Raw genomic sequence first — 132,292 nt, forward strand, 5'->3', positions numbered from 1 at the left:
CAACACTTTCACATTCAGCAGATCCACCAAGCAGCAGCTCCACAAAATTCGTAGATTTGCCCCTAGATCTAAGGATTTCATCTACCATCTCTAGGGATACTCCACCAAAATCAAGTTTTGTGAAGTTGGAGAAAATTATCCACTACTGTGACACATTGCAAAAGATACTGGTTCATTCTAACTTTTCTTTCTTCTTATGGTTGTTGCCGCCAACCCAGATCCGCACATCCGGACTCGCAACGTGTCGCTCTTTCCACCGTGCTCACGCTCTGCACGCTGCTCCACTCACTACTTGCACTCGTCGTGGCCATGTTGCCTGCTAACATGGCCATGGTGGGCGCACCTGGGCCAACCATGGCCATGGATGTCACCGCTGGCGGGAGTTTCGGCAGTCGTGCATGTTCCTCCTCGCGGGCGCATGCTTTGGCCACCGCCACTGAAAGGTCCTTGTTTGGTTTTGGTAATTGAGTGACAACTTAGGTGGACTAATAGTATTTATGTGAGATACACAGGAGATTAGTCCACAGGTGATGATGGAGGAGCTCATTGCACATGAGACATGACATGGAGTCATGTGACCAAGGTGGAGAAGATCAAGATGAGGCTTGGCTCGATGGACCGGTTGCAAGAGTGAAGGGCAAGTCGGAGGCTTTGAAGCGAGGGACCGCGTGTGACGGTGAAGCTTGAGCAAGACTTGGCGCCGATGGACCGAGGCAACGGTGAAGAGCAAGTGAGGTCAAGATCGATGAACCAATACGGTCACGTGATGATATGAAGTGGATCATATCATTTGGTGATTGGTTGGTGCATGTGTTGCATCAACATTGGAGGAGATGAAATGGAAAGCGCAAGGCAAAGGTATAACCTAGGGCATTTCCATTTCACCGGTCATAGGTGTGTAGAGAAGTTTATGACTGGATTTAGGATAGATGGCCGTACTATCAAGAGGGGCAAACTTGTTTGCATATTGGTCATCTAGTGCCACTTGAGCGATCTAACTTTGCATACGTGTTAGGATCGAGTGGCGTGGCAAGTTGAGAGGCTAACTCCTTTGGAAAAATGTTTGTGAAAATGCTAACACACTTGCACATGGTGGTGTACACTTGGTGGTGTTGGCACATTTACAAAGGAGGTGGTGTTCCTAGGGTTGAGAGAGATGTGGGATTCTCTCTCCCTCCCGCCGAGCTTGCGAGGCGGGATTCGGCGCTTTTTGAGAAAATTAAGTGCATATTTTCTATTGTGCCGGTGGGAAGTTTGGAGAAGTCGCGGGAGTGTTTCTCGCACCGGACGCTGGTGCTGGCAGCACCGGACGCTGGTCCAGAGCGTCCGGTGTGGTGTCTGTGGCGCAGGTGTGCACCGGACGCACCGGAGTGAGTCCGGTGCTCAGCGTCCGGTGTGAAGGCGTTTTGCATCCCTCTCTGCGCACGAGTCCGGTGAGCACCGGACCGTCCGGTGCCTAGCGTCCGGTGAGGTCGCGAGTTTGACACCCTCTCTGCGCACGAGTCCGGTGAGCACCGGACCGTCCGATGTGGACTTGCAGAGCGTCCGGTGGTGCTGTGCAGGCGCGTGTGCGCAGTAGCCGTTGGCGGCAACGGTCGTTTTCAAACGGCTAGCGACACGTGGCTGACGCCTGAGCACCGGACGCTGGGAGCTGAGCGTCCGGTGGCTCCCTGTGAGCGTCCGGTGCCCACGTGTTTTGTCCAGTGAAGGGGCAACGGCTAGTTTAGCCCTTGGGGCTATAAGTAGAAGTGGTGGCCGACCTTGGCCGGTGCTGAGCACCCTTGGGACTTAGTGTCCATGCATGGGGAGTGCTAGTAAAGCCTCTAACTCACATATGCTTGATAGTGATCATCCGATTGTGTGAGTGAGCGATTCTAGTGCGTTGCATTGAGAGATTGCATCGAGTGGCACTAGGTGTTCGTGTTGCAAGCCGGTGGTGCTTGTTACTCTTGGAGGTTGCCACCTCCTAGACGGCTTGGTGGCTTGTGACTCCGTCGAAGCACGCAAGGAGATTGTGCGGTGCTCCGGAGAAGAGATTGTGAGGGGTACGGTGCTCACCCCGCGGGGATCGCGAAGAGCAACTCTAGTGGATTGCTTGTGGCTTGGAGGATCCATCCCCATCTTGAGAGTGGATGTGCGGCACCCGCTGAGGGTTTGGCTTTGGAATGCCAATTAGCTCGTGATCCATCAAGTGGGTGTATCGCCACAACGAGGACGTAGCTTGGTGGCAACCAAGTGAACCTCGGTAAAAATCACCGTGTCAACATTGTCTACTCTTCTCGGTGGTTTGCATTCGCTATACACGAGCTTGTATTTACTTTCTTTATATACTTGTGCTTGTGTAGTTGCTTTTGTAATTAGTTAAGCTTGTGTAGCTTGCTAGTTACCTTCTTGCTTGTGTAGCTAGAAGTAGTTCCCCTTGCGTGGCTAATTCGGTTTGTGTAACCTTGTTAGTCACTTTGCTTAGTTTGTGTAGCTAAGTAATTTGCGCTCTCTAATTTGGCATTAGTTGCCTTGTTATTGAGCTTGCTAGTGAGCTTAGGCTTTGTGCGCTTTGCCTTACTAGTTTGAGTAGGAGCTCCCTCGGTTTGCAAAGTACTAGTTGCATAGGTTTGTGTGACCTTGCTCCTAGAATTGGTTAGGTGAGCTCTTGCTAAGGTAGCACCTTGCTTGCTTGTTTAGGATCTTTTACAAGGTGCTAGAGAACTTAGATAGAGGGGTGTAGTCTTGGCTAGACCGATAGTTTTAATTCCGCATTTGTTTCGGTTAGCCGGTGCGTTAAGTTTTAGAAAGGACTATTCACCCCCCTCTAGTCCGCCATCTCGACCCTTCAGCCACACTCTCTCTTCTTCGGGTACATGTTCCGGCTACTAGCCCTGACCCCCCGCCCACTTCTCCTCGCGGGCGCGTGCCGGCAACTACCGCGAGGGAGCTAGCGGGGTGTGCTCCGACAACCCCATGCCCTCCTCCTCTCGAGCAACCTCATCAAGGGAGCTTGACCCACCGTGGTCCAAGTCCTCGTCAAGAAGAAGAAGAAGAAGAAGAAGAAGAAGAAGAAGAAGAAGAAGAAGAAGAAGCATTTTTTATCTTTTGTATTTTTCATTATACCCCCTAAATATTCGTTTACAGTTGTGTATAAGTTTAGATTCACAGTGGAGCTCTACCAAACACATTGGTATGTTCGGATCCACGATAAAGTTGTTGCATGATGGATCTCGATGAATCTAGTGCACCAGGGCCTGCAAAAAAATTTACAAAATTGACACTATAGTATTTTCGTTTGTATTTAACAAATATTGTCCAATCGTAGATTAACTAGGTTCAAAAGACTTGTCTCGTAAATTACAGGCAAACTGTGCAATTAGTTATTTTTATCTATATTTAATATTCCATATATGTGCTGCAAAATTTGATGTGACGGAGAATCTTGAAACATTTTGTAAAATTTTTAGGAAGTAAACTAGCGAGTTATAACGACACACTTACGGGGCTGCTGGATATATGGTGATGCTGAATTGCAAGTCCGACGATGCACTTCCGGCTGACCCAGCGCTACTGTACTACTACTAGTTAACGCGGGCCGGCCGCCGGAACAGTTAGTACGTACCTAGCTAGGTCAAGGACGGCGGCTGCTCCTGCTTGTCCGGCCTCGGCCTAAGCTAGCTCTTGCTCTTGAGTGGAGTAGTTAGGTCTTGTTTACTTCCACCCAAAATCTAAAATTTTTTTAAGATTCGTCGTGACATCAAATCTTTAGACGCATGTATGGAGTATTAAATATAAACGAAAATAAAAACTAATTACACAGTTTGGTCGAAATTTACTCTTTTGAGCTTAGTTAGTCCATAATTGAACAATAATTACCACAAACAAACGAAAGTGCTACAGTATCCCGAAAACATTTCGGCAGCCTTGTTTAGTTCTCAAAAAAATTTCAACATTCTCCGTCACATCTAATCTTGCGGCATATGCATCAAGTATTAAATTTAGACAAAAACAAAAACTAATTACATAGTTTTCCTATAAAACGCGAGATGAATCTTTTGACCCTAATTTGCCATAAACAAACGAAAGTGCTACAGTACCCGAAATCCAAAATTTTTGCAGGCCTTAGTAGTCGCGCGCTACTCTGATGAGCTTCGCGCTCTCTCTCTCTATATATATATCGTCTGCCCAGAAAAATTAAAGCTTAATTACAAGCACATGGTTAATCAAATGAAAACTGCCGGCGAAAGAAGACCTGGCCTGCGTGAGCCCGATTTTATGATTTCTAAAATGCAATTACGATCGATATGATTTCTAAAACGGCCGGGCGCGCCATCTCCGATCCCGTGCTCTAGCTAGCTAGTAGCAGCTAGCAATTACGATCGATATGATATGATTACACCAAAGTGGTCGTAGCTGCCTATAGCTTTCGGCACTCGATCGATCAGCTGGGATCACAACAAAGCACTACCGATACTCTACTCACACCTTTTAACTTTATCATCTGCAGTCACCTTTTATGTATAAATAAATAATGTACGTATGCGCCAACAAAAGAGAAAAGACGCCATGCATGCCCATATATAATTATAATTAATACAATGCGCCTCACTTCAATAAGAGTGCGCACGTCATTTAATGTGTACTCCCATCTGTTGATGATGGATTTCCACTGCCTTAATCATAAGCTCTTCGTGATTTTGGTCCTGTTTAGATCCCTCTAGCTCGGCTAAAGCTAGATTTAGTTTCTAACCCTGGACTAGCCCCTAAACTAGCTCTTGCTAAAATGGTGTTTAGATGCAAGAGTTAGTTTGACAATAAATATGGTTATTTAATCATTTGACTCATTTAAACCATCTCTCTATTCGGATTTGGTGTGGTAAACTCTCATGTGGCAAATTTACAATCGCAAATGACACAAATAAATTATTTTTACAAATTGAGCATCCAAATCACAATAAATTTTAATTTCTCCATACAAACAAGATGTCTCACACGAGCTTACAAGTCATCAACCATACTAAAAAAGTTGCATTCTGTTAAACAAAGCATGAGCTAACTCAAATCCAGAAACCAGCGGCCTCCAGCCACCACCGGCGACACCTCCAGCCACCACCGGCACAATCCCTCTATATCTCCCTCCCCCACCTCCAGCCACCATCGACGCCACGCCGCCCTAGCCCCACAGCCAGTGAGGCCAAGAGCCCGGGCACCAAGCTCTGCGCCGCGGCGCACTACCCTGGCCGTGCGCTTGCGCCGCGCCGCCCTAACTTGGAGACGGGAGGAGGAAGTCGTACCTTGGGCCGTTACCGGTGCCTCCAGACGGGAGGAGGGAGACGGCGCAGGAAGATGGACCGAGGCAACGTCGGGATGAAGCACGAAGAAGATAAGACGCGGAGGGGTAGGGGCGCTGTAGATAGGATCCGATATGGGTGGGATGAAATAGTAAAATGATTTTCTAGTGGGTCCCACCAAACTATCCCAAATAATCACCCCTTTGGAAGGATAGTTTTTTGGGATGGGTTACTTGCAAAAAAACTAGCTCTAGCTCTTATGTTTGGCAACTTTTGGGCTAGTTTGGTGCGAACTAGCCCCAACTAGGTCTAGCCTATGGGATCCAAACAGGGCCTTTTGTTGACATGTATCAGATGATTCAGACCTATACCTACCTCATCAGTAGGCACGCTGATGATCCAAGTGATGATTATATGTAACCAAGAAAAGAATCTTGCATGCTAGCCTAATGTGTACTTTCAGCTGGGTAGTCATCAAGAAGCTTTATTATGCACTTTATTTATGATACGGTTACGGTTAATAACTTTTTTTTTCCTTTTTCTTGACGGAAAAAAGCTAGATAGGTTTGGGAGTGGAATCTAAGTGCCAATGATGGGCTCATCTCATATGTAAAATTCATCACCGGTTCCTAAACTTGGCCAGAATGATATCCATAGGTCCTTAAACTTGATCGACGGTGTCATTCCGATCTCTAAACTTGTAAAGTGATATCACTACAAGAAATAGTGCTTTACATGACGTTTTTTGGTGACCTTCTCAGAAATCATCACAGAATTACATTGTCTATGCCAAAGATGATACAACTGTGACGATTAGACGTCACAGAGCAATGTGGCAACTCAGTTGTGAATCTGTGACGAAGAACTTGGTTTGGTCACAGATGAAACATCCAACATGGTGCTGATGTAGCATCCAACGTGTCTTGTCGTCGAAAACTATGTTTGAATTTCTTAAATTGTAGTTGACAACTTTTCCATTGAAATCCGTTTAGGGCCTCAAATAATCAATATATGCTCGGTTTGGGATAATATGTGGGGAACTAAACTCTAATACAAGTAAGTGATAGGTGGAGTGGTAGAGGAGGCTACGCGCAAGGGCAAGGTCTCAGGTTCGAATCCCACCGGCCGCGAAGCACGCGATTTTAAGAATCCCAATGGGCCTTTCCTATAATTAAATTTTTTTTTCTATTTTTAAAAGTCAATTTTGTATTTTCGGTAAAAAACGCCTATAAAAATTTTGTAGTAATAACCCTAATTACCCGAAATGTGTATGGCCCATAATAAACAGACTCTGACGGAGACGGACGGGCGAATAGCCAATGGGCCTTTCCTATAATTAAAATTTTTTTTTCTATTTTTAAAAGTCAATTTTGTATTTTCGGTAAAAAAACGCCTATAAAAATTTTGTAGTAATAACCCTAATTACCCGAAATGTGTATGGCCCATAATAAACAGACTCTGAAATGTGTATGGCCCATTAGCCCATAATAAACAGCCACTCAGTCACTTCTCCTCCTCACTCCACCCCGAACCCAAACCCTATGTCTACCGCGCGCCGCACTCGCGAGTCCAGGAGGCGCCGCCGCCGGGTCGCATTCTCGTCCCACTTCCGGCCAACTCTGGCGCCGCCCACCGCCCATCGTCGTCCCCCACCCCCTCAGTCCCATACCCGACCCCATAGAGGTTGGCCGATGGTCAGGCAGAGCAGTCCGCTCGTGGCCAGGCCTCAGCTAGGGTTTGGGGCGCGGCTGCTGCGTGCGCGCCGGCGGCCTCCGCTCTCCACCAGCCGCGACGCCGGTGTCCTCCACCGGCTAATGGCTCCTCCAGGGTAATGGCTCTAACCCTAAATCTCTCTTTTTTTCTGTTCTGCGCATCCTATTGAGTGAGTTTTGTAGAGGGCCTGTTTGTGCGTGTGCCATCGGGGCAGATCGATGGAGCGGCTGCTGGCTCAGGTTTGGATTTCTGTCTCTAGATGAATTTCTCGTTCCTACAAGTCTTGCCCCCTTGTACAGAGGCATACGTGTCACCAGTTCTCAAATGGGGAAAAGTTTGGATCAGGGACAAGTTACAAATCTAGATCTGTTACTTTGATTTTTAGTGTCTTCTATATGTGGCTAGTTCAGTCTACAACTTTTAGCATTCTTTGCAATGGTTCAGATAGCTCATGATTAGTATTTAGTTATTTATAAAATCAGAACTATACAATGGAGCAAAACAACTATTTCTGTACATTCTGTATTTGCTATGATGACCCATTGATGCAAATTAATTGCTTCTATTCAGGAATGCCTAGTGATGCCTTGTACAGGGATTAGTAGGGCCATACAAAATTGGGGATCCAGATCGTGTCCATATATCCAAGCAGATAAAGTCAAATAAATGGTTTCTAGACTGTACTCTTTTGTATTATGCCATTCAAACACTTATGCAACATCAAGTGAGCTTTACTACATAAATTCTAATGATTCACATATATGCAACTATGGAATCATAGTCCTATGTATCTGAACATGATTATTCTAAAGCTACAATGTGGGTTCCTAGTGCGTATTGTGGTTGTGTCAGTTTCTCTGCTTATGTTAAAGTGTATTTGATTAGCTCTGTTGCAAATGCCTTTTGTGTTGCATTCTTGGACATTTCCATATAGCTGTTTTCAGCACAGATGTTACAGAATAAGTTTGTGGTGGCAGTTCGATCAATCAGTCATCTATGCCTTGTGGTAAGCATGTTTGGTCTTCATTTGTACTAGTGCCAAGTGCTAACTTAGCTGAATAGCACGTGCGAAACATTATGTATCACCAAAACCTCTTTCATATGATTGTCTTCTTTTTTGCACGAATCATGCATATGCTTGTCTTAAGCAGCCTGAGCTGCTCATACTATTGCAGGCCTCAGTTTGTTATTCGAAATTTATGCTTATTTGGTGCTATGATGGTAATGGTGCAGGGTGTTGAATGAGCCCTTGGAGAAAGCACTTGGAGAGCACTTCCATTGAACTTGACTTCGCCAGTAATACAATTGCTATTTACAGGCCATTTCAGTTCTTAGTTTTGGTCAATTTATTATTTACATGCTCTAGTTGTTTTTTGTTGGGTGCAGGCATCAGGGTGCCCAAAGGCCTCTTCTTGCAGGTAAACTGCCACTTTTGTACAAATGAAGACCTAAATAAATATGTCCTTTCTTTCATTTGCAGTCTATCCTATTTAGAATTAATAGCTCTAAATCCAAGGTTGGGGACTAGGGGTTGCTATTTAGACTTCAATTTAATTCCTCTCATAGGTTTGCGTTGTGGGTATTTACATCTGCAATGAAACATTGGATTAATCTGTCTCTATGCTTTTCTGACATAGTATTATTCACCTTTGTCTCGAGAGATCTTGGACTTACTCAATTACTTATAACATGCAAAAGCTTGCCTTTATTTTTTGTTTAAAGATCCATGTCCCCCTACCCCTGCTTCATGTATAATCCCCTGCAAAAGTATATGACTATGTTTTAGCTGAACTAGAACATGCAGCCTTCAAAAAAAATAACTGAAATTGTAAGTGTATATTTTTTCCCTCATATTTCTCTAGTTGGCACCTTAGGTGCATGATATTAATAGCTGAAAATATGACTGAAATTGTGTGTCTGCAGGACAAATTGTTGCTGTCTCCAGCTGCAAAAATAGACCAGGAAGGTACTGTGCTGCGATTATCAAAATATTATGTTCCAAAGTGGCATCAATAAGGCGAAGGCCTCTCTATAATGCAATAAGTATTGTGCATTAAGAAAACCCATAAAGCAGTTACCTCATGTACTATTAGAAATCTTCTGGGCTTATGCTCATGTATTGTTAGAGATCTTCTAGGTTGTGGCTCGTTGGGCAGATACTTTGTAGCGTAAGTTGTACAAGTATATAAGTGATTTGATTGCATACTTTGGAGCATAAATTGTACAAGTATATAAGTGATTTGATTGTTGAAATGGATGAAACATGTGTAATGTGTGAGATTGATCGACAGCTGTAAAAAATGGCTACTGAACAACAGCACCTATATTTTTTTGTTTTGTAAATTGTCATTAGTGACGCGTATTCGCTAAATGAGTCACTGATGAGGTCTACACCAGCGACGCGTCTTAGCTGAATGAGTCCGTGACGGAAATCCATGATGTTTTAGATCATCACATACCCTTTTCCTATGCTTCTAGACCATGCAATCCATGACGGAAATAAATACGAATCTGTGACGGCTCAATTCGGTGCAACAAATGTATGACGTGAGATACATGACGGATTTCTCGTTCGTCATGGATAGTTGACTGTGACGTATTTTTGACAATCTGTGACCAAATCCATCGTCATGTAAAGCACCAATCCTTGTAGTGTATCTATGAGAACCTAAACTTGGTTGACGGTGTTATTCAGGTTCGTTAACTTTTAAAGTGATCAACGCTGGTCCCTAAACTTGATCAACAGTGCCATCTTTTTACAAACTTTTTAAGTTCACCACTGTTGGTCTCTAAACTTGGCTATTGGTGTCATCCCGGTCCAAATGGGGTCTAACTCATTCTATAAGCTGGTGTGGCACTCTAACAATATGTTAAGAGTATTAAAATAATATTGAAACTTACTTATGGTATTTAAAGTTTTCTCTATTAAAGTTAATATATTTGTTGTTGCAAATCATGTATCATTTAGAAAGTAATATATTAAAATTTTTCTCTATTAAAAGTTACTTATAGTATTAAAAGTTTACTTACAATATTAAAATTTTTCTCTATTAAAAGTTTTCTCTACCAAAAGTAAATTTTAATAGAGAAAACTTTTAGTACTATAAGTAACTTTTAATATTATTCTAATACTAGTAATGATGCACAAGTATTAAATTAATTTTGGATTTTTTTTATTTTAGTTTAAACCTAATATATTAGTTGTTGTAAATTATTTTAATAATTTAATTTACTTTTTGTTAATGTAAATTATTTTATATATTTTATAATTTCATGGTAATAAATGTTATATAGATAATTATTGATTAATTGAGGTGAACCTCACATATGTTAGATCCACATCTAACGTCAGTCAGAGTGGGTTAGACTCTATTTGGACTGGGATGACACTGCTAGCAAAGTTTAGGGACCAATAGTGATGACTTTGAAAATTCAGGCACTAGATTGACACCGTCAGCCAAGTTTAAGGACCCACGAGTATTGTTTTCACAAGTTTAGGGATCGAGATGACACCCCGACCAAGTTTAGAAATCGGCGGTGAATTTGACTCTATATCCTAATAATTGACCTTAAACATAACTACTGCCTCCATCTTAAATTATAAGTCATTCAAGAATTTTGGAGAGCCAAAACATATAAAGTTTGACCAAAATTATAGAAATAATTATAAAGATTGTTGATATCAAATAAATATACTATGTATGGAAATATAATTAATAAAAAATCTAATGATACTTAGTTCGTGTCATAAATATTAATACCTTATCATAAAAAATTGGTTAAACTTGAAATATTTTGACTTAACAAGATTCTTAAAATGATTTATAATTTGGGATGGAAGGAGTAGTTATTCACGGGCGGTTTGAATATTGTACGTAACATATATTTAGGGGGTGTTTAGTTCAAAAAATACAAAATGTAAAATGCCAACTACTTTGGAACGATGGAATGCAAAATCCAAAATTTTCAAGGTCATATTTAGTTTCATCCAAAATGCAAAATTTATTGCCCTCATGAGGCTCTTTTGGGTTTTTCCTTGAGGCCAAAATCCAAAATGAAGAATAACAACCCTTTTTCAAAAATTTTACATGGTGTTTAGTTATAGTTTGCAAAATGATGAACCAAAACCCAATTTTTTAAAAAATAGGAGGGGAACTAAACACCCCCTAGTTTTCCTCTAAACTAACACTGCGGGCTTTTGTGTCTATTCGAAATGGCTATTTCATGGGCAGGCGAGGTAGCTGGGCGGTTCTGTCGCCAGTCTCCTGCATGGAGTACCACACAGCTACAACGTGGGCTGTTCTAGTCTGGGCCGGGACAGCCCAGGCGAGATGCACTTTTATCGGATCTTGTTGGGCCGGTACAGTCCTTTTTCTTTTTTTTTCCTTTCTCCCAATGCTTGTGCATGATTATGATTGCATGAACGTCTCCAACTTCCAGCATTTTGCACATACACAAACGTTGATGCACCGACTCTCCTACTTTGACCTTATATTAGAATCCCATCTTTTTAACCTTCCTGATCCTACGACATATAGGCACCTAACTCACAGATTCATACAATCACAAACCGTAGTCCTATATTCTTACAAATATGAAATGAAATAAATATCTACACCCATGTTGTTACATTCTGGCCCAATGACACCTTTCGTTTTTTGAGCTTTAAATATCGTACTGCGTTGAATGTGTTAATGTGGAGCATAGGAAGTGGACAAGATAAATAGCAACTGAAGCTCTATATTAATAAGTACTCCCTCTATTCCTAATTATAAGTCATTCAAAAAATTTTGGAGAGTCAATGAAAACATCAAGTTTGACTAAAATTATAGAAAAAATACATAGATTTATAATATCATATAGTTATATTATAAATATATAATTAATAAAGAATCTAATGATACATACTTGTATCATAAATATTATTATCTTATCATATAAATTTGTTCAAACTTGAGATGTTTTGACTCTCTAAAATTTTTATAATGACTTATAATTTGAGATAGAGAGTAGCAATTGCTACTTTCTACCTTTAATATGTGCAACCTAGCTAACGTAATGAAGCACCTAGAATCAAAGCCTACTATAATGTAGTATAGGCAAGTGGGAAAAAGGAATCTGAATAGTAGCCTATATATAGGGCCTGTTTGGCATGGCTCCAACTCCAGACAGAGCAGCTCCACTCTAGAAATCCAGCTGGAGCCAGCTTTGAGTGGAGTTAGAACTGTCTGTTAGAGGTGTTTGGCTAAAACGGTACTCAAAGCTCCAAAAGGGGATGAAACATCATAGCATAGAGATGGGGATGTTGCAATACCTTGTAGGATTGATGGAGCTTGCGGGGACGACGGAGGGGCCTTCACGTCGCCCTTCTTCTCCTTCAACGGCGAGAGAGGTGGAGGCACTCTTCTTCTTCCCCTTTGTCTCCTTTAGGGTTAGGGTTGGGGGATTTTGGCAAGGTTCTGCTCCTTCTCGTCTAGACTACGGTGGGGGATGGGGGCGGGAGGGTCGGCGGTCAGGAACGGACGGGGGAGAAGAGGCGGCGCCGCTCGGCGAGCTCCCTAGGCCGCGCATGGCGGCGCGTCGCCCTCTCGGGCGTGGGAGCTGCGCGCGAACTGGGAAGCCCGGAGGGAGTCGGGGTCGGCGCTGGGCGCTGGTGGACTGCGTGAAAGCCTGGTGGAGAACATAACAAAAAAAATGATTCGAGGGCTGGAGTGTGTAATCAGTGGCAATTGTGGGTAATTTCATCCCAACTCCATGTCTACTTCTATTTTTGGTATGTTCTAGAGTAGGAGAAGAGGTACTCCGAAAATTTGTACTAGAGCTCCAAAAACTGCATGGAGTTGGGATGCTCCAAAATTTTTCTGGAGTTGGGGTGTTTGGCTAGCTCCATCTGACTCTGGCATGGAGTTCAGCTCTAGAGCCATGCCAAACAAGCCCATAGTAGCGAACCCAGAGGAATGGAGGAGCCTAGACGATGCAAGTACCAACCTCTAGTACACCACCCTCTGCCCCTGATAACCATACTCAACAATGGGTCATGTATGGACATGAGAGAAGCCTGAGCAAGGGCCTAACGTCGTTGGACACTAGGTCCACCCTTGCCTTTACTACCTAGCCCACCCTTGCCTTTACTACCTAGCAAATCGGTCAAATTGCGACCTCCCTTGCTACTCTTTAACATATTTTTTGTTTGTTTCATATAACAATTTGAAGATACGGAAGATAAGCAAACATAGTCAAATTCGATAAATCCAGTTTGATGAAATATGTTAAGAAAACCCTTTATGTTTAGAAGAATGCAATAGCAAACAAAGTTTAGAATGGAGTGGGATACCGTTATGGGAATAATGCGATAGTAACCGTACCCACGGCTATAGCTATATTGATTCTTCCTCAATCCTATGTGCTTAATTATAGAATTTTCTCGACCTTGTCGGCCTAAATCCTACCACACGGGATAGGTTCTACATTCAGGCTTCAGTAGTACTGTTACATGGGTCGTCCACTAGTACAGCTTCAGGAGATTGGCATCAAGGGGTTTTGTTCTCAATTAATTGATTGTTGTGTATCCTCGATCGGTGAAAATTCCGTTACCATTCAACCTTTGAAATCTAAAAATCTTATCTTGATGGAGTTGGCAAAGAGAACCTGACCCCATGAAATATTAGGCGAATAAAAAAAAAAGAGATGCCGAAAAAAATCACAGACGCACAAGCATCCATCGTCTTGTCTTTTATTTATATATTATATTATTAAATTAAAGAAAAAAAAAACCCTGTTCGATTTCCGGCCAAGAGGGAGGGGATGGGAGGACGATAAGCGAAGCGAAGCGAACGGCAGCCAGTGGTTTTGGTGTTTTTGGCACGGCCCATCCGATTCTCTCCTCAGGCTCCCGGGTCCGCGGGTCCGGGACCCACAACCAGCAAAAAACCGTCGACGGCGACGTTCCCGGCTGCCGGCTCCACCGTCCCCGCGTCCGCCGTGCTCTATCCGCCCCGCGCGCTTCTCCGCCAACCAAAATCCCCGGCGCCACCCTCCACCACCACCACCCACGCACCCTTCTTATCTCCATATCATCCCGCCCAGCCCGCGCCTGCCTCTCCCTCCCCACAGACTCCACAGCGCCCGCGCCAGAAGCCAAAACCCTCCCCCGCCCCCTGCAGGCTGCAACCGCAATGTCGGCGGCCGGGACGCTCTCCGGCGGCGCCGCCGGTCTATCCGGCCTCCTCCGCCTCCGCCGCCGGGCCGCCCCCGCCCCCGCGATCGCCGCGCCGTCGCTCCACCCCGCTGGGACCATCAAGTGCACCGCCGTGCCCGATGCCGCCCCGATTGTCTGGGGCCGCCAGCTCCGACCGGCGCTCCTCCTCCCCGCGGCACTGCTCCCGTCGTCGCAGCCCGCCAAGAAGCACAATCTGCGCCCGGCCGCCGCAGCCGCCGAGTCCGCAGGGTCACTTACTATACTACTTACTACTTACCACCACTGGATGGAATATACAATATCTCCTTCTTCTCATTAATTAATGATGCGAATTACTCTTAATTAATTGCTTCTACTACCTACTACTGCTGCACTTGCACTACCAGTGTCTAGTAGAGTATACATGTATGACAAAGGGGTATGCTCCTTCCCAATCCCACCCACAAAGGCGACTGAAAAACAGCTACCGCTATCTGCAGTTGCTTACTGTGGCATTTCACTTTCAGTTTACAATTTTGCACCGCAAATCATCACTAGTAGTTGTAGACTAGTAGTTCCCTTCCAAATCATAGGACGCTGGTCCCACTCACCAATCACTCGTCCCTGTAGTGTGAATGTGATGTGATGTCATGTGCTGCTTGCTTGCTTGCTTGCAGCTAATCAGAATTAGCTACTTACATGCTTTTGATGACTATATTACTGACTTCCTAATCCGCTCGCGACAGGGAGGCCAAGGGTTTCCTGGAGAAATACCCGGCCCTGGTCACCGGTTTTTTCTTCTTCATGTGGTACGTTGCACTCTCGCACTCGCACCGCATCTGCATCTCACGTTTTCAGCTGCTTGGCTACTTTTTCGTCACCTGTCTAAAGATCGCTACTTGGGCATGTCCTTCTGCAGGTACTTCCTCAACGTCATATTCAACATCCTCAACAAGAAGATCTACAACTACTTCCCCTATCCATAGTAAGTAGGCAGCCCCTGATTCACAAGTCAGGACCAACGACATTCAGTTCTCTTGTTGCTTTCCCCTTTACCATCAAGTTGTAGTTTATGATGGAATACCATACCACTTGTTGCAGCTTTGTGTCCTTGATCCATCTAGTAGTGGGTGTCGCATACTGCCTCGTCGGCTGGAGTGTCGGTCTCCCCAAGCGAGCGGTAATTTGTACTGCAAACCTGCACATCCCCTCCCTCTTTAATTAAGGACTAGTACTTCCTGCAACTTGACCTCTTTGCCTAGTGAACAAAAGGGTTTCTTTTATTATGTAATAAAAATATGTAGTGCCATCCAGTTATTTCCTTATGGGAACAGATGAATGTATTTGTGCCATTACTTGAGCACAGCCCCTTCACGGTTTCACCTAAGGGAATACATCTTTTTGTGCCATCTTGTTTTGTAGCCTATCAATGCCAATCTCCTGAAGCTGCTCTTTCCAGTGGCATTGTGCCATGGTATTGGTCACGTCACTAGCAATGTGTCCTTCGCTGCTGTTGCAGTCTCATTTGCCCACACTATCAAAGGTACTTCTTTTCCTCCCATTTATATTTCAATGTGGATTCTTCTTGCCCCTGTCCTGTTCACTCATGTTTCTATGCTACATACTTGCAATGCAGCTCTGGAGCCCTTCTTCAGCGCAGCTGCTACTCAGTTTATCCTTGGGCAGCAAGTTCCCCTCTCTCTGTGGATGTCTCTTGCCCCTGTTGTCATTGGTAATTCTCAATTCGATCCTCTCATCCTAATGCTCTAGCTAAGTTGCAAGTTACAGTATCGGTGGCAAGGTAAATACAATATATGACAACAAGAAATTAAGAGTGCCTTCATCTGATGGGTGCATTTTCCTTTCCTAATTACCCATTACTTCTATCTTGTTCACTGGGCTAAACAACACATACTATCTGAATTGTACATTCCTTTCTATTTTAATCATTGGCTACAAGTTAATTAGACGTATCCTTCTTGCTCATCCTCTCTGATCACATGAAATTACCAGGTGTTTCAATGGCATCCCTTACTGAGCTTTCGTTCAACTGGACTGGCTTCATCAATGCCATGATATCAAACATCTCATTCACTTACAGGAGCATTTATTCCAAGAAAGCTATGGTTTGTGCTTCTTCTGTTTTAATCTCTTAGCTAGTTATGATTTGCTTTACTATGCTATGGACTCTTGCCTTAACTATTGTGCTAATCGTTTCTGGCATTGCAGACTGACATGGATAGCACCAACGTGTATGCTTACATCTCAATAATTGCTCTCATTGTTTGCATTCCACCTGCAATAATTGTAAGTGTGATGGAATTACCACAAGTAGTAAAAAATAGGATCCATGTGTCATACTTAATTGTATTCTTGATATACTTCCATAATTGTGCAGTTTGAAGGGCCCCAGCTAATGTCGCATGGATTTAGTGATGCCATTGCAAAAGTAGGTTTGACAAAGTTTGTTAGTGACCTAGTCTTGGTTGGACTGTTCTACCATCTGTATAACCAGGTAACCAGTTCGTCATATCATGCGAATCATGAAAACACTTTTATATGAATCACCTGTTTAGAATTTTAGCTGGCTTGCCACATAAAGTCATGGTATTATAGTAGAACATGGCTGCACAATATTTTCTTCCCCATGCAGTATTTACTGATCTACCATTTAGTTGATCATGAGGTCGAAAAAAAGGCTTGCAGTTTTATCGTGAACCGTCCTTCATCTGTTATAACATGACCAATGGTATCATGGGCTCATGGTATTGCAGATTGCTACAAACACCTTGGAGCGAGTGGCTCCTCTGACACATGCTGTCGGCAATGTGTTGAAACGTGTTTTTGTCATTGGTTTCTCAATCGTTGTTTTTGGTGAGTGAACGGTTTCGCCTTCTCCAGGAAATGAACAATTATTTATTTTCCTGTTATCATGTTCTAGCTAACACTCGCTAAACCTCACGCTGAGCAGGCAACAAAATTTCCACACAAACTGGAATTGGCACGTCCATTGCCATAGCGGGTGTTGCTTTGTACTCTTACATTAAGGCTAAGATTGAAGAGGAGAAAAGGGTAAGTTTTCACTACATTTTTTGTCACTAGGTCCTCAATACATGAGCACATGTATGTATCAGTGGAAACATGGATGCACATTTCATTGCTGACTGATAGTGCCATCTTACTATTTTCTTAAATCCAGAAAAAGAGCGCATGATGAGGTGACTGCTGTGAATATTATCGGGTGGCTGAGTTATACCTCCTCGGACACAACATCGTCGACAATCTCGACCTACTTCTATGCCTTGTTTTGTTTTCATCTTGAGTCAGTTGGTCCATTGTTTGTTCCCAATCTGGTGATTAACTCTGCAAATTCTGTTTGTGGAATTGGCAGTGATACAAATTTCGGTTCTTAAGTAAAACTGGTTGCTGGTACTGGTAGACAGTGGTATTCGCCTGTAACTTAATGGATGCTTGGAATACCGGGTGTACCGTAATACAAAGGGCACAGGACTCTGCCTGACTAAATAAAACGGTGAACTTTCACCCTGCTTCGCCGTAACCAATAGGTCTCATCGACTGAGCTCGCGTGAACTGCATCCGTCAAATACTCAAATACATGCCTACCCCACATACTCCCTTCCAGAAAGAACAAATAAGAGGAATCTCCCTTCCCGAAAAATCAAATAAAACCAAGTTTGACTAGTTTTAAATAGAAAATAATATTGATATTTGTATCTTCAAATAGGTTTGTTATAAAAGTATACTATATGATTGATCATTGATCTAGTGATACTTATTAGGTATCACAAATATACCTTTTGTATAAATATTTAGCCAAACTCGAAATTGATTGACTCTTCATATCAATTTTTGTATATAGTCAAATTTGTAACTGTTTGCTCTTCGATAAGCAAGATTTCTATTCATTTTTTGGAAGAGAGTAATAAAATTGGCAAGGAGCGTTAAAGGTTTCAAATTTTAGAGAATATAACCCTGCAAGGATCAGTAACTATTTGTGATGGTGCGCCGAGCATAACTTGTTGTTAGTTGATGACTCGTTGCTTCTTATGAAAATGCACATCATTTGGACATGTAATGCAATTATATGAGAAGTGTTCAGGACAAGCCATTAACAAAGACAAATTATCATCAGCCATGTTCAGAAAGGACACAAATGACACAGCAACAAGTAATTTTATGGACATGTCGGAAATGGGACAAACAGAAGCATAAGGGAAGTACTTAGGTCTCCCAGTGCATATGGGGCGATCAGAAGCAGAAGAAATTACACTGGTTATCATGGGAAACAAGTAAAGGAAAAGGGAGGTCTTGGATATAGAGATCTACACGTCTTTAATCTTGCGAAACGTTGGCTCGCCAGGCATGAAGACTGCTGCAGAATCCAGTGTGCAAAACTTCGAGATACTGCACTAATGGTCAACTGCTCGAGGCTTCTGAAGGGCCATGGATATCTTTGAGTATCTTCACTCGTGTCAGCACTCAGAAAAGGAAATAGTGGTTCTAAAATTGGACTTTGAAAAGGCCTTTGATAGAATTGAACACACAGTTATCTTGGACATTTTGACTCACAAAGGCTTTGGTCTAAAATGGATTTCATGGGTGGAAGCAATACTCTGCTCTGGGTCATCTGCTGTTCTTTTGAATGGGGTTACAGGGAAATCTCTCCGTTGCAGAAGAGGAGTGAGGCAGGGTGGTATTGGTATCCTGAACATACAGACTCAGAATGAAGCATTAATTCTCAAACATCTCCATAAATTCTTCAATAGTTTTGACCTGCCCTGGGTTCATTCATTCATTGGATATGGGACAAGCATTACAAAAATGGTAAATTACCAAGCACTTCAATCAGGAAAGTGTCTTTCTGGTGGCGTGATGCTCTGAAGCTTTTAGATAAGTTTAAAGGCCTGGCAGGTGTCTCAGTTGCAAATGAAAGAACATGTCAGCTTTGGGATGATCAATGGAATGGCAAAGTAAGGAAATTACAGCATCCAGAATTATTCTCATTTGCAAAAAAACATGATCAGGAGAAGAGGAATGTTCCTTGATGATTATCAGAGTGTCCTCTGCCACCAACCACCGGAGGAAACCACTATGCATTTACTCTTCTACTGTCCCTTTGCCAAAGATTGTTGGGGTAAGATTAACTTTGATTTCCCTGATCAGCTATCCATATCACAGATCTTCCAGAACTATAATTCTAAATTAAAGGTTCAATTCTCACTGGACCTTTTCATTCTCTGGTGTTGGGCCATTTGGATGGTAAGGAATGATGTCATTTTCAGAAATAAAGCTCCATCGGTAGAAGAATGCAAGGGATATGTAACTGTTGAAGCCCTTCTGCTGCTTCATAGAACAAAAGCCAGAATCACTCCTTTTTTTTTTCCTGTTGCTTGTAACTTGTAAACTGTGTTTTTAATTTATTTATTGGCAGTAGGAGCCTCTGGCTCCTCCTGATCTGGGGTGTACAAGCTCTAAAAAATGGTTGATTTGGCAAGCAGGGTTACCAGATGACCTATAACTCCAAGGGCTGGTGTCCTGGTTGATAAGGTATCTGACCTTATAGATCCAGTCTACTGAAAAATGGGATGAGCAACTCGTACCGGATATATTTAGGGAAGAAGATGCAGCTAACATTTTAGCGATTCCAGTGAGGCCGGGACATGAGGACGTTATTGCTTGGCATTCTGATCCAAAAGGCCGGAACGATCACGAGGCCCATCGTCTAATTGTCTAGAGAGGTCTTGGCTAAAGATATGGAATCTTGTTTACTAAAAATCAAATAATTTATTTGGAGACTTGCACACAATAGTTTTTCACTGAAGATGAACATAAAACGATGAAGGATTGATTTGGATACCAGATGTCCTGCTAGTGCTATATGCCTGAGATTTGATGAGTTTCCTCAAGTGTAAATGCGTCAAACGATGGTGGCAAGACTTAGGGTGCGTTTGGTTGGAGGATGAAGTTGGATGAGATATGGCGATACATGAATATTGAGATAAGGACATTATGCATGTTTGGTTGGATGGATGAGATGAACCATTTTTATGTTTGGTTCGATGGATGAAAGTGGATGGGATAAGAATATTTCACTAATACTAATTTTTCACTAATATTATAACAACTAATTAGCATAGTTAAATATGCACTAGTACTAATTTTGCCATGATAATCACAAATTTAAAATAAAATATGTTAATTAGCATCATTAATATCCTAATTAGCACACGAAACATGCACTAATCAATATATTAGAACTTATCAAAACTAATCCTACCATCATAATTACTAACTAACAATATAATATACTAATAATTCCTAATTTATTTACTAATGACAGAGATTAGAAGACATGTACTCCCTCCATACCCAAAAACTTAACGTTTAGAACATAATTGTGATAACCAAAGAGTGATTAATTAAAGCTTAGTTTCCTTTCTTTGCCACTAATAAATAGAGTTGTGGTTGCTCCCTATACAAGAAAATTAACCATCTCAACTGCCTAGCGTGACTTTTTGGTTCACGATTTGGCGATGTCCACAATGGTGAATGAAAGGCCTCAGAGCCATTAAAAAAGAGAGAATATAACCCTACCCTCCTTCCTCAGAGCGCATTTCTACGCACGAGTCATCTACATCGACTCAGAATGCTTCCGAATAGAGGTACTCAGCTCAATTGGTTGCCTGACGAATAATACATCCGTTCAACAATTCATAAACTACCCAAGGAAAACATTCAGTAAATAATAATGGGATAAAAACTGACACATTATGACCATCCGTTACAGATACGTATAGATTCTGCTTGCCCCAGACAAATAAAAATCTACCTAGCCAATTACTGGCAATATTCACAATAACTTTCATCATAAAATGTCATTTGAGGCGGCCTAAGAACCCAATAGCCTCTTGATCCCAGCCTTCTGATCAGAAGTCAGCCTAGACGGGAACAGTATGTTGAACTTAATCCGCAGATTTCCCTTCTTAGTGGGATCCTTGGGTATTGGCATGCCCTCTCTAGGGACTACCTCTTCATAGTTCGGATGGATTATTGAGTTGATAGGTAATGATAGGCTCCGCCCGTCAAGCGTAGTGACACGTGCAGTATAGCCAGTCAGTGCCTCCACCAGTGAGATTTTCTCAGTCATGACAAGATCATTCCCATCCCGAGTAAAAACATCATGGGGCTTCTCATCAATGATGAAAACAATATCAGCAGGTTTCATATTTGGAGCTTCATTTCCCTTGTCAGGAAATGTAATCTTTGTTCCCTTCTTCCAACCAGGCTTTACTTCTATTGTCAGAATATCCTCTGCATTTGAGATTCTCCTATTGACAACACTAAGATTAGCATCCATGTAACAAAAACAATGTTTTGGAAGTACAGTAGATTTAACAGAGGAAGCATATCAATCAAGACCGAAAAGATACTTTATCATACTGAAAAAAATAAGATGGACACTCTAGAAGAAACAAAAAAATACGGAAAATAATTCATTTACAGCAAAAGGAGATACTATACAGTAACTAGCAAGCCCTGGAAGGTTAAAACAGTACCACCCTTAATTTTATCGTAATTGTTTTTCCAGTGCTTTTGTGCTTTGAGATGTACATCTATTAAAGGAGATTTGTACTCTAAAAGCCTGCCAAATAATTAAAGAAAATAATAGTAGTAGTAGTAGTAGTAGTAGTAGTATCACAATATCTAATGAAATTGATAAGCCCATGAAGTTCAACGAATATTTCCTTGCTGCCCCCAGAAAGGCACCAAGTTAGCTAGCAAAGAAATCAGAGTCAATATCAATGTTTTATCTTCAGGTAGAATAAATGAGGGATGCATAAACGATGTCTAATATTTGCAGGTCTGTTATGAGAAACAAACAATATACAATATCCAAAGCATAACTAGGGAAGGTTATGTGCTTTTTAAAACAACTAGCATTAGACTCTTATACTCAGGAAATGTTACCAGTTCACATAGTTGCAATGATCAGATTACAAGGTATTAAAAAGGAACCAGAACTGTAAGGATAACAAAAAGTAAAGAAAGAATGGCAATTCATTTAGTAAAATTAGCAACACTATAGGTCAAGAGGTGAGGAACAGTACATGATAGGTAGATAGACGATTATACGATGACAATCCATTTAGTATAGCAGTACATATAACCCGACATCATTGCTTTCATAGTTTGACATAACTGTCGCGGAGACAGAAAAAACACATTTTCTTTGCGTATATCAGTATAATTGATGAGCAGCAGCTATTTATGCGACACAAGCTTGATATGGAAAGCAGTAATTAAATCTTCGTAAAGAAATCATGAATTTGTCTCTATTTGCTTCATTTTCAAGTTTCGGAAATGTTTGTTCGATCTTATTCATTGCCACTTGGGATTTATAGAGGGTCAAGTTTGTCAATAAATCAAATACAGAAAGAAAAAAATGAAACGTATGCAGCTCCATGTACACTACACACCCTAAGAATTGACCAGATAGTAAATTACACGAGGACTGCTTAACTATGCTATGCAGGTAAATAAGATGATTACAAAGGAAGGGCTGCTGTAGCCTTCACCCTTCATCACAAACAACAGGTACAGTGGCAGACTGGCAGTGCTGCAACACCTAATAATTCTACTCCCTCTCACCCTCTCATTCATCAAAATGCATGACATTTAGAAAGTTTGCAATGTGTCACTTTGACTAGCATTTTTATTAAAATATAGTACTTAAATATTATGAGAGTACCTCTCATGTTGAATCTAGGTACATCTATCTTACGTTGTCTATCTACGTATTCTTACGTAGTGATGATCAACGTTACAAAATCTTTGACTTGCAGAAATCCCACAATAAGGTATATTTGAACCAGAGGGAGTAGGTGAGAAGCTCTAAACTAGGTCCCAACTCCATCATACAGCCAAAGGGGAAATACATCACTGCCAACGGTTAAAAGGAAGCTTAGCTTACCATGATTGATGAACGAGTAAAGAATCTATCTCATTGTTTGCTATTGAACTACTTGAATTGACATGTTAACTGGATCCAGTTACTGCTTTTTCTCTCTCAAAAAGGTAGCGAGTGAATCCAGTTAACATGCCATTTGAACATGGTTAGGATTTATGGTTTATTTGAATAGGATTCATTTATTATGTTTTAATAAATAATGGGATATATAAGTAAATATAGTCTGGTTAGTCCACTATGAGATAGTTCTCTAAAAGGAGCTTACACAAGACCAATGTTTTCAAGACGTCCGATTAATCGCGATTAATCGTGACTAATCGTCCTGGACGGTTGGAGGTACTCGTCCAGGGCCTCCGACTTGGCCAGAACGACCAGGAAACTGGTCGTCCGATTAGTCGTCGTCCAGTCGCGATTAATCGTCCGTCCAGGTTATCCGGCGTCCAGTCAGGAGATGGTCCAGTCAGTAGATGGGCTGCATCTCAGAGTTGGGCCTAGCTAGCTGCCTTATATTTTGGCCCAAGCCTATTAGGGTTTATGTTGTCTACCCCTCACTCATTTCAGCACAACACATTCACTCCTCTCCTCGCCTCCTGTCGAGCAGCAGCAGCCACCTCCATTGCTGCCCTCGTCTCCTCTCCTCTCCTCTCCTCTCCTCTCCTCTTTCTCCCCGCTGCTCCTCCTCTCCTATCCTCCCTTCCGTCTCCCAGCTTCTCCTCCCTCCCTTCCAGCTGCCCTCCCTCTCTTCCTTGCGGCGGCTGCTGCAAGCGTGCAGCTGTGCAAGGGAGGAAAGGGCTCTGCAGCTTTATTTTTCTATAATTTCAGTTTGGCAGCAGCAGCCAGCAAGACAAGAAAGGGCTCTAGCAGCCAGGTAAGTGGCCAGCTGACCTATCTAGACTCTAGAGTCTAGAACATGTATATACATATATATGGTACAATGTGCATTGTATATAGCTACATAATATATATGGTATATATCAGTCCCCATATGTAGGGGACGACCAGGACGGCCAGGACGACCAGGGGACTCGTCCAGGGTCGATTAATCATCCTGGACGACGACTAATCGTCCTGGACGACCTGGACGGTCCCCTGGCGTCCAGACACGACCAGCCGTCTTGAAAACATTGCACAAGACACACAGCACAACCCTGACTGACAGCTGATAAACTACTTAAATGACGGAGGAAGCTTACCCACTGGCATCTATAGTCTCTCTTGAGATTTTCATCTTTTTTGTCACACCCTTGTACAGATCTGCAAGGCTGACTGGAAGTCTATTCTCAATTGCAGGTGGCTTGCGCGATGGCTGCTGCATACTGGTGGAACCCTCAGAGCCAAAGCGTGAAGAGAAGATATCGTTGCCAAACATTGACCTCTGGAATCCTGGTTCCGCCCTCATGCCACCCATGCCAGGGAATCCAAAGAACTCTTTAAATATATCGTCCGCGCTCCTGGGATTAAAATGGTGAGCGGTGGAATGAGCCCCGCCAGGGAAGAAGGGAAATGAGCCAGGACCTCCTCCTGCTCCTGGGGGTGGCTGACCCTTGAGCCCTTCTTCCCCTAGCTGATCATAAATTGCCCGTTTCTTGGGATCGCTAAGGACCTGAGAGGTGGCACATAGGATTGGTCAACACAACAGATGCAAGAACTTGAACTAGTAGTAGCAGTAAAAAAAAAACAAATCATGGAACGAAATGTATAATTCGGCTGTGCAGATAATCAGAACCTCAGACCGATAAGCTAAAACAACTGTTCTTGCTTCTTACTCCCTACTAGCTAAAGTTAGGTTACTATCACGAGCTCATCTGAGAAAGTTAAATCCTTTGCAGTATTGGTGGCGTGGTCCAGATGGCAGTATGGAATAGCTGGCCGATATAAGTATAACAGACAGGGAATCGAAGATTTTATTGGTCAGCATAAACGGGGACAGAGAATGGATCGAAACCTCGTATGCCACAGAGATCTCCTTGAACTTGGTTTCCGCCTCCTTCTTGTTGGTGGAGTTCTTGTCGGGGTGCCATCGCATGGCGAGCTTCCGATAGGCCTTCTTGAGGTCGTCGTCGCCGGCGCCGCGGTCGACGCCGAGGACCTTGTAGTAATCGGCCCCCATCTCCCTGGGCCGCGGCGGCGGAGGCGGTGGCGCCTCCCTGCGCCGGCGGGCGGCGCGCGCGGACGATGACGTGGAGTCGGAGGCCCTACGCTTGGTTCCTCCGGCCTCTCGAATCTTGACCGCCTTTGGATGGCACGCCCAAATCGCGGTCAGGCCTCAGGAAGGAAGGGAGGGAGGTGGCTTGCGACGGTGGGAGAAGGGACTCGGAAGGGAAGGGAAGGGAAGGGCGGCGGCTGCCCGGGACCGGGACGGGGGCTCGGGTCGTGAGCGGAAGGAAGGTTCGAGAAGCTGGGATGGGATGGAATCCGTCCGTGACCAGGAATCGTAGCAGCTCAGCTAACTTTGGTCGTCCCTACAGGCTTCGTCTGGGCTGGGAAATCGGCCCAACCCTTTTTGCAACCATACAATAGGGTCAGCGTCGGCCCACATGTTCCATTTAGTGACCATTCATCCCTCTTACTTTTTTTTATACTTCCTCGATCCCAAATTATAAATCACTCCAAGAATCTTGGAGAGTCAATAATAAAATAATAATTATTATGATACCAACTAAGTGTCATTCGATTCTTTCTTAATTATATTTTTATAATATACTCACTTTATGTTACAAATCTTAGTATTTCTCTCTATAATTTTGGTCAAACTTGAAAATGCTTTGACTCTCCAAGATTCTTGGAATGAGTTACAATTTAAAATGGAGGGAGTATAATACTAATAACTGGGCCTAAACATATACGTATTAATTTGATAAAAATTTAATAGGTTCTTAATTTTAATTTAACTAAAATTATGAATGCTATGATCATCATATAATAATGCAAATAGAACAATAATTAATAAATGTAGCCCTTAAATATTATAGAAAATCAAAATAGATGTATAACATTTTTTTCGTGTTCTCTTGTCTATGGATATTCGATAGTTTTTAACTTACGTTGCAATATACAGGCATGTGTGCTAGTTTGATGGCATAAATGCAAAAAGAAATCTCTTTATAAATTTGGGCAAATTTAAAATAGTTTGACTTTGCTAGGGCAAATTTGGACTATGGTTGAGGGTCAAGTTCTGGATAGAACCATGCATAGGGCATGTATCTTGTTTTTACGCCACAATTTAAACACAAAACATCATTCACATATGCTCATCTCTATAAACACACATATCTTGAAAAGATTGTTACGTGGTAGACGCATGCCCGCAGTGGCAGATCCTCCTTACGAAGGCTAGGTGGTACGGTGGCCAGACGATCGACGCGATGACAGAGGAGAGCAAAAGAAGCTCGGCCGGCCGGCGACAGTGCGTGTGACGATCGAAGCTAGCAGACGACCGTCGTCGTTGTTGTCATATATATATATATATGGTAAATTTTCTCTACTCCCTAGAAGTAGTTACTCCCTCCTCTAAAACACAGTATCAGATGCCGCACTCCTCTAACGGGTCATCAAGTCTAACCCGCTAAATCACATAATATACGGTGGACAAACTATACTACGGTATTTCAGTCATCGAGGAAGCTAAATCACGTATACGGTGGATATAACTATAAAGTCCGATATTTCAGTCATCTAAGAGTTGTCTTTTAATCATTATCCCTCAGCGTTTATCCAGGCAGCTTCAACAAACCAAGTTAGTTCTCATCTAATCCACCGGCGTTTAACCAGGCAGCTTCGTACGGGCGGCGGGCACTATTGCACAGCTCGCCGGGCTTCATTGTGCAGAGAATTTGTGAACAGGTAAGTATTCATCATTTCATCTCGTTAGGTAAACATGACTTGTTGCTTGTCATCTACCTTTTAGATCGGCATCTATTAGTGGTCTCTGAGTCATTCGTTGTTGATCGGCATCAGAAATTTTATTGTTTATATTTGCAAAAAATCTCATCGCTAGTTAGATGGTTACTAGAATTGCATGGAGGTATGCTACCTCTCTGTACATACATGTGCATGCATGCATGTTGCGATTCTTGCCGTTCAACAGCAGAGCATGCATGAGAGCAATGATGCATGCGTACAATTCCATTTTCCTTTTCCAGATTAGAGTATCATCTTATATGTATTAAACTAAAGTATCATTGCATACCTTCTCAGATTTGGCATTTTTCTTCTTATACATATTAATCTAGACTATAGTATCATCTTATATGTTGAAGCTTGTGAATTCAGGGGAATTTTTTCTTCATCTTGAGTCTGCATTGCAGCCTGTTCTTCACTGTCCTGTAAGTTTTCTATTTTGCAAGATTGTTTGTGCGTATATCTGAATCCTATCTCTAATTGCATCGCATGATCATGGTCATGGTCTATCGATCTGGTCTTTTAGCTCATTCCTTCTCAGTTTCTATTTGGTTGACAGGTTGCACGACCCTCTGAACTTCATGGAGCCACCGGGCATGAATGGAAAGCTACTTCTATAACCAACAGCAAGACCTCTATGGTGTAACACGGCAGACAAAAAGGAGCACTTCGCCGACAACTTCGATCGGTGGATGAGCACAAATTACTGCCACCTCCACATTCTGTCTGTTGTCATGTATGCATATAGTATATATACATACTCTTATGAAACTATAGCGAGTATATGCACATACCTGCTTGTAGAGTGTTGAGATATATATAGTCCATAATACGTGCTTGCAGAGTTCAGAGTATAGATACTCATATAAAATAGTATATACACATACTTCCATATTGAGAAAAGTATGTAATGTACTTGAGTATATGTAAATACTCCTCGAATGCATACTTCCTTTCAAGTCCAGGTCTAGGTGGGATTAGGATGGTATGTCCGTGAAGGTGGAGTTTTTATGGGTTTTTATATGCAGTTTATATGCAGGAAAGTAAAATCGGATGCAGTGCGGAAGATAGAATGAACATAAAAGTAATTAATATGAAAGTAATAACTATAAATATTTTTGGATATTTAATTAATAAAGAAACACACAACTAACACAATATAACATAGAACGAAATATAAAGAAAGTAGAACATGAACACAATTATACAAACATAGTCCTGGATTATATTAGGTACCTTGATAGTCGAAGGTGAACGCCTTCGAGTAGTACACCAGGCTCTTGAACACACGAACACACAAACAAATTACAGGGACTTGTTTACAAGACGACTCTCATTGGACTCTCACACTGAGCCTCTTATTTAGAGTACATGACACTACTACAATACTTAGGTGTTGCTCGAGCTTGAGGGCTGGAGCTTGGGTGTGTGTGGAGTAGTCTGCGTCTGAAGTTTTGCGTCTGAAGTTTTCTGCGTGCTCCCTCCTCTTGCCTCTTCCTCTTCTTATATAGGGGTGGCAAGGATATGGTTGTTGGTGGAGGTGCATCTTCATGATGACTCTTTTGACCTTTTTCTTGCATTATTGGTGCATCTTCATGATGGTCTTTTTGACCCTTGTTATACATTATTGGGGAATCTTCATGATGATCTTTTTGACTTCACAAAAGTAGTGGAGCATCTTCATGATATCTCTTTTTGACTATCTATGGGCATTATGATGATACTTTTGACTTTGAAAAGGCCTTCATGATGAGCCTTTAGACTCTTGATAATGTTTGGTCTTATCTTCAATAATGTAGATTCCTTTGTCCTTGAAGGATATCTAGTCTTCTTCATCATAATCTATCATGGGTGCTGCTTCTGTACCATCAATTTCATCAGGTTGCCACATGTCTTGCCAGGCCATAAATTCACGGTATTCTTTCCTTAGCTGTGTTTCTTTACCATAGTCTGGTTTTATCAGCCTTCCGACACATCTTGTAATTGGCCCAAAACTTCCATGGGGTTCTGGCAGAAAAACCCTCATAATTTTATTTTGGAAAACCATATGATATGTAGGATCAAATCTGATATTTTCTTTAAGTTATTTGGCTTCATTGAAAATTCTCCAGTTGTCATGATTTGTATCTTTGGAGAGCAATTCTTCATATTCTTGTCCCAGATCATAATACGTATTACTGGGAAAATGGTAACATCCCTTGTTGATATAGACATCATGGGTTGCAGGCCTTAGTGGTGGCGTGAACCTTGGTGGTGATGAATAAAACATAATCTTGAATCTTCCTTTGAGATGGTATAACTTCTTGCAGGCTTCTTTAATGGCTATTCCCAGATCAGAATGAAGAATTTCTTCCATTGATCCATAAACTGCATGGACCAACCCTTGATCTATTATAGTTTGTAAGGAGATATCTTCGGTGGAATAAGTCTGTAGGCTCCTGAAATATTTCAGGTTTATATCGGCTCTGAGAATGATATATTTGTGTCGTGGCTGGATGATCAATTTATCATCAAGATGAAGGAAGGGGAATGCATGAATCTTGATGGATATCCCCTTGTGCGTGTCTTTCCCAGTATAAAGGTCTAGGAAATAATCTTGGAGACCATGGAACACATTCATGTGTCTTTGCTGATATTTTTTCCAGATTAGGTTAATACAATCCTGGGAAAGGATTGAAAGGGCTTGCTCAGTTTTGAAGCTTAGCTTTGGGACAAGCAGCTCATAAGGGGTGCTGATAGGTAATGAACCTGGCTTGTGTCTTTTGAGTGGAGCAAGGTTGGTTTCATCAACGGTGGTATTATTTTGGTGGTGACTGGGGTTATCGAGGATTGATTCGATTTGGGTGGAAGCATCTTTGGTGTTTTTGACCTCGGCATGGGACATCTTATCTTTTTGAGGGAAAGTATCATCTGGTGGAGATTTGAATATTTCCGAAGATTTTGTCTCAGAATCACATACCTTGTGATTTAATAATTTTGAGTTGGGATCATTTTGATCATATAATTTTGGAAATCTTTCTCCTGGCATGAGGAGAGAATCTGATAAGTTTGAGGACCCCTCTTCAAGGTGGTCATCATCTGATAATTTTGAAGACCTTTTCTGATGATCAGAAAGGTTATCTTGTATGCAAGGGATTTTTCCCATGCTTCTGAAATAGTATGCTAGCCCATTTAGAGCATGAGCTTTATCTTTTTTAGTTTTAACTTGCCAGAGTAGGTTTAACAACCCTTGCTGCAAGTCATTGATCTCAAAATTATGATTGAAACGGTCACGATCTCCATCTGGAAGTATCGGCAGCCTCCAAGTACTCATCCGCATGAGATGTTTGTACTTCAAGAGAGGAGCCATCTCTAGCTTTTGCTGCATCAAGAGAATCCTTTTTGTTAGGGATGAATCATGTAATATCTTACCCTTTTGAAATCTTACTCCCGTAGAGTCATCTGATGATATACTACTGATAGATTCTTCTGAAATCTGATTGAGTCTTATTTTTTCTGGTTTTGATAGAAAGGATATTTCTATCTTGGTTCTATCTAAATGAAATTGTATGCCCTCATTAGTAACCATAAAGGGGCGAATCGAAGATAGAAAAGGTGTCCCAAGGATAACATCTTGTTTTAGATTTTCAACTAGCACAAATGATGCTTTAATACGAATGTTTTCAATACAAATGTTGACCTGTGGAATTTTGTAATTTACCTTCAGAAGATGACCTTCAGCGGAGTGAATCTTATGTGTGGATTTTATAAAGTACCTGGATGGGATGATATCTTGTCGAATGCAATTTACATCAGCACCAGAATCTAGCAGGGTGTTATATGTGAATTTATGCCCATCATAGAATTCATATGATAATTCAGTGTACCATTTTTGCTTAAAATATCTTTCTATAGAGCCTATTAATTCATCATCAGGTGGCTCTCTTTCGATAAGTTCTTCTCCATGATCATTGTTCTTATGGAGCTCCAAGATCTGAATTCTTCTTTTGAGATCTATTAATTCTTCTTTGATGAAATTATATTCTTTTGAGAGATCATCAAGACTTAGTTGCTTATTTTTCCTTTTTAGATCTTCAACCCTTTGGAAGACCTCATCTGCAGAACAATATTTCTTTTTCTGAATTTCATTAACCAATTTATCTTTGTTATTCTTTACCCTTGATAAGAATTTTTCAAGGATAATCTCCTTTTCTTCTGGGTCCTGCACAGTGTCAAAGGTGTCTAAAACAAACTGTTCTAGGTCAGTGAGAACTAGAGCGTTTTCATCTGACTCATTTTCAGAGGTATCCTGTTCATAACATGAACATTCATTATTTTCACAACAATTTATCTCAGTGTTATTTTCTGAGCTGTCATCACTTTGTATATGATTTAAGATTTCTCCCAATCTTCCTTTGATATCCTCAGAATCTGATTCAAGCAAGGCTTGAATTTCTTGTTTTACTTTTGATTTGAAACAGTTTGAAGATTTATGACCCTTTTGGCCACAGTTGAAGCAAACTAAATCATTTGCCTTGTGTCCCTTTTTAAAATTTTTGAAGACATTTCCTGTGTCATATTTCTTCTTATGCCTTCTTCTCATAGGGTGTTTTGCTTTCTTATTGTCATCATAATTTCTTTTATGATCTCTATGTGACCTTCTTCTTTGGGATTCAAAAGGATCTTGGAAACCGAATTGGTAGCAAAATTCTCCCAATTCTTTTTTCCCAATAGCCCTTTGCTTCTTGAGCTGTTCTTTAATTTTTAAATCATTGCAAAGTTCAGCTCCTACCAACTGTATTTTTTGAGTTATATTTCCTATATCTAGGTTTTGATAATTTATGCTACCTTCTCCTTCTTTTCTCAAAGAGTTTCTAACCTTTTCAGCAAATAGAGGAGGTAAGCCAGATATATTTTTCTTTCCAAAAATCTTGATTAGGATCTGGAAGAGTATATAATTTTGATAAAAAGGAGTCTTTGTACCACCTAAAATCTGTCATGGTTTTGCATCTCAAACTAATCAATTGCTCCCTATTCTTTTCATAAATATCCTGGTAATTACCAGCAAAGTGGTAGACTATGTTGTAGAGCAGGGTTGAGATGGCATCAGAAACAGATCCTAGAGATTGTCCTTGATCATTGGTTAGGACGATTGGCCTACCATTTTCATCTATTTTAACGGCCTCAATAATCAATTTTCTTTGGGTTTCACTAAGGTAGTGATCCCACCAACCCCTTAATTGTCCAGAAAATCCAATGACAATCATATGGGCTGCTTCCTTCTCTTTATTTCCATTTGCTATGCAAGCATTTGCATACATAACCATTTGATGGCACATGGTAAAAATTTGGTATTCAACAAACCCATCAAGGTTCCACTCAACTATTTCCTTGCCATTGAAGCAAGTCATGTTGGCTATGTGCGGCAATTCTTCAAACTGAAGATCCGCATAGGTTGGCCTTGGATAATAATTTCTTGTCATAGCCGTTTGGGTTGTTGTTTTAAACGTTTTAATTTTGTTGATCACATCTTTACTTTCACCATCAGTGATCTGGTTAATATTTTTGTTGACCTTTAGATTTCCAAGTTTGTTGGATAATTCATTGATCAATTCCTCAGAAACAGAGGATCCCATAGCCTTTTGTTTTCCAAGCTTGAAGTTGGAAGAGGCCATTTGTGGAACAAAAGGTGGAATGACTATTTGTGTCTGGGGAACCTCAGAATGAGAGCTGGAAGGAAGATTTACCTTAACTTCACTTTTGTTAGGCTTTGTTCCATCCGTAAGAATGGCTTCTATCCGCTCTGTCTGCTGGCCAAGAGCATGCAAAGATATATTTGAATAATTTTGTTGTTCTACCAAGTGACCTATGTGTTCAACTTTTATAGGTTCAGCATAGGTAGCTCTGGATATGTTTTTGAGTGGACAGGCCTTAATGCTTTCACCTTTTGCTTCTAATTGGATGGGTTCAAAAGGTGGATGCACAGCTTCTACCTGTTTACCACTGGTGGTCTTCCAATCTTTAGAAACCTTTTTTATCATGGTTATCTTCTCATTATCAGACTCAGGTTCTATCTTATCCTTTTGCTTCGAACCTGGTTTAAAGAATTCTTCAAAATGTCTGATCTGACTATTTTCATACCAATCAAAGAAGAATATGTTCTTCTTTTGCTCAATCATCTCTTTGTGCCAAACTTCTCTAATTTTCAACCTAAAAGGTTGATCCACATTCTTGAAATATCTTTCCTTTTTGGCTTTATTTTTGGGAAGCGCTATTTCTCTGCGGAGAAGCTCTTTATCTATTTGGAACTCCTTTTCCTTTACTATGTAGCAATATGTTTGTAGTTCAGGATCATCAGTCTCAATGACATTGATTTCAAAATCAGAGATTGATGGTTCATAGGAGTTATCTTCATAGGTAGCATAGACAATATTCTGTGGTTTCATTTGGGGTCTATTGTCAATGCTAACAGAGGGCCTAGATTGGACAAAGGCTTTTCTTTTGGAAGAGAAAGCAACTTCAACATCCCCATCAGGAGTTTCAAAGATAGATTGGATTTCCGTTTGCTCAAGGGTTTGTGGCTCAACAGCTTGAGTCAAGGTCCATTTTTCGGGCAGCCTTATTTCTTCCCATTTTAAGGCTTTTGGAGTGATGATATTGTTTCTGGGATTAGCCTGTAGCAAGGTACTAAGGCCTTTGGGTGTATATTGTTTTGCACATGGAGCTAAGGAGGTCATTGCTTTGTAATAGATTCTGTAGGTTACAGAAATGTTCTCACTCCCTGGTTCAAGGTCAAAGCCTGATGTTTGCAAATTTAGGGTGAGAGCTTTGTTGATATTTGGATCAGAAAGAGATACTGAGAAATCTGGAAAGGTGTTGAAGAAAACTGGACCATTACTGAGGCTAGCTTCAACCATCCCAAGTAAAGAATCCTGAAATCTTTTGTTTCTACAGTCTCTTAGACAGGCCAAGATGGATACATTTAAACCTTTTCTGGTCAAGGATCTGATGGCTACTTGGACCAAACCAAAGTGCAGATAATGATATTGGGGTTTAGCTCTAATGTCATTTATTTCTCTTTCAGAAAGGAGGTGCAAGGTCTCATGCATGGTATTGATACGACATGTTTTTCAATGGTTTTAATAAAGTAGTCTGAACGAAGAGAGAAGGTTCCTACATGATAAATTTCTCTAATATTTATTTTTGGGATTTTCCAATTTGCAATGCTTTTTTCTATATCTTCAAAACAAATAGATGATGCATTTTTCACAGACATAGTCTTAACCGACCTATCACTGCTACACGAGGCTTCAGACCTGTCAGAAGCACTAAGCGTCCTTACTAACCAAGACATTTTGTACGAAGACAAAGGAGTTTAGATGGGGTAGTTTCCAGTCCAACGGCAGGGATAAACCTCACAATTAAGATCACCTTGTAGGGTATATGGTTTCCAGTCCAACGGCAGGGATAAACCTCACAATTAAGATCGACTTGTTTCTCTGTTCGAGCTGCTAGTCCAACGTTTCACCGCCTAAGCTGCTAGTCTAACGTTTCACCGCCTAAGCTGCTAGTCCAACGTTTCAACGCCAACAAACGCCTATCCTTCGGCTAAACAAGGCTAACGGGTCGAGGCAAGCTTAGACTAACGGGTCGAGGCAAGCTTAGACTAACGGGTCGAGGCGAACTCTTACAAGAGGAAACAGGATCTCCGCGACTTCGACGTACCAACACACTACGGGATCTCCGCGACTTCGGCCTACTACCGCATCCTCTCCCCCCCGTTCGGAGAAGATGGCTTGGGGAGCTCGGACGAACCTAGTGGCTCCGATACCAGCTTGAAAGGATCGAGTCCAGGTCTAGGCACACACGCGCACACACATTTCCAGCCGAGAGATCACTGCTCGTTGTTATATGCATGCTAGATCGACGACGGATCGGATCGGATCGGAGTACAGTAGATCGACGACAGCGCTACGGCACACCGTGACTAGCTGACGTACGTACACAGCTAGCACGTACAATTAGTCGCTCCCTTTATTTAATTTATAAATATTATTTCTCTTCATCCTTTGACTCGAGCGAGACGGTGGGCGGGCGTGAATTATTAGTCTTTCTTTCTTTTCTGTGTGACATGCATGTGAATTATTAGTACTTCCATATTATGAATGCGACATGACTGGCTAGCTAGTACTACTGCTGACGATCTAGCTAGGACAGCAGAGTCAACACAACGTATGTATGCATATGCATATGCATGCACCAACACTCGCTCGTCACATAGCTAGCGCTATCTGTTTCAGTTCCTGCGTCCACAAGATAACCATGCATGTGACTCGTGTCAGTAGTACATCTTATCATCATAGAGTCCTTGGTTCGAGAAAATCACTCACTACATCCAAGATGAGATGGTACGGTCCATCGATCATTAATTTTATTTCTCAAATTTAGTAATTTGATTTGATGGGATGACTACATTGCTCATACTAATACTAGTTATTAGCTTGTGAGTAATCAAGTGATGCTGCATCAATCTATTCCATTTAAACCAAACAAAAAAAAAAGTGAGGAATAATATATGATGATGGACTAAAGTCCATGTTATTTTCCTATGTGCCAAAGGGTCAATGATAGCCTACAACGACCATCGTCGTTGCAAAAAAACACCCTCCAATCATCTATAACAAACATGCATCAAACCCTCCCATGATGACACATCAGACATAGTATTGAAAGAGCGTCGACACCATCAATCTTCGCACCACAAAAGTTGAACTAGAGCCCTGGAACATATATAACTTCTTGAGTCCCAACCATCACAAGATTGGAATCTACCGAACCGGCGATACAATAAGCAAATGGTGAGAGCACGACCACCATCACACCTGACACCGTACACATCAACACTAAAAAAACAACAACATGAAGAAACGCCACAACATTTGCATCAAAATTATCTATAACAAATAAGCTCCGGTAAGGAATCAACAAATAAAGACAATGTCACGCTCACGCAGTAGCCCATAATACACGTTGTCCATAATTCAATAATATAAACTGTAACTACTATGTATGAAATAGAATGAGCAAGAAGGATAGATCTTGCTCCTCTCACGATTGATAAACCCGATGTATAGGGAGGGGACGATCAAGGGGGACCATGGCAACACGGCAACGGCGCTAAAGAAGCCCTAGCCGGAAAGGCCAATGACACTCAAGTGTATGCATCTTATATTATATAGTTGAGAGTACAATTGTATCCCTATCTAAGTGTATATTGTAGACAGTAATTAAGAAAGATATGCTAGAGTAAATCTGGAGCCTCTAATCACATTATTTTTTCACCTCCAATTCATTTCCTCAATTGTCTAGCTAGTTTTGATGTCTAAGATGAACATTGAAAACGCTGCAGGATCTAATAATGCCACCGAATGCATCTGACACGCGTTGAAAGAGTAGCGTGTCAAGCGTAGCGTTCGGAGCGTCCTCAATGGTAACACTACGTTGTAATAAACGACTTCTCTCCAGTTAAAGAAAAAAAACACGTCAAACGGACGTGTTTTCAAAAAAAAAAACACGTTGAAAGAGCATCGGTAGCCTGCTGATGAAGGAATAAAAAAACATGCATCTTTACGAGATGATTAGCATATGGACCCGGTCCTTGAATTTAGTAACAGTATTAAGATCATGTCCGGTAGCGAGGAGGGGAAACAGTAGAGAAAAGACGCGCGGGGCAACGGCGACCACGCAAACAACGGCAACACGTCGCTGGCTCGCTCGCGTGGCCTGCATATATACTCTCTTTCATAACATCAATCTTTATATTTCTCTTTATATTTTTAGTCAAACTTGAAAATGTTTTAACTCTTCAAGATTTCTGGAATGACTTATAATTTGGAACGGATGGAGTATATATACATACGACTGCATCTCTTTGCATTATTTATATATTTGGTGCACGGGAAGAGGACAATTCGATTATATATATATATATATATATATATATATATATATATATATATATATATATAAGTGCTATTCTACACCATAGGTGTAGAATACTATTCTACACCAAACTATTGTACTGAGCAAAATTCAGTATCGCTCAGTATTTGTGTTTTAGTATTTTGTGGTCCTGAGTGTTGGACAAGTTAATATTGAACACTCTCCAGTACTGCTCAGTGTGTGTGTATGTACAAATAAAAGAATATTAGTTTGTTGGGTATAGGCCAACAAAAACCAACAAAGCAAAGCTAATCAGGGGACGGATCGATCAGCAGACGGATCGGAGGGGACTGCCACCTAACTGATCGTCCATGCAAGCCTGCCTTTTTATATATATAATAATGTTAGTAAGAGATAGAGAGCTAGATAGTATCATCATCGCCATCATCAGCGGGGAGAAATTAAGCGCTGAGAGAGATTAATTCTTCAGAGAATGGATCGAGGTAGCAGCAGTAGTAGTACAGACGACCGGACCGGAGGAGACACGGTACGGTGTACCACCATGTACACTAGAGGACATGACAGCATGCATGGTGGTGTGGACAGTCGATCCTTTCGGTCTCCAGTGATTCAGCTGATGATGGTGTCGTAACGTCGACGTCGCGCTCTCTCTCTCTCTCTCTCTCTGCCGGCCGGCCCACCCTGTACGTAGTACCCCGGCCTCCTGAGATTATATTTATATTCTCCCGTTTTAAAAAAGAAATGGTTTCAAATATGATATGGTGGCTGCTACGTAGCTGTATACCTCAATGTTGAGTCATGCCACACCGAGACCGATCGACCAAGAGATATATATATATATATATATATATATATATACACTTGTGGCTTGGCATTAAAGTTTAAAGGGACCAATACATTGATGTGTATGTACCACGTTAGCGCGCGCCCGGTGTGACGTGATAGCTAGGACAATGGATCATATTGGACGACCCACACCTTGGCGCGATGATATATAAACATGCATGCATTGGCCACGCGCCCATCTTTGTCCCTAGGTCTATATCTATTTGCATGCATTTTTCGTACTCTCTCATCTTTAAAAAATCATATTAGATATGTACTCATATTTGTTTGTCGGTTTGAGTATGTTCATATACTTCGTCTACATACGCTTTATCGGACCATATACGTTATAAATCTAAAGATATACACATGAGAGTAACTACTGCTAAGAGTTATATATATATATACCTCCAAACTAATAAAGTTGCAAATTAAGTAATTCGCATTGATATATGTGCATCATATATATCCCCTCCGGTCGGATCCATGCATGTCTGCTGTACATGTGGCTGCTGTTATCCTGTTACACACAAGCTAGCAGCGGGGAACACTACTAGAGTACTAGTGTGTGTTTTGCATTGCATTTCATTGCCCATCGCAGTAACTTGAACCCAAATAAATTAACCGGCCGGCTCTCCTCACAAAGTACTGTGCATCACATTGCATTATGCATGCATTGAACCCAGCCGGTCGTGTACGTCGTTGTACATACGTAAGTGCTACAGGAAGAGAGGTTCATCCTCAGCCTCGTGTCCTAGCAGGGTCCCGATCGACTAAGTGTGCTCAACTGCTGCGTCTGCGTGTGCGTGTGCTCCATCACCACGTGCTATGTTTCTTACAGCAATGCAAGCTAGATACCACTGTACATTTTTTGTGCTCTCATCACTAGCTCTTTACTTTGAAGCTATCTCCAACTTCTAAGACCCGCGCCAAGCAAAACTGTATATAACGGTCCCGTTTAGATCCTTGGAATTTGAATTTATTCTAATAATTATAATTTTTAGACATACAGATTAATTAAGATCAATAATATAGTTATATATGTAATATGTTTGTATATTTATTATTAGGCATACAAAGGACATACTTATCTGTTGTATTTTTATTGTAGGGAAGTGAGTTAAAGAATATGCTATAAGTTAGATAATAGAATTATAGTATAGTTATCTATAGAATCCATTTCTATGTCACGCCTTATGAATTTTAAGATAGACTTATTTTTTAGCTTCGAAAAGGTATAGAATATTAAATTCCAAACCAAATAGCCTAATCAATGTAGATTTCAATTCCTCCAAAATGAAAGGATCCAAATGACCCCTTGTAGTCAACTAAGTGTATAGTGCAGCACGCTAATAAAAAAATCATCTGTCGTCCTTGAGGGGGCAACACGTGCAAACAACACCCCTACCACCGACCCTCTCACACCCCCTCTCCCCTACCTCGCCACCACCGGAGCAGATCGTTGAACATCCGTGCGGCACCCAAGAAGGCAGTGGCGGAGCCTTCTCCTTTGGGTCAAAGGAGGTACGGTTGGATCTAGTTTGGACAGACACACACGTAGCTCAGGCGATGAAAGTATGGTGCAAGTCATTGATCATAGCATCCATCGAGCTTGGCCATGTGGCGGCAAGGGCGAGGGAGGAGTAGCTGGATTTGGCATATGGATGACCACGCAAGGAAGCATGGTGGTATGTAGGCCCTAGATCGGCGTGACATGGATGGTGGGCCTAAGATGGTGTGGATGGCGCCATGACATAGTGGCATAGAGGCAACATGATGGCTTGATGGTGTCCTAGCTACTATAGTCTTGAGTTGAGGAGGATGGCTTCTTATGGACATGAGGTGTGGGGCCCATAGTGGTGAAAAGGAGACTAGGATGAGGGCATAGGCATAGTGATTGAAGCTAGGCTTATGTGTGTGGCAGTTGTTGGGTGGTGGTTTGGAAGGTCATAGGCCATGGGTGTTCATGAATTCAGGTGAAGGGATCAATGTGAGAGAGGTGGGCTAGCAGAAGTGTGTTGCCAAGGTGGTATGTGTGGTATGGCGGTAGGTGGTCCAGCGTTGCGGTTGGCTCTTTTAGCGTAAGGAGGCATTCTAATGGAACTTGAGGCCCTGCTTGTCATCTCTATCCTCATTGAGGTGATAGGGTTGTTTCTTACTACATTGTACGTGTCTAGATCTTGGAGAACATGGGTAGGTGACGATCAGAGGCAATTATTGCTCACATCTTGGCTTAATTAGCAGCTTGTAGTGTGCCATGGCAGACATGGCAGGGGCTTGTCCAGTGTGAAAAACATCATGTGGTAGTGCAAGCAGAGTCGATGACATGACAACTACATTGTTTTCATCAACATGGATATTGGAAGTGACCACCCTAGCTCAAGAAGACATTCTTGGGTGCAACTTTGTTGAAGTATACAAGAATTCAGATTTATACTGGTATGTTCAGTGACACCAACTATAAGTTTTCTTTCTTTTACCTATGCTCCATTTACATTGCCGATTAGGTTGCACCATTGTAGCAAGAACAAAAGTTTGGTCAATGAATTAAGGATACCTCTACTTGGATCCAAAGACTTCTACTTCCCAACAAAATACTCGTAGTCCTTCATCATACAATGCATTGCTTGCATATGGAAGCACTAAGTCATCCATCATACACTATAACTAGAATAATATCCAACATAGTTATTGCCTTCATATTTGGAACAATCTTCTTAAGGTTAGGCAAGAAATTAAAGTGTAAGTAACACATTGCCAATCAAGGCTTGACATGTTGTAGCTGTGACAAAGAAACCTACTTGTGCTTCACCTATCCTTTTTTGTGGCAAGAGACATGATCACTAGTTCAACGCTTTGGGATCCATGTATGCCATGATTCTTTTAATTGGAGTTCAAGAATAACCTAGCATACAACCAATATTAGATGTTGAGAGAACAATATTCTATCTTGAAAAGGTTGCTAGAATGTACTCGACTGTACCCTATGCTTTTGTACAAGTAAATGGTCGTAGCAAAATATTTGAATAATATTTATACCATACTTCTCTCAACTAATTGTGGGGTTCCAACAATCTAACCAAATGAAAAAGCGAAGTAGATAAAGGGTTTCCTTGCCTAAGACTCGTACCAGGTTTAAAGTACACATTGCTTTCATCATTTTTGCTCACACATATCGATCCCCTGTAACTACTTTCATAATCTAATTTAACTACTTTGAACCAAAACCACTAGATTGAAGCATATCTTCAACAAAAGTTCAACCAACTCTTATCATAAGCTTTCTCATAATCTAACTTCAGGATAATACTAATTTCCTTTTTCTATGAATATCATGAACAATTTCATGTCCTCCACTACAATCTCAAGAATAAATATGACTTTTATGAAGGTTGTCTAATTCGGAGAGATTAACCTTTCAGCTACTTCTATAAGTCTGTTATTTAAGGCCTTGGCAAAGATCTTAAAGTTGTAGTGATATAACTAATGGGTCTAAACTTCTTTGAGGTGTTTAGCCTTAGGCTCCTTTGGAATCAACATAATCATAGCATAATTAAGTCTATTCAAGTTCAACTTACCGGATTTGAATTCTCTTACAAAATTCATTAAGTCTCCCTTAATCACCTCCTAAAAGGTTTGATAGAACATAAAAGAGAAACCACCTAGTCCTGGGGCTCCCTGAGCATAGGAGTAAAAACACAACTAATTTAATTTCCTCTTCAGCAAAAGGAGCTTCCAAAAGCTCATTCTCACTATCAGTTGCTTTATCCCTTTCTTCCTAAAAGTTATCATTTAATTTCAGCACAAAGTTCTCTAGACCATACATGTTTTTTATAAAAACCAACATCATCAATTTGCTATCCTCCAGCAAACCTTCGTTACTTCCCAAACAATTATTTCTTTTCTTCCTACTTCTTTAATTTGATATGTCCTAAAAATAGATTATATTCCTATCCCATTCCTTAATATTTCTCTCTCGATCTGGACCACTACCTAGCTTTTATTTCTTCCATATTTCAAATACTTTCTAGCTTTACTACAATAGTGTTCATTCTAGCTATTTCTCATGGCAATAGGTGAGCAGACTCATTTCATATTCCTTAAGGAGCATTTTGTCGATAACTGAAACTCGACCATCACTTTTATCGGGTCAAAGTTTTTTGTCATAATGGTATATTTGGGTAATTTATATTTAGATTAAAGGTGCTATATAACATTCTTTTATATGGTAGAGGTGGGTAGTTTATATATGAATTAGAAGATACCCTCAGCACCAGATGCTACTCAAGGAGCCCTGCAAACCATATATCCACATCGGACGCTCCTTAGTGTCCGAAGCTCACAGCTAGAGACGCTCGCTCGCTCTCTCACTGTCATTAGTACTCACTTGACGCAGGCACAGTGTTAGGCCCGCGTTCGACGCTCGTCAGACGGTCCGACACACACTTTCCACACGCGCTAGAACCCGAGAGTACACAATGTCTTTCCAGTGAAAAACACTCCCACGACTTCTCCAAACCTTCCACCGACACAATAGAAAATATGCATTTTATTTTCTTAAAAGCGCCGAATGTGCGCCACTCCTTCTCAAAATATGCCGACACCACCATGTGTACCAACATGTACAAGTGTGCTAGCATGTTCTCAAATATTTTCTTCGAAGGAGTTAAATTAGCTCACTAGGTTCTAAATGCATGCACATGAACAACTCGATAACCACTTAATTAGCCAAATAATTTCCCTCTTTATAGTACGATTATCTATTCTAAGTGTGATCATACCCTCTAAGGTGTCTTGATCACCAAAACCAAAACCCTAAGCAATACCTTTGCCTTGTTCTCCATAGTGTTTTGTTTTTCTCTTTTTTCTTTTCCAAGTTGAGCACTTGATCATCTTGTGGTCATCACCATGATCATCTCTTGCTCCATCACTTGGCATATACCAATCTCATCTAATCTACACACACTTAGCATAGAGCTTATTACTTTGGGTTTCATCAATTATCCAAAACCAAACTAGGGCTTTCACCTAGATCCACCCCTGACCAGATGCACATGGTGTACTACCTCCGCCCGTAAAAGAATGCATTTCTCAGATTTCGAGGAGTCAAACAGACTGAACTTTGACTAAATTTATATAAAAACATACAAATATTTTTGATACAAATTAGTACCATTAGATTAGTTATATAACATATTTTCATAATAAATTTATTTATAGACATAAATGCTAACACTATTTATTACTATAAACTTGGTCAAACTTAAGCTCAGTTAACTGGCATGAATTCTATAATTGTATTCTTTTGTGGACGAAAGTACTACCTCCGTCCAAAAAAATGGATTGTGAGAATTGTGATGGTCAAATTAATTCATGTTTGGCCTAGTTTATAGTAAATAGGATTAGTATTTATGTCTCAAAATAATTTATTATGAAAATATATTTTATACCAATATAGTGGTACTTATTTTCTATTATGAATGTCAGTACTTTTTTATATAAATTTAATTAAAGTTAAAACTTCTTAAATTATAGAAATATGAGAATTACATAATTACATTGTTTGATGGACAGAAGGAGCAGATGCTAGCGGTGGCAGACAAATTGTGGAACAAATTAAACTATATACTACGCTAGAATATAACATAATTTTTCATGAGTAGTTACTCCCATATGTGTGTACCTCTAAATTTACGATATATATGGTCCAACGAAGTATATGTAGTTGTAGTATATGATCATACTAAATTATCTAGGGTAGTATATATGTATATCAATATATAGATTGTGGCACAAGTTGGAATGGTCAAATTGAGGGCGGCCGGCAGGCACTGAGATACGGTATACAGAGATACTAGACAGATAAACGCTGCGGAACCATGCTGCTGCATGCTATGCTAGTGTACTGCCTGCCATATGCACTTGCAGTCGGTGTAGGGTGGGTGTACAATGCAATAATAATGTGTACACACAGCGACACGATGGAAAGAGACGGGGGTTGGCTGGGCTGCCTGGCGATACCACCATACCAGACACTGCACGAGAGAGAGAGAGAGAGAGAGACCCAGACCCAACCAATAAGCCCTATAAAGCAAGTGGGGGGAGAGAGAAATGATCTGTGTGCTAGCTGATGAGAGCAAAGAAAGCAAGCAAGAGCAAGAGGAGGATCGTTTTTATGTGTGGTGGACATGCGCCCTGCTGTCCAGTCCAGAGCAGGCCCTAATACTCCAAAATCACCACGCACCAAACTAGTCTGCCTTGCGTTGCTCCTAGTCCCAGCCCGTCCGTCCATTGCTCTCATCTTCTTCTTCCTCCTCCTCCATCCCCTTGCTTGCTGCTTTCCCCTCTCTCTCGCTCGCTCTTGGATCTCATACACACCTAATTAATATAGCTAGCTAGCTCCCTTCTTCTTCTCCTTCTTATCCATTATATATTGCCAGATAGAGATCTCGCTCTCCATCCTTCGCCGTGTCGTCGTCGTCTCTATAGCTGCTTAATTATATATCGATCTACGAGCTCATCTGATCTATATCTGTCCCAACTCATCATCTCGCCCCGCATATATATACCCATCCATCTTAATTTAATCTCTGTTCTCAATCCCATCTATACACATATATATAGGCGAATCTATCTGTAGCTCTAGCTATAGTTCGAGTTAATTCTATTAGCCGCCAGATTGAGAGATCAAGCAGCTAGAATATATGTTATACTGGCTACTTGCTTTATTACTCTATTAGCTATATATAGGCACATATCCATCGATCGATATATACACATATATCCTAGCTACTCCTCCATGCTTGGGGTGTCGACGCTGCGGAGCCCTAGCAGGAGCAGCAGCAAGGCGGATCAGCACTGCGGCGGCGGCTTCGTCGGCGACCACCATGTGGTGTTCCCGACGTCCGGCGGCGGGTCCGACTGCTGCGACGGCTTCGCCATGGTGGATGTGGACGACAACCTGCTGGACTACATCGACTTCAGCTGCGATGTGCCCTTCTTCGACGCCGACGGGGATATCCTCCCGGACCTGGAGGTCGACCCCACGGAGCTCCTCGCAGAGTTCTCGTCCACCCCGCCGCCGGACGACCTGCTGCTGGTCCATGTCGATGACGAGGCGGCCAACAACAAGCCGCCGGTGGTGCCGGACGACGACGTGAAGCAACATCACCTAGCGGTGGTGACGACAGCAGCAGCACAAGAGGAGAAGCAAACATGTGGTGGTGATGAGAAACATGTGGCCGCCAGCAAGCAGACGACGACGGAGGAGGATTATTCTGCTGCTTGTGCCGGGGCCGCCGTGTCCGACACCAAGTCGTCGGCGTCGGCGGCAGAGAGCCACAGCAAGAAGAAGGCGGCAGCAGGGAATAAGAACTCGCACGGCAAGCGCAAGGTAAAGGTACTAGCTTAATTAGCTTATTAATTGCTTGCCCTAGCATATATATGCATAGGTAGCTGTTGATGTTGAGCAGATCATGCACGTCTATACATATATATCTCTCTCAGACTGAATATAATCGATCGATCGCTAGCTTATTATTATGGATACTAGTTAATTTGGTGGTAATTTTAATTTTGTCGCCACACATGCATGAGGAGCTACATACATACTCTAGCAGCTAGCAGAGAGAGAGAGAGAGAGAGAGAGAGAGAGAGATAGACGAAGGAGCAATCAGATCTGCAGACGCGACGCTAGCTCAATCGTCTTTCAAAAGTCGCGCTCTGCTACTGCGCTCCACGATGATGAATCAATGATATATGGAGATCGATCATGGGGGCATGGCATGGAATTGAATCCATCCATGGCGCGCGGTGGCAGAGCAGAGGAGACCTGAGATCGATCGAGCAGGTCGTCGTTGTTACGCCCTAGCTATCTAGCTAGCTTAGCTAGCAGCTGCATGAGACATGGGCGTACTACAGCTGCGGGCTTTGCTGATCTTCTGCTACGTGCAGCCTGCAGCCGCAGATCGACAGGCAATAATAACAACACGGAAATGAAGGCCTCAACTTTACAGTATTTTGTGCTCTCTCTCTCTCTCTCTCTGATGCTCTGATGCAGGCATGCATGGTGGTTTACACACACAGGCACACCCTGCAGGGAGAGGGTGTTGGAGGGCAGAGCAATATATGGCGGCAATGAATAGAGCCATGGGAATCCCCGTGTACGTCGTTAGGCTCCCTTTTTGTGGTCAGTCGGTCGGGCACGGATCGATGGATACAAAGATAGATCGATCTTGGCACGCAGGGGTGAACGAATCGTCGGATCCCCATCTCATCCATCCATCCATCCATCCATGAAATGAAATGAACCACACACGCAGGCAGAGAGAGAGAGAGAGAGAGAGAGAGAGAGAGAGTGGTCACGGGATCTCCCAATGCAATGCAATGCAAACCGGCCGGCCGGCCCAAGCAAGCAAGCACTGGTAGCTGTTTATTGCTCAAGAAGCAAGCATATACCAACAATTAACAACAAACAGTGGCCGGCCGGGCGGCCTCTTGCTCTAGGATCCTACATACTACAGCGCCTAGCTAGAGCAAACACCAGCATGCATGCAGTGACAGTGTTGTCATCTTTTCGCCCTCTCTCTTCCGGCCGGGTACAAGCAGCCGCACAGAGTCCATCTTGTCCTCCACCCCTACTAGCTGCCACTGTCATATGCACCCAGGATAAAATCTACTTTTATCATTTACTAGTACACATCATTTACACGCCTGCTAGCTGCTCAACGACGACGACCCACACGATGTAGTACTGTGCTCATGCATCTCTTTTTTCAACCCCACCCCTCTTTGCGTATATATATATATATAGTCGTACTATATATATATAGCAATCTAGCATGCATGCATGTCGTGTGTCTCTACTTGGACTTCATCACAAAAAGATCCCATGCATGCCTTTTCTAGCTAGCTTTCTAGTTAGTTATTAAAAGTTGCTTCTTTCAGTAATTTACATGCATCCATGCATCGTCTGCTAGCTGTACATGTGTACGTGTAACGTACTAGACTACTAGCTAGATCCATCTATATATATCTCTGCTCCGATGACGATAGATATGGATATGTGCATATGCCTAGCTAGATATTAAATATAGTATGTTGTATTATTATCAGGTTGACTGGACGCCGGAGTTGCACCGGAGGTTCGTGCAGGCGGTGGAGCAGCTGGGCATCGACAAGGCCGTGCCGTCCCGGATCCTCGAGATCATGGGCATGGACTGCCTCACAAGACACAACATTGCCAGCCACCTCCAGGTACTACGTACATCATCGATCGTCTATATATATCTAAACTAAAGGCATACAATCACTACATACTTCAAAGGATTATGCTAACTGCTCCAAAGTACCATAATGGATGAAATACGTATAATTAACAAGTTTCAGAATAAAAAAAAATCAGAGTCACTGAACGCCTGCAAAGAGAATATATGCTTTGGTTTTACAATAATATACGCACGAGTTTCACATGCATGTTTAAGCAAGTAAATGGTACATGTTTAGCATCTAAGTAGTGGTTTGTTATATATCATCTTATGTGCCTACTACTCCTTTCATATACATGGGTGTAGACTTGTAGTAGTAATAATTTTAGTAACTAACAAACATGCTCGTATGTTACAACAAAACACACAATTTATTATACGGTCACATGGACGGCTTGCAACTTAGAGACGTATATACGCAACAATTGTGTTGTTTGCTTCAATTAATACATCTTAGGATTGGACTTCGACATGTATATCGTGGATGAGCACGGGTCGCGAATCTAGATCATGATGGAAAGGAAAAAAGATATGGTGAAGATCGACATTATTGTGGGAAGTAAAATATCACGGACAGAGGAATCCGTTTTGAGTTTAACATATATTATTACTATTCTATTAGGGATACAGATATAAACATAAAGAAAGATATAGTGATTTGGGACAACCAGATCTGGGGGGAGGGGGACACATTGCCCATGCCAATGGTAGTACCATTGCAGTACATTGCTACACATAGGCATCATGTGAATCTTCGTTGTTCTGGGGTTCCTTCCTTTCATCCTGCATTGGGAACTATTGGTCATGTGAATCCATTCCATGCATGCAAATTTTACCCGGGGCTCTCCCTGCTGGCTCTAGCTGCCAAAGCTATAGCACAGTAGTACATGATCTGAGCTGGTAAAAGTGAAAGCATATTTGTTGTTTGAAAGGGAGAAAAAAAAAAACAGGTTGTGGGCATGCATGCATTACATTGCAGCAGGAACGAGGAGGCAGCATGCAGCAGGTGCAGACGCAGTACACACTAGAGAACAAAACAAAGCAAAGCAAAGGCAAAGGCAAAGCTAGCTAAGCATGCACTGCATGATAGATACGCAACACAACACTACACTGCAGCATGAGAAATTGTCAATGGCATGCATGCGATCCAGCATGGTTTTTAGCTTCTTGTTGGACTGGATTGGACTGCACATATTCCTTTGCTCAAACCATGCAAAGAGGAGGAGAAGGAGACGCCAAGGCCAAGCCGAGAGCGGCGGTACCGGTACAGGCACTACTAGCTGCCTGCCTGCCTGCCTGCTTGCTGTGGGCCTGCTGCTGTCCCGCCCGGGCCCGGCCCACCGCATGCTCTGTCACCTCCCGACTAGGCACCACAAAGCACATGACTTTCCAGTTCCCACAAACATATTATGCCCATGATACTGGTTTACTTTTACTCCTTACTGTCACAAGATAAGACCATCTATCTGTTTTTTTTTTCGAGACCCAATTACAAACGCAGACGTTCACATTTATAAGTGCACACTCATCCGTATGAACGCATGCATGTATACCCTAAAAGCTAATAAGTAGCACTAACACCTAGCTCATGTTTGCATGGAAACCCAACTCGATCAATCTGTTTTCAAATGAGTGGTACTGTACTCTACTGGCAGTGGCATGTTATATGCCGACGAGATCGAGTTGCAATAATAATAGCCGTACCTAGAGGTTGGCACCATCTTCTTGTCTCACATAAGTGTTATGTCGTATATGTATGTAAGTGATTGAAATTTTTGCTGAAAATTTACGATGTTTAGACTTTGTTTGGTTGAACTTCTAGAAAAATACTTTTGCTACTAAAAAGTAGGAAGCCAATCAAATGGGTGAAATCAAAATTTAGAAGCATCTTAGACTCTGCTTTTGGCTTTTTGCTTTTCAAAATAGGTGGAAATAGAGAATTTTTGTTTCATAGCCACGCAACATATAGCTCACATTAACTTCTTCACAACTATAGCTCACAACATCTTTTCCACATACACATTATATTACATGTCCACAGTGTACGAACCAATAAGAGCAAGGCTAATAATATAGCCGTCTGCTGGTTGTAAGGGTTTTTTTTGCAGCCTTCTCTTGGTCTACCCATATAGTAGTTAGCTCTTCACTATTAATACATGAGTCACTTGTATCCTATTCTCTTTTTCATCTTAGCATTTAGCTAGCTTATAGCCTCTTATTATACTTCTCTAACATGTTCCCTTTTTTTTCCATAAGGGCATGTAGTAAGAGCAAGAACTTTTCAGGTGATTGAATTTTCAGACCATAATACTCAGTGATTATTAGATATAGTCAACTAGTAGTACAATTGAAAAGGCAATTTAGTGTACTATATATATGGACAGAAAGAATTTGTCTGTGTATCATCATTACTTGATTCATTTCGCATGTCATGCACGGTGATTGATTTGTTATTAAAATAAAGAATATAAAGGATGGATGGATACATTGATGATGCATAATTAATTGCATCTGCATGGGAGGTCGATCATCAGCAGCAGGTGAGGTGATGCTGATGGAGTTGGTAAATTTGCAGAAGTACCGGTCGCACAGAAAGCACCTGATGGCGCGGGAGGCGGAGGCCGCCACCTGGGCACAGAAGCGGCACATGTACGCGGCGGCGGCGGGCGGCGGAGCGCCGAGGACAGACGCACCACACGCCAGCCGGCCATGGGTGGTGCCGACCATCGGGTTCCCGCCGCCGGCACCCCCGCCCTTCTGCCGGCCGCTGCACGTGTGGGGCCACCCGCCCCACGCCGCCGCGGCTGAAGCTGCCGCTGCGGTGGCTGCGCCTCCGACTCCGATGCTGCCCGTGTGGCCGCGGCACCTGGCGCCGCCACGGCCGCTGCCGCCGTGGGCGCACCCGCACCCGCCGGCGGTGGACCCGGCGTTCTGGCACCAGCAGTACAACGTGCGTGCTTGTTGCTCCCCTGGACGTACCTCAGCTCCATCTCCATCCCTCCTTCCCTTGCTAGCTGTTGCAAATTAACTTGCAGTAGCGATTCTGCTAGTGCTTGCATGTGACTCTGGCTTTTTTTGGCAGCTTGCTTAAATTGGCTCCATCTAGAGTACCTCTCTTCTGCAGTGTTCGTGTTGTTTTGCAATTGCAATTATATACTGTGATTCATTGATGATTATTAATTATTTACCCATCCTATATATGTATCCCATGCATCTGTGGCTGATCTGATGCAGGCGGCCAGGAAATGGGGTCCACAGGCAGCCGCAGTGACGCAAGGGACGCCGTGCGTGCCGCCGCCCGCCGCCATGGTATGTAAACGCGACTTGTGTCTTGCTATATATATATATAATAGGTCTTGTTTACTTCTTAAAAATTTTTCAAGATTTCCCCTCACATCGAATCTTTGGTCGCATACATAAAGCATTAAATATAGATGAAAAAATAAAAACTAACTGTACAGTTTACGTATAATTTGTGAGACCAATCAATGTTCGTCAAATAAAAACGAAATGCTACCGTACCAAAAACAAAAAAAATTTGCGAACTAAACAAGGCCATAATTAATGAACTCTGCTTAATTATATTATATTCGTCCTTCCTATATCCTAGCTCCATTCTGCCCTAGTACATACATATGTGTACTGATGATACATGTCCGTCCGGTGCAGCTGCCGAGGTTTCCGGTGCCGGGGATGGTGCCGCACCCCATGTACAGACCGACGATGGTCCCTCCGCCGCCGCCACCGCCGCCGCCGCAGCCAAGCACCAAGCTCGCCGAACTGCAGCTTGAGCTCGACACGCACCCGGTAATTATATTATATTAGCACATTAATTAATTTATAATTAATCAACGCTATAGCTTGTGGTGGATCTGATCGAATAATTCATGCAAATGCAAAAATGCAGTCCAAGGAGAGCATCGACGCAGCCATCGGAGATGTTTTAGTGAAGCCATGGCTGCCGCTTCCCCTGGGGCTCAAGCCGCCGTCGCTCGACAGCGTCATGTCCGAGCTGCACAAGCAAGGCGTACCAAGCATACCACCGGCGGCCACCGCCACCGCCATCGCCACCGGATGATCTCATCTCATCTGATGACGATATCATCAACCACTGCACCACTCGTCGACATGCATGTACAATAGTAACTCTCCGGCCGTCCCTACGGCACGGATAGATGTGTAGTACTATAGACTGCTGCTACTGGCCGGTGTGTACGTAGCTAGCATGCGCACTGCATGCCTTACGTACGTACGGATCCGATCATTTCTCTCGTCACCTTTTTTGCCCTCATCAGCTCCCCCCCCCCCCCCCCCTAGCTAGCTAGCTACCTACTAGTGACGATCATTGAGATGGAGCTACACACAGCCTATCTAGCTACCTATTTGAGGGTTTCTTGTTTTCTTCTTGCGCCTGTTGTATGCTATATATATATTGATGCTCCTGCTGAGACGACCGAGATGTACGTACGTCTGTGCACACACATCGGATTATATTGATATGAATAATAACCATGCGTATGTGAGCTAGCTACTTCTCACACATGTCTTCTCTTTGTTCCAAATTATAAATTGTTTTGACTTTTCTAGTCTGGATGCGTAGCTTTTGTTATACACCAAGTACTATAAGATCTGTTCGTTTGAGATTATCTGCCAAATCTGCTAGCCATTTAGTAGTATTTTACTCTCACAACAAATCAGCAAACATGCTCTATAGGTAGCAAAGAGAAAAGCCAAAACAGATTATAATTTGAAACGAAGGACTACTACACTGCCTTGCCTCTGTGTGTACATATACATAAAGATCATAATCATAAAGATGGATTCATGTGAACGAATCTCATCATTGTGTCCATATTCGATCATGTGGCCGCCAGCAATTCAAAAACATCGTACTTCACGGCAGATATATAGCTGGACCAGCTTTATTTGCTGTTACGTTCCAGACGATGTCGCGCCTCTCCAGTAGTCCAGTTCACTGAATGGCCATTTATTTCAGCCATCAGGCGTCAGTTTCCCTAGGAGTAAGCCCTGTACCTTCAGTTCAGAATTCCTCGCGGTTGCAAAGATCTTATAACGCGCCCAACACAAATATTTGGTTTTGAATTTTAAACAATAATAACCCAAACCGGGTCATTGATACAACACATATTTAGGGGGTGAAAACTAGAGCTCTTCGTACTAACGGCAAACAATTAGCATGCATTCTCATCTAAACACCGGTTTCAACAAAACAAACTCCCACGATCACCATGCTGCCAACTGCATGCCTACTCAACTTCTTTGATGATTCTTCGCTTCCTGAAGGGCTGCACAGGCATGCTCCCCGGAGCGCTGTGCTTTCGCCTTCTTTCCTCTTTGCGGTTTTCAGCTTCAATCATCGTGCGCCGTAGGTTGGCTGCCTTGTAGATTGGCTTCGGCAGGTGTCTATGCCTGTAATAATTAACAACAAAACCATGCATGAAGGAACTTTTAATTCAGCAAAACTAATGGTAAGAGACGCTAGCTCATCAACTACTTGTGATTACATAATAAAAATAAAAAAGTATGATTGGCAACACTAGCTTACCTTACAATCCGCTTCACTTCTGGGAGATGCTTGTATCGCTCCTTCAAAGCATCCTGGTACTCTTGCTTTTTGCGCTCCCGTGGAAGAAGCTGCACGAGAGATTTGTTCAGTCATATACAAGAACTCAACAGCAAAACGTTCACAAACTCTTCCATTAATGGTCAGGAGTACAACTGATGACAATTACTTCCTATAAACTAACAACTAAATCCCAAGGCACCAATGATAAGTAGTAGTCATTTTCCAGGATAGCTATCCACAAGTTAATGACAGACACAAGGAATACGAAATAAGGAGTGCAACCATTCACAACAATAACACATGTTCCCCTAATCATCAGTTTACACGGATTCAATCATTCAAGTATTAATCCTCAAAAGCTAAACTAAGCATATATAATTAAAAAAACACAGAATTTCTCAGTGCAGCAAAATGAAAAAAAAAAAAGCTTGTGCTTTGCCTCCTGAATCCTCATACATGTTCCTTGCTAGTTGTTCTTGAAGCAAACTATGACCTCATGCAGACAAGACCAAATACAAACTGGATCCCAGTACCAAGAATGCTAATGCAACCATTTTCAGGCAAGCAGGATAATCCGGTAATAAATTCAACTGACCAAAAACTAAGCCAAGCAATGACCAAACATGATCAAAGGAAGCCTGTCAACCGCCTCATTGTCTGATCCCACTTAGCTGCTATAGTTCACTTCTCTATGTATGGCTCTTGTCATTAATGATATAGGAAAATAACTGTACAATGGGTCAAATGGTCTGTACAAAGAATTTGCTTTTGATTTTCTTTTTCTCCTTTCCTTTTGGTGTTCTTTTTTCCCTTAAGAGTTTGATTAGTTGATGAGCAGAAAACTATTGTAAGAAATTGGCTGTGCACGGTTGCATAGGCCAGAACTTTCTTTTGTTTTTCCAAAAAGATGGTCTGTACAATCCAGCCCGCCTGCATCCCATAATGGATATGAAAATACATATGAAAGACCATCTATAGTAATAATCCAGGTGCTCTGTGAGGTAAATTAGGGCATACAAAATTGTCAATTGCAATACTGCCAGGTCATGGAGCATCCACTGATCCACAGTGAAAAGGCAGAGACCTGTATTCTTGTCCAAAAAAGCTACCACCTGAATTCAGCATGACTCTGAACACCAGCAGGCAACAAGCATGCCAAAACACAACAACTTGAAAACACTGAGTGGTATTGAAAAACTTACTACTCCAAGTTGTTCCGAAGCTTTGGATTTCCACAGCCGAAGATTTGTATCATCACTGCCAGAGACTAGATAGGTCCCGTCGTAGGTGTACTTCACACAAAACACCCTTCAAAGTAGTATGGAAGATTGATTAGAATCTTACAATAATGTTAATGGTAAATAGCAGGAAATTATCTTTCAGAAAAAGATGCATAAAATGAAATCTGAACTCAATTCATACCGAACTATATAGAAAACAAAATTCAGTTATAGAATGCTCCATGCCCCACTTGGAAACCTATATCAACATAAATGGACCTCCCACTAAGCAATCCACTCAGTTTAACAGCATAGAGATTTTGAGGGTTAATTGGTCTCTAAGAATGAAAAAGATAAGAGGCAGCAAGTGGAGTTAAGCATAAGGTACCCAGTCTGGACTTTGGTCTAAAAATGAGGACACCAACAGCAACTAGAAACAAAAGGTGACGACTGACAAATATTGTAGTAATAAAGAAGAACCTTTGCATCCTCTTGGTGTGGTAAATCTCTCTGCTGTGATCTCCAAGATAATTAAAAATCCTTACCTGCAAAAAGTATCTATATATATACATCACTCAATAAAAAGAGTGAACTCATTGTAAGTTCTTTAGGAGTAGACATACTGTTCTATCATAGGAACCAGTAACAAATTCACGCCCTGTTGGAGAGTAGTCAATATCCATCCTGAAAACCCAAATTCATGTAAGATGACCAGACGTATGTCATAGGTACAGATCAACTGCATGAAATGATGTTTTTTGTACTTATGAGTTTATGCAACTTCAAAAGGTAATTTAAGTTATGTTTGATCACTAAATCAACTGTACGACAATGGAGCAACCCCACCACAGAATTAAGTGATAAATCCAGTTTCTACTCTCTTTGTACTCTATGATTTATTCCAATGTTCTTCAGATTGATAAGAGAGATAAGCCAGCAAGGGAAATATCCATATAGGTTCTTCTAACTTTCCTCAATATTCATATGCTCTTCATATTGATAAGAAATATATGCTAGTCAGGATAATAAATCTTTACAGCCAACCTACTATATAAATAGAACGAAAGGTACTTTTGCAGAAAAATACACTTACACTGCTGAAACATGTCCTTTGTGAACAATTTTGGCTTCGTCCAGCCTTCTAGCATCAAACGAATAACAGTTTGTGTCTTCATTTGCCTAGCAACAAAAGGGAACACAACATCAGTTCCTGAATGCTGGAGTTGCAGACTTGACAAATATTTATAATATGATAGTCAGAATTATGTGACAGCTCAAGTAAACATAAAAATAAATTTGAATCTTACAGCAGTGAAGTTCATGGGCTCTCTGGGGTTCCAGCATACTGAATTGCACCTTGTCTGCATAATCAAAGCACACATCACTGTATACAATTCAGTAGGTACAAACATAGAAGCTAGAAGAAAATGTACATTTATTAGGATTCCAAAGATGAGAATCAAACTGACCTTCATTATTAGTTTTCTAGCTGGAGATGACATGCGCAGGTCATAGAGTGTTAGACTCCGATCACTGGAAATATGAGACCACAAAAGTTAGCAATGCTTAGAGCATTCTTCTCATTGAGATGTTACATATGTCATGTCCTGATCTCCAGGATTGACATAAAAAATATTGATAAGCATTAGCAATGCTTAGAGCATTCTCATTGACATGTTACATATGTCCTGATCTCCAGAATTGATATAAAAATATCATTAAGCAATTTTATAGTGACCACAGCCAAACCAACAATTTGCTCCCTAACAGTGAGGTGACAGAGTGAAGACAGTTTAGAACTCATGTACTTCCTCCAGTTTGCAAATACTTGATTTGACACTTTGGACAAGGTTTGAGTCAAAACTTTAAAACTCTGATTGCAAATCTTATAAAGTATTTAATCAGAAACCCGGTGATCATATATGCATAGATTTGTCTTGGGAAGTCTTATCAAAGAACCATAAATTTGGTAAAATATTCATTGGTCAAAGGTATTTTTGGTAGACCACATCATTGTCCAAAAGATCAAGTATTTGCAAATTGGAGGGAGTAGCCAAACTAGCTCGACCAAAAATGGGCCATTTGAAAGGTCATCCCAACATATAAGAAACAAAGATATCTAATCCTCTTGTTGATACCACTACATAACTGTGAGATGAGGTCAAGTCAACCAGAGTGATTGAACTCTGGAAAAAAAAGGGCTTTATAAGAAAGGTACTGAGATTTTTTCACAAGGTCCTTCACAACTAGGATAACAATGACAACATAAAGTGACACCGAGGTTACCAAGAATGAGAAGAATGAGAAAAATGTACATTCCATTCATTTAAGTTATTGTGTGGTGCACTGGGCTTAATAAAACCATAGCAAAAAAGAAACATATCAAATTTTGCAGATAAAATAGCAAATTTACCTGCCCGATGTAATCAAAATATTACAATCTCCAGGATCAAAGCGCACAGAAAGAACTGTATCTTTACCCCACTCAAAGCTATTTATTGGCTCTGACCTGTGCAGATAAAATGAGTGTGGATGCTGGTAACACATAGAAACAAAATTGAAATTGTTAGAGATGAATTATATATACCTGTCAGGATCCCATATATCAACTTGGGCACCAACAGTTGCAAAAAGATTACCATCCCACTGGTGGTCAGCACCCCTATAAGTTATGAGAACAAATATTATTATTACAACTTTTGCAGATAAAAACAAAAGGAGCTAAGGTATGACCAAAAAAATTGCCCTTACCAGAATGCATGCTTCCAGGTGTAGACTGCTGATGGCTGCAAAATTGGTGAACTGAACAAGTCAGAAACAGAATTAGAGTAAAATGAAATAAATGTGTCCATCCAGTGCATGCCTGGGAATTATCTCCATTATGGTCGCTGGTGTCCACCATTTTAAGCATCGGAACTTTCCAGAGCCGAACACTGCAACCAATGACAGTGTAAGTGTATCAAAATAACACATATAAAACAGAAATAACAGAACTGCTTTACTTTACACCTCGAAACACTACAGTTTCATAAAATTAACTAGGTTTTAGACAGCATATGCATAAACTGTATAAACCCTGGAAGGCAACAGAGTCTAAATAGTACAGATGGTTCCTAGGCATGTCTCCAAAAGCACTCCAAATAGGCCATCAAGCGATGCTATAAAATATTGGCATCTTTAAGATTTATTATTATCCCTAACCTCACCAATCATGCCTACAGCAAGTTCACCTTGGCTGTATACAAGTGCATAAGATGTGTTACTGCTAGATATCGTTTATAGATATAAAGCAACTTGACACATATAGAAATCTAGAACACTGTCTTAAAGACAAAGAAAATCATATCAACATTAACTTACGTGCAGTCAACGCCACATGATACAAGAAGATCACCCTCCGTGGATGTTGTTAAACCTCTTACAGCACCCTGGTGTCCAGGGAACTGGCAAACTGTCTTCCTGTTGTAATTGTTATAAAAATCACACAAATTTACTTTATATACGACATGGAATATTATGATATAAATCCAAGAAACAATTGAGGAAAAGGAATGAGGTAATCCTCAACAAATAGCAGTACCTCGCAGCAATATCCCAAAGGCGAATATCTGCCAAGAAAACAGAAAAGGTGAATTTTACCATTTATTATCCAAATTTCAAATTGATTGACTGATAAAGGTAAAGCATGGATCCAAATTTTTTTCAGGTAAATAATGAAGAGGATGATGAACCATGTTCAGCACTTAAGGATGGCTGAATAAAAATCAGGTTGCAAATTTGCATATAATGGCTACAAGCCTACAACAAGCACTACTGAAACTACATGGTTTCCTATCTGTAAATATATGAGACAATACTCTTGAGGTACTCAAGAACCTTGACAACCAAACTATAATTTTGGAAAGGCAGCAGGTTTACCTGTTCACTAGATATAACAATAAGATATAGCCCACCAATACGGAATCGCTTTTCTGTAACTCTGTTGATCATTCAGACCAACATATAATATATTTTTGTGTGAGTGTGGAATTGAACTGACAAGTTACCTAATGTATGCTAAACAAGTTCCAGACCCTCTAACTAGCAGTGTCAACAATAGGTGCAGAAGGCCATTAGCCAATAGCCATACACTGCATCCTAGAGGCCATTTTACAGTCACCTAATGACAAAGTAAAAGCATGCTTAAACAAATGCAGGAAAACGTTAATTGATTGATTCAATTCACTCAAGAAGCAAGGAGTATTGTGGAAACACGATCAGCAAGATAAAAGATTTTTGACAAGTAGGTAAGTACCTCCATCCATCGAACCGGAAAATATCGCTTTCAAATGATTGGGGTTTTTTGCCATGCACGATACCGCATCAATATGCCCATTCATAGCTCCGATAAATGGCTTAGCAAATATCTGCACAAGGAAAGCAGAAGAATCATAGTGTCAATATCTAGAAAGTAAATAAACAGAGCATGAATGCAGGAAAGGAATAAGTGGCATACCTTCTCTAACTTTGCAGCATTAAGTGCCCGAGTGTATTCAACAGCTTTCTCTTGACTACGAAGCGCTGGATCATAGTTGCGGAATACTTTCTGTTGAGATCAACGAGTGCCATTGGGAACATCAGTGGAGGAAAGTAAAATTTTACTTTAAGACTAAATGCCTGAAATGCAATGGGGCCATATTTGAAAGGCTTCAACTAGTGTGCTTGAACCAATTATGTGTAGCATTTGTTTACGTGTGATGGTACACGGTGAAGATTTCAAATCATACCATGTTTATTATTATATATGCTGAAACAGCAAACTCACACTCGATCCTGAAACTTGATGGGTAGAGAATGCGAGGTTGAAACCCTCAAAATGGAAGTTGCAAGAGGAAGAGGGTAATATAGTAGCCTAATATGTCAAATTGGTTAAAAAGCTAGGAGCATCTTATGAGGGGTCGCCTACCTGCAGGTCCTGGCTGCGCTCACGCGTGAACTCGTCGGTGGAGCGCGAAATCACCTTCACCCTCATCGCGCTCGCGGGGGGGGCGGCGAGGCCGCGAGCCACTTGAATAGAAGATGCCGCCGAGGGGCTAGGGTCTTGCGCCGCTCACCGCACGCTTCCAAACCCTCGCCGCCCGCGCCGCCGAGGGGAAGGAAGGAGAGCAGAACAGCAGACAGAGAGACGAAGCGCTTTTTTTTTTTTTTTTGGCTTGGCTTGGCTTTCTGGATGCAAGTGGAACCAACGGCTCAGAATGAGAGCGCGATCAGGTCGTGCGTGGGCTCGTGAGACTATAATAATACTGGGCCGATCCGAACAGCCCATGAGGCCCATCTTAAGCCCAGACCGACGACTCACTCCCCACTCCAGTCCCGAAGCTGACCGGAAAACCCCCATCTTCTCCACCACGATGGCCGCCGCCGCCGCCAGGTCTCTGCTCCGCTCGTCGGCCTCCCTTCTCCGGACCGCCCCCGCCACCGCGAGGTCCTCGGCTACGACGCGTCCGTCTCTTCGGCGCGCATTGGCTGCTCCTCCTCGCCTCCTCAGGTACCCGCTCCTCTGCTGTCACCCTATACTATAGCAAGCAAGACACGGAGTATTGGACGACTGGCACGGTGGTGATAGGCCTTGTTCCTTCTCTCAGGTCGCCCGTCGAGTCGAGCTTCTGCGTGGAGTCGCTTCTGCCTCTGCACACCGCCACCGCCGGTGCACGCATGACGTCCATGCTCGCCGCTCCTGGCCGAGGCCTCGGCTGGCTCACCCAAGGTAAAAATACAAAAGCAATTACTTCCATCTTCGAATGCACTTCAATTCATACTCAGAGAGGCTGCACTGCTTTTAGAGCAGTGTAATTGCCTGATTGACATAGCTGATGGCTCCATGCAGTTAGAGAATAACATACACTGTGATGCCCATCTGTTCAAATGTGCCCATAACAATTTTACTCGTTCCTTCAGCATCTGTAGCCTAGTGCTTTAGCCATTCGACTTTACATCACAATGCTCTGCTGTGCTTCCATAATTTAATTTAGGTTAATAATGTGTATACTTCCATGATGGCATCGTTCACCAGTCCTATTCCTAGTTCTTCAATTTGGAAGAGAGGCATTTCCTATATTTCTTTTCATTTCTTGCTGTAGGATCTGATGAAACTAGATGAAGAGCAGACGGGGAAAGGTGGGTGACCACTAGAATACCTCCACCAGTTTTGTTTAAGTGCTGTTGAGTTGAATCTGACGCCACAAACAACCTTAGATGACTACGAACCCTATTCTGACTTGTGAGTAAAAAGTTACTTTGCTTATGAAATGAAACGGCCCATTTGGTTGCAAGCAGACTTCAGTTTCACCAAATCGTCACCCAAGCCAGCTAATGAAATTGTTGAAATGGATACCTAATTTTCAAAAGAATGGATAATGCTTGCTCGACAAACTTGTCTAGCAATGAACTTTCAGAGGGCTGTATCCACGTAAAGGACGTTAGCAGTATATATTACCTGATGGTGTGTTATTAAATACAGTGTGTAAGACTCCCAAATAGCCAATCCACATTCAAGAATGCATTGACATCATTATAAAATTGGCTCTGGTACAATTGAATAAATTGGTTTATACATGTTCTGAATTCAGTGTGGAAGATGAAGGAAAATTGATTTGAGAAAAACTGCAAGGATAAGAAAATGTTTCTATAGATGTTTTCATAGTTTGTAGCAGTTAGCTGGCTATGTACACTTCCCTTTGATGTCAGAGTCCATGAATCATTTTCTATGATTTATCAGTTATCTTGTTAATCAAGAGTGCAGTTAGCTTTGCATTATACTCCCTCCGTTTCAAATTATAAGGCGTTTTGGCTTTTCTAGATACATTTGCTTTTACTATGTATCTAGATATAGTATATATCTAAATGCATAGTAAAGACATTGTATCTAGAAAACCGAAAATGTCTTATAATTTGAAATCGAGGGAGTAGTACTGAAAAGGGAAAAATCGTATGGATTGCAACCTGCCCCATTAGGCAAAGACCCCTTTGAAAAATGTGATGTACTAATGTTGGTGGCATTAAATATGTTTTCTTGAATTGTACAGAAGCTTTGACGAATTAATCTCTTTTTTTTACAACAGCTGAAACTGATGGAGTATGATGCCCCATGTCGGTCCTTTAGGAATCAGGAGACCAGTTGTGCTTCGAGTTCTTCAATGCTTGCAGGAATCAAGAAGAGTTGATGAAAGAAAAAAGAGAGAGAGAGAGAGATTGCTTTTCTTTATCTTTATGTGAACTGTGATGATGACTTAATAAACTAGACTAGATCTTTGTATGATGCTCTGACCCTTTTTATGTTTTTCATTGACTAAAATGATTATGTAATGATAACTACGGCAGGGGCTAAATTGTTCGTAGAAGTAAGATGTACACTTGATTTATCTGGTTTGATTCTTCATCATAGGCTGGTGATTGAGGAGCTTGCAGGGAGCAAGACGTGTGTGCTATTTTATCTGTTGGTGCGAGCTTTCTGATCTAGAAGGAAATGGAAAGCAAGGAGTGTGACAAGTACACTAAACAATCCATTGTCATTCTCGGACGGACGGACATGTGAGATTCTAATTTACATACAGTAGGTAGAAAGAAACAAGAATAAGAAGGCTGCTACATACGTATATACAATCAATCAAATAGTTTCAGGATAATTGTCGAGTATCTGTTCAGTCTGGTAGTAGGACAGGAACTTCATGCAGATAGGCGGCTCGACTTTGAAGATGGCGAGCAGCGAAGATGGCAGCGCCCAGAGGCCGTCGCCACAGATCAAACCAGACGCCACCACGACCGACAGCAGGTTCGCTGTTTGCCTATTGCTTCTCCTCCACAAGATGACCAGGAGGCTCCCCAGGGACATGTCTATGGCGAAGGTGGGGCCCACGAAGAAGGGGATGGACATGGCCATGATGTTTGGGACGTAGCCTTTGATCCTCCAGTCGTTGGCCGTGGCCATTGCCGCCACGGCGTCCAAGGTCAGCGCCGCCGCGAAGCAAGGTATGCAGAGCATGAAGGAGTGCTTGGGGAGCATCTTGATGCCCTCCACGCTGAGGTCGGCGATGCCGCGGTAGGCCATGGCCATGGGTGCGGCGTAGAGCGACCCGGCTTCCCCCAGGTGGTCCTTGCCGCCGGCCATCTCCTGGAAGCCGACGAAGAGCAGCGGGTTGATGACGCACCCCAGCGTGGTGCCGATCACCTGGCTGGCGAACATGGACAGCGGCGAGGTGAGCGTCAGGTAGGCCGACTTGAAGTCGTGCATCAGCTCGGAGGAGTTGCCGATGACGACGACCACGACGCCGCCGGCGAGGAGGCCGGCGACTGCGCCGCCGGACGCCTCGCCGACCCAGGCCCCGAAGATGAAGATGGCGAGCTTGCCGTAGATGGTGCCGAGAGACCAGTCCGTGAGGCCGGAAGCGTAGGAGCTGCAGAAGGCCATGAGCGGGGCGATGGCGTAGCAGGTGGCCACGTGGTAGAACCTGATCTGCGGGAAGATGCCGGGGAGGAAGACGGTGGCGATGGCTGCCAGGAGCGCGTAGCCTGCGAGCGCGACATGGAGGGGCATCCCCTCGCTCTGGAAGTTGTGGATCCTGCGCCGGTCGTCGTACGACGACGACAACAAGGACTGCTGCTGCGGCGGATCATCACCACCTTGTCCTTGTTGTTGGAAGCTCCTCGCTGTCCTGATGGTGACGGCGGTGAGCTGGAAGAGGCAGTCCCCGAGCACCAAGGAGATGCCCATGGGCACCCTGTAGCCGTTGAGTCCTTTGAGGCTGGCCGGCGAGGCGTCGGCGTCGTACCATGTCCCCGCCTTGCCCTGCAGGATGGGCCAGAGGATCGCCGAGGAGACGACGGCGCCCAAGAGCAGCGAGAAGTTGACCATGGGGGGACAGATCATGCCGATGCCCACCAGGCTGGGAGAGAAGTCGAAGTAGAAGCGCTTCTTGTAGGCCTCCAAGCCGAAGAGAGGGAATGCCTGGAAGCCGCAGTCGTTGCCTCCCGTGTAGAACCACTGGAACACCGCCCAGCTGAAGCTCCCACCCAGAGATCTCAGCAGAGTCGCCATCTGCAATCTGTAATTTTGTGTTTGTTTGTTGCATTGTCTGATTATTATAACCAACCAATTAATACTAATGGTGATTGATGCATGCATGCTGCATTATTACTTACTTTGCTGTTGCTGCTCCGGCTGGCGTGTGGAAGCTGTTGACAAGTCCAGCTATCGCCGAACCCGATGGGAACAGCAGCTTGTAGTCCAGGATCATGACCTGCATTGATTTTGCAAGATCATCATTGGTTTGTTCTTCAAGGAAATTAAAGGAACCAGCTAGCAGAGGAGATGGTGACCTTTGTCAGGGGGAGCGTGATGAACAAGCTGGTGAATCCGGTGAGGAAGCTGAATGCCATCATCTTTCCGAGATGCAGCGAGTAGACGTTGTTGCCCGTGCCTGGGCCGCCGGCCGACTTGGCGACGGGCGCCGACATGGCCGGCAGGAAGGACGTGAAGCCGCCGTAGAGCGCGAGCGTGGCGCAGGCGATGACGCAGGTCTGCACCACCACGTTCTCCTGGCGGGTGAAGGGCTGGGTGGCCACGCCGCAGCGGCCCAGCAGCCGCGTCCACGACCTGATGACGAAGAAGCTCACAAGGCTCGCCGACATGTTGAAGGACGGCACCAGGCCGATGGTCAGCCCCATCCTCATCGCCATGAAGCTGAACACGGTTCCGATGAACACGCTCGCCGTCACCGAACGCACCGTCACCTGCCGCCACCACGGCGCCGTCGACTGCCCCGCGAAAAGCGCCTCCACCGACGCCTCATCCAGTTCGTGCTCCTTGTCCCCGGCCCCATATCCATGCTCATGCTCATGCTCATGCTCGCCGCCGCCCTCTACGGCCATGTCGCCGGAGCCGAACCGCCTGAGATGCTTGCCTGCTGTTCACGTTTGCGAGGTCTCCGTTTCCGTAGCATGCTCAAATCTCTCCAACACAAGCGCACTGCTTTTTTTAGGAGTCAGGTAACAAATTAGTGGACTGCCAATCCTTTCCTTTCTTGGCCAAACAACATTTGTTATTGTCAAATTTAATTTAAATCACCCCCCGTCAACAAAAAAAAAATTGCACTCTTTTTTTTTTTGGACAACCACGCACGCAATTACAATAGACGCCATTGTTTGCTTGACAGAAAAGTCATGACTAAAAGTATTGTTCACTAGTTTATTGTAAAAGAAAACAATTATGGCTAAAATTATTGTTCACTGATTTATTGCGAGAAAAAAGACTAAAAGTATTATTCACTGATTTACTATAAAAGAAAAATACTACTAAATAACTAGCAGATTCAATAGATAAGCTTAAGCGAACAAGCTTTCAGCGATACTATGATCCCTATGTGACACATAGCAGAAGCAAATGTTGAAGACCGCGTTGTAGTCTCGATTTTATCTTTTAGTGTACATGAATCTAAAACTTATCATCTTCATAAGATTTTTCTAAATACAAGTTTGAATTCTAACTTTTGCATGTGAGTATATATTTGTATGAACTATAGACGTGTTAAGTTTTAAATTTTTTTGAACGACCAAAATATACTTTTAAAATTGATTTTCATGTTTTCACCTAGTAGGTGGTTTCCAACATATATTTTGCAGCGTTGCTGCAGCCCTGATGTGCTACTGAGTGCCCTCATATGCATTTCCTGCTTAAAATTTCTTCCATCATATCACAGCAACACAGGCAGTACAAAGGCGGATGCCAATCTCATAGATGCAAGGGCAATTCATCTTAATGGATCCAAAGTTCTAACACAAGCGATACAACCTTAATAAATAAACTCGCTTCGAGAGGCTTTATAATGTTCGTTCATGGTACTTCCTTCTTATGTCGCGAAAATAGGGGCAGCAGAATCGCTCCAGCGGTTACTCAGCCACATTAACCAATTCATACTCTACTAGCGACAAGTTGTTATCTTCCTTCACTGTGAAGCTAGCTGGCTCCGTAGCCTCAATCCGCCCCCATTTGTCCACTGCAAGCCTCATCGATCCTTTGAACATGTCAATTTTGGCGTTGCGCAAGATCACTGTGGCATTGGGCTTCAGTAAATCAACTGCAAAGGAGAGCACATCATAAGTCCAGCGCAAATGCACTGTCAAAACAATCATCAACCATGATGTTCACATGACAGCAAAGATAAAACAAGTCAAGAATAAATGGCTTTTAACATGGTCACAGCATGTATATGGAAATGTAGGATCCGGTGTCAATTGTAAACATGCCAGTCTGATAGTGATGCATGTACTGTACACACTGTGGGATGCAGTCATACAGTTGACAAATGGATAGAGCAAACATAATATGCTGTCCTTGTTAATATGCAAATCTTCATGTTTTGGAAATTTTGGTGGCCCCCCCCCCCCCCCCCCCCCCCCGCAAATTCAAAAAAAGAGCACACCCTCATTCAAATTCAAAGTAGACGCTCAGCAGTAGTGTATCTGTACCTGAGATATGAGCAAGGTTCCAAAAGGCACTAGGCGGTGACTCACAGCCTCGAGCCTAGGCGTTTTAATATTTTTATACACATACAAAAATTACCTTAAATAAAAAGAAGAAATAGGAGACTTGTAGACATAAAGTTGGGAGAAAGGCCCATCAAAAGAGCCCAGCCCACCTTATCCACCTACACTTTATAAAAACCCTCCTCTCACTCTCACCCAACCGCACACCTTATCCCTCGCCTCCTCCCACCCAGCCGCATGGCCGCATCTCTCTCTCTCTCTCAGTCCATGCATGGCCACATCTCCCTTAGTCTGCGCCTGCCACCGCCGGTTCCTCTTCCTCTCCCACATTTGAGTCCGCGCTCGCCACCGCCGAATACACTTGGAAGAAAGGCCCATCAAAAGAGCCCAGCCCACCTTATCCACCTACACTTTATAAAAACCCTCCTCTCACTCTCACCCAACCTCACACCTTATCCCTTCGCCTCCTCCCACCCAGCCGCATGGCCGCATCTCTCTCTCTCTCAGTCCATGCATGGCCACATCTCTCTTAGTCTGCGCCTGCCACCGCCGGTTCCTCTTCCTCTCCCACATTTGAGTCCGCGCTCGCCACCGCCGAATACACCCGCCCCTCACAGCAGCGGGCTGCGGAGCCTTCCTCCTAATCGTGCAGGAGCCTCCGCTCGTCGCCTGCTGCCTCCTGGCTGCGTTGGCGGCCCGCCCTCCTCCCGGCGACACCTATCCTCCACCTACCCCTTAGGCGAGGCGGCACCCCCTCCGCCTTGCGCATAAGCAGGCCTAGGCGAGTGCCTAGCAGCGCCTTTTTGAACATTGTATATGAGTAGTGTAATGTTGTTAACAATGATGCGTCATCTGAGCTCAATGAAACGGCAGTGCAGAAAAAAGGCCATAAGATATAGGGATAGCAAGTAACAGCCGACACTTGGTTCTGATCTCTGATATGACACGTGGCTGGCTGATTTGTACGTACTGTTGTACAAAAAATAAGGTCAACAAACTCGTCTCTGAACTAAGCCTCGCTTAATTTTGCTACCAGCTATCCCATCCATACTGGAACTAAATAAATTAGTAAGATGGGGCTGTCTTGCCACTTATTCCCCAGCTTTTCTTCTATAATGATCACAGCTAAACATAATAATTTTTATCAGAAATAATGAAAGTGAGAATTTTTTTTATCACACTCAACATTCTTAGGGAAAGATATTCCACAGAGAACAAGAGCAAAAACAAAAGACAGTAGCTAACAGCTAAGGCATGTAATTTTTCATCCATACAGATTTAGGAAGGCATGTAATTAAACTTCTATCTCAAGAATGGAGCAGTCCATAATCTCCTTACTCCTTAACTTTTTTTTTTGTTTGGTTTATGGAATAGAATGAGTTGATTGTCCACCGCCTCACTCCTCACAAGTTAATTAATAATTATAGTAGTACAAACATGAGGAGCGGGTTGATTCCACCAAATTAATGGAATGAACACATGTTGTGCTACCTCATCTAGGATGAGTTGGTTCCACAAACCAAGCACACCCCAGCTTTTCTTCTCCATATAGTCATCACCACAATTCACAGGTAGTAAACATACTGAAATTGCCTTGGCAACTAGGATTGTAATATATCTGACATCACAGCGGGCGGGTGGGTGGGTGTGAAAACAATAACAACAAATAATTAATTAACAAGAAAAGGCCGCACATCTCATCTTCGTCCCTAGTCGTTTTATGTACGTATGGCATGAAGTATGTATATGGCACGAAAGGAGGCGCGGATGAGCGCGGTCAGATCGAACAGGTGATGAAATCCAGTCCGCCACAGCAGAGCAGATAACGATAGAGAAGGAAGAGGGAGTATGCGAGGAGGATAAGCATTGACCTTGGTCGTTGCGCGCGGTGAAGACGATGGCGCCGGTCTCGTCCCCGACGAGGCACTCGGCGATGCGCGGGGCGCGGGATGGGACGGCGGCGGGTGCGCCTGGGCGCGCGCGGCCGGGCACGGGGGTGGCGCTGACGACCTTGACGGTGAGGGTGTGGCCGTTGGTGCCCGGCTTGAGCTGGTCGACCTTGGTGAAGACGGGCTTCCGGAGCGCCGGCTTGTCGCTGCCGCCCTGGGCCGCCGCGGTGGACATCGCCGATGAAGGGGTAGGGGTACGGATCGGGGGGTGCAGTCACTGAGGTGCGGAAACCCTAGCGCGTCTATCTGGGTGGGGGTGCGTGCGGCGCGGGGGAGAGGTGGAGTGTGAGTGGGGGGGTGGGGGAGTAAACAAGACGACGACCACCACCAGAGGGCACCAGCTGCCTGCGTTAACGCAGACCAGACCAGAAGAAGTAGTTGGGCCGGGCCGGGCCTGGATTACCCCAATGTCGTGGGCCGGCCAGTTTCGTTTCGTTTTCCTTTTCTCCCTTTTTTGTAATAATGAATGATCAATTTTCATTCCGAAAAATTAATTCCAAGTACTGCTGCTGGCTGCTGCACAACCTAATGCCGTCCTATTTTCCGAGTATATAATAAGTCGTCAAAATAAGACGATACGAGTTTTGGCTGAAATCCGAGCATACTTGTACGAGCTCAGCTAGAGCAGTGAGCTTGGCATGTTATCACAGGCCCAGCATATACTCTACTCTGCAGTTGTCAATCAAACAAAACTGATTCGCTGCATTTTGCCAACTGAAGAATCAACAACTGATGTCTAAGCAGAACTGATGTGATGCATACGTAGTGAAGAAAAAGATGCGAGCTGCAAAACAACAAAGTGATGAGCATCAGAAATAGGCTCGCTCATCAGAAGAGGTGCAGATAGGAAGGAAGGGAGGCTCATGCTCTCCCATAGTGTACTGTATTATTCAGTAAGTCAGCCGCCATTCATTTCATTACAGCGGCAAACTGGATCCCAATCGAGTGACTTGGTTGACCAATCCCAATTCAAACAAGGAAATACACACAGACAGACACAATCGCAGGATCGACTGCAAACACACACACACACATGGCTTCTCTTCAGTGTTGAGTCTTCACCCACTGACTAGTGCTTGTATGGAACGGGGATCCTGTCGGGACCGGACTTCATGTCCTCCCACAGCAGATCAGACAGCGCCTGCATCAGCGGCCCAACCTTGCCTGCACCACCAAACCATGCATTATTGTTATTAGTCAATGATGATCGATGATCCATGCATTCATCAAATTACGTACTGTAGTACCGTCTCCGATGGGTTTGTCGTCCCAGTGGACGACTGGCAGCACGGGGAGGCCGCTGCCGACGAAGGCCATCTCCACGCTGCCCTTGGCGTCCTCCACGGTGATGTTCCTGGTGCTGACGCCTGCGAGCAGTCCGGACTCGACGAGCCTGGGCGCCAGCGCGAGCATCCTCTTGGCGGTGCACCCGCCGAGGATCTTGTCGAAGGCCGGGAGCACGAGGTGGTTGTCCGGCGTGACGAACGCCACGTTCACCATGGGCCCCTCGGCGACGTAGCCTTCGTCGTCGACCCAGACGGAGGCGAACGCGCCGCGGTCCTCGGCGTCCATGATGGACAGCACGTTGGGCAGGTAGTTGACGTTCTTCATGGTGGCGAACTGCGGCGGCTTCATGGGCACCGTGGCCGTGACGGCGCGCACGCCGTCGCGGCCGCACTGCTCGTACTCGGACGCGATCACCACGGCGTAGAAGGCGGGCGTGGGGCAGCCCCTGGAGGAGAGCAGGAAGTCGCCGGGGCCAGAGCTGAGCCAGTAGCGGATGGAGCCCCTGCGGCAGCCCGACGCGGCCGTCATCTGGATGAGGATGCTCCGCAGGGCGTGGCGAGGGAACGGGGGCGTGGCCACGACGCGCGCCGCGGCGGCGGACCGGAGGAAGCGGTCCAGGTGCGCGTCCAGCTCGTACAGCGCGCCGTCAAGGATCATGGCCGTGTCGAAGACGCCGTGGCCCCGGTGCACCATGTGGTCGTCGATGGGGACCACCATCATGGCAGGGTCAAGGATGATGCCGCCCAACACGCTCGAGTACATGGCCGGGTACGGCGGCGGAGCCACGCTCCATTTCTCTTGCGCCTTCTGCAGCACCTGCACCACCAACAAGTATGTATATGGATGAGCAACAATGGATGGATGCGATGCGATGCGGGTGACTGACTCACCTCGGCGCCCGACTCGTACACCGGGACCTCCACCTCATCTCCTGCCATGCTCAGATTCATTCATCATCAGGAGGAAACTGAAAAATTGTTGAGCATGTGGATCGACGGCCGGGCTCACCTTGCACGAAGGAACCCATCTGATCTGCTCGCTGCAACTGCAACTGCAACTGGAACTGGAACCCCTCCGCTCGGATCCTCAGCTCCGGCGGCCGCTATGGACGGACAGGTCGTCCTTCAGACTAGCTAGTTGATGAGATGAGCAATATAATGAGGATTGAGGAGGACACTGCTGGACACAGGAGGAGGAGGAGTAGTAAAAATAATATATTGGAGGAGGAAGCAGCAGCAGCCAGCCGCCTGCAGCTGCAGGCTCCTCGATCCGATCCGATCCAAATCCCCGGCCGGCCGCGCACCGGGCACCTTACGTCGTCGATCGATCGTATGCAGATGAGAACGACGACGCCCCAAACGACAAAAGTTAAAGAAGCAGTTAGGTCCCGGCCACCACCGCTCTCCTCGACCCATCTGTTGGTGCCTTCCTACACTGCTGCATCCTCTGCTCTCGTCACCGTCGTTTCTTTCACCCTTTTCCTCTCTCTCTCTCTCTCTCTCTCTCTCTCTGTTGCATGTATGATTAGGATCTCATTTCAGCTTTTAACCTTTTTGTTGTTGTATATGATTAGGATCTGAAAGCTACTACTTCATTTACAACTATAACTATTTTTCTCCGTTCCAAATTATAAGCACGTATACTTGTTTTATATAAGGCTTGTTTATATGTGAAAACTTTTTAGATTTCGCTACTGTAGCACTTTCGTTTGTTTATGACAAATATTATTCAATCATGGACTAACTAGGATCAAAAAAATTTGTCTCGTGATTTACAACTAAACTATATAATTAGTTTTTGTTTTCGTGTATATTTAATGCTTCATGCATGTGCCGTAAGATTCAATGCGATGGGGAATCTTGAAAACTTTTTTATTTTCGGGGTAAACTAAACAAGGCCTAAGTATCTAGATAAAAAAGTATTGTTCGTTGATTTGTTGCAAGAAAAAAACACTGTTAAACAAATGACAGTAGACAAATAAGCTCAAGTGAACAGAAACTTCTATATATTATATCCAGAAAAGAAAACAGAGTGACGTTCACTTTTTTTTTCTCTATCAGTGTAGCATGTACTTTGTTTTGGCCCCTTTCCTCGGCAGATTTGTTCATTTGTTCGTGGTAGTCATGATTTTCCTAACATCAAAGACGGATCCTAAGCACCGGGTTGCCCTGTGCGGGCTCCACGAAGGAGATTCAAGGGAGGAGGGTCGCCATCCATTTCAGTTTACATCTCACATACTTCTTTACTGAATCATCAATCGTGCAGGGGCGCTTGACTACCAATCTGCCATTTGCCTTCGCGAGCAATGATGGCGAGCACTTGCTAAGAGCAACTCTAAGAGCAGATAGGTAAACCGACTGTCCAAAACAATTTAGCTTGTCAAAGTATGAAAGTTTCGCAACAGCTTTTCTAATACCTTGTTTAATTGAGGAGCTGAAAAGCTTTTGGACATTATAGTACTTTCGTTTTTATTTAGCAATTATTGTCTAACCATGAACTAACTAGGATCAAAAGACTTGTCTCGTAAATTATAGGTGTACAATTTATTATTTATTTTATATACATTTAATGTTCCATATATGTGTTGCAAGATTCGATGTGACAAGATCTCTTCCGCAAAACTGATATATTTGGTTTTACAAAACCATTTAGGCCTTGTTTAGTTTCCAAAAAATGTTGTGTTGGGGCACTGTAGCGTTTTTGTTTTTATTTGACAAATATTATCCAATCATTGACTAACTAGACTCAAAAAAGCTCGCAATTTACATCTGTGCAATTAGTTTTTGTTTTATATATATTTAATACTTCATGCATATGCTGCAAGATTTGATGTGACGAAGAATTTTGAAAAATTTTGGCTATTTTTTTGGAACTAAACAAGGCCTTAGCAGTTCTCTTGGAGTTGAAGAATGTTGCATGTGCCTTTCTATCTGTAGGCTTATAACAAAAACAAAGGAACAAACAAAGCAAGACCGAACATGTATTTTGTACCCAAATTAGCTACTCATGCAACAAGTAAAGTCAGGCATATAAGTGGAATGGCTAAAGATTAGAGTGACATTGAGCTGCACGAATAGGGCTCCTAAAGGTTAGGGTGACAACGAGCTGCAAGTAAACATTTTTTTTCTTTTGAAATAAAAAGAGACGAATCCAGTCATTATCTATAACTCTTATAAAGCTAAACCCCACTAGATGAATTCTCTCTTCATGTAAGGTTTCAGCATCATTCTCCACTAAGTGATCCACTAAATATTCCATCTCTTCATGCAAAGTGTCCACATCATTCCCCACTAAGTCCATGTCATCCCATATTAATTACAAAAAATGACCATATCATCTATATTATTATATGAAATACTTTAAATCTTTAATATATTAACATACAAGTCATGTAATACACTATTTGTTTCACCACCAATTAATTCATCTATAATGTAACCAAATATTAGTTTTTGTTCTATTATTTTTTTCTAGATCTAATACAATAAAATATATGCAAGTCAAATTCATATATATATATATATATATACATAATAGATTAAATACCATATAGTAATGCTATGTATATAATGATTTATTTTTAAGAAAATCTCGCGGCAACGCGCGAAAAATTCGTCTAGCTATAATTATGTGTGTGTGCAATAGAATAGTACTCCCTATATTTTTGCGGGGTGGGATAAAAGGGTGAGAAGGGACGAATACCATAGCATGTCAGCGCGTGGACCCCCGTGAAGCAATCAAGCGCAGAGACGCATTTTAGTCTGTTTCCGGACGGGCGAAGAAGAAGGCGTGCAATCCCGCGGATGGTGAGGATCGCCATGACCATGACCTGAGACGCAGAGCTGGCTGGCATGGCATGGGGCATGAGGACGGCGGCGATCTTGCATTGCACGAGAGCATGAGCGTGAAGAGGTGGTAGCAGTAGCAGTAGCACTCGAGACGAGACGAGAGAGGCCAAGTCAAATCGCGAATGCGCGTGGGACCCACCGTTACTTGTGCTCAGCCAGCGCAATCCCATTCCCATCGGAGAAAGAGAAAACCATCCCATCCGAATCGGGGTCCCCGGTAGATCTGCACTGCACTGCACTGCACCAGACGGAGCGGAGCGCCGCCGGTCTCTTCCGGTCAGCGGCCATGGACCGCGACGGCCGCCCGGGGTGGCTGCCGTCGATGGGCTTCGCGTTCCTCAGCTTCAACTGCGGGATGGCCGTCTACCGCTCCTGGGACGACCCCTACACCGTCGCTTTCGTCCTCGCCGCCTACGCCGCCCTCGTCCTCCTCTTCCGCTGCCTCCACCTGCTGGAGCGACGCAGGGACCACCGCCTCAAGCTCGCCGTCTGGGCCCTCTCCACGCTCCTTACGCTCATGTTCTCGTACAAGGTCGCCGCCATGATGCCGCCCTGGGCACAGCTGCTCGTCTGGGCCCTGGGGATCCTCACCATCGTCGCCGGATTCTACGCCTTCTTCGTCGCCCGCCCGGAGGAGCCCTGACCTCACCGATCCCTCCCTTCGTCTCCATGGCAGGCATCACATGGTACCCCCCTACTACTTATTTATTATATACCTCAGTGATTTGCAGCTTCCATTGCATCCTCGCTGACTTGACTTAGATCTGTTCAAACATCGCAACAGAGACCAAAGACTTGCCTTCTTGTTTGCTATCTCTTGGCATGAAGCTACCATCATTGACTTGACTAGATCTCCATACGAACCACCATGGACTGGTCCCCAACAATTATTAGGATTTGTTGACTGACTTGACTTGATTGGGTCTGATCCATCCCAAGTGGGGAATCTTTTGGATGAATGGACAACAAAAACTGCATCAACCCCTGCATGTAATATAATAACTCTTTATACAACACGGTCGGGACTTCCCAATGGGAACTAGAAGAAATTTCCATGAAGATTAGAACAAGCCTTTGCTATACCAAATCTGAGCCTGGCATGGTAAAATCGCATAGTCGGTATAAGGATACTTCTACCTAGTTTCTTTGATGCGCTATATCTAGATTCTCGGACAAATGGAATATCGTTATTGTTGCAAACTACTAGGCTAGGCCATCCAGTTTGAGGGACTGGGAGGAACCTGTATTCACACACTGCAGAGTAAGATGAAGAACGGCAGAGTCTCTAAATACTGGAACATGGGAGATATATATAGAGAGAGAAAAAGAGATATTGGGCTTTGTGATTTTACATCACATATTTTCTAACTTGAAATCATGTAAAAAGAATGAACTCTCAAATCTCACTACCGATCAGCTTTGGCTACAATAAAATAAAGAAGAAGAAGAAGAAAAAACTGCCTCCCCTTGGTTATAAACCCTGATCAATCTTAGGACAACTCAAAATCCCTTATATTTTAGGACAAAGGGAGTATGTTTTTTAGGTTGATTATCTAATCGTTTTAAGTTATATATACAGTATCAATAACTGCTGCCATCTTGATTTGCTTGCTCTTACGGGTTGTCTTCCACTATGTTATGCTACTCAGTGAAGATTCTACTTGTACTAGACTTCACTTTGTTAGATCTGTCGTTCAGCAATGACTCCATCTTTGCTGAGGACTTGACTTAGATCTGTTCAGACATCACAACAAATGCTGTGCATCTGCTGGCTTCGCTTAGACCAAAGAGATGTCTTCTTGTTTGCAGTTCTCATGGCTTTATTGGCTTGACTAGATCTGCATACAGCCAATATTCACTGGTCCTGACAATTATTAGGCTGGTTATTCAGTAATTGTTGACTGACTTGATTGGGTCCCAAGGCCAAGAGGGGAATCTTTTGGATGAACAACATGTAGGTTTTAGATGAGGCGATTGGGATTTTCCAATGGCAATTAGAACAAGCCTGTGCGGTAGCCAGCCTGAGACATTCACGGTACAATCACACGGTGTACAAGGCACAAAAAATTGGGATGCAAAGACTTAATGTTGTGCTCTTGTTTGCTATTTCTTGGCATGATTGGCTAGACTAGATTGGATCCTATGAGGAAGTCTTTTAGATGAACAAAAAAAAAACTAAAGGGAAGCATGGTAGTTCAGCTATTCCTTGTTCAGCTGGCCGTAAAAGCATCTGATGTGATTTGTTGTGAGAGAAAAACACTGTTGGTTGGTCGTAAAAGTCTGGGTTATACTTGACAGGATGAAACAGTGGGAGCATCTTGATTCGATTGCCCTACCATTTCTTTTCTTGTAGTTAATGCCCACCAGCTCAAGATAAGCGTTGATCGGAAACACGTTTAGGTTCTGGAGTATTTTTAGTGTATATAAGATGATGATTGTTCAGCAAAGATTGCTAAGTATAAGCAATCCTCATTCCACCCCTGTTTTTATTAAGATAAATATGCTCTACACTCACTTTGTTTTTCTGTGTGGACAAATCAATTAAACAGCTTGCACTTGCAGCATATTCGATCCAATTGGAAATATGTCTGTGCAGTAATCTGTATAGCACAATCCTTGAGGAATTTGATTGATAAGACTAGCAACATGTAGAAAGAAAAACTAGAAGGAATTTGTTGAGAAAAACGATGCAAATATTTGCTGCTGGCTTAATGCACTGCTGCTGTTTGTTGTTGCAGGATACTTGATGAGCATTACAGAGAGGAACCTTATGTATGTCTTTGCAGCATGCGAAGAAGATACGTAACGAGAGGGAACCTTGGCAAGTTGTGTGAAGGTTGTGGGAGCACTCTTGATGTTGAAAGGGTTGGTTTGGTTGTAGAAGTAATAAAAAAGTAGGGTTTGGCTTGAACTCGTGAACCCCCGGAAAGAGATTAGCTTTTTGTTCTGAAAGCGCAGGTTATTATGTAAAAACGGTTTGCTTGCATCTAGAGGTGAATGTTTGAGACCTCTGTACATTTCAGTAACGCGGCTAGCCGTGTCGTGTCACCACCACTAGTCGGACTCGGATGCAATGCAAGTCAAGTCAATTATAGGAGGCTGCCATGGCAATTGCCTGATCTTCTTTTGATCTTTGAACCACCGGGCGATTGCCACCCTCTGCCACCGGGTGGGGCCTCAGAGGGAATATAGTTGGCCACCGTGCCGTGCCGGCATGCGACTCCGTCGTGCTGCCGTGCCGACCGTGTCATGGGCCAGGCCTGCGGCCCACGGCACGACACATGGGCCGTGTTTCCGTGCCGTGCCGCCCATGGGCCACGGCCAATTTCGCCGTGCTGTGTCGGCCCATAGCCCGTCAGCTGAACAAAGTCTCATTTTTAAGAGAAAAATGAAGTGTTCAAACTTCAAATCAAGGACATCGTTTTCATTTCATATGACAAAACAAAGAACAACAGAGAATTACATGAAAATGATATAATTTTTAAAAGAACAAAGAACAACGCAGGAGCGATCGTGCCAGCCGCCGTGCCGTGTCATGGGCCAGGCCGGCGACCCATGCACTGCACGGGGCACCGGGCCGTGCTGGCACGGGCACGCCAATTGCCGTGTCGTGCCGCCCGTGGGCCGTGCCAAAAGGCCATTTCGTGGGCCGTGCCGTCGGCCCATGGGCCGCATGGCCATATATAAGAGGGAGCGACTTTGGCATCGCCGGGGTGGGATCGAACGCAGGCAGACAGGACGACGAGGTGAAGTTGGATAGTCGCACTAAAAATATATTCACTATTTAGTCTTTTTAGTTGTGATAGATGTCACTTTAATATCGGTATTTAATTTTATAGTATTACTATCTTATCGTACGATCTGTATATTTTTATTATAAAAGTTTTGTTGTTTTGTGACAATGCACGGACACACTACCACACTACCTAGTAATAAGAAAAAAAAAACTCAGACTGCGTGCGGGCTGCAATGCATCGGTGAGGCTCTCCAGCTTCTTCTCCTTTTCTGAACATGGATAGGCATGGAATTAGTTTCCAAGCCTTGAAAAGAAGCTGTTTTTTCTTTCATGCTTCCTCGAGTGCAGGTCCCTGAAATCGCAGAGGCACCTGACAACTGAATAATTTTTTTTAAAAGCTCCAAAGTCATCTAATTTAGATCTAATGAATAAAAATCATTGCCTGATTATATGTAAATATATATATATATATAGAGAGAGAGAAATAATAACCTAAAAAATAATACTGGTACTCTTGTTGGAGCATCATGGACATTTTTGTTCCTGGGATGCTATAAGGAGTAGAATATGCTGGTGCCGTCGCTGTGCTGCTATTTCCGAGCCACCCACAAAATATCTACCTTAACGTGTGGTCACCCACCCACGAGCGACATGTTATCATGCATTCCGTGATCCTTAAAAGAAAGGAGGGGGAAAAAAAGAGAAAACTCCATGCTAGATGCAGGATGCTGATGGATCGATTTTAGCTTCTATTCGCTTGAGTTTGTCTTCTTAGAACAAATCAACCATCAGTATTCATCGAGTGAACAACCGAGCAAAAGAGAGAAAGAAAGAGGCATCAGCCTGGTGATAATGAATGGATGAATTTATCATGGTGTCGTGCCATGTCGTGTTGTGGCCGTGTATGTTGTATACATGGAATATATATCAGAATATGAGTATATGACGGCCCCTTGTTTTGTTCCTACGGTACAGTATATCCTATTTTAGCAAAACTCCATTTCTTTTATTTTTATATCTGCACTACTCGTACACTGGACTGGACTGGACTGCAGTGGAGAAAGAGACAGCAGGCGTTGTGCTCCTGCGTGTCCGGCTCCGGCGTCCACCTATCATCGTTCTATCCGTCCGCAGGCCGCACGCAACTCAAATCAAATGGGCTGCGCTTCACTGCCCACGAGGCCCTCCCCGACGGCGTTCCCGCCGCCGTTGCCCGCCGCCGCCCACGCCCGCCTTTCTCGTTCTCACATCCGCACCTGCACCACCACAGGTGCCTCGCTTGCTATCTCTAGCTTCCTCCCTCGTTTATTACTCGCTTTGTTCCAATCGCTGTTGCTCACAACCTGACCAAAACAAACACGGGATCAGAATCTTTGCCTTTCAGGAGCTGCGTGCTGAATCTCTTCAGAACCCCTGCTTTTCGGATTGCTCTTTAATTAATTATTAATCCTACTGATTCTGACGCCCCATTTTTTCCCCCTGCATGGTTTTATTATTACTAATCTGATGACGACCAGGGCCTTGTGTTATCACTTCAACATGTTCAGAACACAACAGGTTCTTGTGTTGTTGACGCTGACAGTTAATTAATTGCCATTCTTGCTGCTGCAGGCAAACCGAGGAGGGCTTTTTCCATCAGAGCAGCTCACAGTGGTGTCAGTGATGTATCTGTAGAGAGCCTTCTTCCCCTTTCTGATAATGAAGCTCCAGTCACCGGCGCTGCTTACAGCTTCACAGGAGCAACGACATCACTCACCAACAGGCGGATCCTAACATCCTCCAAGAAGGTTACTCTTGTCAGGCATGGCCTCAGCACATGGAATGCAGAAAGCCGTGTCCAGGTTGGTGGTTTACTGTTACTTGCCCCAATCATTCACAAATCACAAGGTCTGTTTACTGCGTCAGATTGTAAATTGTAATTTGCGTCTAGTGTTTATTTTTTTTGAAAGAAAGTGGCAGGAGCTCTGCCTTGCATTGAATTAAGGAAAACAGAAGGTTTTGCCTCAGATCAGTAGCAGACATGCCTCAACAAGCTACAGGACAACCACAAGCTCTTTAGACTTGAGAGAGCCAGCCCGCAAAGAAACAAAAACAAGACGAAAGCCCCCAAAACTAGTCTTGGAAAGCACCTTGTCGTCTTTGATCAAAATCCTCTCTTTTGTACCTAGCGCAACTGATAGAGGCGTGGAGCAATCATTTTGGAAAATCCACCGATTCCTTTCTTTCCACAAATTCCACATGATGTAGATGCATACTCCGTTGAATGGTCATCCACAATTTGCGTTTAGTTAGTTACATGCTGGAAAGTATGTTCAACCAATCATTTTACCAGTTATTCATTCATGAGTCGTCATACTTCTTTTATCTACTGTACTGTGACCGGGTTAAAAAATATGTTCAACCTTTTGAGTTCATTGCTGAAATCGTTGCTTTTGTCTAGGGAAGCTCAAATCTGTCTGTGTTAACAGAAACTGGCACCAAGCAGGCAGAGAAATGTCGCGATGCTCTTGCAAACATCAAGTTCGATGTTTGCTTCTCTAGTCCTATTTCACGAGCAAAGGTTGGTCCAAGTCCATGCATGATGCCTATATTATGTGTAATGGTATAAGGAAGTGACATTTCTATGTATGCAGACAACCGCTGAAATTATCTGGAAAGATAAGGAGGAACCCCTTGTGTTTCTCGATTCATTGAAAGAGGCACATCTCTTCTTCTTAGAGGGCATGACCAATGGTATGAAATAAGAGAATCTTCTAGGAGTAGCTCATCTTGTCGTCCATTTCGGTTTCAGAAAATTGACCATATTAATGCTTGGAGGCAGCGGATGCTAAGAAGCAATATCCGGAGTTGTACACCAGATGGAGGGAGGACCCTGCACATTTTCATGTCGATGGCATATACCCGCTCAGGGAGGTGTGGAGAACAGCAAGCCAAGCATGGGAGCAAATCTTGCTCACTCCGGTATAATGCATCAATCTTTCCCTACTTCTTTCTGTTCAGGGTTTGTCATTGTTTGTCCTTGATTGAACTCCGGCTTTGACCCCCCCCACCCCCCCCCCCCCAATTTTTTTTTTCTTTTTGGGGAACGACAGGGAGAAAACTTCCTGGTGGTCACACACAAATCCATTTTGCGCGCGCTCATCTGCACAGCACTAGGTCTCGCTCCTGAGAGGCAAGTCGTCTGAACTTTTCTGTGGCTCCAATTCTGAACTTTTCTTTGTCCCACGTTCATGGTCAGGAAATTTTGATGAAATTATTTGTCAGTGTTATGTCACCAAGATTTATGCATTGCTATTCGCAATAAATCTTGTTTTTTTCCTTTCCTGAAATACTCCAGCTAGTGAACAATGCAGGTTTCGTGCCATTGATGTAAACAACGGTGGCATGTGTGTCTTCACGGTCAACAAGCAAGGAGAAGCTATGCTTCAAGCCCTCAACATGACAGCACACTTGTATAGTGATCACACCTATCAGTACTAGTTTTGCTTTTGCCCCTCTCTTTGCATATATTATTACACTTCCGTTAGAGGACAAGCCATTATTGAAATGGCTATGGTAAATACTAATGTGACCGTAGTGCGCATGACGATAGGTTACAGTTACACAAATTGCTCCCTGTCAGATGTGATTGTCCACGTACGTGAATGTAAACTGAATCATGCGAAGTCATTTGACCTTTGAGGAACTGTTCATCTCCATCTATAATGTGCTTGCTCAAATACTCCCTGAAGAGAGGTGTTTCTGACTTCTGAGAGGGATGTCCCCTAGAACTCTAGAACTGCCGTGGAAAATTCACCAACACGAAGGGCTTGTTTGGCACAACTCAACTTCACTAGTAAAGCTATTTTTTTTTAGAAAATAGCTTCATGAGTGACTTTCTAGATGAAGCTAAGCTGTTTTGGAAAAAATGTTAGACAAAATAGCTTCACCAACTACTTCATGCATAGTTGAGAGAGAGAAATGAGAGAGAAGCTACAATAAGCTACTTTTTTTCAGCTTCATCCAACTTATGTTTTTGTGAGAGGAGGGGAAAAACAGCTTCACCAAACTGTTTTTGTAAATAAGTGTTTGGCAAAAAAAAAGCTCACAACAGCTCATGAAGCTGTTGTGAGCTGTACCAAACAGACCGGAGGTACTGAATTCGCTCATCAAGGAGGCTGACCGGCGTGCTGTGCTGTCGCCGCTACCAGGCCAAGTCGTCGTGCACCGAGCCTCACTCTATGCAGATGACCTTGTCATATTGTTGGCACCACAGGTGGACGACCTCGTTTGCCTGACGCAGATCCTACAGCTGTTCGCGGGCGCCTCAGGACTTGTCAGCAATCCAGACAAGTGCATCGCCACGCCTATCTGTTGTGATGCTGATATGATCCAAGCTGTCCAGGCAGCGTTTCCGTGCACGATCTCTAACTTCCCTTGCAAGTACCTCGGCGTTCCTCTATCGCTCAGACGTCTGTGCCGTGCTGATGAGCAACCTTTGATCGATGCGGTTGCTGCAAGAATCCCGACCTGGAAGGCGGGGATGCTAACAAATGCAGGGAGGGTCACTCTAACCAGATCCACCCTGTCAGCCATCCCCATTCACCTGAGCATCGCCTGCTGCCTATCAGCCTGGGCCATCTCTCAGATTGACAAAAGGAGGCGCGCCTTTGTCTGGACTGGCAATGACTCTTGCAGCGGTGGGAATTGCCGTTTGGCTTGGCCTGCTGTGTGCCGGCCGACTGACCTTGGTGGCCTTGGGTTAATTGATCTGCGAGTTGCTGGTTATGCGTTAAGGCTGCGATGGGAGTGGCTATCTCGCTCCGAGCCACGACGTTGCTGGACGTCGCTGCCGTCGCGAACAGAGCCGTGCGTCACCGCGATGTGCGCGGCCAGCATCACTGTGGCGGTTGGCGACGGCGCATCGGTGCGCTTGTGGACCGACTGCTGGGCTTCGGTCGGGCCGCTACACAGGTTTGCGCCATCCCTTTTCGCGGCGACGTCGCGTACTGGGAGGAAGCGAACGCTAAGGGAAGCTTTCCTCGACAACCAGTGGGCACGCGATGTCTCTGGTGCCTTGACTGTACAGGTCCTGCGTGAATACCTGCAGGTCTGAGAAATCCTGCGCTCTGTTCAGCTCCAGGCTCATCTGCCAGATCGCTTCATCTGGAAGTGGTCTGCGGACGGCGCATACTCAGCTTCCTCGGCATATCGTGCATTCTTTGCCGGCTCCACCAGGTTGCTCGGCGCAAAAGAGCTCTGGCAGACCAAGGCGCCACCAAAGATTAAGATGTACTTCTGGCTAGCCCTACACCGGAGGCTCTGGACCGCGGAGCGACGCAAGCGCCATGGCTTGCAAATCAATGACGATTGTGCGCTCTGTGATCAGCACGCCGAGACAGTGAGCCATCTGTTTTTGGCTTGTATTTTCGCTCGCCAGGTTTGGTTCGGCGTCCTTGACCGTCTTCAAATGGTCGACTTGATGCCATCCGGTGATCACGAGCTAGGTGTTTGGTGGATCGATCTGCGAAAGCGACTTCACGTGGACTCACGAGGGCTGTTCGACAGCTTGCTACTTCTAATTTCTTGGAGGCTATGGAAGGAACGCAACGCAAGGGTATTTGGGCGCGCACCGTCTTCTGTGTATGAAGTAGTCGCCGCGATCGCCGCCGAGGGTGAGGAGTGGGCGTCCGCAGGCTATGCGCTGCTGCTGGCCTTGCAAGTTCTCTGGTCGCAAAATCAGGGCCATCTGTAATTAGTTTTTTCCGCGTTCCAGTAGAAGTAGGTCTTCCTGGTGGGTGTTAGGCTGCTCGCCTGCGTCTTGTTCGTGTAAGGCTTGTGTACCTTGTTGCTCTTCCTCTTAATGAAAAACGGACACAAACCCGATCGCGAAAAAAAACAGACCGGAAATAGCACTCGGAGCGGAATTCCAGAGAATGAATACATAGACATATATAAGCTAGCTTTTGCAGTGTTTGTCACCACGTCGGCCATGAGGACGGACGGAGGGTGCTCGCTGGCGGCATGCACGATGAGGACGAGCAAAGCTGTTGGCGCAGGCGATGGCGTTTGCCACCACGAAGAACCTGTGATGTGAGGTGGCGACAGGGCAGCGATCAGTGCATGCATGCTCGGAAACGGCGAAGGATGCTAGAGCTTACCATGGAGTTGGAATATTGCAGGACCGGATCGATGATATCATGTGCGCATGAGCGAGCCACACAGATAAACCACGACCAACCAGCTGGGAATTTGATCACTTGAATTTTTTTTATATCTTGTCCATTACTTAATTAATGTTGTTGCTTTATTACTTGATGATGACCGGTGTAATCTAACTATGAATCCTGAGAGCTATGGTAGAATTTAATTTTGAAGAATAGATAGATACTCTCTCTCCATCCCCCCCCCCCCCCCCACCCAAAAAAGCAATTACAGGTTTAAAAATAGTCAAACTTTCTCAAATTTAACATAATATTAGTATTAATGTTTGCAACTGGATTTACTATAAAAATATATTCCATAATAATCAATCTAACGCTACTTATATTTGATAAAATGTTAGTATTTTTTCATATAGAGGTGGTTAAAGTTGAGGTTGTTTGATTCCTCAAATTTTGATCTGGAGCATATTGTTTACCGACATGCACTGTGTAATGTAATTTGCAATCTCTTGTGTATTTGTGAAAAAATTGTTACTATTAATGAGAGTATCAAGAAAACAATTGAGGAGGATATATTGGGCCTTGAGTCGGAACCCACCAACTCTATCTTGGGAGAGGCGCCCATGCAAGGGCATCGGTGCATACGTTATGAAGGCCAAAGCACCGGTAGAACAAGCCTTTAGCGAAACCATATTTTGGACTAGCACTCACTCAGGAGGGCAGCATAGTAAGGTTTAGGGTTCTGACCAACTAGTTTTTAGTCTATATATGTTTGGATCCTGCTCTTATTGTTGGATTTTATAGACTAGAACTAGTTATTAGCGCTTGATAGTTATGTTCTATGGACTAATCAACTAACAACTACTTGGGGCTTTGATGAAACTTTAGCCCACCTATTAGTCCACCTGTTTGGATCTACAAGGACTAAAGTTTAGCTAACTAGTTGTTAGTCCAAGGGATCCAAACAGGACCTAATAGGATATAAGCTACTTGATCTGGAGCATGTCGTTTACCGACATGCACTGTGTAGTGCGGTTTGCAATATCTTGTGTATTTGTAGCAAAAATTGTTACTATTAGCATGAGTACCATGTAAACAGTTGTCAACGATATATAGGGCCCTAAGTTAGGACCCATCGATCCTATCATGAGAGGGACGTCCAAGCAAGGCATTGGTGCTTATGTTACGAAGGCCAAAGCACCGGTAGAACAAAGCCTTTAGCGAAACTATATTTTGAACTAGTATAGTAAGGTTTAGAGTTATAACACACATGGCATGCAGATGTTAAGTGAGAACCCCTCCCTATATATTTGTGCAAATATATTAGGATGAGAACTGTCCCATATCCCCCTGGTGCCTCCACTAGTTGTTAGCCATACCTAAAAAATAACCAGCTGAAAATTAGCCAATTATATCTATTTGGATCCTGAACTAATTATTGGGTTCTATATACTAGAACTAGTCGTTAGCCCCTAATAGTTGATTCTATGGAGTAGTAAACTAACATCTGATTGGGGCTTTGGCTAAACTTTAGCCCACCTATTAGTCCTCCTATTTAGATCCACAAGGGCTAAATTTTAGCCAACTAACTGTTAATCCAAAAGATCCAAACATGACCTAATACGATACGAGCTACTTTGATCTGGAGCATGTTGTTTATCGACATGCATTGTGTCATGCGGTTTGCAATTTCTTGTGTATTTGTGGGAGTAACAAGAAAAATTGAAGGGATATATAGGGCCCTTAGTCCCTATCCTGGGAGGGGCGTCCATGCAAAGCATCAGTGTTTATATTATGAAGCTCAAAACATAGGTAGAATAAGCCTTTAGCGAAACTATATATTTTGGACTCGCACTTATATAGGTGGGCAACATAATAAGGTTTAGGGTTATAACAACATAGTCGAAGTGTTACGTGAGAACCTCTCTCATAGGTTTATCACTTTACCCTCTGTATTATGTGGAAATGTATTTACGTGGGGACTATAAAAAAATACATTTGAGATGCAGCTTGGAGGGATCGATCAAGAGGAAAGAAGAGAGGAGAGGCTACCAAAAGCAGGCGAGGCAAGACAAGCACCCAAAACAACGGCCAAGGCAGGGGCTCCAACCAAAATGGAAGCCCCCCACATGAAGACCTTTATAAACTGAATGTTGATGCAACATTCTCGGCCTCGACAAAGATGGGAGGTTGGGGTTATGTGGCAAGGGACAATACTGGTGCTGTGCTTGATGTTGGAGCTGGTTTCATCCAGAGAGCAGCGAGTGCATTGCATGCTGAAGCTATGGTTGTCTGCCAAGGTCTAAGTAGAGCATCACACATTGGAATGACTAGAGTGCAACTGGAAAATGGATGCTTCAAATCTGGGCAAGACATTAACATCGAAATGCTTAGATAACAGCCCAGAAGATGCTCTGTTTAGACAAATCTGTGTAATAATGTCAAACAACTTCGTGTCCTGTTCAATTTCAAGCTGCCTTAGAACCTGTAATAGGGTGGCTGATTGTTTGGCCAATCATGATGTAGCAATCCCTCCTGATGAAGGGAATGTGTTCTGATGATGCCAGGTACCAAGTTTTGTAATTGATTTGGTCTCACGCGATTTGCCTGTAGCTGATGGTTTATAAAGCTCTGAGTTAAAAAAAAAAAACACTGGAAAGAGGAAAGTGAAGGCAGCCGAAACCGAAACCAACCACACTTCCACAAGTAGTGAACTAGTGACGGGCGGAGTGACGCCGATCGTGGCGAGAGGGACGACCACACACAATTCCCTCTCAACTCCCACGCAGACGGCACGCACAGCGGCAGAGGCTCCGGCGGGGACGGGGAGGCGCCTCCTCCCTCTCCTACTCTTCTCTCTTTCTCCAATGGCGGCGATTACCGCGCCGCCGGCGCCTCCTCCGGCCTCCACCTCATGCCGTCTCCTCCGCCGCCGCGCGCCACTCATCCGCTTCGCCGCCTCCTCATCCTCCTCCTCCTCGTCCCCATCCTCCCGCTTCCGCTCCTCCTCCTCCTCCTTCCCCGGCGCAGCCGGCAGCAGCAGCAACAGCAGCGGCGGCGGCGGCGAGATCCTCCACGTCTCGCCGCCTCCCCCGCCCGCCGCGCCCCCCGGGGCCCCCGTCTACGTCACGCTCCCCGCCGACGCCGTCGGCCCGGGGGGCCGCGTCGCGCGCCGCCGAGCCATGGGGGCCTCGCTCGCCGCCCTGGCCGCCGCCGGCGTTGCGGGCGTCGCCGTCGAGCTCTGGTGGGGCGTCGTCGAACGCCACCGCCCCGGGGAGTACGACTGGGCCGGCTACCTCGAGCTCGCCGCCATGGCCCGACGCCACGGCCTCCGCGTGCGCGCCATCCTCGCCTTCCACCAGTGCGGCGCCGGCCCGCATGACCCGCCCTGGTGCGTCTCCCCGCCCCCTTGCCCGCATCATCAGCTACTCCGCTCCTGCTCCTAAAAAGATCCGTCTTTTCTCTCTCCGCACCACTGCTCTTCTCTTCACACTTCCTTTGTTAGGTTCAACTATACATACAGGATATGTATGTTCACATCTCAGTGGGGTTGACGAGCTGTGCATGTTCAATCTCCTAAACTGGTGTGCATGTTCTAACTCACTTCTTTGGAACAAAATTGTAGATAAAAAGGTTGCATTTCTTCTTATCGGTAGTATAATGCTATTAGCAGTTGTTAATTATTAATGTCTATTGGACATGCAAGTATGGTCAGCACATCACTTAACTTAAATATACATCTCGTGGAGTTGGACACATCTGCTGATTGCTGCCAAATTTGAAGATTGATACCCAATTCAATTCATAACTAATCTTCTAGGTTGTATAACTTTTTATGTGGTGATCTGGTTTCTGTTCACAATTGGCTGCATTTATTGATACTTTTGGTTATATCCTTTGCTACACGTGACATGCACTTTTGTCCTGCTATGTGGCACAAAACGTTTTAGTAAAAAGTTCACTATTTGTTGCCGCTCACTATTTATGATTTGTTATTTTAGATCAAGAGGTATGTATTGCCTATCAGACATTTGGATTTTGTTTACTGCTAGCACTGAGCACTGGTATTCTATACAACAGTAAATGGTAATGAGCATGCCTTCCTCATGAACTCCGTATATCTAGACATCACAGATTGTCATGCTAAGCATGAGAGCACCATGCTGATACTATTCACGTCACATTGAAGAGAAGTGCTTCCCTTACACAGTGTGCTGTGTGCACCAACAATAAGGCTACAGTTAAGGTCTGAAGTAGATGAATCTAGTGGAGAGAGGAGACTGATATCGTTGCAAATTTTGCTTTTTGGGCTCAACTCAACTGCTCAAGTCATTTAGGGGCCACTTCAATATGATCATGTGATACAAACGGAACCTCGTTGGTACATGATTAGATAGATTATGATGCTTTGGTTTCAGATCATTGATGTAACTATCAAAAGCCTCTTTTTTTGCGACTTATATCTGAGCATTTTAATCAATGGATTGCCTCAAAACATCATTCCTTTTTTTATATATCAGATGTGCTTGTAACAATCCTTTCCCAAAATGGCAGCTACAATTAAATTTTAACATTTATTGTATCATCTACATAGTAATGCGAAACTACATGACATTATATCAGCTGTTCATGAAATAGATCCCTAATGAGTTTGCCACTTAATAACTGCTTTCCCTTCTTGCTTTTTCAAGTTGTCCTGTTACAGCCAACCTATTATTAATGCTTTTTGTTGCTGTGGTGTAAAAGTTTAATCACTTGGTCTTGCGTTGATGCACACACAAGCATATCTCCTTTTTGATTAATGGTTGGAATTTCCTACCTTTCCAGGATTCCTTTGCCACAATGGGTGCTTGAGGAGATGGATAAGATTCCAGACTTGTCATATACCAATAGATACCAGAAGAGAAACAAAGAATACATATCACTGGGATGTGATATTCTTCCTGTTCTGAAAGGAAGATCACCTATGCAAGCTTACTCTGACTTCATGAGAAGCTTCCGCAATACTTTCGAAGATTACCTTGGGGCCATAGTAACAGTTTGTATTCTCCCTGTTTTTTAAACACGTACAATTAATTCTGAACCACCAAAGGATGTATCCCTATTATAACATTGTCTCTCAGGAAGTTCAAGTTGGAATGGGTCCAGGAGGTGAGCTTAGGTATCCATCATGCCCAACTGAGAAGCTTAATCAGCCAGGCAGTTCATTTGAACTTGGGGAATTTCAATGTTATGACAAGGTATGATGGGAAATAAAATTCTTTCTCTAAAATCACTACAAAATGGAATGCTTTTGGTAGAGTGGGAGACATATTGGATGATCAGTCTCAATGTTGTTTACTCTACTTATGCAATTCGATATGCAATGTCTATTTGTATCTTCAACTTGTAAAGTAGTACCAGTATGGGTTAGCTCCTTATCATTTGGGCATATACTGAAATCTTCTATATGTTTATGCATTTGTAGAAATGACTTGTATTTTCTGTTCTACTTTGTGGTTTGAGCCATGAAATAAACAAGGACAACATCTGCATTTCTGAAATGATTGAAATGCATATCCGATTCGTGCATCTGATGCTATGTACCATTACAAGATTTAACTACTGATAGATGTGATCTGTTGACAGTTTATGCAAGCTTCATTGAGTGCTCGTGCAAAAATTTTTGGTTTACAAGAATGGGGTAATGGTGGTTCAACTGGCACAGATGGTTCACAGCAGAACCTTGAAGAAACGAGTTTTTTTCGTGCTGATGGAGGCTATTGGGATACACCATATGGTCACTTTTTCCTTGAATGGTATTCAGGAATGCTTCTCCTCCATGGAGAGAGGTTATGCATGACAGCTGATGCAATCTTCTCTGGTACCGGTGTGACCATATCAGGGAAGGTTGCTGGCATACATTGGCACTATTATACTTGTTCACATCCATCTGAACTGACAGCTGGCTACTATAATACACTATTAAGAGATGGCTATCTTCCTATAGCTCAAATGTTTGCCAAATACAAAGCTGCATTGTGCTGCGGTTGTTTCGACCTGAGGGACGTAGAAAGAACAAATTCTGAGAGCAGTCCAGAAGGTACTCTCCGGCACCTTGCAGGTGCTGCTAAAATGTGCAATATTCCACTTAATGGTGAGAATTCTGTGACAAGGCTGGATGATGCATCACTGAATCAAGTCATAAGAAGCTCAAGGCTCTACTCAGGTCGTACTTCAGGAACATCTTTTTCCTTTAACTATGTTAGGATGAACAAAAGCTTGTTTGAGTTTCACAATTGGAATCGATTTACAAAGTTTGTTAGGCAGATGTCAGATGCCAGGGCCTTTCTAGCAAGACTATATGTCAGGAGAGGGCAGCAATACTTGTCTTCAATGTCGGTTGTTTGGGTGGTTAGTCGGGCTTGTGCATATACATGAAAGTTGTCAAAAGCTATTGGGGAAATCATGTACTTGTAATCTCAGCCATCAATGATTCGACCACTGTATAAGGAAATGTTTTGCTCAGTATATGGCTCATTTTTAGTTGCCAGAAGGGCAGGCAGGCGTATGATCAAGGCTGTACTGATTTTATGCATATGCATGTATTAGTTTCATGCATATGCTATTGCTGAACAAAATCTTGTATGTATTTGTTGTAAAGTGGTAGTGTAGTTGCTGCCAACAATATTGAATCTTGAAAACCTATGCCCCTGTTAGGGTCCTGTTTAGCCAATGTAAAATACTTAATTTGAGCGCCTTCTGTTTTCCCCTTCCAATATGAATGTTTTTAAACTATGCCTATGAAAATATGTATACTTCCTCTTGTCACAAATTTCAAATATAAGTCCATCTAAGTTTATTCTAAGCCAAACTTTTCTAACTTTGGCTAACAATATTATAAAATTGATTGGCAACGAACGCAGTACGATCCATTCCTGACCAATGCTGGATTCACAAGAGGTCTACTGCTCTTCATTTCTTTTTTTATGGAACACATTAATATTTGGAAGTTTTAGAAGTATATATTTAACCACCAATTTCTCAAAGATAACACTTTCAATTGCTATAAAACAATGTCATGTTAAAAGACGTGGATTTATTGATATGATTTTTACACACTAAGCATGAATCTAATTTAGCTCATTTAGCCATTTTGTCAAAACTTTGAAATTTTATTTTATTTTTATATATTACATCCAATAGAAAAGAAATGGAGGGAGTAAAGTGCAACTGATATTTTATGAAGTTGCCAGTTCTATCACCGCAATAAGTTAAAATCAGCATGCATCGACTTCATGGATCACAAAGATATAAATAGAATCAACAAATGTGTTTACAGCATGGACTTATGACCTACGAAAATCTGCTACATTTCCAAACAATATAATCATCCTAACCCAATACTGTCTGTGCAAATTCTAGACAACAACAACAAATCCAGTTTATAACTTGAAACAGAATTTCCAGCACATAATATATATACAAAGTTGACTACAAGTGCATTCTGCACAATTACATGTATTTTTTTGGGGGGCAAATACAATGATACATTTATAAAATACAATGAAGCAGCTAGTGCTAACTAGCAACAAAACTACAAGTGGAACTGAACTCATGGTACAACCACTTTCGAGTACCCATTGATCAGAGCAAAAGGCTGACACGCATATCAACCAGAGCTTCCACAAGAACTGCCAAAGTGTGCTGCAATATCGCTAACCAGTAGCCTGATGACATGGCTACCAGAAAGCCGCGAGATCTCCATGCATTCTTCCAAGTCTGCGTTGCACGCCAACTTTACCCACTCATGGTCATCATCGAGATACTTGATATCGAACGTACCAACATCCATCCTTAGCCTTTTCGCTACCTCCTCTTTCAATACAATAACACCACCTGAGCATGGGAAACGGAACCTTACAATATCTTCCTTAAAACTAGCCTTTATTGTTACAGTCCCTGAATGCTTCACTGACACCAAGTTGTTGGGAGGGGCCAAAAATGGTTGGTCCGATGTTGAAGTGAAAAGATTCTTCAAATCTTTGGAGCTACCAGAATCTTCAATCAGCATCCTGGAAAGTGGTAGTTGTGGTTCTTGAAAAGGCTCTTTGTTGAACTCTTGATTAAGTTGGGGTTCTGCAAATGTTGAAGCAATTGGCTTACAAACAAATGTTTGGTTTGCTGGACTTCCCTGGCATGAGCCTTCTGAAGTACGTGAATTTATGCTGCCTTCTCCAGATGAACTTCTCGAGTGAGAAGCTTTGTCAGCTTCAAGCTGAGAGTCATTGTTATTGTCTATAAATCCTTGGTGGGCCATGACTATACCAAAATGGTCATCATTTTCAAGTGATTTTTGCAAAGAATCTCTGTCACCATCAACAGCAAGATTCGAAAGTTCTGCCACTTTACTTTGAGTTAATCTCTCTACATTGAGAGACTCTGATGAAGGGCCAACAGGTATAGGAAGAGGACCTGTGATAGACGTGAGATTAAATGCCGCATCGGAGCCTTGAACAGACTCAATTACCTGCTTTAATTTTGAGAGAGACCGGTTGACCTTATTAATTTTTCGAGATGGCCAACGAGAAATTCCATGCTGCCGGCAGATGCGCTTCATGGTTGTAGGACAAACTGCCAGATACAAAAAAATGAAACTAGTTAATGCTCACAATCTCCAAAAGTCAACCCCATCATTATCACAACTGAAAAATCCACTGTTTTGCCGCCTCCACTCCCTCTTTAGGTTCTATAAATGACAATCGATGGAAACAGAAGTTGACAGCATGATGGGTTTATAACAAGCGGACAGCAGACGCACAAGACACAATAAGCTCCTCTGCAATACATGCGGCTATGGACAGGACACTTCTAATAATAGTACTAAGCAAGCAAAATCATAGAGACAACTGGCAGTATCCAATAAGTATAGGGATATTGAAAAAAATTCTTTCCAGGTTGTTTCTGATGGATAAGTCTCTGTTGGCTGGTGGTTGTGGGCTGCAGTAGGCAGCACATGGTCCTTGTGTAGGACAGCATCCTTGACTGCTTTTAGGACAGCAGTTAGCATCTGTAGGACAGCATCTTGACTGCTTTTAGGACAGCAGTTAGCATCTGTAGGACAGCATCTTAGACTAGCATCTTGGCATATGCTGGCTGGTTAGCAGCCCTATAAATATGTATCCCCAACCCCTCAGGTTGGTATAGCATTGTGTGAGAAATAAACCCAGAAAATTGCCCCAACTCAGTGTGCTATCCTCTCAATGAGAGTAAGGATCCTGCTCACACCTAGAGCAAGGATCCAGCGACTAACAAGTGGTATCGGAGCCGTAGTATCCTGTAGCCTAAGCATTTCCTGCTCAATCCCTTCTCCAGTCGAGCTCCCTGCCTCGCAGCAGCCCCGGCTGGCAGCAGCAGCTGTTCCGGCTGCCTCTGCTCTCCGCGCAGCAGCGCGCCATGGCCGCAGAAGGGCAGTCTCAGCACTCGGGCACCTCGAGCGCGCGGCGTCGGCAGGAGGCCGACCTCGCTGCAGCAGAGGAGCGCAGGCGAGCAGCGGCAGCGACCGCTGCAGCAGCAGCGAGGGCGTCGAGGCTGGCCCAAGCGGAGCTGGCAGCAGCCAGAGCGGAGGTGGAGGCAGCAGCAGCTGCAGATGCAGCGCGTGCAGCGGCAGCGGAGGTTGAGGACTTGCGCAGCAGTCACAGCAGCTCCATCGCTGCTGATGACAGTGCTGACCCAGACCTGGAGCTGCTGGAGAGAGATGCAGCACGCCGGCGAGCGGCGCAGTGGGCAGCTGTGCACGCCCACGAGCGTGGCCGCAGTCCAGACAGGCGTGGAGGCGCTGGCGGCGTTCCTGGAGGAGGCGCGCACGGCAACGGCGGTGGACGGGTCGAGGAAGAGCATGGCCTTCGCAGGCCACGTGGCTCTCTCTCCCCGGACCGGTACCGTGGTGGAGCCGGCGACGCTCTTGGAGGAGGCGCACATGGCAACGGCGGTGGACGGGTCGAGGGAGAGCACGGCCTTCGCAGGCCGCGTGGCTCTCTCTCCCCGGATCGGTACCGTGGCTACCACGGGTACCAGGCTGTTGCCAGGGACGTTGGCCCTGGTGGTGGGTGGCCTACCCTCACCAAGACCAACTATGTTGAGTGGGCTGCGGTGATGAAGGTGAGACTTCAGGTGCTGCACATGTGGGAGGCAGTCCGGTACGGCGACGTCGACTACGACCAGGATCGACGGGCACTGAATGCCCTCATCGCTGCAGTCCCGACCGAGATGCAGTTCTCGCTTACCAGCAAGCGGACTGCCAAGGATGCTTGGGACGCCATTGCTGCAGCACGCATCGGCAGTGATCGCGCCCGCAAGTCCACACTGCAGCAACTCCGCAAGGAGTGGGAGGACTTGGCCTTCAAGCCAGGTGAGGACGTTGATGATTTTGCTCTCCGTCTCAACACTTTGCTGCGGAAAGTGGTGCAGTTTGGTGACAACACCTACAACGAGGAGAGAGCTGTCGAGAAGCTCTTCCGCTGCGTCCCCGAGAAGTACAAGCAGATGGCTCGCTCAATCGAGTCCCTGCTAGACCTCTCCACGATGTCGATCGAGGAGGCGATAGGTCGCCTCAAGGTCGTCGACATTGACGAGCCACAACCCTCCTCGGGGCCCAAGCTCCTTCTCACCCGGGAGCAGTGGGCTGCCGGGCAAGGTGACAAGAAGAAGGGGGAGCCTTCTTCTGCAGCAGCCAGCCGCAAGCGTGGCAAGCGCGGCAAGTCACGCAAAGGCGCCCAGGCCGGGGCGCAAGGGCGTGCCAACGGAGGCGCCCGCGGAGGTGTCCAAGGCGCCGCCGCCGAAAAACCCAAGCCGGCACAAGATGACTGCTGCAGGAACTGTGGTCTTGCTGGCCATTGGGCTAAGGACTGCAGGCAGCCACGACGCGCCCAGGCCCACGTCGCGCAGGCGGAGGAGGAGGAGCAGCCAGCTCTGTTCATGGCACATGCTAGCGCCGAGCCATCTCCAGCAGCACCAGCTGCAGCGGCTCTTCTCCACCTCGACGAGGCCAAGGCACACGCCCTCCTCAGCAGCGGGTCCGGCGGCAGCAACAAGATCGATGGGTGGTGCCTCGACACCGGCGCCACCCACCACATGACAGGCCGGCGGGAGTTCTTCTCCGAGCTCGACTCCAACGTTCGAGGCTCCGTCAAGTTCGGGGACGCCTCCGCCGTAGAGATCAAGGGCGCCGGCTCCGTAATCTTCGTCGCCAAGAATGGTGAGCATCGGCTGCTCACCGGCGTCTACTACATCCCCGCGCTGAGGAACTCCATCATCAGCTTGGGACAGCTGGATGAGAATGGCTCGCGCGTGGAGATCAAGGACGGCGTGCTTCGCATTTGGGTTCCTCGTCACCGACTTCTCGCCAAGGTGAACAGGGGGAGCAACCGCCTCTACGTCCTTCACGTACAGGTGGCGCAACCTTTTTGCCTTGCAGCTCGGCGAGACGATGAAGCCTGGCGGTGGCACGAGCGCTTTGGGCACCTCAACTTCGAGGCCCTAAAGCAGCTCGGCAACAAGGAGATGGTGCAGGGCATGCCGTGTGTCGACCACGTGGAGCAGTTCTGCGACACCTGCGTCCTCACCAAGCAGCGACGGCTGCCCTTTCCCCGCCAAGCAAGCTTCCGCGCCAAGGAGAAGCTGGAGCTCGTGCACGGCGACCTTTGCGGCCCCGTGACACCAGCTACACCTGGAGGACGACGCTACTTCCTCCTCCTCGTCGACGACGCATCCCGCTACATGTGGGCTGTCCTCCTCGACACCAAGGGGGCAGCCGCGGACGCCATCAAGCACCACCAAGCTGCTGCGGAGAAGGAGTGCGGCCGCAAGCTTCGGGTGCTGCGCACGGACAACGGCGGCGAGTTCACGGCGGCTGAGTTCGCGGCGCACTGCGCCGACGAGGGGATCCAGCGCCACTTCACCGCGTCGTACACCCCGCAGCAGAACGGCGTCGTCGAGCGCCGCAACCAGACGGTGGTCGCCACCGCCCGCGCCCTCCTCAAGCAGAGAGGGATGCCGGCGATCTACTGGGGAGAGGCGGTGATGACCGCTGTCCATCTCCTCAACCGCTCGCCCACCAAGGCGCTTGACGGCATGACGCCGTACGAGGCTTGGCACGGGCGCAAGCCGGTGGTGAGTCACCTCCGCATCTTCGGTTGTCCGGCGTTCGCCAAGGAGCTCACTCACGTCGGCAAGCTTGACGACCGGAGCACTCCAGGAGTGTTCATCGGCTACGCGGAGGGCGCCAAGGCCTACCGCATCCTCGACCCTGTGACACAGCGCGTCCGCATCTCTCGGGACGTCGTGTTCGATGAAGGGCGAGGCTGGACTTGGGACAAGGCGGTGGACGACGGCTCGGCTTCGACCCTCAGGGACTTCGTCGTCGACTACGTCCACTTGGAGGGAGCCGGGGGAGCTAGCAGCTCGTCCTCACCGAGCTCGCCCTCCTCGGCACCCAGCTCGCCATCAGCTTCGGCGAGCCCACCACCGCCTTCACCACCAGCGAGTCCAACACCACCGGCTACACCACGCACTCCTGCACCGGCTCCCCACTCTCCTGCACCGGCACCGGCAACTCCAAGGTCGGCACCAGCAGCTTTGGTCCGTCAGCGTTCAGTGGAGTTCGCCACTCCACTGTCCGGCGACGAGGATCGCGTCGACGCCTACCACGACGATGAGCCTCTACGCTACCGCACCATGGACAACATCCTCGGTAACCAACGTGTCCCTAGGTTAGCGGTACACGACTTCGAGGCAGAGCTGCACCTGGCACACGAGGACGGTGAGCCTCGCTCCTTCGCTGAGGCGGAGGGAGACGCGGCATGGCGTGCCGCGATGCAGCAGGAGATGGACGCGGTCGAGCAGAACCGCACTTGGGAGCTCGCTGATCTCCCTCGTGGTCACCGCGCGATCACCCTTAAGTGGGTGTTCAAGCTGAAGAGGGATGAAGCCGGTGCCATCGTCAAGCACAAGGCTCGCTTGGTGGCACGAGGTTTCGTGCAGCAGGAGGGGGTCGACTTCGACGACGCCTTCGCCCTCGTAGCACGGATGGAGTCCGTGCGACTTCTCCTTGCGCTAGCTGCCCAGGAGGGCTGGCGTGTCCATCACATGGATGTCAAGTCGGCGTTCCTTAACGGCGACTTGAAGGAGGAGGTCTACGTGCACCAGCCGCCGGGATTTGTGATTCCCGGCAAGGAAGGCAAGGTGCTTCGTCTGCGCAAGGCCCTCTATGGCTTGCGGCAGGCACCGAGGGCGTGGAATGCCAAACTGGATTCCACAATGAAGGGGATGGGCTTCGAGCAAAGCCCGCACGAGGCGGCCATCTACCGGCGGGGCAGGGGACGAAAGGCCCTGCTGGTGGGTGTCTACGTCGATGATCTTGTGATCACCGGCACCGAGGAGGTGGAGATCGAGGCGTTTAAGGAGAAGATGAGGGCGACCTTCCAGATGAGCGACTTGGGCCCTCTCTCTTTCTACCTAGGGATCGAGGTCCACCAGGACAGCTCCGGCACCTCTCTCCGCCAGACAGCCTACGCCAAGCGCATTGTGGAGCTGGGCGGTCTCACCGGCTGCAACCCAGCCCACACTCCTAAGGAGGAGAGGCTGAGGCTGAGTCGGGAGAGTACGGAGGAAGAGGTGGACGCGACGCAGTACCGGCGCATTGTGGGCAGCCTTCGCTACCTTGTCCACACGCGACCGGACTTGGCGTTCGCCGTCGGCTACGTCAGCCGGTTCATGCAGCGACCGACGACGGAGCACCAGCAGGCCGTGAAGAGGATCCTCCGCTACGTTGCGGGCACCTCCGACTACGGTTTGCACTACCCGAGGTGCCCCGGTGCAGCACATTTCATCGGGTACAGTGACAGCGACCACGCCGGCGACATCGACACGAGCAAGAGCACCAGCGGGACGCTCTTCTTCCTCGGCAAGTGTCCGATCAGCTGGCAGTCGGTCAAGCAGCAGGTGGTGGCTCTGTCCAGCTGCGAGGCAGAATACATCGCAGCCACTACGGCTTTCTACTCAGGCTCTGTGGCTGGCTCGGCTGCTTGGTGATCTCCTTGGCAGAGACGCAGAGGCAATGGAGCTCAGGGTGGACAGCAAGTCCGCCTTGGCCTTGGCGAAGAATCCAGTCTTCCATGAGCGCAGCAAGCACATCCGGGTGAGGTACCACTTCATCAGGAGCTGCCTGGAGGAAGGGAGCGTTCGGGCCAACTACATCAACACCCAAGACCAGCTCGCCGACTTTCTGACCAAGTCCCTTGGACGAGTCAAGTTCCAGGAACTTCGCGCCAGGATCGGGATGGCTCAGATACCCCACAAGGAGCCACACAAGACTTAGGGGGAGAATGATGGATAAGTCTCTGTTGGCTGGTGGTTGTGGGCTGCAGTAGGCAGCACATGGTCCTTGTGTAGGACAGCATCCTTGACTGCTTTTAGGACAGCAGTTAGCATCTGTAGGACAGCATCTTGACTGCTTTTAGGACAGCAGTTAGCATCTGTAGGACAGCATCTTAGACTAGCATCTTAGACTAGCATCTTGGCATATGCTGGCTGGTTAGCAGCCCTATAAATATGTATCCCCAACCCCTCAGGTTGGTATAGCATTGTGTGAGAAATAAACCCAGAAAATTTCCCCAACTCAGTGTGCTATCCTCTCAATGAGAGTAAGGATCCTGCTCACACCTAGAGCAAGGATCCAGCGACTAACAGTTTCTGCATATATGATTGCACGACCAGACCAGTTTATCCAAATTCCAATTGCCCAAGCAGTATGCCAGAATGACAGAGATCCAGTTTTGAGTCTCAAAGGCAATTAGGTATTTAGGTCTAACCAAGTCTTTGTCCTTTCAACAAGTATTTCATGCAGGTTCTACCAAACAATTATGTACAAAAAGTCTAAAACACTAAACTGTAGAGAAACACAATTTTCCCTAATCAACTCTTCCTGTTCTAAATCCAAACACCTCTGTGCAGGCGCTATCTGCTATAAAGTTCAATATTTTGAGAATAGATTCAACTTAGTCAACAATTTAACCATGGCTTCACGGCATGTCAACACCATGCACTCAAAATAAAGCGAAAATCTCAAATGCAAACCTGTCAACTATAACTAAGCCCTCTTAATTGTCAAGAAAAAGAATTAGTATAACAGATGAGCTGCATATGGTATCATTTTGAAACTAAAAAAAATGCACAGTACAGACTACCATTTCAAACTTAAAACAAAACTGCAATGAGCTGGATATGGCCATCCAAGAGTTTGCATTAGGTCAGGAACAGTGTGACACTAAAAAGGAGCACATTGAACTTGAGTATTAGAACATACCACCAAGGCTTTTAGCTGCGTTTTTCAAGCTCCCAGAAAAATATTGCTGAAGAACCTCTAAACTGATAGTCTTTTCAGCTTTCCCACGTCTCCTTTCAGGGGGTTTGTTGGTTTTGTGAAGCAATGAAGAATCAGAAGCACCGCTACCATTTGGCCTGCCAGCAGAAGTACCATTGTCTTGAGAGTAGTCATCAGTCAACAATTGTCCCTCTGTCAAATCCAAAACTTTCTTGTTCCCGTTATCAAACTTGTGCGCTCCTCCATGTCTATCACCACCAGGTGATTCATGAAGGGAACCATCAGAGTTATCAAACTGTGCATCTGTTTTGAATTCTTCATTCTCAAGTTTTAGCACATTACTAAGTTGAAGAGAAGCCCCACTCGAATATCTGTCACCAACTACCTTTAGGCTACGAAGACACCGCTTCATCAGAGTTAATATAGACTCCAGTAAGGCATTTTGGTCATCTTCGTCAATACAATCGGGCGGCAAGAAAAACTCTAATACGTAGTCGTCATTCCCGGTATAAGAACTTTGCAAGCATATTGCAAAGCAGCCAGCCAACCCAAACATGCGAGCATAGTGTACAAGTGGATATGTCAACTTACAGAACTTCTGGATATCTTTTGAAAAGCAAGGTTTGTGTGAGATAAATGCCTTTCCTGAAACTCCTTGTCCCCTCTGTAGGTGATGCTCCACACATGCATCTCTAAATCCCCACATATGAGCATCAATCACATGAAACGCCACATCACTAGTTGACATGCAGACTTCCCCCATGCAACTTCCATCGAAACTTAAGCAACTCTTCTTTAAACCACCACCATGTGCCAATACACTTCTATACTTGCAAGGAACCCAGGTCTGTGCCAAAGGAAGCTTGTGCTCTTCACAGACTACAGTCAAGATCTCCAGTATTTCGACCAGAGCAGCTTGACGGCCTTCATTACATATCTGAAAAAACAAGACACGAACAAAAATATAAGCCACCTAGAGCATGGACAGAAATAATCTTCTTGTCCATAAACCATAACCATAATGTAATGAGTGAAGCCTCACCTGGACATTTGGATGGTCCAATATTTCAGTGCTTTTAAGATTTACGGCCTGCAGAAAGATTGCCAAACTGTAAGATGATAGTTCAACATGCTACAGGTGGTTTGCTATAGCTCACATCACATGTAAGGTTACTAACATTAATCTTAAGCAATTTGCTGCTCCACTGAATGTGCATGAAAAAATACAGCAAGCAAAAGAGGAAAAGGACCAACCTCAAGTGCTTTGCAGACTTTATCGACCTCACAGGCATAGTTTATCTTCTTTGATGTCATTATAAGTTCGACAACAGCAATACACGACTGAGCGGCAGGATCAAAAACAGGCAGGGCAACTGTACCATGGACATTGTAACTGATCGCATGGTTAAGTCGTTGGTACTCACCACTGCTATAGTACTGCACATTTGGTGTCCACTCGGGCACCTTTTGCTTGTAGACACGCCCAGGTAGGCCCAGCTCTCCAACATTTTCCCCATCAACTGAAAACATGTACATCATGGATACAGCTCTGTACTGAAGTAGGCCAATGCTCTGGTGGTCAAGCACAAAAGGTTGTCCTGAAGTAGTAAGCACATAGCGGTCTCCATTCTTTACTGGTGCCCAGACTTGGACCAACAGATGTTGATCTGTGGACTCCTTGAAGTACCGAAGAGCTTGTGTAAGCTTCTCCTTGAACAAGCTAGAGTTATCTGTGCCATCTTCGTCCAGAGATAGATGAAACTGCCATTTGTGATTGATTTGTTCAACTCTCTTGCTTGAAGTGTCAGAATTCCCTGGATAACAGAAGCATAATTGTAAGGCGAGGAAGGATGCTATAACACCTAGCGCTATAAGAAAGGGATGCTGTTGTATTTAAATGAACCGCGAGTTCTGCTTATGCTTGACAATATGATCCAGACCGCCTAGCACTCATGTGAATAGTTAAGTCCCTGTTTCTACCTATGGAAAAACCAAGTTTCCCACACGCACCGAAGCTGGAAAAAACATAACTGATTTATGCTTTCAATAAAGTTAAGTAACATCAATGCTTCGACACATAACAAAGAGAGAGTGTAGAGCCCATGCAGTATTGCAGTAATGATGTCCTAGTTTATCTGGGCACATACATAAAGTTTTTTTATATAAAAATAAGTAAAGTTGATCTCATTGCCGTAATTTATTTTAACTATAATAATAATAAGCAATATAATGAGACAAGCAAGGGTTATCCAACTGCTTCCACTTCGAATACATGCAATCTAGCAACAGCCCCATGGCTGTCATTATAGAGTGCACGAGCTAGCTTTAGAGACAGCACACGACACGAGCACTAGGAGACAGAGCAAAGCAGTCCACACATTATATAGCGCAAAAGTACCGAATGACTCAGGGAACAATAACACATGAAAGGAGAGCACTTTCTGTACGCACAGTAAATATAATCAAGTACAGCCTCCCCTTCTAGTGGAATCCAATTTGCCATCAACAAATCTTGGCAATGATTAGCGTTAAAAAACGAAGCATGGCCCCACCGAGGGTCCGGAAGAAGGGGAGGTTTTTGGGTCGCCGCGGCACTATCTAGGGCCTTGTTTAGTTCGACCAAAAATCAAAAGAAATTCAAGATCTCCCATCACATCAAATCTTACGACACATGAAGCATTAAATATAGATAAAAATAAAAAATAATTACACAGTTTATTATAAAATGGATATTTAGACAGGACAATAATTACTAAATAAAAACAAATCTGCTACAGTGCCCAAAATAAACACGGTAGCACTTTTGTTTTTATTTGACAAATATTATCCAATCACTAACTAGGCTCAAAAATTTGTCTCGCAAATTACAGATAATTGTGCAATTAGTTATTTCTTTTATCTATATTTAATACTCCATGTATATACAGTAAAATTTGATGTTACGAGAAATATGAAAAAGTTTGCAAAATTTTTTGTGAACTAAAGAAGGCCTGGACGAACGAAGTCGTATCGTTGCAAACTTAAGAGATGCAAAGATGTGCTCCTCTAGTAAAGCATACCTTACCCAGCCCAAGATGCTGTGGTGCATCTGATTGCGGCATGCACACTCTGAAAAACACACACACACACACACACTAAGAGATGCAAAGATTCTGTTTCATCGAAAACTCGCAAGGCATGCGAAAATGAAGGTGTCCGTAATAATAACTTCTTTTTTTAAAAAAAAAAAGAGGGGTGGCGTGCCAAAGTCAAACGTCAAGCTCAAGCTGGGATGCTGATGATAGACTGGTAGATAAGGTTAGTGCTAGCGTATTGGTGACAAGAATAGGAGCAAGATTCCAACTTTCCGCGAATCTAATCAAACCAAAATCGCACGACGAAGTGGAGCACAAAATCTCAGGGGGATTGGAATCTCCCGGAGACTGAATTGGATCCCTTTGGCTGGCGGGTGAGTTTTTTTTTTTTTCCTCTCTCTCTCTGTGTGTGTGCGGCGAAATCGAAATTGTGCGTGCGATCCATCCAGGAAGAAATAAGAGACGAGACGATGTATTCATGTATGGGAAGGAAGCGCAGTAGGTAGATAAGATAGTAGGAGGAGCAGAAAGGAAGGCTCACCGGAGCGTGCCCGCTGGACCTCCTCGACGACGGCGGCTGCGACGGCTGCCTCGGGCGCGGCGTCGGGGGCGTCGAGCGGGAGCATGTGGCGGTCCTCGAAGAGCCAGAGCGGCGAGGGCGGGGTAAGCCAGGAGGAGTTGGCCGGCAGCGGCTGGAGCTGCGGGGAGGCGGAGACGGAGGAGAAGAGCATGGACGTGGTGAGCGAGTCGAAGGGCCAGGCGTCGGCGCAGCCGCCGCCGTCCCCGTGGGCGGAGGCCGGGGAGGGGTCGAGGTCCATGGGATGGGTGGGAAGGAGGGACCTTGCTGCTGATGGTGCTAGTGTGATCGGACGGCGACGGCGAGCTAGGACAGGCAGCGGCGGCTATCGACGGCGGCGGCGGCGGAAGAGGAGGAGCAGGAGGCGGCGGCGAGACGGGAGGAGGACGGGGAGATGGGGGAGTGGTGGCGGGGTGAGACGCGGTGCCATGTGGGGGTGGGAGGAGGGATCAAATGTGCCCGTCGGGAAGAAGGTAGTGGTGGACCGGAATAGGATAATGCCATGCCTATGCCTGCCTCCGTCGACAACTGGTGTGGGCCCGCCACGGTTCTCTGCTCGGGGGCTCCCGGAATCTACACAGGTGAGGTGTAAACTACTAATCGTTGGCGGTTGACTCGGCAGTCACTAGTGGGTCGGCAGAGGCCGGGAATCAAAATATTCCGCAAGATTAACGTGAATGGATCTGCCTTACCGTAGTGGTGTTAGACTAATAGTTGTGGCTAATGCCGACGTTCTAGCCTTGTATGTCTCTTTACAAGATCCATGCACAAAAAGAGCAATCATAGATCTTAGGACCATTTTAAGACTACTAACTCATATATAATATGTGTTTTGGTATAAGATATGCTCTATTATTAATACAGTATATTTAATATTTTTTTATATTAAATACCCAATCATGGGTACCTAGGTAGATAGTTACCATGATTGTTTTTAATGACACCCATGTTCATAGGCCTTGCTATCACTCAAGAATCGAACCATGATTGTCTCATTATATGGATATTGTGAGTTTATTCAGACATGTATATGTATACACTAGTGGATATATAGATAGTTACTATGGGTGATAATGAAGGGAGTAATACAAGGTGTATGTAAACTAAATGGCATAAAAACATGTGAGTGCGCTATATGATCATCGTACTTTAAAGAAACCTATGAGAGCCACTTGATTGATACTGTTTGAATAACAACAAGATTATTAATATGTTGTGTACAAGTGGCAGTGGCAGTAACATGCATCACGCCAGCCCCTAACGACTCCACCGTACATACATGGTGCATCATGGATGCATTTTCAACAATAAACACAATAATAAGTAAAGTAATAAACAAGTAGGAGTGATAGTGTATTACTATAAACAAGGAAAGGAAGGGTGTGCCGGCCGGGTGCACTTGAACTAGTGGGAATAGCAAAAAATGGGGAAGGTGACGTGGCTGGAGGTCCACGTGTAGAGCAGGGAGTGGGGGCAGGGTCCGTGCACGCTGCTCGTGCTGCCTGAGAAGACGACTAGGAACAAGTTGGGTGTCTTGTGGCTGTGCGCTCCCGTCCCGGCCACGGCCCCCGCGTCGCAGCAGATGGCCGCCGCCGGTGCTGTCCTGATGGCGACGCCGACGGCCGACGTACGGGAATAGTAATGGACGACGAGGCCTGGCAGACCAAGATGGATAGGATGGGATCGATCGGGGCATCGATCAGCAGCTCCCTCCCTGCTACCATCTCCTCTCCTCTATCGGTATCGGTATCGGTATCGGATACGAATCCCATCCGTCCCCCACTGGATTCTAATTCAGCCCAGTTCCCTCAAACTTATCTGTTAAATCTACAAGTTATTTAGTTCACAATAAATCAGGGAATAATACTTCTAGTCATGAGAAATAAACTCTCCATCTTGTAATAATCGAGACCTCCCGAGCTCATTCATCCATCACTCGTCACCAGCTTAGCTTGCTAATTTGGAGCATACGTGCGTGTGCGTCTACTTTATTTATTCGTTCATATATACTGTACATAGATAAACAAATGGAGATCCAGACACCCAAAAACAAAAACAAAAAAAAAATGTACGGACAAACGGAACGCGTCTCCTTGGTCTTTTGCCTCTTGGGAGCATCGTCCACACATCTGAGACGGAGTATATATAACTTAATTTATACTACGGCACAAGCTGATGGATCGGAGTAAAAGTAGCTAGGCTAGTGCAGGGTCTGAGGAGCCGCCCCCACACCGACCACTGCATGCTTCCTTGCCTCCAATTCTCGCTATTATGGCCTTGTTTAGTTCATCCTGAAAACCAAAAAGTTTTCAAGATTCTCCGTCACATCGAATCTTGTGTCACATGCATGAAACATTAAATATAGACGAAAACAAAAACTAATTACAGAGTTTAGCTGTAAATCACGAGATGAATCTTTTGATCCTAGTTAGTCCATGATTGGATAATATTGGTCATAAACAAACGAAAGTGCTACAGTACCGAAACTTTTTCACTTTTTGAACTAAACAAGGCCTATATTCATCTGACTCAAGTTGTCATCAATCACAGTTGCCGACTCGTACCGTACACAGTCGTCGTAGCCGACTGCCATACTTGCTGCTATCTATCTATTCTTCCCTCCACCACCGTAACACTAGCTCCTGCTTATTCACCATCTACTAACTAATATTTATTACATCGTTCCTCCTTCTTTTCTAAATTACAAATTATTCTGATTATTTTTGTTTTACTATGTATGTATGTATGTATGTATGTATGTATGTATGTATGTATGTATGTATGTATGTATGTATGTATGTATGTATGTATGTATGTATGTATGTATGTATGTATGTATGTATGTATGTATGTATGTATGTATGTATGTAACCAAACAAGTATACGAATCCAGAGTCCAAACTTGGCAGCCGCAAAAGGCTCTTGGTAGTGCTCACCTCCACCTCTATGCCTCCATCTCGGTGCACCTCCACCTCGGCCACGGCCTCAATTTCTTAGGCTCCCAATGTGTGTGGCCTCGATCTACCACTGGCTCGGAGAAGAGACGACCAAAGTGGCTACGGTTTTCTACTTCTACCAGGTATGTACTCGAGACCGATAACGAGCTAAGGTGGACCTCATGCATAACTAGTAGCGAGTTGTGTCTAATTAAAAGATGCGGGGCATTTAAGAAGTCCATGTCTGGAAAACGATTGTCATATTTAGAGGTGGCCCTCTTAAGTGTCCTATCTTTGTTATTAATTTATTTTGATCTCTCATTGTTGAAATACATGCTACCATCAAACACTGAAAATACAAGACATAATACCACCATCATAATTATTATATAATAATATCTATTACACACTATTGAACACCAAGATATATTAAGCGGGCACAATAGTAAACTTCCTCTTGACGTAGGATGTTTGGGTCTTTGTTCAGTGTAAAGGGTTGAATTCGGTCATCCTTTTCATAATCTTCTGACATGTCTGATTTGTCTTTGATTCCAACGATGTTTCTTTTCTCTGAAAGCACTATGTGGCGCTTTGGCTCATCATTGATTGGGTGGTTGTCGTTTTCCCCTCTCTTTGGTTTTGTAGACATGTCCTTGACATAGAACACCTGATTCACATCCTTAACAAGCACGAACGGTTCATCTTTATACCCAATATTGTTGAGGTCCACTGTTGTCATCCCATAATGGTTGTCGACTGCTACGCCGCCTCCAGTGGTCTTTACTCACCGGCACGTGAACAAAGTGACCTTAAAAGTAGGTCCATAGTCTAGTTAACCTATCTCCTCTATGCGACCATAGTATGTTTGCCTATTCCTACTAGGGTCGGTGGCATCTATACGGACACCACTGTTTTGGTTGGTGCTCCTTTTATATTATGCTACTATGTAAAATATATTTCCATTTATCTCGTTTGTTCAACATCTTTGTGCTTCTTTGTCTGGATCACCGCCATATTAGCCGACGTATCTGCCTGTCGTGCAAGATATTTTTGCACGAGATCAACATACTCTTCCTCAAAGTAGAAGCCTGAACATCCAGTGTCATCCCAATGAAATTACAACAAAAAAACTAGAACTTTAATCACAATAATCAAGAAAATAGATATAAACTAATCATAATTATTAAATGCTAGTAAATATCTCACATTGCGATCTGGGCACTTGTAGAAGATACGACCCTTGTTGGGACTTTCTTTCTTCACTCGGTACTCCATCACAATCTTCGTCTCATCATCACACTTGCCGCATGGAATGAGTAGGAGGCCCGGTCTAAGTCGCTTTGAAAACCTATGAGATGTTAAGGACGCAGAAGGAGTTGTCATCTACTCTCTGTACTTATGTTGTAATACACTATAAATTTCTCATTTTACAAACAAATATAATTAAAAAGCTCTAAAATCCACTATGTCTCTAAACAATGAAGTGTGCTATTCATACTACAAGTTAACAGTGAATACTAGTTTTTAATAGATACTTTAAGCTTCCTTTATCCAAATATACAAGCTTTAAATGATTTTGACCTCAAATTGCTTACAAATAAAAAAATATATAATAAAACATCATATATATTGTATATTACAAAATGAGATAAGTCAATGAGAAAACATGAGAGCATCAAGATGGTAACCTTTAGAACCGAAGAATCGATGGAGGAATCGATGAAATCGATGGATGAATCAAAGAATGGATGGAGGAAGCAAGAATACTGGTTTAACATTTGAATGAAAGCTCGGGGAGGAAGAAGCTGACCGAGAAGCTGGTCGGGATATATAGGGTGGATCTTTAGTGTCGGTCAGTGAAAAGAACCAGAACTAAAGGTCTGTTTCCAGCCACAGGTCCATCCACTAGCCGGTACAATATCTTTACTTCCGGTTGGAACCAAAGACCGAGACTAAAGGTTGACCTTTAGTCCCGATTATTGGTTCCAGCCGGGACTAAAAGTCTTCTGCCATACAACCATGGCGAAGTAGCCGTTGGGCTGGGGCCTTTAATCCCGGTTAGAGTACCTAACCAGGACTAAAGATTCTTGTAGTCTAGGACACACAGAATTCCAGGACTAAAACCAATTTTAGCAGAGGGATGACAGGATGACTAGATGAGTATAGTCAACCACGCAAATGCAAATCCATCAATATCATCGATTACAATCATACATATATGCATGCTGGTGAGATCCTTATGTATTCAATTGTTCCATTTATTTCTTGTGGATCCAATGGGCATCGTTCCGTCGCTTTCACGAGAAGGAATTGAAGCAGCTCGTACGGCAACTTGGCCAACAGCAAGTAATGCATGGTGCCAATGGTATTGGTAGTGTGTGGTCGATGCCGGATTTTTGTGTCGTTGATTGAAGAAATGGCCACAACACACATATACAGTATTATTCCCTCCCGGCCTAGACTGATAGGATCCCATCGCTCGCATGATCGCATCCACATAACAAGCGCATCAAGCTAGCTGGCCGTGCATGTATTGTACATACATCAATACAATGCATGCATCACATCCAATAGATATCCACATCCAGCTCTTCTATCTTCATTGCTTTCATATTTACACAGCTATGGCTTGGCTATTTGCCTGCTCTCATATACTATACTGTACGTCGTATAGCAGTATTAGGTATAGTACTAACAAAAGGTAGAAATCGATATATATGTGTATGATGTATCCACAACTAATGTGTATTAGAAAAAACCGACAGCGGCAGACGATGCCGAAATTTATGTTATGTCCACGATACAACGTCGACGATGACTATTGGCCGGTTCGTCGACTAATTAACATGTGTGTATGCTAGCCGAAGGTTAATTAATTTGCTCCTATGGAGAGGGACATCGATCAGGGTTGATTAATTATTTCTATCTATCAATATGGAGTAGTATATGCATGTAATGATGACATCGATCATCCTCTTTAATTTCGAGAGTGAATATAATCCATTGGCTAAGGATATGGATCGGAATCACGGCTGCATTCTTCAATTCCTAGCGAGCAGATTTTCCTTTTCTTTTAAAGGCCGACCTCGGCCTTGTTTAGTTCCCAAAAAATTTTGTAAAATTTTTCAGATTTCCGGTCACATTGAATCTTGCGGTACATACATGAAGCATTAAATATAAATAAGCGAGATTGCTTTGACTTGCTATCGCTAGTTTAATTAAAAGACAAAAACGGTTATATATATGTCAAAATTATAATGTATTGCAATCTAATTTCTCTCGAAATTAAAATAGTTGACGAATAAACAGCTTCCTTGGTCAACTCCACTACTAGCTACTCGAGTACGTATCGAGAGCATTTTTGGTTCTTATGCTACCAGGGCCTTGTTTACTTCCCCAAAAATTTTGCAAAATTTTTCAGATTTCCCGTCACATCAAATCTTTAGACGTATGCATGGAGTATTAAATATAGATAAAAATAAAAACTAATTGCACAGTTTAGTTGAAATTGACGAGACGAATCTTTTGAGCTCCATGATTGAACAATATTTGTCAAATACAAACGAAATTGCTACAGTGCTTATTTTGCCAAAAATTTTGGAACTAAACAAGGCCCAGATTAGTAGTATAGTTCCCAATATTTTGATATACAATTAAACGTCGTCAATATATAATGTTCTCTCCTCGATCTTATAGAATAATACGCTGCCTCGAATATTCCACATGACAGGAGCGATGCACACTACACACATATCATCATTGGTTAGTTGATTTGTGTATATATCTGTTGAAGCGCAGCACAGCTGTAACAGCAACGCACGAAATGTATACTACATATATAATATTAAATTTGATCCCAATCTTGCATTGTTTCTTTTCGAAACGCTGAGGGAGTCAGAGCTTGCTGCTAAGGTGTCTGTCTTTGAAAACGTACTGGATCTGGTCATGATCACACGACACAACATTTAAATTATTTGGGGGGAATTTCTCTTGAGCCACAACAAAAGGTCAGAAACACGGTAGCAGCAACAAATATGGTTCCAAAAGAACTAAATAGTATAGAACAAAAAGGTGAACGTCGGCCCCTTTAATTTGGTCCACCAAAAAACAAGAAAAAAATGATGACAATAGGCTCTGTTTGGTTCCACCAACTAAATTTTAGCTAGCTAAACTTTAGTCACTTTAGTAACTAAAGTTCCAAACATATTGACTAAAAGGAGCTAAAATAGTTTAGTTCGATTAGTCACCCAAAAGTAGCTAAAATAATTTTAGCTAGCTAAAATTTAGCAAGGGGAACCAAACGGGCCTAAATAACGGCACGAGCAGGTAAATCGAGGGAAGTAGACTGCTGATTGGCCCCAACCACTCACTTTCAATCATTTGGTACCAAATAAAAAACCATATAATTGTTGTTACATTATACGTTTCTTTCTTTTCTTGTACGCCGTCGTCGCTGATAAATCTTGTCGTTTATTAGTCCCTGGTCAGCTAGCTAGCAGGTACTGTACGGCTGCACGATTGTATTCATCGTCCTTGTTATTAATGTTATCTATCTTTGAAGCTAAATTAAATCTAGAAGAGTAAAATGCATCCCCAGGATGGGTCTCTAAACATTTTCATGTTATCACCTGGATTTATAAAATATTAAATTGATCATCCGAGACCTTCAATTTTACGACTTGAAAACAAAATGAAAGATCCAGATGATCAATTTCAGAGTTCATATATAGTTCATACACCTAGATATAAAAAAGACTAAAGAGATTGTAGCACTGTTGTCAGTGGCGAAGGACGGAAAAAACTTTAGGTATGGCAAAATTGACATAGATAATAAGTATAAGATTTAAAATTAAAATAGTTTATACACATATGAAGTTGCAAATCAGGGAATACATAGGATTAAGCCCCAAAAATACAGGTTGAGTCGCAGAGCATGAGGGCAGATGATTTTTTCTTCCTCTAGACGACATTCAGAAGTTAACAGCTCTTGTCATAGTAGATTAGTGCATGATTCAAGAGAGGAGTTGCAACATAATCAAGGTATGGCAGCTGCCATACCTTGCCATAATGGTCCTCCGCCATTGAACTGTTGTTTTCCATTGTCAAGCACAAAAGAAGCATGCATGCCGAAAATAAGTCCATATAGTGTGTGTTTGGTTCCCTGCATAACTCCTAGCCAGGCTTCCACAGTACAGATTGTGCCTGTTTGGTTCCCTGGTCGGCCTCCTAGCTAGGCTTACGGAAGTCCAATTTATAGGTTTTCTTGGCTTCCTAGGAACGCTCGATTCGACCGTCTCCGCGGAGCCAAGCTTGCGCTAGGCTCGAGCGTGAGTCCGCCCACCGCCGCGCCCCGCCTCTTCCCCTCGTGCCCCGCCTCCATTCGTACCACCATCGCGCCCCACCTCTTCCCCTTGCGCCCTGCCTCTTCCCCTGGCGCCCCGCCTCCATTCGCACCATCGCCGCGCCAGCCAAACCCTAGTCGTCGCCGCCATGGTCACCTTCAGCCGCCCCCTCGTGTCCGTGAAGGCCCTAGAGGATGACGAGCTCATCGGTGCCAGCCCTGTACGAGGTGGCTCCTGTGTGGCCTGCCTCCCCACAGCTCCCCGAGCGGCGGCTCCTGTGTGTCCTCCGGCGGTGGCACCCGCGTGCCTCCTGCGTGGCCTATAGCGGTGCTCCTCGAGCGGGATCTGAAGAGACGCTGCTGAATCGGACTCCTCCGTCGCCAAATCGGTTTCCACCACCGTCAAATCTTCCTTCCCCGCCATTGCCAAACTAGAGAAGATGAAGGTAAGCTCACCATGGCAAAGAAGAGGTGACTGCACTAGAACTAGTCTCACAACCAAATAAGATCTAACCAGGCCAGACTTGCTTAGATACAACAACCAAACAAGTGCTGGTTCCATAACTAATGCTAGCTACAGCTAGCCTGAGCTATTTTTGCTAGCCAGGCTTGGTTAGGAAAATGAACCAACGAGATCAATAAAATAGCCTAGAAAAACATGTCATGGGCTAGACAAAGCCCAAGAGAGGCCCAGGGGCTTTCCATTCCGGTTTTGTCCTGAGGCTTAATTTGCAGCAACTCTCAATCTCCCAGCCCAAGCCCAACTTCAACGACTTGGACGACTACCTTGTAGACTCCGGTGCCAAGCATCTCCAGATTTCAGTCTCTGAGATCGTGTCTAGCGTTGGGACTTTGACTAGGCCCAATAGCAGCAGACTAGAATCAAGCCTAATACCCCATGGAGTATAATACACCCTGGTGAAGTGTTCGGCGTGGATCTCGTTCCAATAGATAGATATCATCACATATCTTATGATTTGATTATTCATTGGCATGCCATATAATAATTAAAGAAAGCCATAGAATAAGCTTAGGGCATCGTCTTTGAATTCATGGTCTTCCATGCGACTTTAGCTTCCATAAAGGCCTTGATACTAGCTGAGGTGGTGGTGGTTGATATACATGGCCAATCGGGCCGGCCGCCACGGGCACGGCAAGCATGAATTGGGCATGGCACTATGTGGCATGGTGGCGTAGGTGGCCGGATAGTGCCCCCATGTCAACCTTACAACCCAGGCACGGCAGTACAGAGGCGGAGCCGTGCCGTGCTGATAGGCATGATAAGCCTGCTAAGCCTGTGTCGGCCCGCACCGTCGAGCTAAAGTTGTGTCCCACTAGTATAAAGAAGCACTACGCTGGCAGTGTAATATAATTTTTACAAATGGTTTGAATAAAATAACGTCTGTAGAAAGAAATTGGCTTGCTCGACTAAAAAATCGCCTATAAAAATTAATTTTTACAGGCAGTTTCCCTAACAAAACCGCCTGTAGAAATCATGTATTTCTACAGGCGGTTCTCTAAAAAACCGCCAGTGAAAATCATATGATCAGGCCGTGCCAGGCATGGGCACGGTGGGAGCTAGGCTCGGCGTGCCTAGGACGTGCTTCTTCGTGTTGTTCCAGTGCCAGCCCATAGTGCCCATGCCAGATGACCAAATTTAGTGGTTGGACATTGTAACATGAGAAACAAAGTCGAGGTTATATTTACTATATATCCACGATAGTACCACATATTCCATTTGTTCATAAAAATATAATTATGAAATCTGTGTTAGTCAAAGTAATTGAAGTTTAACAGAGCTATAGTAAACAATATAAGCATTTATGTCTCCAAACAAAAATTATTATAAAAAATATATTTATAACTAATCTAATAGTACTTATTTTATATCATGAATGCTAGTACTTTTTTACATAAATTTAGTCAAAGTTTAAAATATTTGACTCCTCGAAAAGTGAGAATTACATTCTTCTCTGGATAGAGGGAGTATATATTTCTTGATGATAACGGTAAAGATCGAGACAACGTCATCCACTTGCTACTTTAAGTCGATGACATCATTCTGCTGGCCTCCTCAAGGACCTCCTACATCACATCACTATATGCCTCAGCTCAGAGTGACTGACCTCGAGGCACTCCACCACTTCCTTGATATCACCATCACACATTCCTCTGATGGGTTGTTCCTCTCACCATGCTAGTGTGTTGTTGGGCTCCTATAGCTTGTTGATATGTGCAAGTACCATCCCACCATGATGATTGTGGACTCCAAGTCCAAGCTCTCAGCTACATATGGTGCCTGAGTCATTGACCTGTCCGAGGCACAACAATACCTTACTCTCCACCCACTCGGACCAGGCCTATGCAATCCAACAGGTGTGCCTCTTCATGCATGACCCTAGGGAGCCAAACCATGCCCTTATCAAGTGAATTCTTTGCTACGTCAAGGGCACTCTTTCTGATGGTATCCACATTGGCACTAGTCCTCTCTAGTCTCTCATGGCATACTTAGATGCAGTCTGGACAGGGTGCCCTGACCCCCATTGCTCCAGGTCAGGATACTGTGTCTACCTACATGACAACATGGTACCTTGGTACCTCGCTCTAATGCTAAAGCAGAGTACCGTGTTCTTGCCGATGTCGTCACCGAGTGCTACTAGTTGTGCTAGCTTCTCTAGGAGCTCCATCTGTCGCTACCTTCTACAACGGTTGTCTTTTGTGACAATATCAATGTTGTATACACGACAGTTAACCTTGTCCATCACCACTGGACCAAGCGCATCAAGATCAACATTCACTTCACCCGTAAGGTCACCCTTGGTAAAGTTCATGTTCTCCATGTGTCATCCTCACATCAGTTCATGGATGTCATGACTAAGGGCATGCTTATTAAATTATTTACTAATTTTGGTACAGTCTATGCGTCCATGAACCTCCCTCTATGATTGTGGGGGGAGAAGGGTTAGAACTGTAATTGTATCTAAGTCATATGCCTATATATATGAAAGTTATTGCTCCCTAATAGGTGTAAGGTGTTTTGCTATTTCTCTACACTGTGCCAATTGTGACAACCTATTTTTTACATAATCTTGTAGAGATCCATTATTGTTTTCATATTGACTTACTTCTTGCGATAATTCTTCTTTTTCTTCTTCTATCTTGCTCTATCTCTCTATACTATGCCAAGTGTGACAACCCATTTTTCACATAATAATCTTGTAGAGATTTATTAGGCCTTGTTTGGATCCTTGAAATTAAATTTATTGTAATAAGTTATAGTTGTGGAAGAAGAAAAAAAGAAAGAATAAAGTATACAACTTTACTTAAGTTGGAGAAGAAAGTCCATATAATCTATTTCCCATCTTCCACTCTATAAATTTTAGATACGCTTTCCAATTTCTTCAAAATAAAGGAAGTACGTGACTAAGACATGTACATACATTGGCGGATGCAAGGGGGCTGGGGTGGCTGCAGCCCCCTCTTGGACTCAAAAATCTTTTAATAGGTTTTCTTTTTTGCAAAAAAATTTCATATATTTGGTATTTTTCTATGTTTATTCTACGAATCTTTGTCTTTGAACACTTTGAATTAATATTAAATTATCAATCTTAGCTATATCTATTAGTGCACTGCATTGAACAAGAAAAAAAATTTAGCCTATGTTATTTAGCCCCCCTCTTGATCCGTTTCTGGATCCGCCACTGTGTACATAAACAAAATAAAAAATGTACATTAAGAAGATACCTTGATGGAATGTTAGCGTGTGTCTGAATTCAAAATCAATAGTAAGTTTTCTGACAAGGTTTGCAGCTTGATCCTTTAGTGAGCACAATCATTGCTGTAAACCAAACCAAAACAAAACAAGAAAGTAAGAACAATGGATGTCATAGATAACATTCTCAGAAGTGATACGATCAACCAGAAGTTCAAATACTTAAGCATTTGTTCTTTGTTTCCCTTCATCTCCAACTCCACTGCACTTCCATGCCTTGCAATAATAGAAAATCATTGTATTAGGTGTTGTTGTGGTCTCACCTGTGGACCAGAAGAGATGTCGCTATAGCTTCTAGCAGGTGAAGGTGATGTCAACCCAATGCTGGGCGGTGTGGTAGGCTTTAGAGAAGGCACATGGCCAAAGATGCTGACATAGGGACTCGATGTTGAAGATGTAAGCGGGAAACCACCAATTGCGTAACCCTAAGGGCGGCGATGGCCCAAGGCCTAAACTCAAGAGAATGCGGAAAGGTGTGAATTAGTGGGTGCATGCTTGTCATTGATCTCAACGCTTCGTGACCCTAAACCCCGTCGTCACTTCATAGGTAGCCACTGATGGGAGGCGCGCACTTATCGTCGCTCCCGGTGCTCCGAACTTAGCATTCCCTTGCTTCTCGTCGCAACCGGATCTGTCCACATCAGCGCTCATTATCGTCGGGTTTGATACTCTTCGGTCGCTGGCGGTACCCTCCATGGCAGTGAGGGTGATGTTTAGATGGAGGCCTAGGCTATTTGCTAGAAAAAATATCTGAAAAATTGTAAGATGTCTGTTTGATTAAATGCCTATGCCTAAAAGGGCCACTAAATTGATAAATATTTGCTAATCTAATGAAGAGTAGCAAGTTCATTAATTCAATTAAAGACATGCCTAATAAACATATAACAATGACAGTGACAATAACATACATATAGAGATATAAATATACTAATAATATTCTTAAAATATGAAAAAAATCTATGTACATTAATAATATGCTTAGAATATAAATATATATGGTTAATGTGAACTCTTCTGAGTCTGATTATCAAAATAAATTATTCCTCTTTCAATTTCATAAAAAGTAAATACTTTTCTAGGAAATCTATAATATATTTTAATGGTAAGATACCATATTGAATTAAAGAATAAGGAGAATAATTAAAAGGAAATATATTTTTTTACAAGTATTTTTAGGCCGTGTTTAGTTCCTGAAGCGAAAAATTTCGCGACACTGTAGTACTTCGTTTGTTTGTGGTAATTATTATCCAACTATGGATTAACTATGCTTAAAAGGTTCATCTCGTAAATTTCGACCAGACTGTGCAATTAGTTTTTATTTTCGTCTATATTTAATACTCCATGTATGCATATAAAGATTTGATGTGACGAGGAATCTTGAAAAATATTAGATTTTGGGTGGAAGTAAACAAGGCGCTATTGTGTAGACCAAACCGTGTGTTTTTTTGATGTATCTTCGAGTCCATAACTGATAGGCCCCCTGTCGTCTACTCAGGTGACTTGTTGGGCGACATTCAACTCGGCACAACCAGCAGAGGGATCTCCATGGCTGCTGGTGTCGCTGTCCATATTAGTGACGACTGGCCCATGATAGCACCATAAAGGTGGCAACGCCCACTGCTTCTGTCATCTTCGCTCTCATTAGTGACAAGCACAATCATCTGGGATATTGAACGAAGCCCGTTGGTGGCACTTTGGATACCTTGGCAGACTTGGGATTGGCCGGTTATGGCGGCTGTCTTGGCCAGTCTGGTGTAAGGCACAATTTTGTTGCCTCGGTGACCGAGAAGTGTGGTCTGATGGCAATATTCTTGATGACCGATGGTTCAAGGTTTTGGCAACAATCTAGCTACTAGTTGTCTATGTGTCTGGTTGACGGTGACGTTTGTGGATGCCACTTCCACTAGAGGCACCTTCATAGCTGCTCTTTTTTCCCTCTCTTGCAGGGGGCTATTCGGATGAAAACCCAACATGTAAGATGTCATGGTCTTTGAATGTTATTCTCTCCTTAGAGATGTCATGTTGGAAGATCCCCTTGAATTGTCGATGTTGTGGGAGGTTTTGGTGTCGCTCAATAATGGTTGTCTTGCTCAGCAATGCCTTCGTGCCATTATTGCAAGGTATCTATAGACTTCAACAATGGTTAATGTCCTACGGTCTCTCATAGTCCTCAATGGTTTAGAGGCATGCTTTGGTGGTGAAGTCTCAAATTATTAGTTAAAGTTTTTCTAGAAGTTTTTGAACCTCGGCTTTGAGATCCAAAAGCTCTCCCAAGGCAAAGCTCTAGCTTTTGGCTTTTGGAAGGTCCCAAGCTAAGGCCTTGTTTAGTTCCTACCAAAACCCAGAAACTTTTTAAAATTTCCAGTCACATCGAATCTAACGACACATACATGGAGCATTAAATATAGATGAAAACAAAAATAATTACACAGTTTGTCTGTAAATTGCAAGACGAATCTTTTAAACCTAGTTAATTGGACAATGTTTGTCAAATAAAAACAAAAGTGTTACATACAGTGAAATCTAAAAATTTTTCACAACTAAACAAGCCCTAAGGTTGAAAAGCTCCCAAAAAGCCCAAACAAACATGCCCTAAGCTACATGCTTAACAGCAAAGGTGTTATATTATAGACAAAAGCTTGGATTTGCAGTGGAGAAATCTTAGTTGGACTGCTGTCTAAATTGAGGGCGGCTTAGTCAATCGAGTTACGCGGTTGTTTAAAACGTGTGCCCTTTGCATCAGAATTGAGCAGCCTCGGCCATGTGTCTGTCGTATAGGCAATGAAGAATGAAAACGGGAAACCAACCTTTTGGCAAAGCAAAACATCACATATATCAAAAAGATTCAGATAACACCAGACTTTGGTTCCAACATCCCAGCAATCAGTATTCATCCAAGTAACTGTACAACGACTCGTCGTTCCTCCAACGACGCCTCGTGAGCAGTGACTTGAGGAAACCCCTGCCTTTGCTTGAGCTTTTCTGCTGTTCCTTGTGCTGGTCCCAGTCGGTGTGTAGCTGCATCGAAGTTTGTCTCTGCACATTACGAAAAATTGACCGCATTTCAAAAAGTTGTTTTCTATGATCAAACACAATGGGAACCCAATAATGTTTTTAGAAACCTATGCCTACTAAGCTAGAGTTCTAGACAAACAACGGTTACCCAAAACTGACATAGCAATGAGTAAACACTATGCTCAGGGCATACCAAATGCTTTGAGCTCAACGATGGTCTTCTTGCAACCGTAGCGGACCGTGCCAGAGGATTAGAATTTGGTATCGGTGAGCCTGCCCTAGTTTCTGTGTAGCCAAAGTGAATGCAAGAATACCCAATTAATGTCCTTTTATTATGCAAGCTTCACATTCAGATATCTGCTGAGTCAGCCAAAGGACAATGTACCTTTTGTAGTGTTTGTGTTCACAATTCGAGGAGATGGAGATTTAGCTCGTGCCTTACGGGAAGGTGACAAGGACCTTGACCGATGATATGCATCGTTAGGTGTAGGAGATGGTTCACGAGCACGCCTGCAGAAGACCAGGCATTAAAGAAAATTTCCATCAGTGTCTCTCTTTGGGTATTGAACATTGATCAGTTGACTTTGACCCCAAACAAAAGTGAACATGCAACAGAGGGGCCTGAGAGTTAGTATCTGTTTACCTCATCGTAGTCTGCCGACAGACTGGGGTAGAAATGGCTGCAAGGAGGAGTTCAGATCAATATCACAGTAACCTTTTGAGAAATTCAGAGATCAAAGATACGATGAACTTACAAGACTGAGACTTGTGCATTTTGCGACTTGTATATTGCCTGTTATACCGTGGAGGCTCCGAAACCGGGTGAATGGAAGATTCCAATAGATCCAGGCCTATACAAATACAACTTAGCTATGATGATCTGTACAGCCAAAAAGGACTACTATATAACGTGGTAGTAAAATAGAGTGTGAAATTGCCTGGCAATATGTAACGCCTATGGTACTTTGGCGCCTTGATGAGAAGAGCTTGTTGAGATCTTCCTTCCTGGTCAGTTGTCTGTTGGCAAATCCGAACCCTCTACAATCATAAGAAACAGTGATCTGAACGGTATGGTACAGGTGGAAAAATGTAATACTATCTCTGATATTCATTCCGTATTGGGCTTAACTTGTAAAACAGGGTCAAGAGAACAATCTACTAGAAGGAAAATTTTCCACAGTTGTCACTTTAGCATTATACCTGTTCAACTGAAGATACTAGAAATTCTGTTTCGTTAACCTCGTCAGCTTTCTCGCTGACAAGATTATCCACCTTGTATGACACAAAACCCAGATGGTCCACTGTGCTAACAACGGCCTCAACCGTGTAATCTTTCAAACTCGTCATGACCCTACATAAGAAGATCAGTGCGAACATGATGAGAGGATAAGTGTTGATACTTCTTTATTGAAGCAAACAGCAAACAGGACAAACAAGGAAACAAAGATCCAGAAAAGGATTCATACGTAGATTTGTGCGAATTGTTTCGGTAGAATACTTCAAAATATTCTGCCGCTGAGTACAGTTGTGACCGCAGATTCCTCAGGTCCTACAAATAAAGCAATAATTTATTGAACTCAGGCGGATAGAGCATAGGAGATAGTAATAATAAATGACAGCTAAGCACATATGGAGGACACATTAATCATTAACAAAGGCATAGCCATGTGGGGGGTTTTGTTGTGGTTGTGGACAAGGATCCTATCTGCTTTTCTTTACCCCCAAGCACAGCAGAGACAAATTTGACAATAGATGGCAGCAAGCACGTTATAGGTTGACATTAGCAGAGCAGTAAACTCGGTAACGCTCAATTCAACGGCAGGTTAAAAACTTTGGTCGAACAAATAGCACTAGCATATATGGCCAAAGCAACGGCATAAATCACAAAAAGCCTTGATGCTGCTTTATTAGCAAGAGCCTTGGTGCTGGGTCGGCGTCCTGTTGCCGTTATACAAACAAGTCCATTTTCAAACTCCAAATGGGATGGCGCTTTTGCTTAATAAGGGCAAAAGCAGGGGAGAAAAGGTGCGGCCATTATAGAGCTGCAAAGGCAGTTATTATATACCAGTAATGCATGATTCTCTCACTTTTGTCGAAAGGAAGAGAGCAATCTAAGATTTCAAGGCTAGAGCTTCATAAATGGTTGATGTTATTGGTTGTAGTATGCTCGTACAAGATTAATTATATTACTGTAACACGAGATATGGACAGGACAACACACCCTACAGTAGCACAGTGTGTGATAGAGATACTAGACGGATAGACCTAATTGGGGACAAAATCTTGTGATTGACAAGGACAGCAAAGCGCACAGGGAAATGAGACACAGCATCGCATTTTGTTTTTGTTTTTGGTGTGAACGCCGGCAGGCAGTAATCAGCCTGGTTTCTTCCGCAAGCGCATGAGCTAGATCCAATAAGAACGGGGGAGTGATAGTAAGTAGGGAAAAAAGGGGGATGCTAGTTACTAGTACCTTGAGGGTGTCGGAGAAGAGGAGGCCTTCCTGCAAGGACATGCCGTCGGTGACGGAGGCGGAGTCAGGGTCGTCGTGGGTGTGGGTGTGGGAGGAGACGGATGACGGCGACATTGCGACCGCCTCCATGGGCAAACAGGACGGCTCCTTCTCCTTCCCCTGTTGCCAAGATAGATTCGTGCTTCTCTCCCAGCCTCAGGAGCACCAAAACCCCTCCTCCCCCCAACCTTGTGGGGGAACCAAAACCCCCCAAGAAAGCAGGGAGCTTTTGAAGGAGGGGGAGGAGACGGCGAAGCTCCAATCCGCTGGGTGGGCGGCGGTGGCTCACCTATGAGCCTATGAATATGACACGAAAAGAGGGAGAGGGAGGGAGTTGAACCACCTCAGCCCTACTCTACCAGTGTTGGTGGTGCCAAGATCTGGTTTGGGTCCCCTCCCTTTCTCCGTCCCGCTCGTCCCAGAGTAGAGCAAGTTTGGAAGCTTGCTGGTGCGCAAGCTGCTAGAGATTGGTGGAGCAAGGGTGATGGGCCATGGGAGGGGAAGGGGCGGATCGGATGAATGCGACGGACGGGGAAGAAGATGGATGATGGATTGGAGTAGGTAAAGAAAGAGAGGGAGGATGGGTACAGGACAGGATTAAAAGAGCCTATTTGTTTGTTGTCTGCTGGGAGCCTGGGAGTGGAGACGAGCATCAGCAAGGGCGCTTCCGTTTCACATTCATCAATCCAATCCTCCTCCTTTCCACTGGTTTTGTGCAATGAACATCACAAGGGCTGGCACAAGCCAGAGAGAGGTCACGTGACACGCATGAGTGGGACATGGACCGCTCTGCTGTGAAACTCGGAGTCTCGGACGCCATGGCCCGCCTATGGACGAGGTTGCCCCTCCCACTCCGACGTTTACCTAAAAATTTAAAATTTTTTAATAATCTTCGTGACATCAAATCTTACTATACATATAAAAAGTATTAAATATAAATAAAACTAAAAAATAATTACATAATTTACATAAAAATCATAAAATAAATCTTTTGAATTTAGTTAGTACATGATTAGACAATAATTAAAAAAAAACAAAAATACATAGTACCTTAAACCAAAAAATTTCAGGAACTAAACAAGACCTCACTCTCATGGCCTTACTTTTGTTACTCTGATGAGTAATGAGTTGTACAAATAAAAGTTTTATTGGTTCCTCATTTTCTTATAAAAAAGATACGGTCTTATTTTGTATGGTTTCTCTGCAACTAGTTTAGTTTGACATAAAAACCAAGAGAAAACGTAGAAGTCACATTTAGATGAATTTCTCGTTGTACAAGTAAAATATGGCTTCTTCCTACTGAATCTTCTCTTTCGGAGTCGTTTCTTGAATTAGTATTTCTCTTTTGAGCTTCACCTAAGAAAACAAAAAAAAAAAAAACCCACAACTAAAGCCTTTCAAGAAATCCGACCAAACAGGCTATAAAAGATTGGTATTAATTACATTGCACTAAAAAGTAAAAACTAGAGTTGAAGGAGATGAGAGCTCCACTTAACGAGTACTACCCAACTTGAAAAGAAAAGTTTCACGTGTAAGTATACATATTTGGGATGCCTTCATTAAATTTCAAATGGAACATTTATAGGAGCATCTCTATGAGTTTTGTAAAACAACTCCTTTTTTTAATTTTTAGCGAAAAAAATTGTCCTTCAATAGTTTGGTAAAAGACCTTAAATATAAAAATCTACAAAATATCCTCTCCAACTTATAAGTTTTCGTAGTCAAGAGAAATTCCTTATCTACTACACGTCTGGTATTTTTCTCGGAAGATTAAAGTAAATTAGAGGCATGAGTAGATTAAGAAAATAAAGGGTTGCAGATTAGAAAGTAATAAGAGAAAATGAAAATATTAAAAAAGGTTTAGTTGGTTAGAAATAATCTGGGGTCCTCAAGGGGAAAAATGTTTAGAAAGTTAGACCTTGTTTAGTTGGAGTACGGAAATTTTTTGGGTGTCATATTAAATGTTTCGTAGGATGTCGTAAGGAGTATTCAGATATTAATAAAAAAAACTAATTATATAACTCGCTTAGAAATTGCGAGACGAATTTATTAAACCTAATTAATCAATCATTAGCACATGTAGATTACTGTAGCACTTAAGGCTAATCATGGACTAACTAGGCTTAAAAGATTCGTCTCGTGATTTTCAACCAAATTATGTAATTAGTTTATTTTTTATCTATATTTAATACTATATGCATGTGTCCAAATATACAATGTGATGGTTGAAAATTTTTTAGGGTGGAACAACAAGGCCTTACTACTATTTATTGAAGAAGAAAATTTAAGGTTAGCTTACTAGATGTATTGAATGTTCTTGTCGTAGCAATAATGGATAGAGTTGATTATATTTTTTAAAAAAATGTTTAAAAAAAACTGCGGTGGTTGTGCAGTTGTGCCTGCCCGGCGTGCCGCCGCCGACTGGGCCATCCGTCAGTGAACCGGCCTGGTATCTAATCATGGGCCGGGCCAGAACCCGAGAAGCGCAACAACTGCCGAGTAATGGCAGCAGCCTAAGGCCGTTCCTAAAAAAAAAAAAAAAAAAAATCACGGCCGCCTCCCGCCTCTCGCAGCTGGTGTCGGCCAAGCGAACACACAGGCTTGGCCGCCTGCCTGCCGCCGGCGATCCCACTGGATCGTTTCTCTTTCGCAAGCAATCTGATGAAAATGCTATGGCATACATTATAGTACATGTTTATTCTGTAATTACTATAGTTGTAGTACAAGCAAGTCTGTATGAATTGAGCTAATCTTGCCGAGGGAGGAAGGGTAACATCACTTAACTAATTTTCAGCAATCCTTTTCAGGCAACCTGAGTCTGGCTTGCCTTGCCCATTCTATTTTCTATCCCTCCCACAGCAGCTAACACCTCAATCAATAACCTAGTAACAATATGAGTCCAAGCCAAAGAGACACCCCTAAAATTCAGTTTACATGCGGTGTAAATTACATACAGAACACCAGTGACGGTGACTCTAGTCAGTAATACTATGACATTACAAACGAGATGTTGGTCAGCCCTACAACACAACTCCGATTTACAAGCGCAAACATTGGTCTAGGTACAGGAAGATTACAGCAGGGAGTGGGGAGAAGAAAATCACACCAGGCATCGATCGTCCTGCATCAACCAACGAACCACCTGCACAGTCGCGCAATTGGAGCTATTCCTGCTGGGCTTCTATGTTTACCATGTTACATCACGAAAGAATTCTGTAGGGATTGACGGTGGGCACTGCTTCCTTGCAACAAATTTGTACTGATGTGATGAAGGAAAGGGAGATGATGCCGTTAGTACTACTAGCAACAGAGTTGTTAACTGAAGACATTCAAGACCAGGCCCAGTCAGTTACCTTATGTTGACTGTATTTTTCTCTGATTGCTGGAAGGTTACTCCCAGGACCAACGCTGAAAAGGCGGTGCAATGCCTTTACACAGTCACTCAGTTCCGACGGCTTATACTGTGTGTAATGAGCAAGTGTGGAATTCTGCTCCAATTCACAATGAGATGCGTAAGTTAGCTCATAATGACATTTCAGCAGGCAACTGCTACAAAGATATTATGGAAAAAGCAACATGATTATGGCACCTACCCAAGGATACTTTGTTGGCTGCAGTACATATCTTGCCAAGAAAACAGCTGAGGCAGCTATTAGTGATGGCGGGTAAGAGAGTAGATTGTACTCCAGCAGTGATAGCTCAGCGATGTAATTGGCGAGGAACTCGAGATGCAAAGCAGGATCCTGTACAAGATAAGTTGTCAGTGAAATGGTATCATATATGCCACTTAAGGAATTCCTCCTCCAGTGACCAGAAGCTGACTATACAGTAGTACCTCATCACACGCTTGTGCAGCACGGGCAAATCTCCTGTTGTAAGCAAGAATAAGAGTTAGTGAGGTTAGGTTAGTATAATAGTCGTAAATCTTACCTAATAAATGAAATAAAACAGAAAAGCACCTCAGAAAGCACTTTGGTGTAGGTGCTGCCATTTCAAACTTCAAGTAATTCAGTACAGAAGCTTCCATCTCTAAAACCTGTTAATGAACAAGTTATTTAGTGACAATGACAAACAAGGGACTATCAGATATGGTCTAATAGACAAAAAAAAAAGCGGATGGTTGGAAGTAATATATCACAGACATCATCTCTGAAGTATGTACTATCAGTTATGTAGCAGAACTCTTCTACTTGGGGTGCACATATCTCCTCGTATTTTCTGGATTTGAATATTGCAACATCTCAAATTGATATGCCAACAGTGTACAGAAAACTGAGGATAACTGAAAGAAATAGATGTAACGAGAACTAGCAGAAGCTTACGCGGCTATAAGCATGCAAGTAACACCAAGTAATTGCAGCCTTTGGCGGTCGATTTCATTGCCAGAAAGATAACGGTCAATGTAGTTAACTGTCAGGTAGAGAGTATCAGGAACAAGACGATATTCTTCAGCAACCTACAGGAAGGAAAATCATATGAATGTAGTTAATGCATTGTGCTTCTGCTTTAGGCTTTTCTTTATGATTAGCAGAAAAGGCTTACTTCCACAAGCCAGTCGATCAAAATAGCCCTCATGCTTGGGTTGACACTTTTGTGAATAGTTTCCATGAAGTCAGTTGATGGTCTTTTGCTTTTCTTCATCTGCAGAAAGTAAAACAGCATTATTTTTTTGACCGAAACAGCAGGGGAGCCCCCTACCTATTTGTTTTTTGCTTTTCAATTAAATGAAAGAATGACTGTAAAGCAGCATTATTAGTGAAAATGAAGGAAGAAACAGAGATTTTCTAAGATTCACTAACGTATGTACAGATCAATCTAGATCAAATTTCCTCAAAACAGAAATAACATTCTTTCGACCGAATCGAGCTTCATTAATGCACCAAAAAAAACTTCACATATAAAAACCAGAAATCGTTCCCACACTGGGAAACAGAAATTATATATGATAAAAAACACACTTGAAAAAAAGCATATTGGGGCATTGCTTATTCGGTGACATCAATGTAGAGCTTTTGCTAGTTGGCCCGATGCAGTCTACATGCATAGAGATTTTTTTTCTCCAGAATGCAATTCCTTATGTTCAGTGCTTGAGGGAAACCATTTCAGCACCAGGGTACAGGGAAAAATGTGTCACCTCAGCCTCTCGCAGATGCATGTAAATGTCGGAAGCCAGAGTAGCGCACAACTGTGGATCCTCGTAGTCATTGTCAACATCACAGATGTGGTCGATTTCAAATGGGGCAGGGGCATTTTTCTTCCACTTATTTTCTGCAAAAGAATCAACAAAAAATTTAACAAAATGCACTTGAAAGTCAAATCTCATAAATTTCAGCAGGCCTTCAACATCTCTACCCTCTGATATGCGCAAATGTTCATTTGCCTGCCGCTGCAACGAAGCCAGCACCGAGGAATCCCCATTGTCTATGAACTCAAAGTCCGGGCTTTTCATGGAGTCACAAATCGACATCGTCTCATCCATAGAAACTGAATCTCCTGAACGTCCAGGAGACATGAAGCTGCTGCAGGGTACCAAGGCTGGAGCACGACTTGGCACATTGACAGTGGTAGGCACTTTAGGTGGAGGAACATTATGCTTCTGCTGCATTGTGCTGCTGCAAAGGCATGATACTGGTGGACCTGGCTTGATGGAAGCCGACTTCACAGCAGAACCCCGAATGGAGCTCACATTGCGTGCATTTGCTGGATATGGTTTCTTCAAGGGTGCTGCTGAGGTTGCCGGATTCAACTTCTGCATGAGATTTGAACAAGTTGAGATATTGACAAGAGAAGATTCCAAAGCAAACAAAGACGAAAAGATTGCCACGTTGTGAAAACCAAGGAACCTTCTTTTGATAATGCCGATACATTTGTACTATGGTCTAGTCTTTTGACCCAGCAGAATCCAACCAATAATAGAAAGCAGTAACAAGATGAAGAAATCTTGCAGGTTTCCTCCTTGTTATAAGACAAGAAAAAAAAGAGTTGCCAGACTGATTTCGAGTAATAGTACGAAACCACAAAATCTGTAGGATTCACCGATTCAGGTAATGTGGAAGAGGTACGCCTCATCAGAATATTATTAGATAAAAAAAACCTTGTAAGGAAAATGTAGACCGCATTTCGAAATCAAGAAACCGCGAAACCAAGATACTGGGAATGCCATCGATCAGTCTCTCAAGTCAAGAAGGATCAAGAAGAGCCAAGAAAGCTACGCCCACGCCACGCGGATTCAAAACCATTGAGCCTAGGCAAGAATCTTGGGCCCGAGAAAAGCGGAATGAGTTCCGTTCCGCATGAAATTTCCCAATCGCAGAAACGATCCCTGTCCCTGAGACCCTGACGAGCAGAGGCGGCGTTCGTACCGCGCGGGTGGTGGCGGGTGGCGCGACCTTCCCCACGGCGGCCCTCCTCCCTGGAGCGGGAGCGGCGACGTTGGTGATGTTTCCGAGCGCGACGCGCTTCGTGGCCTGCGGTCTCGTCCATCGCGGTCCACCGGCGGCGTTCTCGTCCATCGCGGGGCGCTTGGAGGCTGCGGACGAGGAGGAGCGGCGGGAGGCGGCGAAGGTCGACATCGTCGATCGATCTTGGCGGAAGAGGATCCCCTCGCCGAATCCCCCCTCCTCGGTCTTAGTCTAGGGCTAGGGTTTGGGTTTTAGGGAGCGGGGAGGAAGGTTTGGGTCTCCCGGCCCGGCAGCGGCGACGCGAGGCGAGGCGAGACGAAGAGAAGAAGAGGAGAGGAGAGGGAAAGGGGATGGACTATTTAGGAAAAGGCCCCTGTACTTTCAATTCTATTATGCCGCCATGGTAGCTAGGGTAGGGTGATTAGGCGGTCTCCAAGGGCTCTTCTTCTTGCAGCCCACCCATACAATAGTTAGCTATTCACTATTAATACATGGTCCACTTATCTCTCTCATAAAGTTTTTTGATTTTTGTGTCTAAGCTGGCTGTAAGCTTACAGCCTGCTTCTCCTCTCTCTCCTCCACATCAGCATTTAGCCAGCTTACAGCCCACCATAATACTTGCTCTGAGCTAATGCGAGACGCATTTGATAGATTATTAGGTCGCTAACAGTAGAATGCATAGGCACTTAAAACTTTTCTTTTTCAACGGAGAACGCAAAAGACAAACCAGAATGGACCGGATGCTCACGCGACTAGCCCTCGCCTATGACAAGCGCCTCGCGAACAGTAATAGCCCTAGCGAGCAGACCTATTATTATCATTACCTATAATAAGAGACAAATTGTCTGCCAAGCCACCAGCAATCAAACATGCTCTCAATCCTCTTCACTGTTTCTGCATTTTCCTTAGAGCATCTCCAGCCACAGGCCCTAAATTAGACCTCTACATTTTTATTTGGGAGTTGGCCTGCAAAATTTAAGGGCCCAAATCAAAGCCCAACTCCAGCCATAGCCACTGTCCCCCCACCCTAGAAAAAAAATCTCTTGTCGTTGGCGCCGACGCAGCGTTCTCGGGCCCGCCGGACACGCCGCCGCGACGCTTGCTCGTCGCCGTGCCGTTCCTCTGGGAGGAGGCGCCTTCCTCACGTCCTGGCTCAACACCACGTCCACGAGCCCACCGGACTGGTCACCGGCCGCTTCGTCCCCATGCAACTGGTCCCACATCTCCTGCACCGGCACCGGCACCACCAGGACCGTCAGCTCTGTGTCGTTCCAGTCCGTGCACCTCGCGGGCGCCACACTCCCTGCCACAGGCCTCTGCGCGGCGCTGCCGGGACTCGTCTCCTTCGTCGTCTCCGATGCCAACCTCACGGGCGCCGTCCCCGACGACCTCTGGCGGTGCCGCCGCCTCGCCGTGCTCAACGTCAGCGGCATCGCGCTCACCGGCCCTATCCCGCCGTCGCTCGGGAACGCCTCCGCGCTCCAGACTCTGGCACTCAACTCCAACCAGCTCTCTGGCTCCATCCCGCCGGAGCTGGCGTACCTCGCGCCCACCCTTCGAAACCTGCTCCTCTTCGATAACCGCCACTCCGGCGACCTCCCGCCGTCTCTCGGCGACCTTCGCCTCCTCGAGTCGCTGCGCGCGGGCGGGAACCACGACCTATCGGGCCCGGAGCGCGTGCGCCGCAGCCATGTCCCGCCGCGCCTGCACTAGGTGCTTGGTGTACCGCCGCCGCGCCTTGCACCGCGACACCGCCTCCAGCCGCTCCAGCCGCGACTGGCAGCAGCCCATCGCCGCCGGTCCCGGTTCCGGCGCTCTCTGATCACCACCATAGCCACACCAGCTCGGAGGAGGGAGCCCGCGAGGCCGGCCTTCTCGCCGGCGGGGCGGCGCATGCGGACGGGAGGGAGTGAGAGAGAGGGATAGGGGGCTCCTAGATCTGCGGGCCTGAAACTAGATTTTGGGGGTCCTCCTAAAATAAGAGCCCAAATAGAAAGTCCATTGGAGTTGTTTTTTTCATTCAAGCTCCTAAAATTTAGAATAGGGGTCTGTTTAGGAGGCCCACTGGAGTTGCTCTTATGAAATTAAATTGAATCCTTGGAAATTTGTGTACGATTCGTGTGAAATCCTACATTCCAAACAGGTTTTGAATCAATGCTATACGTCCGCGCGCTCATAGCAGACAATGCTGCCACTCATTTCTTTGCTGGGTTGGCAATTGGCATGGCCAGTGCTGTTCGAGGTGGGAGGCCGGCGGCGAGACGCGACCGCACCGCACGGTCAGCGCGGCGGTGGTGCCGTTGGTTTCCTGCCTTCACAAGTTCACACCATCTGCATGGCATGCGTGACAGGTCAGCTGGGCCGTCCATCACACCGGCCTGGTATTTAATCTCCGGCTGAGAAGGCCCAATGGCTCCAACCAAACTACTGCCTGTGTCAAACTAAATTCTAACAGAAGAGGCCACCTCAGGTCACACTGCCACCAAAAACCCAAATTCCATCATCACAATATAATGCGATTCCTCATCAGAGTCCAGAGCACTGCAACACAGTACATATACCATACAAACGAGTCAAGGATGTCACCCAATGCAAGTTAATGTCATCATAATAGTAGCACCTCCCATATATATATATGATATACCTACTACTTACTAACATTATATTTACACAACTTACATACCCAAGGTCTATCTTATACATCCATCCTTGTTATTGCTTGTTGCTCGTCACTAAGCTTAGGCAGACTACTAGACACGCATTAACTGTCATCTTGTTTAAACCAAACCAAACTAAAAGACACATCATCAAATCTTTTTCTTTTCTGCAAAGCCTATGTTACATCACTTCTTCCTTCCACTGAATTCTTCTGAAGAAAGAACTGACGCCAGCAACCAATATGTTGCGTTCTTCGTCATCGACAAGCTATGCCATCAAGTTTTCAGCTACAACCTTCTCCCACCGCAGCAAAAAACAACCATGTCGTCAAAGGCTCCAAAAACCCACCTTCCATCCCTGCCCAGTTACCCTCCCTTCTTCTAAAAGTCCCTCTTCCCATCCTGCCCCGGGCAAGGCCAAGCCTCCATATGGCTCCCATGTCCAATGGGATGGATCACGATCTTCCTCACCATCTGGCAAAACTCCCTGCACGAGTTATTATAATGTGTGTTATTAGTATTAAGTTCCTGTCTATTTTTTTCTTTTCAGGAGGATATGCACAACGTAGCTTACTGCCAAAGAACAGCTCCGACTTCCATCGTATCATTCTCATCGTTAGTGAAAGTAACCTTCCATTCCTCTTTGGAGCCAAGGTCTTTTATCTCAAACATCTCTTCAAGCTCACCCATCAACTGTACATACCCATCCAGATTTCCTAAATCCACAGCTTTGCCCACAGCATGTCCATGCATTTGAACCTAGCAAGATCAAACACACAGGTTAAACAGCAGTCTAAGTGGCAACACAAGGAGAAAAAGTAAAGAAACAAAAAACAAGTTACCTTAATACGATTTCTTCCACTGCAACTCTGATGGCTTTGGATTTCTCGGGGGCTTTCATTCACCAAGTGTGTATGATCTTTCGTGACTCTTGAAAGCGCCGATAGCTGACCAGAGTCTTCAAAAGAACCAGCACCTCGCATCGATGTTTCCCCTACTCCCACAGTCATCTTGTCAGCAATGCCGCTACTCCTAGTATGGTTAACCAAATTGACACCAAACAGGCGGAACATGCCGGGTTCCTTCTTTTCTTCGACAGCAATAGAAAATTTTGGAGCAACCTCCTCAGTCTGGTAGCTGCACAGAGCAGTGTTGCAGGACAACTTGGAAGAGAGCTCCTCAGCTTGATAAGCAGAGAGCCCAGGCCAAGGAGGAACCCTTGCGTCGTTGCTGGTGACTTGAAACAGTTTCTGAGAAATCTCTGGCAAGGAAGGGGAGGCCCCTTTGCTTGAGGAATTGAAGTCCTTGAACCAGCTCCCAATTACTGCAGAATTCTGACAAATTGAACTACTCATGGCACTGTATCCTGGGCGTTCACTTGTCCAAGCGACTTGATGTACAGATATACAATTGGGTTCGTTGGAGCTTATACTTGTCTTATGCTGTTCAGGCCTTCCAGAGAGCCAGAATTCTTGAGCAGGTTCTGCAGAATTAAGAACATTAGACCCAAATTTCCAGAGATCTTTTCCGAAGACTAGCAATATGAAATTTTCAGTGTCATACCCAGCGCATGAATATCCAGGCTTTCAGCTGTCTCCCTAGGCCTTTTGTTTTTCATTGATGGTTGCACGGGTATGTTGATGGCAGGTGCGGATGCATCAAATGGTTCAATTTCCCAAGAGGAAACCCTCTCAGGGCCATTAAAGTTTGTGGCTTCGTCCCATTTGACCTAAACCATGAAAATTTTGAAGACGTTCAGCATCTTGTCTAAGGAAAAAAAAGTCAAATAATGATAACAGATGAAGCAGATCAAACTGATCTTACCTTCAACGTCTTCCAGTCAGAACCTTGCCAATGTGGAGAGAGATCTCCTTTATCAACAACAGTTCCAGAAAACCTACAGGGTTAAAAGAGATGGACTGATCATGTCAATACGAAAGGACAGCAAGTCAGCAACAAATTAAAGGAGAAACATATAAGATGACAGGATGAATTACTTCTTTACGGGGACATCTTCCCCTTCAAAACTCATCTTAAACCTCATGCCCACATTAAATCCAATTTTACTAGATTCAAGGTACTTGTTCAGACTGACGATGTATTGGCTTTGGCTTAACCTGAGGAAACAAAAAAAAAACAATTAACAGAGAAGATAAGAACAGTTATATTAAAAGAATTGATGTTAGGAAGTGTCCAACCTTGGTCTATAATACACTAGGAATATGGAATTAGTCTTAATAGCATGTGATGCACTAGCAAGCACCCCAAGATGCATGCTTTGGCTTGATATAACAGATGCTGGCATTGTGCTTTGCTTCTGCACAAGGCGCCTCACTCCGACACGCTGCTCTCCTGTCTCACTCCTAAGAAAAAAAAAGCATGGTATCTTGTAAGTTGTACATATACTTGATACATGAGCATGCGCACCACAAGGTTTCCTTTTTTTGGACGCACAAGCTGTTTGTTTATGTTCAGTTAAGATCTAACCTCAGGTAGACAAACGCGTCACCAGCAATCAGCTTCTTTGATGTGACAAACGTGCTCCATCCAGTAGTCAGAAGGTGCCTACGGGGTTGGCCTAGAGAACCAAGAAATGCATAATTAAGCACCAGAAATTACTTAAAAGTGCCATTTTTCCTTGATCTGTGGCCAAAAGGATTAGAAGATGATTCAGTGGAGACTGTACTGTACATACCCCTGTAGATGTGCTTGAACCTCCATTCAGATCCATGTAGGTCCTTTGTGATAAGCTCTTGGGTCGGGGTCGGCATCGACATATCCTGATTATTAGCATGAAAAAAAAACTTATTTTTTTTAAGGAAACAGGAGGGTTTTGAGCCCCTACTAAAAAAACTAAGAATTTTCCATCACCCTACCGCATGAAGTGCTTAAAACATGAGAATTATGCGTACCAGTGGTGGGAGGCATTCGTTTGCATGACGCCGAAGAACAGAGAAACCGCCATGAGTACTGGTGTCGGATGGTGTGAGGATCTTGCAGAAGGAGTGCACCACAGGCCTTGACGTCTCCGGCAGGGGTGGGTCAGGTAATGTGGGCAGATCCATTTGCTGCAAGCAACAACAACAAATTGCAAAAAAAATTCAGACAAATTCACAAAGTAAATTCTCCCAATACGACTAGTGCACACTCACTGAATTGCTTTGCCTACAAAAATCGCCATACTTGCAAACAGAAGAAGAGTTCAGAATTGGGGGGGATCCCATCCAAAAGGGTAAGTAAAAGATGGGCAGAATTAGGGAGGGACAGCAGAAAGGACGTTTACAAAGCAGAGAGCAACCAAAAAGAAAAACTAGTAGCAAGTAAAAATGATGGTGGTCCAGTCAGTCCACTCTGTGTCTGTACTCACATCTGGCTCGGGCTGCAGAGTGATCTGGGCGTACATCTCGTCCGTTTCTGTCTCGGCCTGCGGCACAGGTGCAGAGACACAGGGAGGGAGAAGACGAAGAGTTAGCAAGTCGGGGGGCTAGCACCAAATTGAAGTCCGAGAGGAGAAAGGCCAGTGAATTACCTTGAGCTCCACGTTGACGACCTTGCAGAGGATCTTGTTGGGCACCTGGAACATCTTGATTTGGTCGGCCAGCAGCGCCGGGTCCGTCGGCTCTTGCAGCTGCAGGGGACAGCACAGCAGCAGCAAGGAACAAGAGAACAATTCAGGAAAGGCAGAAGAGAATTTCAGAAAGATAGCTGCCAAGAGCGCGGAGCGAGATTGAGGAGCGACCTGCTCCAGGTGACCCTGGAGGAAGTAGAAGACCCTCTCATCGGTCTGGGGCAGCTCCACGAGCGGCCCCGCGCAGGCGCGCCACAGCTCCGCGAACAGCTCCGGGTCCCGTCCTGCTCCCGCAGACAGACAGACAAACAAACAAACAGCAGGAGGGCGTTTAGTCTGCGGCCACGAACATGAACATGAACAAGAGACGAAGGAACGCCGCGGTAGTATGCGGGGTGGGCTGACTCACCTTGCGCCATGGTCACGGCCTGTGGGTTTGCAGTTCTTGGCTTGGTCTCCTGGTCCTGGCCTGGTCCGGGGAGGAGAGCCAAAGGGAGCGAGTGAGACTGAGGGAGGGGAGAAGCGGGCAGTGTGGTCACCGCACCGGTGGTGGTGGTGGTGGTGATGGAGTGGTGGTGTCTCCTGGCCTCGCGCTCTGCGGCTCCTGTGTCGACTCGAGTGTTTGTTAGCCTGACCCTCGCCCCATTAAAGAAAGGCGCGGTGGGACTTTGTTGAGGCCGCAGGCCTAGCTTGTTGTGGG

At 44.2% G+C, this 132,292-nt stretch overlaps 16 protein-coding genes across 20 annotated transcripts in view; 7 read left to right on the forward strand and 9 right to left on the reverse strand.

Annotated features, from left to right (window-relative positions):
• On the forward strand, positions 14,020 to 17,725 carry LOC8078074 (triose phosphate/phosphate translocator, chloroplastic). Its single transcript, XM_002454822.2, has 12 exons — positions 14,020 to 14,436; positions 14,913 to 14,975; positions 15,086 to 15,151; positions 15,268 to 15,346; positions 15,589 to 15,709; positions 15,803 to 15,898; positions 16,180 to 16,292; positions 16,396 to 16,473; positions 16,565 to 16,681; positions 16,941 to 17,040; positions 17,138 to 17,238; positions 17,366 to 17,725. Exons 1-12 carry the CDS (start codon positions 14,165 to 14,167, stop codon positions 17,378 to 17,380), a joined length of 1,221 nt encoding a protein of 406 aa, XP_002454867.1. The 5' UTR covers positions 14,020 to 14,164; the 3' UTR covers positions 17,381 to 17,725.
• Positions 20,845 to 25,576, reverse strand: LOC8077545 (dnaJ homolog subfamily B member 1). The gene is made up of 3 exons (XM_002456998.2): positions 25,101 to 25,576; positions 24,349 to 24,758; positions 20,845 to 21,515 (listed from the first exon to the last, which is right to left on the reverse strand). The coding sequence occupies exons 1-3, from the start codon at positions 25,263 to 25,265 to the stop codon at positions 21,077 to 21,079; spliced, it is 1,014 nt and encodes a 337-aa protein (XP_002457043.1). The 5' UTR covers positions 25,266 to 25,576; the 3' UTR covers positions 20,845 to 21,076.
• LOC8078076 (probable transcription factor GLK2) lies at positions 43,904 to 51,630 on the forward strand. Of its 2 annotated transcripts, none has more exons than XM_021456623.1 (6): positions 43,904 to 45,221; positions 46,937 to 47,077; positions 49,664 to 50,038; positions 50,323 to 50,397; positions 50,758 to 50,895; positions 50,996 to 51,630. In XM_021456623.1, the coding sequence occupies exons 1-6, from the start codon at positions 44,622 to 44,624 to the stop codon at positions 51,164 to 51,166; spliced, it is 1,500 nt and encodes a 499-aa protein (XP_021312298.1). In that variant the 5' UTR covers positions 43,904 to 44,621; the 3' UTR covers positions 51,167 to 51,630. The 2 variants fall into 2 exon arrangements, with proteins under 2 accessions (XP_021312298.1, XP_002454868.2); XM_002454823.2 differs by having other exon boundaries at positions 43,906 to 45,215.
• Positions 51,982 to 59,102, reverse strand: LOC8077546 (DDB1- and CUL4-associated factor 13). The gene is made up of 17 exons (XM_002457000.2): positions 58,841 to 59,102; positions 58,391 to 58,480; positions 58,190 to 58,301; positions 57,476 to 57,503; positions 57,256 to 57,354; positions 56,759 to 56,828; positions 56,647 to 56,681; positions 56,483 to 56,557; positions 56,309 to 56,404; positions 55,365 to 55,428; positions 55,203 to 55,256; positions 54,989 to 55,074; positions 54,519 to 54,579; positions 54,376 to 54,440; positions 53,878 to 53,983; positions 52,655 to 52,743; positions 51,982 to 52,518 (listed from the first exon to the last, which is right to left on the reverse strand). The coding sequence occupies exons 1-17, from the start codon at positions 58,904 to 58,906 to the stop codon at positions 52,356 to 52,358; spliced, it is 1,359 nt and encodes a 452-aa protein (XP_002457045.1). The 5' UTR covers positions 58,907 to 59,102; the 3' UTR covers positions 51,982 to 52,355.
• Positions 59,215 to 61,315, forward strand: LOC8078077 (protein NUCLEAR FUSION DEFECTIVE 6, chloroplastic/mitochondrial). 2 transcript variants are annotated; one of them, XR_002451224.1, is made up of 4 exons: positions 59,215 to 59,422; positions 59,520 to 59,641; positions 60,015 to 60,051; positions 60,996 to 61,315. XR_002451224.1 is itself a non-coding variant. In XM_021456626.1 (3 exons), exons 1-3 carry the CDS (start codon positions 59,286 to 59,288, stop codon positions 61,013 to 61,015), a joined length of 279 nt encoding a protein of 92 aa, XP_021312301.1. In that variant the 5' UTR covers positions 59,217 to 59,285; the 3' UTR covers positions 61,016 to 61,315. The 2 variants fall into 2 exon arrangements, 1 of the variants encoding a protein (XP_021312301.1); XM_021456626.1 differs by lacking the exon at positions 60,015 to 60,051 and having other exon boundaries at positions 59,217 to 59,422.
• LOC8077547 (probable metal-nicotianamine transporter YSL1) lies at positions 61,417 to 63,943 on the reverse strand. The gene is made up of 3 exons (XM_021456622.1): positions 63,250 to 63,943; positions 63,073 to 63,170; positions 61,417 to 62,975 (listed from the first exon to the last, which is right to left on the reverse strand). Exons 1-3 carry the CDS (start codon positions 63,799 to 63,801, stop codon positions 61,541 to 61,543), a joined length of 2,085 nt encoding a protein of 694 aa, XP_021312297.1. The 5' UTR covers positions 63,802 to 63,943; the 3' UTR covers positions 61,417 to 61,540.
• On the reverse strand, positions 64,595 to 67,670 carry LOC8078078 (uncharacterized protein At4g28440). Its single transcript, XM_002457002.2, has 2 exons — positions 67,287 to 67,670; positions 64,595 to 65,006 (listed from the first exon to the last, which is right to left on the reverse strand). Exons 1-2 carry the CDS (start codon positions 67,537 to 67,539, stop codon positions 64,819 to 64,821), a joined length of 441 nt encoding a protein of 146 aa, XP_002457047.1. The 5' UTR covers positions 67,540 to 67,670; the 3' UTR covers positions 64,595 to 64,818.
• LOC8078079 (D-amino-acid transaminase, chloroplastic) lies at positions 68,209 to 70,154 on the reverse strand. Of its 2 annotated transcripts, none has more exons than XM_021456624.1 (4): positions 69,660 to 70,154; positions 69,542 to 69,582; positions 68,604 to 69,467; positions 68,209 to 68,528 (listed from the first exon to the last, which is right to left on the reverse strand). In XM_021456624.1, exons 1-4 carry the CDS (start codon positions 69,676 to 69,678, stop codon positions 68,511 to 68,513), a joined length of 942 nt encoding a protein of 313 aa, XP_021312299.1. In that variant the 5' UTR covers positions 69,679 to 70,154; the 3' UTR covers positions 68,209 to 68,510. The 2 variants fall into 2 exon arrangements, with proteins under 2 accessions (XP_021312299.1, XP_002457048.1); XM_002457003.2 differs by having other exon boundaries at positions 68,612 to 69,467; positions 69,660 to 70,143.
• LOC8078080 lies at positions 72,443 to 75,596 on the forward strand. The gene is made up of 2 exons (XM_002454825.2): positions 72,443 to 73,185; positions 75,238 to 75,596. Exon 1 carries the CDS (start codon positions 72,786 to 72,788, stop codon positions 73,140 to 73,142), a length of 357 nt encoding a protein of 118 aa, XP_002454870.1. The 5' UTR covers positions 72,443 to 72,785; the 3' UTR covers positions 73,143 to 73,185; positions 75,238 to 75,596.
• LOC8077548 (probable 2-carboxy-D-arabinitol-1-phosphatase) lies at positions 76,945 to 79,965 on the forward strand. The gene is made up of 7 exons (XM_002454826.2): positions 76,945 to 77,505; positions 77,847 to 78,076; positions 78,676 to 78,795; positions 78,869 to 78,968; positions 79,057 to 79,196; positions 79,328 to 79,407; positions 79,589 to 79,965. The coding sequence occupies exons 1-7, from the start codon at positions 77,391 to 77,393 to the stop codon at positions 79,713 to 79,715; spliced, it is 912 nt and encodes a 303-aa protein (XP_002454871.1). The 5' UTR covers positions 76,945 to 77,390; the 3' UTR covers positions 79,716 to 79,965.
• On the forward strand, positions 85,103 to 89,155 carry LOC8077549 (beta-amylase 1, chloroplastic). The gene is made up of 4 exons (XM_002454827.2): positions 85,103 to 85,769; positions 87,206 to 87,416; positions 87,502 to 87,618; positions 88,007 to 89,155. Exons 1-4 carry the CDS (start codon positions 85,246 to 85,248, stop codon positions 88,796 to 88,798), a joined length of 1,644 nt encoding a protein of 547 aa, XP_002454872.2. The 5' UTR covers positions 85,103 to 85,245; the 3' UTR covers positions 88,799 to 89,155.
• On the reverse strand, positions 89,653 to 101,844 carry LOC8077550 (protein NLP3). Its single transcript, XM_002457004.2, has 5 exons — positions 101,355 to 101,844; positions 98,994 to 99,553; positions 98,782 to 98,829; positions 97,722 to 98,676; positions 89,653 to 90,991 (listed from the first exon to the last, which is right to left on the reverse strand). The coding sequence occupies exons 1-5, from the start codon at positions 101,629 to 101,631 to the stop codon at positions 90,030 to 90,032; spliced, it is 2,802 nt and encodes a 933-aa protein (XP_002457049.1). The 5' UTR covers positions 101,632 to 101,844; the 3' UTR covers positions 89,653 to 90,029.
• Positions 116,229 to 119,646, reverse strand: LOC8077551 (probable protein ABIL3). Its single transcript, XM_002457005.2, has 9 exons — positions 118,928 to 119,646; positions 117,921 to 118,003; positions 117,655 to 117,805; positions 117,393 to 117,492; positions 117,210 to 117,305; positions 117,098 to 117,134; positions 116,840 to 116,964; positions 116,648 to 116,739; positions 116,229 to 116,475 (listed from the first exon to the last, which is right to left on the reverse strand). Exons 1-9 carry the CDS (start codon positions 119,054 to 119,056, stop codon positions 116,323 to 116,325), a joined length of 966 nt encoding a protein of 321 aa, XP_002457050.1. The 5' UTR covers positions 119,057 to 119,646; the 3' UTR covers positions 116,229 to 116,322.
• On the reverse strand, positions 121,845 to 125,725 carry LOC8078082 (cyclin-A1-3). The gene is made up of 11 exons (XM_021455771.1): positions 125,329 to 125,725; positions 124,319 to 124,715; positions 124,101 to 124,234; positions 123,509 to 123,607; positions 123,289 to 123,422; positions 123,109 to 123,184; positions 122,926 to 123,002; positions 122,802 to 122,835; positions 122,560 to 122,709; positions 122,320 to 122,454; positions 121,845 to 122,225 (listed from the first exon to the last, which is right to left on the reverse strand). The coding sequence occupies exons 1-11, from the start codon at positions 125,536 to 125,538 to the stop codon at positions 122,154 to 122,156; spliced, it is 1,518 nt and encodes a 505-aa protein (XP_021311446.1). The 5' UTR covers positions 125,539 to 125,725; the 3' UTR covers positions 121,845 to 122,153.
• LOC110434118 (LRR receptor-like serine/threonine-protein kinase RCH1) lies at positions 125,768 to 127,080 on the forward strand. The gene is made up of 2 exons (XM_021457860.1): positions 125,768 to 125,784; positions 126,432 to 127,080. The coding sequence occupies exons 1-2, from the start codon at positions 125,768 to 125,770 to the stop codon at positions 127,078 to 127,080; spliced, it is 666 nt and encodes a 221-aa protein (XP_021313535.1).
• The window catches only part of LOC8078083 (auxin response factor 1), a 4,502-nt gene continuing 113 nt past the window's right edge, over positions 127,904 to 132,292 (reverse strand). Inside the window, exons 1-14 of one of the 2 annotated variants that reach the window (XM_002457007.2) lie at positions 132,002 to 132,292; positions 131,764 to 131,876; positions 131,554 to 131,652; positions 131,392 to 131,448; positions 130,937 to 131,092; positions 130,720 to 130,804; positions 130,512 to 130,602; positions 130,223 to 130,387; positions 130,022 to 130,141; positions 129,849 to 129,921; positions 129,588 to 129,753; positions 128,867 to 129,507; positions 128,599 to 128,783; positions 127,904 to 128,511 (exon numbers count right to left, since the gene is read on the reverse strand). The exon at positions 132,002 to 132,292 is cut by the window's right edge and continues 113 nt beyond it. In XM_002457007.2, the coding sequence (XP_002457052.1) occupies positions 128,406 to 128,511; positions 128,599 to 128,783; positions 128,867 to 129,507; positions 129,588 to 129,753; positions 129,849 to 129,921; positions 130,022 to 130,141; positions 130,223 to 130,387; positions 130,512 to 130,602; positions 130,720 to 130,804; positions 130,937 to 131,092; positions 131,392 to 131,448; positions 131,554 to 131,652; positions 131,764 to 131,876; positions 132,002 to 132,011 (2,067 nt within the window). In that variant the 5' untranslated portion in view covers positions 132,012 to 132,292 and the 3' untranslated portion in view covers positions 127,904 to 128,405. Of the gene's footprint in view, positions 128,512 to 128,598; positions 128,784 to 128,866; positions 129,508 to 129,587; positions 129,754 to 129,848; positions 129,922 to 130,021; positions 130,142 to 130,222; positions 130,388 to 130,511; positions 130,603 to 130,719; positions 130,805 to 130,936; positions 131,093 to 131,176; positions 131,361 to 131,391; positions 131,449 to 131,553; positions 131,653 to 131,763; positions 131,877 to 132,001 lie in introns of those variants that run through there. The other variant, XM_021457796.1, reaches the window with a different exon arrangement.

Source organism: Sorghum bicolor, chromosome 3, assembly GCF_000003195.3.
Source record: "Sorghum bicolor cultivar BTx623 chromosome 3, Sorghum_bicolor_NCBIv3, whole genome shotgun sequence".
NCBI classification, from domain to species: domain Eukaryota; kingdom Viridiplantae; phylum Streptophyta; class Magnoliopsida; order Poales; family Poaceae; genus Sorghum; species Sorghum bicolor.

Bases quoted from the DNA above. Each gene is read 5' to 3' on its own strand.
- LOC8078074 (XM_002454822.2), top strand. From the start codon at position 14,165: ATGTCGGCGGCCGGGACGCTCTCCGGCGGCGCCGCCGGTCTATCCGGC. The intron at 14,976-15,085 runs GTACGTTGCACT...GTCCTTCTGCAG, and splicing joins GGTTTTTTCTTCTTCATGTG to GTACTTCCTCAACGTCATAT. The intron at 16,474-16,564 runs GTAAGTGTGATG...ATAATTGTGCAG, and splicing joins GCATTCCACCTGCAATAATT to TTTGAAGGGCCCCAGCTAAT.
- LOC8077545 (XM_002456998.2), bottom strand. From the start codon at position 25,265: ATGGGGGCCGATTACTACAAGGTCCTCGGCGTCGACCGCGGCGCCGGC. The intron at 24,759-25,100 runs GTTTCGATCCAT...GCCACCTCTCAG, and splicing joins AGATCTCTGTGGCATACGAG to GTCCTTAGCGATCCCAAGAA. The intron at 21,516-24,348 runs GTAAGCTTCCTC...TGTTGTCAATAG, and splicing joins GAGACTATAGATGCCAGTGG to GAGAATCTCAAATGCAGAGG.
- LOC8078076 (XM_021456623.1), top strand. From the start codon at position 44,622: ATGCTTGGGGTGTCGACGCTGCGGAGCCCTAGCAGGAGCAGCAGCAAG. The intron at 50,039-50,322 runs GTGCGTGCTTGT...GATCTGATGCAG, and splicing joins TCTGGCACCAGCAGTACAAC to GCGGCCAGGAAATGGGGTCC. The intron at 50,398-50,757 runs GTATGTAAACGC...CGTCCGGTGCAG, and splicing joins TGCCGCCGCCCGCCGCCATG to CTGCCGAGGTTTCCGGTGCC.
- LOC8077546 (XM_002457000.2), bottom strand. From the start codon at position 58,906: ATGAGGGTGAAGGTGATTTCGCGCTCCACCGACGAGTTCACGCGTGAG. The intron at 58,481-58,840 runs GTAGGCGACCCC...TGATCTCAACAG, and splicing joins AGCGCAGCCAGGACCTGCAG to AAAGTATTCCGCAACTATGA. The intron at 52,744-53,877 runs GTAAGTTTTTCA...TCTCTCGTGCAG, and splicing joins CTTCGGAACAACTTGGAGTA to CTTCTTCCACGGGAGCGCAA.
- LOC8078077 (XM_021456626.1), top strand. From the start codon at position 59,286: ATGGCCGCCGCCGCCGCCAGGTCTCTGCTCCGCTCGTCGGCCTCCCTT. The intron at 59,423-59,519 runs GTACCCGCTCCT...TCCTTCTCTCAG, and splicing joins GCTCCTCCTCGCCTCCTCAG to GTCGCCCGTCGAGTCGAGCT. The intron at 59,642-60,995 runs GTAAAAATACAA...TTTTTACAACAG, and splicing joins CCTCGGCTGGCTCACCCAAG to CTGAAACTGATGGAGTATGA.
- LOC8077547 (XM_021456622.1), bottom strand. From the start codon at position 63,801: ATGGCCGTAGAGGGCGGCGGCGAGCATGAGCATGAGCATGAGCATGGA. The intron at 63,171-63,249 runs GTCACCATCTCC...AAATCAATGCAG, and splicing joins TCACGCTCCCCCTGACAAAG to GTCATGATCCTGGACTACAA. The intron at 62,976-63,072 runs GTAAGTAATAAT...ACAAAATTACAG, and splicing joins GCCGGAGCAGCAACAGCAAA to ATTGCAGATGGCGACTCTGC.
- LOC8078078 (XM_002457002.2), bottom strand. From the start codon at position 67,539: ATGTCCACCGCGGCGGCCCAGGGCGGCAGCGACAAGCCGGCGCTCCGG. The intron at 65,007-67,286 runs GTCAATGCTTAT...TCTCCTTTGCAG, and splicing joins CACCGCGCGCAACGACCAAG to TTGATTTACTGAAGCCCAAT.
- LOC8078079 (XM_002457003.2), bottom strand. The intron at 69,468-69,541 runs GTGAGTCAGTCA...TTGGTGGTGCAG, and splicing joins TGTACGAGTCGGGCGCCGAG to GTGCTGCAGAAGGCGCAAGA. The intron at 68,529-68,611 runs GTACTACAGTAC...TTGGTGGTGCAG, and splicing joins CGACAAACCCATCGGAGACG to GCAAGGTTGGGCCGCTGATG.
- LOC8078080 (XM_002454825.2), top strand. From the start codon at position 72,786: ATGGACCGCGACGGCCGCCCGGGGTGGCTGCCGTCGATGGGCTTCGCG.
- LOC8077548 (XM_002454826.2), top strand. From the start codon at position 77,391: ATGGGCTGCGCTTCACTGCCCACGAGGCCCTCCCCGACGGCGTTCCCG. The intron at 77,506-77,846 runs GTGCCTCGCTTG...TTGCTGCTGCAG, and splicing joins CCGCACCTGCACCACCACAG to GCAAACCGAGGAGGGCTTTT. The intron at 78,077-78,675 runs GTTGGTGGTTTA...GCTTTTGTCTAG, and splicing joins ATGCAGAAAGCCGTGTCCAG to GGAAGCTCAAATCTGTCTGT.
- LOC8077549 (XM_002454827.2), top strand. From the start codon at position 85,246: ATGGCGGCGATTACCGCGCCGCCGGCGCCTCCTCCGGCCTCCACCTCA. The intron at 85,770-87,205 runs GTGCGTCTCCCC...CTACCTTTCCAG, and splicing joins GGCCCGCATGACCCGCCCTG to GATTCCTTTGCCACAATGGG. The intron at 87,417-87,501 runs GTTTGTATTCTC...ATTGTCTCTCAG, and splicing joins ACCTTGGGGCCATAGTAACA to GAAGTTCAAGTTGGAATGGG.
- LOC8077550 (XM_002457004.2), bottom strand. From the start codon at position 101,631: ATGGACCTCGACCCCTCCCCGGCCTCCGCCCACGGGGACGGCGGCGGC. The intron at 99,554-101,354 runs GTGAGCCTTCCT...TCTGTTATCCAG, and splicing joins GGTCCAGCGGGCACGCTCCG to GGAATTCTGACACTTCAAGC. The intron at 98,830-98,993 runs GTTGGTCCTTTT...ATCTTTCTGCAG, and splicing joins AAGTCTGCAAAGCACTTGAG to GCCGTAAATCTTAAAAGCAC.
- LOC8077551 (XM_002457005.2), bottom strand. From the start codon at position 119,056: ATGGAGGCGGTCGCAATGTCGCCGTCATCCGTCTCCTCCCACACCCAC. The intron at 117,135-117,209 runs GTAAGTTCATCG...TCCTCCTTGCAG, and splicing joins AATGCACAAGTCTCAGTCTT to CCATTTCTACCCCAGTCTGT. The intron at 116,965-117,097 runs GTAAACAGATAC...GGTCTTCTGCAG, and splicing joins TGTCGGCAGACTACGATGAG to GCGTGCTCGTGAACCATCTC.
- LOC8078082 (XM_021455771.1), bottom strand. From the start codon at position 125,538: ATGTCGACCTTCGCCGCCTCCCGCCGCTCCTCCTCGTCCGCAGCCTCC. The intron at 123,423-123,508 runs GTAAGCCTTTTC...TCCTTCCTGTAG, and splicing joins TGATCGACTGGCTTGTGGAA to GTTGCTGAAGAATATCGTCT. The intron at 123,185-123,288 runs GTAAGCTTCTGC...ATTCAAATCCAG, and splicing joins ACTTGCATGCTTATAGCCGC to AAAATACGAGGAGATATGTG.